General features: G+C 40.8%; 1 protein-coding gene across 2 annotated transcripts; it reads right to left on the bottom strand.

Moving 5' to 3' along the window:
* Nucleotides 1-24,365: 24,365 nt before the first annotated feature.
* Nucleotides 24,366-143,838, bottom strand: ZSWIM6 (zinc finger SWIM-type containing 6). Of its 2 annotated transcripts, XM_034073133.1 has the most exons (14): nt 143,328-143,838; nt 73,742-74,098; nt 65,147-65,295; nt 64,469-64,619; nt 50,146-50,325; nt 48,405-48,581; nt 47,968-48,114; nt 45,057-45,203; nt 42,711-42,971; nt 39,507-39,642; nt 34,433-34,590; nt 33,741-33,904; nt 29,230-29,311; nt 24,366-26,987 (listed from the first exon to the last, which is right to left on the bottom strand). In XM_034073133.1, exons 1-14 carry the CDS (start codon nt 143,836-143,838, stop codon nt 26,125-26,127), a joined length of 3,483 nt encoding a protein of 1,160 aa, XP_033929024.1. In that variant the 3' UTR covers nt 24,366-26,124. The 2 variants fall into 2 exon arrangements, with proteins under 2 accessions (XP_033929024.1, XP_033929025.1); XM_034073134.1 differs by lacking the exon at nt 50,146-50,325.
* Nucleotides 143,839-144,179: the final 341 nt, after the last annotated feature.

Here is a 144,179-nt window from a genome sequence, read left to right as displayed (position 1 = left end):
CTAGTTTTCTGTGCCTTTCTCAAAGAATGCTGTTGTAGTTCTGTTCAGTCCTAGGCTGAGCTGCTCCAAGCAAGGACAACTGCCAGAGCTGCTCAGGATACCACATCTTTGGAGAGGACATGCTGTCTTCAGCTTTAGTGACAGAGCAGCTGAGAGTTCTCCAGTATTCGCCGTGGGAGCTCTGGTCCAAATTCCTGGGACAGCAATAATCATAGAGCACTATGATTATAGGCAGAGGTATAGTTTTTTCTAAACTCCCAAGATTTTCCAGTCAGACCCCTTTCTGCCTCCATAATAATCAGAACTCCCTCTCCACAGCTATAGCTCCTCAAACAAGGTAATACTGACCAGAACTGTTTCACTATCAAACCCCAAAGGTGCAGGTCATACATGCTCTGTAAGCATCAGAATGCTTACAGAATGTAATTTACAGACACAGAATGCAATTTACAGACACAGCTTCTTCATCATGCCACTTGGCAGCCAGCTCTTCATTTTGACATGCCTCTTACAGGCATGGATGTAAAAGATTGCATCATGACCGCATGGCACTGCAGCCCATAACAACACATGTTCAGATAACAGCCATGCCCTCTTGCAGCAGTAAAAAGTCAGAGGTTTGAAGGGCAAGGCAAAATCATCCAGCCTTTTCCATTCAACTCTGATGTTGTAGTAAAACACAACCTGGTCCATATTTCTGAAGTGTTTTGAGTAAAACCTAACAGCTCTACAGCCGTAGTACTTTGGAACTCTGTAACATGAAAATAAGGTGTAGATCTATCACAACATCCCAAAAGTTTGAGGATTTGCACAAAGGGAACCTGAATACTCCAAAACTCTTCAGATTTCAGATGACCAAAACCTGAGAAAAACAAAACTTCATCAACCTGCCCCTTGTATTTTTCCAATAAAAATGAAAGTGTGTATCAGTGCTGAATGCCAGCAGATTGTGCAGTCTGAATATATGAAAGGAAAGCCTTTTATACAGACCTGAACTTTGGAGCTTTTTGGAAGCGGTAATTCAGCAGGGTAGTCAATAAGGCTTGTAAACCCATTTACTGCATCCTTTAAATCAATTCCTCTCTGACTTCTTGTACAACATTTCAAACCCGCTGAATCCCCAGGATATTTTTCTCCTGTGGTGCCCTTAGAATAAACCACTTAATAATCAGAAAACATTACGTATTTTCTTTCAGAGCCATGACTTGTGACTGGTATTTTAAGCATTATTAAAGCTAAGGAGCTGAATGTTGGAAATAAAGCAGCAGGTAGATCTTTCACGAGTTCCTGCCTTTCTCTCCACACTGTTGTTTCTGGCTTACTTTCAAACAAATGACTGATCCAATTTCTTGTTACTGTTCTTTCTTCTACTGTCAGGTCTTAATTGCAAGCCAGCAGCGCATTGGCTATGTGGACAGAATAAAAAATGCAATCAATATCAATATAAGCACATGCAACTTTTTACTGCAATTTACTTACCTGTGTTTGTCTTTAAGTGGTTTGGCAAAACATCTTACCATGGTCCAGTTTTTCTTGTTTAAATATAAATCTGTTCTTATTCCCCAGTGCATTCAGTAACTTTCCTAATATTTTGCCTTACATCAAGTAGGAACATTTCAAAACAGCAAGGAAATTTGCTACAAGTATGAGTTTTAGTTGCTCTCATGTAGATCATAACATGGGAAGTAAAGTTCCAAGAAGGTGTTGGTCATGAGATATTTTCATCCTAATTGCTCTGGGGTTTTTACTCATATGATTTCTTTGATAGGCACCTTATGGGAAGAAAGAGTTATCATTCTCCTCCATTTGAATATGTCGTGCAGCATGGAATCAAACCATCAAATATATGCAAAATTGTAACATCCCCAGGTTGATATAAACCACCTGCAAGAACTGATTCATATTATGACCTTTTAATTCAAGGCTAATCTACACACAAAGGTCCAAACACATACGTAATATGAAGTGCAGGGAGTAAGCTAGAGTCTGAGTAGCCATAGCTCATCAGCCGCTGCTGGGGTCACTGAATGCTGCAAGCCCCAGACGGGTGCCGTGCCGCAGTACCCAGAACCACAGCTGATTCTCCAACCACAGTCAGCTCCAGAGGAGCCAATGTGGAAAACAAAAATGAGTCCGCAGGCAACTCACAGTCAAGGTGTAGCCTCTGGGTGAAGCTTGTGCCATCTGGCAGCTACTTCGTCACTGTGAATGATGCCTACTATCCACTGCAGGTTGCTGGACTTGGATTACTTCTAGTAGCACACAGTAAATCCATGTTATATAGACCCACAGGTTTTCTGAACAGCTGCTGCTGCTCTTCACTAAGCTGTGTCAGCTTCTCCCATTGAACAATGCATCTAATTCGGTCCCTCATATTACATTTACCCACAGATTTCGTTTTTTTTTATTATTTGGAATTATTCATTGAATAATGTATGGGAACATCTTGCAGACCATGTACATGCTTGTTAATGCTGTGCCACAACCAATGCTTGCTTACTGGCTACACTGTGTGGTTGGTCACCAAAGCCAAACAGTATTTTTACTCCCCAAACCAAGAATAATTTCAAATTGCATGTTTTAAGAATGAAAACAATCAGTCGCGTGCACTTTTCACCAATATCTGCAAAATTTCCAATTCCTTTGCACAGTCCTAAGAGAATGGGTGTTGTGTGGTCATGTGGGCAGACAAAAAAAAAGTTAAACAAAACTGCAGTCGTGAATGAATAAAGTCAGCACTTCGCCTAGTAGGCAGAATACTTGCCTTGGAAATGTGTGCTCAGCTTTCTTCTCAGCCTGAAAGCATGCAGTCAAAGTGGCTGCAGCTCCTGTGGGTTCATTCTTCCCCAGCTGAGTGCTCTATAAGGACACCCTTCTCCCTTTCACAAGTAATAATGATGGGTTTCATGAAAACAGGGACTAGGGAGCTGCAGAGTAAAAACCTCAGGAAATTCTGGCTTTGTAACCTTGCAACCTGGATGGTGGGAGAAGGCAGCCCAGAACCAAGTCCCTTTCCTGGGGAAGTCCTCTGAACCACGGAAAGGGCAGTGGCAGAGGCAGCACCGGCACTGTGAAAAACATCTTCCAAACAGCAATGTCTGCACACCCATCCCCAAGGCGGTTGCTACACTCTGGGTCCTGAGGGGATGGACATCATCCAGATCTGAGTCAAGCACCAGGGAGAAGCAGGAATGAAAGAGAACATCTGGCTTCATGTCTCCTCTTGGCTGGCTCTGGGTTGCTGCCTAGCCAGTTTAGGGGATTTGAGAGTGACCCTTTGGAGATGTGCTACCCTTCCCATTAATTGCATAGGTCCTGTTACAACCTCTGAAGCACCCTGCTTATGTTGGACAGTTAGATTTTTAGACAGTCCAAGGTACACACTGGAAGTCCTGTGTAGATCCACTGAATCTGGGCCCTTCTGCCTATTTTCAGTTATTTCTTTTCTACTAACCCTGGAAATTATTCTCACAAGCACAGTGGAGATGGAGTACATTACAGGACCTCTGGCAGACATGTCACTTCCTTCCAGCTCTCTGTTTGCCATGGCCCTGAGCACATTGGAAGCACAGACACAGGACAGGATTCAGAGGAGGACCTCAAAGTCCAGACTCAAGGAAAAGCATGAGGTGGTCCTTCATGTTTCAATGAAAGAGTAAGGTTAGCTTTTTAAAGATACATACTCAAAAGGTGAGCTTGCCATAAAAATGAAAATGCCAGAGGTGAAGACCAGGCAGAAGCTGTGAAGGAAAGAAGTTTTACAGGGAGGAAGGAATAAAACCAATATTTGATGGGTAGAGTTTTAATATAAAAACAACAAACTAGTGAAATGGGTCAAAAAACCAAGCTCTGCACAAAACCCCGCATTTCTAATAAATATTATTGATTTTGTAGGTGCCAGGGGTTTAACCTCAAAAAGTTACGGTGGTTTGTGCACTACATCCTGTGCTTTGTTACTCAAAACATCTAACTGTAAGAGACAGTAACAGAGAAAGAGAGCACTTGCATTTTTCACCTAGTGCTTGGCTCATTTGAACTCTAATGTACAACATGGTACAAGATTTTTGTGCCTTGACTAACTGAACTCATACATGTTTGCCATTGCCTGCCTTCACCTGCAGTGTTCATTAAACAAGAAATATTGAACATGAGGACAACAGTGTGCAATAGAAGATGTTGTCAGAGTGCATCTGCACAGTGAACAGCCCTTACAGCAAATCTGCATCCCCAGAGATGTCTCAGTGTGTCTCCCTCTGTCATTCTGTGGGTTCATTTTCACAGTCACATCTGCTGTGTGGCAGTTAGTTCTTCTTTCTGCCTCCATGTCTTACTCCATCCTTTTTTCCTGCTTCCTCTTGGTTTACATCCTTCCTTCTGCACTTTGTGTTTTTCTTGTATTATCCTTTAAAAGAAAAGGAAGTCTCATGAAAGGAAAGGCTCAGTTTGTCTCATTTCCTCCTCAGAGATGATGGGGTGAGTCACTCTCAGACCATGTTACACTCCCAGGACTCAATCTTCCTTTATCTACCAAGAGCCTGGAGATAAATCAGGTTTCCTCAGTTAATGAGGAATGACTCAACTAAGGACTTAACAACATCATTCAGGTGCTATGAGGGTTAACAGATATTGATACAGACCCTAAAAGCACTGTGTGACATGAGCATGGTAATAACTGATCCCCTTCTCCATAGAAGCCACTGAGCAAGGAGCCAGGGGAGGCAGCAGCTGCCCCAGGGACATCAGCATGGCTGAGCACATAACCTAGGCAAGTGCTCCAGTACAGCCAGGGAGACAAGGGCAAAAGAAGCATCCCCAAACACTCCTCATCCTGCCATGGGGACAGAAGAAGAAATCCCTTCCCCAGGGGCTGGGAACGCTAGGACAATCACAACTTCTGCTGTGATGCTACAAGCCACAGCGATGTTACAATGAATTTCAAGTTCTTTTTGACAACACGGAGCCCAGATTCTCTTTAGGTAGAGGAATCCCACCCAGCAACCTCTCACTGTCCTCAACTGTATTAGCTTGAGCACATTCCTCCTGCTTTGCTGACAGTGAAATGTCTTGTGCGTCAGCACGAAGACGCAAGCGTCCATCAAGGCAGTTAGGTGGCCTAGATTCTCTCCTGCTCAGTCAGGGACATCAGTGCAGAGGAGCTGCTTGAGCAGCACAGTTTTCTGCTGTGTCTACTTTGCTTCACATCACCTAGGAAAGTTCTTGAACACAGCCCCTGTAAACAGAGGGGCAGGTGGTTTTAAATTGCCTCCTATGCTTGATGGCACAACAGAAGTGCACACTAACACTCTCAGGTTCAGGCCCCTCAAGGCTTACATTTGAAGACAGCTACTTGTATGTGCTTATTTTTCATCTGTACCACAAAAAACACCAACTATTGAGAAGCACAGCCAACAGAAATATGCATGGAAATGAACAAAACCTGGAAAGAAAAACAGAAGGATCCCACCTAATAGCTGAACACAACACTGTTGAATGGCAGACTTGGTTGGGATGAACTACCGAGGGTCATTTGCTCAGAATTACTGGGGCTGGGAGCATTGCTGAGGTAGTGTTCATCACCTCCAGGGAAAAGCACCACACATATGGCTCCCCTGCACTCAGGTGGACAAAGAGGAGATTGCTGTGGTGGATCTTAAGGACAGGGGTGTAAAAGGGTGTTCCAGTACTGTCCATACCAGGCCAATGACTAAGGCTACCTCCTCACACTTTGTGACCCTGCCAGATGAAGCTTGGCATTTGAGGATGTCACCAGCTTGTAGCTGACTAAAGCATCCTCCCTTTCTTAGGATTGGCAAAGTCAAATGCAGCATCAGGTTCATTTCCAGCCCTGTACTCAAAGCAAGCCTTTTCCGCAAGCCTTTTCCACAAGCTTTGTACATAATGGGTGTATTCGGATTGTTGGTGACTCCAAGAACACATTTTTTGTTAGGAGTCAACTTAAAGTAGGTTACCTGCTTTTTGGAAAGGGAGAACTCACAGTGGATTAAAACGACCCCCAGAACAACATGTTTCATTTTATTCTTTGGATGGGGAAGGAGAACTGTGTATTTTTCTCAAAATTAAAAAAAAAAAAAAAAAAGGGCAGAGGGTGAGTTGTGAAAGCTCAGGGTGGCTGTCTTAACATGAAGCAAACAAAGTTGCCTTACAAAAGATTTTACTTCCTGATTTTAATGCAGTTCCTATTTCAACATGAGAAGAAAATTATTCTTTTTATGATTCATTCTCATATGCAATTCAAAAGGTTTAAAAAATGTGCCTGAATTTGGAAAGTTTCCTATGTTGCTACGTAGCTTTATAGCTCAGGTATGATGTTCAGTAAGAAAGCCCAGCTCCCGCAAAAACTTCTGACCATGGGCAAGGAGAGAAATCCCCAGGTGCAAGGTGGCCTCAGACAGCATGGTTTGCAACCTAGCAAGAATATAATAGTGAGTGCAGTGCTAGATGGGGGTAAGGAGGTGGAAAGTGAAGGAGAGAGAATGGGGAAGTCTGAAGAAATACAGGATGTGCAAGAGGCAGCAGCAGAGTGAGTCACTGTGATTTTCTGGGAACCATGGGGGTTACAAGAGAGTCCAAAGGGCAACACCCAAATGCAAACTTCCAGCTTCAGTGGGACTCAGATCACACATTTGGGGTTAAGTTGTTATGCCTAAGCAGCATGGCCAAAGAATTCATGCACCCTTTTCCTGCCTTGCTCTCTCAAGCACCCCTTTTTCTCCCTTTTTAGAAGGAGATACTCAACCATATGTGTTTTGATATCTAAAAGAAAAATAGGCTAAAAATAATAAATCTAAATCTGTTATAGCAAATTATTAACAATAATGAACACACTATGTTACTGCAGTCCTTATAATGGCATGCACACAAGCAAGGAATGAGTTCATGATGCTTTCCTCTCCCCTGGATATGAGCTAAGAGCAAGAGGGGGGTTCACAGGCTTAGCCAAAACAACCAAGATGCCTGAGACAGGCCTGAGGCTAGCTGATGAATGTGCACCATGGCTGTCTAGACCATAAATGACACTGTAAGCATAAGAATTAAATCACTGGGGTGTTAGAAATGTGAGTACTTGAACAAAAATTCGTCAGGAAATTGAATAATTTCATGTCTACAGAAAGAGTGTTTCTACCTTCCAGTCCCTCAAAAGCTGCTTTAGCAACACAACACAGTGGGAAAAAGCCTCTTGCTGACTAGGCAAACACCTTCTGAGCCTGGGGTAAGGGTCTGCCCTCGTGTAGGACCTCAAGAAAGTTACAAGGCAAAATGAGAGGATGAAGTTGGAGCTGGGGCTACACATGAATAGGAACACTAATGCCAGAAAGTGCTGCTAGTCAGGCTGGGCAGTTGCAGTTCAGGCTGGGGGAGACTCTGTTCCTGCTAGTAGGTGGCTGAAACATGTCCATTCTCATCCCTGGGCCTGCAGCACTATGAGCTGTTCCTCCAAAACACATTCCTGAATTCTGTCCTACCTCCTTGACCAAAGTCAAAGCTGGTTTCCCAAAGCCTTATTTGCATCACTCTTGTTAAGAGATTCTGTGCATGTAATCATGATACAGATCTATGGCCTTAAGTGAAGAACAGCTGTGGAATATTTGATTTTGCAGAAGAAGTATAAACTTCAGGTAATAAGAAACATTTTTTTATCTGAGGTGTTGACAATGTATCAGAAGAGCAAATAACAGCCTACAAACTGAAGATTAGAGTAAAATGTGCCAAAAACAGGTTCTCAAAAACTTGCCATGTTAGTAAATTATCTTTATTTTGAAGCATTAAGGGGGAAGGTACATCATCCCTCTGCCATTGCATACAGAGAGTTCTTGTTTGGGATCAATGAATAAGCATGTGCAGTCAACCTCTTTGCAATTGCCTGCAAGTTACAAGCTTGGAAGTTGGTGGAAAATTTCAGATTGAGCCTGAACATTTGCTTGCATCTGGACTTTAATGTAACAGCTTAAAAGAAGCATTGCTCTAAATTTTAAATCACACTGAACCTGATGAAGGGCTTGACATAATCTACAGGAAAAGGTCAGAAAAGCTGTAAATGTTTATTTCAATGAGATTAAACCAGTGCTTTCAATCCTGCTTTTACACTTCCATCTATGTATTCCCTTAGTCTCTGCAGAACCCTTCTAGTGCTTTTCTGTCCTAGGAAATCTTTAGCATACATACACTGAAAGGCTATGTATGTGGCATATAGCTCTGTAAGGCACTAGGGTAGTGGAATCTGCAGGCAATTGCATCACAGTTGCTAACTCCAGCTTATCAGCAGAAAAAGCAGCTGGGCAAGAAAGAGGAAGCTTGGACTGATTCAGGAACATTAACTCCATTAGCAGGAAGGCTTCAGGCCAGCCTACTGACAGCAATGCATAATGAAAGGTACCTTCACTGTTTAGAGACTAAGAACATAATGGACAATTTAGCTTCACATGGATCATGTAACAGTCTGTGTAAAGGAGACATTCAGCTGGGAGGTCATCACACTGCACAACAAGTACCTATCATTCTGGGGAGAAAAATGATGAAAGATGCAAATGAGAACAGACAAGACAGACCAAATCATTATACTCTTCTGACAGGAAAGAGGTGTCAGTAGGTGCTGAGGTACTTGTGAAGGGTGCCAGAGACTTCAATGGCAATGGACACAAGAGGAAAACTATATCAACTCTTTGGGCTAGTCAGCTGCACACATTGCAAAACACAGATGTGTCTGCCCTGCAGCACACTTATGAAAAACTCAGTAGGCATTCCTGAGCTTCAGCTGTGTGTACTTCAGGCTACAGGCAGCACTGCCAAGCTGTATTTGAACTCTGCTTAAATGGTCGATGATTTCTAAGGCCAAACTGCCAGAGCATGAACTCAGTGCTTTGTAAGGATTTGTGACTGTTTTGTTTAAAGCAGGATGAAGTGTTCATCAACATTCTTGAAGCTGGCTGCTAAGATCATCTGGTATAGGTAAAAAACAATAATGACATGGGTGTGATGGTAAGGGCTAATATAATTAATTATATGTTCTTGCACATATGAGCATGAGACATTTAAAAATCATAGGAACACTGTGTTTAAACTTCAACTCACAAAAACTGACTCTAGCCCTGGTCTGTCTGACACAACCATTTTATAGCTGTACGCAGCTACCTGACGCTGACGTGTGGTTCTTGTTGTCCAGACTTAGGCTGTCGCTTACAGCACAATTTGCATTGTGCTTACAGTCTTACCTGCTATGTGCACTTTCTTGATGTTCATATCACTGAACTTGCACTTGCAGTGCAAGTAACTTGCAGCTCGTAACTTACCAGCTTTAGTTTTTTCTCTGCTTATCATGCAGAGAGCCTGATCTGTGCCTTTTGTGTGTGTGCTCCTGATTATTTTCAAGACACTTCACATCTGTAATAATTAAAAGTTAAAGCACTCTCCAAGGACAAAACACAAGAATTTAGTTTAATTTTGGAGTTGTTATGTAACATACAGCCACCAACTACCTCTCCAGCATCACTTATTTTTGTCTGAGCCCAACCATTTGCAGTTATTTGAGTCCTATTTAAAAGATCATAGCAAGCATACTTTGAAAGCATGCATTTTCTGGTGCTTAGACCCATGACAGGTGAATTCTTGGTTTAGTTTTCCCTGTACACTCTTCCACCTGTTTCTATCTATGCTCTAATGCCTGGAATTCCTGAAATACGAAACAAAGCAAGTAACCTGCAATGCATCAGGAGGAAGAAAACAGTCAGTGTTCATGCCACAAATGTTGGGTTGTGTAGGATCCAGTTCAGGCACAAATGGCTGCACACATTTCATCTGTTAAAGTGTTGCTGCCTCTCAGGGATATTTACAGATTTCCAGCTTAGGAAGTTATACTGCTGCTCATCTAGGCTTCCATGCAGAAATAAATTTTATAGGTAATATCTGGAAAACAGTTACTTGGATTGACCCTCTGCATTTCCATAATGGCTGCTGCATATGTGTAATAACTGTTTTTTTAAGCCATCGAGTATTTTGTTCCATCTGGCCACTTTCTATGGTATGGTTCTGTTTGTACTGGCTACTGAAAGTGAACGATGGCAACATTCTCCCAGGTCAAAAGCAAACCTCATGTAATGCCCACTGTGATTACTATTCATTAATAGGGCTCTCCTGCTGTGCCAAGAGGTCCATCAAGCTGAGGTGCTGTAGCTAATGCTATCCATCATCCAGGGCACATTCAGGGCTCCTCCAGTAAAAACAGGATGAGTGTAGCATGAAAGAGAGTTTGACTGAGTTTTAAACAGGGGTAGCAGTTTTAGTATTATGATGCTGGACAAGACTAAAATCTCTCAACTCCAAAGAATGGTTTCATATCTCAAGCATATTATGCCAAATATTTGCTAGGATTTTTGTCTTAGTCCAACTATTTACAGTGTCTCTAATGCTACATAAAAGACTGTAGCGAGATATCCCCAGGGGTTTATATTACTATTTGGCTTTATACTTCTTTCACTGCTTCCAATAAACCATGAACTTCTTCAGATGTGTCAGAGGGCATTCCATTTCCTCAACTGCAAATGACAAATGATAAATAATACACATTGCTGACTTTCCCCCTCCCCCTATCCAGCTCTCCAGTGACTCCAACTGTTGCAATTGTTCTGGTTTTGTCGATGTGTCCTGCACTATGACTGTAAATCTCTCAGATTTCATGTATGAAGATCATTCCCTTTCAGTGCTACAAATATGTATGCATTGTATTTTGTTAATTCACTGTAAGTATGAATTTAGCAGCTCTTCCTTCCAACTTGAACATACAGAAATGTTCAATATATGTGGAAATAAAGGAACTATTATATGGAAACAACTGTTTTATTGTACTACCAAATTTTGGCACCAAAGTAATCATGTGAATAAGCAAGCCCATGTTGTATAGCCTGTGCTAAAGAGCACCGCTTCACTCTTGCTAGACGAGTTAAATACAGCTAGTGCAAATTCACCTTTAAAAGCCATAACACACCTTCAAAAGAATTACAACCTATGTTTCTGGCAGCTATAAATGAAATATTTTCTGCTTGAAGAACGTTAGTGGAGGACATAGTTGGATTTTGGAGAAGACAGACTAGAATACAGGAGACATATGTCAAGAGAGTCAAAGAGAGTTGTTCATTCTGTTGCACTCAATGCTGGCCATGATGCAAAAAAGAGTTATGAAGCCAGTTAGGTTTCTGCAGCCTGTGTTGGCTTTGGTTGTCCTGGGCACAGTTTACGTCATTTGTGAACTAGTGTAACAAAGTGCACTCACATGTTCTTCCAGCCACACATCCTTGGGTGTCTTGGAGATGGCTTTGTCAACTTCCTGTTGTGGAAAAAATCCCTAGGTGAAATCAGCCTCCTTTCCCCGCAAGACCCTTGGCTGTTGTGTCATGTATGGAGTAGGCATAACCTGTGTGAGTGACAGAGACACTCCTCTGTCCCATCCTGGAAACTCTTATGAGCTGAATGTCATGTTGATGGTTCTCTATTTTAAAATGGACTCTCCTAAAATATCATCAAAGAACTGAACATACTGCCGCAAAAAAAAAGCATGAAATAACCCACAGACATCCTCCACTCTGTCATTACTTGGTTCAGTAGGTATCACTTAAGCCAACATCTACACACTGAGACTTGTAACACTCCCCTTGCAGTGTTCTTAGGGGAAGAGTAGAGGTATCCAGGAGGATAACTGTTGGGAACAGTGCCTTCTGCACATAACTTTAACCAGAACACCTTTGAAGTAGGAATAACATGTTCAGGACAAAAGTCTCAGCTCCCCTTAAGTCTCTTGTTTGGAATGTCATATTTAATACTGAATAGAACCAGCTTTACCTGTAAGAAATCTGCCAAGAGAGCCTATGACAAAAAGAGTTTCCTTCCCAGCCAATCTCTTCAGGAGCCACAGAGAGGTGCTTTTCTCATATGTCACAAATTTCCTGCTATCTGGAATGCACCTGGGAAATTCCCAAGCCTGGGAGATTCCCAAGGCTTAAACCTGAATAGGCCACTGCACAGGCTGGCTGCTGTGTCCTGTAGATTACAGAGGACTACTCTGAAAACAAAACAAAACACCTTCCTTTTATTGCTAATTAGAAAGTCCCTACCAAGTAATGCAATGTGTTTGATTACCATCATTTTCAGAAAAGGATGCTCAACAGCAGTTACTTTTCACCATCAGTGTATGGTTTGGCATAAGACAAGAGGAGCATTGAACATTTCTGTATGTTCAAGTGGGAAGGAAGAGCTGCTAAATTCATACTTACAGTGAATTAACAGAATACAACTCACTATGGTTTAGGAATAAGAGATTAAGTTTGGTCTTTCTGGAAAGGTACATAGAAGAAGAAAGACTGGTGAAGATCACCTGAAGACATCACGTCAACTAAGTAAGCCCTACATGACACAACTGATTTTAATGTGATCCCGTAACAAATGGTTTACAAGACCAGCTAGTCATTAAGTACAACTTGGTCATAAGAATTACATAGTTTTGCCAGTCCTAGACTGCATATAAACTGAAATCCCAATCTGCATTTTAACTGTAGACCTCAAAGTGGTGCAGTCTGGGAATGTGGTTACAGTGCAGGTTGTTGCTATCCATATTACCCAAGTCATGCTGTAAACATGATGGGATACCAATGTTTTGTAACTATATCCATCAGCAGAGCAGTTTCTACAGAGCAGATAAAATCAAAACAAAAGCTCATTGACCCTCTTTAATTTAAATATTCCATTATCTCTATTACAGAAATCCCTGAATGCAGCTTACTTCCCATTACGTATTTAAGTCCCCCCACTTTGTCTCTGACACTCCTTAATTCTCTTAAGATCTGAAACCACTCTTTCTCTGTGCTTATTAATTTTGTGTGGTATTTTGAGACAAATTGATAGTAGGATGCAACTCATCCACTGTCCCACTGCTGGGAACAAAAACACATGGATGAGAAACCTAGTGCTCACGGCAATGCTATTCAGATAAAGCTGTTTTTATCCAGCTGAGTCAAGAACCTAAAGAGCTATTCCTGATCCCTCCAGTCTTGTTCTACTCTGTGGAAGAGAGTAAACAATCCCATGGGCATTATCAACTTGTAACTTAAGTTTTTCTTCCAACCACTACATAAATCATGTTATTGCAATTTCTATTTGAGGTTCATATGTTACCACACTGATACAATCTGTGCAAAGGAGACATAGATTGATTAGCCAAAATACACTGTGTGGCAGCAGCCAATCTCCATTCTTGGAAAGGTATCAGGCTTGGGAAGGAAAGGAGTCACCAGGGAAGTGCTATATAGTTTTGAATTGAAGGATTCCTTCTGTGCTGATTCCCATGGTTACTCTGGAGACTTAGGTGATGCAAGGAGATATGGGTCCATGCTGGGGTCTTTAGATAGTAGCATAATACAAGCATTTAACTTTGACAACTTCAATTCAGGAAATATTAACTATCACAGGAAGCCACAAAGCAGTTCACAGTGACTGATTTATTCAGGTAACATAGCTACTGATGTAGTTATGATTAGTCTAATGGAAACAGTATGTTTCTTGTCACTATTTGCAGTTCAGAAGTAAACTACCTCCATTCACAAGTACAGCCTTGTTTAAAGCCTGAGGACTCTAACCTGAGAAAGTCATCTCTGTCTGGGACAGATGCAGGGGGATGGCAGGTTAAAGGGAAAAGTGAGTATTTGGAAGAAACCTGATAAATAAGGAGCTTCAGGATAGTGAATTAAATGTTCTGCTGCTCTTTGGCAGAAGCAGCAATATGAGATCCACATGCAGGAACCACAGACTTTCAGGGACCTGGTGCCTTGGATGACTCTGCAGGTTACTCACAGACCACTTGCTCTTATTTGCAGCAAGGTTCTTCATGCACATAGATGCAAAAGCATGATTGGACATACTGTAGGTGAGCTCCCGCATGGCTTATTGATAGGACAGAGCTGCTACCATCATGAGCTGAGGGCACCTTGTTAATCCCATCCTGCCCTGTACTGTACCAGCCCGCAGCTCACGTGTCTGGCATGAGGTCTTAAAGGTTGCTTTGCTCTTCACTCTACCTGTCAACCGGCACGGCACCTGCCTCCCCTGAGCTTTCTGGTGCATACTGTAAATCGGGAGCTTCTGGAACACTTGCAGGAGGAATTTGCTCAAGATGCAGAAGGAAATGTGTGAATAATACACCTCCAGCACCGGGCAAAGCCATCAGTCATCTGCTTCTATCAGACCGTTTTCTACAGCCCCAGCTGTAATAACCACTGGTCACACTGTAGCTCAAGAAGTCACGAACAGTGTGAGGCAACTCGTTTTCTCTGTCACACAGATTTTTCAGCATCTTCACATCAGCACCCAGTTCAGCACTTCAGCCCAAAGCAACCTGGCCCCCTTTGAAAGCATGGCCCCAGAGTGTGACCGTGCAACACTCCCTGCTTTGTCTTCGATCCTCCTCAAACATACTGAGCAATTTTTCACCCTACGGCCAGCATAGTTCCATCCCACATGGTTCACTTGGGGCAGGAGGCTGCAGCGGGCTGCTGGCACACACCAGGAGACGCTGTGCCAAGGGACATTTTGTTCTGTGGGGAAAAACAAGGAAGCACAACAAAAAAACCCAAAACAACCACACAAAAAATGTGCAGTCACCAGACCTCATGTGAGATGAAAGGGTTGTCTGTGGCAGTGAGCTCCAGGACAGACTCCACTGATGTCTGATGGAGCAGCAGTACTCCTGTGCTTAACTTCCCTGTTCCCTGCTTGCACTGCTTCCCAGAGGGAGGATGCCATCCTGGGATCAAAGCTCAAGTCCAAACCATGCCACTGCACTGAGGGCAGAGCTCTGCTTTGCAGTCTCCAAAGCTGCAGGTTCTGTGCCCCTGAGCACTGCAGGATGCTGCACAGCTGTGCTCCACAGCTGCCCTGCTCCAGCCCCAGGCTGGTTGCCTCTCGCTAGCAACAAGGGAAGATGCCCTACAAGAGGGGTCACAAAAGCCTGGGGCAAAGGGTTTAGCTACAGCTAATGCTGAATGCTGCAGTGTGCTTCTGCCTATTGCTGTCCTCAGGGAAGGCAGAAACCTATAAAATCTGTGAAATTATTAAGACTAAAGCTAGTGAAAAGGCGGATTTCTCCTGGGAGGAATTTTAACAAAAGCAGGAGTTTGGTGATGGCACCCAGTAGGCAAAAAACTCAGAAACAGTTTGCTCTATATTGGGATTTATTTCAGGAAATAAAAATTAGGGAAAAACCAGAATGCCTTTATACACTGCATCACATACACAGGTAAAATTAGGTGTTCTGCAAAGCAATGTGGTTCTCATACTGCAACTGGAAAAACTTTCAGATATCAAACACGTTATTTTGCTACATACTGGCACCTTCTGAAGTGTTATATGTAATGTAGGGCTTCTTAGATGCTGCTGAAGATTCAAATGGTTTAAATAACAGAAATGACAGGCTTCACTTTAGGCAGAAGCCAGTATATTCTCTTCCAGAATAACAGATGTATCCTTTAAAACCTCTATGGGATTTATTATGGTAGTGCCTATTAGCAGCAACATATTTAAGGATGTGTCAGTGTTTCAGTGTTTCCATTATAAAACCTTAAAGTGTTTTATAACTCAGCTGTAAACATATGGCACTTTGCAGAGACAGACACAACTCATCTGTTTCTACACCAGGACTTTAAGGAGTGTGCATGTACACACGCGCATATATAAAAGTAACTGTGGGATCTTAGTCTTCAGTGCAGTTCCGTGGCACAAAATGGTCTAAATCAAAAGAATAATTTGTCTTCAGCCCCTGACACAGCTCTTTACTTTCACTGGTCTCCTGTTGTAACCACTTATAATTTGTTTTACAAGCCTTAAAAGCAACTGCTGTTACACCATACCCACTTCTCCTGAGGGTTGTAATGTTACTGTTGTGGGAGTTTCACCTAAGCCTGGAGCTTCCCTCATCCTCCCCACGCACATTTCTGCAGCAGGCCTATAATGAGATATTTGGTAAGCAAGCAGCAGTCTGAAAACCTCCTTTAGCAGCTGCTTACAGAGGCTACTTTTAAGTAGGAGGATTTTTTTTAAATACGGGGCTGTTAAAAGCTTTGATGACATTTGAGAAGCAGTGAAACAGAGCTGCCAAGGAGCAGCTCCATAGAATCAGGGAACGGTTTGGGTTGGAAGGGTCATCTCATTGCCATGGGCAGGGACACCTTCCACTAGACCAGGCTGCTCCAAGCCCTGTCAAGCCTGGCTTTGAACACTGCCAGGGATGGGGCAGCCACAGCTTCTCTGGGCATCCTGTGCCAGGGCCTCAGCACCCTCACAGGAAAGAGCTTCTGCCTAAAATCTCATCTAGATCTCCCCTCTCTCAATTTAAAACCATTCCCCCTTGTCCTGTCCCTTCATGCCCTTGTAGAAAGCCCCTCTCTAAATTTCTTGTTTACCCCTTTAGGCTCTAAGGTCTCTCTGGAGCCTTCTCTTCTCCAGGCTGAACAACCCCAGCTCTCTCAGTCTGTCTCCATAGCAGGGGTGCTCCAGCCCCCTGAGCATCTTTGTGGCCTCCTCTGGACTTGCTCCAACAGCTCCATGTCCGTCTCCTCCTGGGGGCCCCGGGGCTGCACATCAGACTGCAGGTTGGATCTCACGAGAGCAGAGTAGAGGGGCAGGATCACCCCCCCTCAACCTGCTGGTCACCCTCCCTTTGATTCACCCCCAGATACAGCTGGTTCTATGGGGTGTGAGCTCAGGCTGCTGGCTCCTGTTGAGCTTCTTATCGACCAACCAATGCGTTTAATTTTTCGCTCCTGTTCCACTTGTTATTTTAAGCTGTGAAAGGAAATGAAATTAAAAGCTTCTCCATATGAGGAAGCGTGGCTCTTCCCTCCCAGCCTCCATCACATGCTCCCTCATGTGCATTTCTGTGTTCCTGAGGGATCATACATGGGTGTCTCCAGGCCGAGCAAGTCAGGCTCCTGCTGGGACCTGTCACTGGAACTTGGCAGTGAGGGGTGGAAGTGGGAATTGCCTCGAGCAGCTCTGGGCAGATGCCCCCAAGGATGATGTATTTTGTGCTGACAGTGTGGTTCCCACTAGCTGCTGAAGGAGCAGGCTGTGCGCTCCAATGTGCTTCCATGTCCTCGTTTTAGTGAGGTACTTTAAGGAAGTGAGGAGCACCAGTGACCTCACAGGGACTGTTTGTGCACACAAACTCAGCCGTCTGCTCCTGCGTCTTGCTTATCCAGAAACCTAAATCATTAAGGCTGTTCCAGACTTACATCTGGTCTTCATGTTGGTGATTCCTGAGGTCTGACTTGAGGACACTGCTACTTGCCCTGTACATAGTATAGGAATTTGTGGAAAAAATCGAGAGCCAGACATATTAGTCCTTTGGAATTACAGCTTCCAGTGGCCTGTACCTTGTATGTGCTTCCTGTAGAGTCAAGAAGGCTCTGCAGTCATACTGTCAATCATGAAATAAACACAGCAAGATGAAAACTGTCACTGTTTGGAAAGCCAGACATCTTTGACTAGGCAAGCCAAAGAATATTCCTCATAGAATTCCAAAACTCTGTAATTTCTGAATTTAATCACAAATCCACAGTACAGCAGTTCAATAGGCAGCTTAATTCCTCACAGTTCTGACATACAGAAAACCACCAGAACTGCTGGCAAGTTGAAACATCTACAGAAAGCCAAGAGCTGCACAAGAATGTTCACTTCAAACAAAGACACTGGGGGAGCAGTCACTCAGACTCAAGGAATGGTGCCTATGCCCAAGACACATTAGTTGTGGACAGAAATAAACATGTTGCTTGGTTGTTTTGTCCCCTTTGCTGTCCTCTGGCCCTGCCATAGCATGCACTTGCAGGATGTACGTGCTGCTAAGACACAAGCTATGAGGACATCAGCTAGTTAGCCAGCCTGTTTCATGCATCAGTCCACAAATGCTTCACCCAACTGCAACACCTGAAGAAAAGCTTAGGCCTGTAGTTAATAGCCATGTTAGGGATTGTACAGCCTCCTTCTCCTCAAACCATGGGGTCAGTCTATGTTTGCCCCTGCTGAACACGCTCATACATGCTTGGATAGCAGCAAAGACAAAACCCCTTGAAACTGCTGTCAGTTTGAGACCCTGAACTCAGCAGTTGCTGAAGCTGAGGCTTCATCTCAAAGTTATCAGCTGCAGCTGTGCTTCCCAAGCACCAGTCCAAATGCTAGAAATGTCTTTCATTTCATTTCCCATCAGTAGAAAACAGAGGCTCGGGATTGCTGCCGGTAGCAGATAACCTAAATGTATGGCAAGTAACGCAGGGTGAGCAGCAAGATAGCACAGGGAGATTGCCAATGTGGCAAACGTGCCAGAAATACATGTTATTCTCTGTTCAGCAGGACAAGCAGGTGCATAAAGTAGTGTTTTCACACTGGGCTAAATAGAGTCAGTGCCATTTGAGTGCATCCAATTAGATCTCCCACACGCAACCCCAAACTAAACAGACCATCTGGCTCCTAAACAGCCTACAACTAAAGGACCAAATCATCCTGTCTGGCTTGTCTGGACTTTTCTAGGAGCAGAGAACTTGTGCATTGGCAGTGTATATGCTCAGTGATGTGCTCCAAACTCCAGTCCATAATTACTGTTTTCCTGATTCGATTCTTTCTGGTGAACAACCAAATGTTGGAAAAACTTTGTTTTTTAATTAAAAAAAAAAAAAGCTTGTTGTTATCTTCTGGCTCTAATGGCCTACATTGCCTGTTGGGAAGTCAATACACTTGCAAGGTAAATGACATCAAACTCCAAATAGTATCGTACTGTTTCCTTGTGGGGGTTGGCCACTTCTTCCTCAACTAAGAACAGCACATGTAGTCCCTAATTATCTCTAAGAGGCAGGAACTGACTGGTGTAAGGTTCAAGGTTGCCATAAAAACCAAACCAAACTCTGTTTACTACAGAGTAAGGTAATGCAGCCCAGCATGAGGAGCACAGTATAATGCTGTATATGCCTTGTGAGTGGTGAGATGGAAAAAGAGAATTGCTGAGGTATAGGAAAAGTCCTGAATCTTTCCAGATGGAGAGCACAGTGGCAGCTGGAAAAATGCAGGCTGCAAAACCAAAGCCATGGCGCTAGTGCAGCAATTAGTTTTCCTAATATGGAATAACCTTCTCCTAAAAGGCTGAGAGGTCTGGAGCAGCTTGAAAACCCTGAGTACAGTCTCCGTCTACATAAGGCAATGCTGAAGTTTCTTTTTCAGTATTTAGGTATCATCCTACACTAAAATTTCCCAACATGCTTATTAGACTTCTCAGTTGCCCATTACACAACTGAGACATATCATATAAATAAAAATCTCCTACATGACAAGTAGCAGCCAAGGAATATTGCTTACAACAGAGTATCCAAAGTCTTGCACTGTTTTTAATTTAGACGCTGGACTCCTGAGAATGTGTTGTATTGGCACCGGGCAGTCTTCCCATGGTTACTGCTGCATCCCCACCATACCAGGAAATCAGCCATCAGGTGGCTAGAGAAAAAAGGCTTTTAAACTCAGGAAACAAAACACCTTCCAAACATACCTCCTTATCCTCTCCTACCAAAACCAGGCAGAGAGGTGTATGGTTGTCACAGCTCCATCTTCACAGTGATGCAGGCAGAGCATGACTCTGAAATAATCCTTCTTCATCCTTCTTCAAGTACATTTGTCCCTGTCAGCAACAAGTTAGTGGGACAATCATGTCTTCCACTTTGGTGGTTATTCTGGAGTACTTTTAGTTGTCATACTGATCTACTAAATGTGTTTAAAGTGTCAATTAGAGGCACAAAATAAGCCATGTTTTGTTCAGAAATCATGATTTCCAGTCATGTAAGTGAACAACTGCTGCTAAGCATTATACAAATAGGATCTTGCTGGGAAAGCTTTTCATGCAATTTTCCCTGTTGCAGCCTTCTTCTTGAATTGTTTGGTTGTGCTGCTGAGGGTTCCTTAACATGTAGGCAAGAAGGCCCTAGGATGGCTAACTTTTCCCCCAGATGCCTCATTTTCACAGGGGGCAGAGGGGCTTCACTGATACTGCATGTCATGCATCTGAACAGTGACGAGTTGTAGCCAGACTGACTCATTTCCCCGCACACTGGAAAAGCTGGATGCTAAAGAAAGCATTACAAATAGTCATTGTGCTGTTTAACAAGATTCAGGTCATCTGGAATCCAAGCCCAAAACTCCAAATGATTTTTCCTGCCCACTGACCAGGCAGAATTTGGCACTACTTCTCTCACCACTGTTGTTCTTGTAACTAACAGGCTTCCCAAAAGTGTCTGCCAAGATTAGCCTTGATATAATTCCAGCAGCTTCACCAGAGGAATATTTAGCTCTGTCCTCAATCACCCTCATCCTTTTTCTGACTTTCCAGAATCCTTCTATGAGCAGTGATTTGCCTGTGATTTTTGGGATGCCAAACCAAGACTTTTGTGTGGTCAGGTCAGACAAGCAATTCCAAGGTCAGATGGTGGAGAGGCAGACAGTGCTGGTTCTGAATGCCAGCTGTGGCTGCTGCCTGAGGTCTCAGCTCACTGGCCCTGCAGCAAGCATGACTGAACAGCACAACTTTCTCATTCACTGCTCCAGATACTTCCATAACCATGGACAATGGTTACCAAGCAGTGGCTCTACTGCTGATTTTACATTGTCAGATCACAGGCACATCATCTTCCAGGTAAGCATTTTTCCAAATACAACGCTATGAAATTAGATATACAAAGAAACAAAGGTTAAAGAGGAAGAAAAGGAAAGTTATACCAATGAAATGCAGTTGGTACAAAACTCAGTAAAAGACTACTCACTGCCTGGCTCCCAGGGCACCTCATGATTATAGTTCTTTCTAGTCATAACCACTCTCTAAACAAGAGCTACAGAAATCCATTATATTTGTTTTAAAAATAACTTGTGCTCTGTGGCCAATACATGTTAATGGAAATCTTTGATCCTATGACATTGTAGATGTCTGCAAATATAGCAGCTAATGTAATTCTCTTTTTTAGGCAGGCTCATTTCTCAAGGCATACTATGCTCTACTTCTATTAATTTAAGGAATACTTCTACTACTAAAAGGATACTGATACTACCTGTAAGGATGGATTGCAAACATGTCAACTGACAGCTAGGTGCTACTTGATGTTCACAGCCCAGGGTGTTAGCAAAGGTAAGAAGACTCTTGTTCTTGCATGTGCAGTATGGAGTACGCACTTCCATACAAGAGGCAGATCCTAGCAACCTTTTCACTCAAGTAAAACTATCCCTGAACACTCTTTTATCTCTACAGTTAGGAATCTTATAAAGCTTTTAATCTCAGTGTAGTTTGTAACAGGCTGAAAATCCCTCAATCTCTATTCTCCATTGCATTGTCAGGAGGCAAGGGCTGAATGTAACACTTTGTGGTTTCTGTTCCTTGCTTCCCACTTGACTTGAAAAAAGTCTACTTTCAAGGGAACAAGCACTTAAAAGGAAGGAAGATGTTTGTAAATGAACACTTTATCTCTAGCCTGAACTGGAAAGCAAGAGAATGCCTAAGGGTATCATACCTGCCAATTCTGCAAAGGTATCATTGTTTTTTTTTTCTAAAATATATCCTGCATTAGTTACCAGGACTTTTGTTTTTAAAGCAAAAGTGGAGACCAGATGATTTTTCAGTAAAAATCTGTATTTCAATCAAACTGAAGGCATCTTGGTGAGATTAATTTACTTCTAGCACAAATCCACTCTATAGAACTACAAATCTAAATTGCCACAACTCAGAATGCAAAATTTCCCCTCCAGGTAAGCAGCACCCATTTTGATGCACTTACTTTATTTATACCCACTTATATGAAAAACTTAATTGCTACTAAACAAATGTGAAAGAAAAGTGTAGCCCAAACTAATTTGTCAGAACACTAAATCATTATTGAAAAGTGACTTTCACATAAGACTTTTGAAAGCTCACATGAAACTTTGTACGGATGTAGAAAATTATAGACCACGTTTTTATAAAAATGAGATTTATTAATGCAAAGCACTCACAGTATTTTCTATCCCTGACAATACTAGGAAGCCAATTTCACTTTTTGATAGTAAAAAAAAAAAATCCTCCAGAATTTCACTTGCACTGCAAGAACACTTGACTAGTCGTCCAAGCTCTGATTACACCTATACGCCAAGTAACAACTGACAGGACAAGAGGCTATGGTCTAAAGCTGCACCAGGGGAGGTTTAGATTTGTTCTTTTCCAACCTAGTTCATACTATGCCTCTACTAGACACACCATCTTGAAAGAGTTTCATCCCTTCTACTAGACAACTACAGTGAAATACAGTCCCAGTCTTCCCGTTGCAGCTCAGCCTCAGAACATTACCTGCAATTTCTCTCAAACAGCCTTGAATTCCTTACCATGTACATGCAATCCAGGTTTAGTTCCACTGCCACAGTTTTAAAACCAACCAATTTTGAGAATAAGGCATGAAGTGCTCGCAGAGAAGCAGTTCTGGATTTCAGCTGCACCCTAAAGTGAGCCTCCTGTATGTGCCTTGTGTAGTTTTCTCAAGTAGGAAAGCTGGATATGGAAATGAAGTATTGAAACAATATAAAGCTCAATGAACGTAATTTGGGTCAGGAAAATCTATCTGGCCTCTGTTCTGGCAGAATCAATAAAGGAAATCTATGAACAAACTTAATGGGCAAAAATTGGTTTATTGGGCTGCAGGAGTCTCATAATACAGAAATAATATCTTAAAGACAACATAGCAGTGGTTTCAGTATATATGTCTCACATACATATGTCTGAAAAGAAGATAAGGAATTTGAAACATTGTATTTTGACCAGGCTTTTCTATGCTTCAGCTCTAGGAATTACAAAAATACTTGTTTCACCAGAAGAACCCTCAGGCATGGGCTTTGTTTGTTTGTTTATTTGGGGGTTGGTGGTGGTTTTGTTTGTTTGGGGTTTTTTTTGGTGTGTTTTTTTGGTTGTTGTGTGTTTTTTTTGTTTCTGTTTTTTTGTGGAATCCCATTCCTGGGTTCTTCCTACCTGCACAAAACAAGAGCAGTATATATCTAGGTATGTTTCTAGAGACACTGGCTAAGCCTCTGTTGGTCCGTGAGGACTTTCAACATGGTAAGTGTGAACTGCACTGCCCAGCCCCACCGAACGCAAGAGATTTTACGGTCATGAAAACAAGCCAAATGAACTTCCATGAGTTCTGAAAGAATAAACCACTGTGCTCCTCAAAACCAGGTGGCAGCCACCAGGACTGCATTTAATTCTAAAGCCTGGTCTTCAAATAGGTTTTAATTCTGCAGTCTGTATCATTCCTTACCACCAAATTATTTGTAAGAAGGGTAAAACCCAAACCAACCAAACAAAAAAAAACAATCATGTAAATAGTATTACAGATGAAGTTCTATAAATATAGTTTGTTCCTTGCTGTCTGATGCATAAAAAATTATCTAGGATAAAACAATAAAGCAAAAATGTAATGTGGATTCAGAGATAGAACTCACAGAAGCTATAGTTAGAACTATTAGGTCAGGACAATTCAGCTGCTAGCAAGGCATGATGGACTCATTATTTACATTGCAAGTTGTACGAGATTCGTACCTTTTCCTCTTTAATCTTCCAAGGACACAAGCCTTGCTATCAGAACTCACAGTAACACTGCCATGCTTGCCACATGGTAATTCTGTTTTCAGCTGGATACCAAAAAAAGTAAGTGCTCAGATCACGACATCAAATATGACATCGTGTAACATTCCTAAGTTGACACAGATGCTGGTAAACCAGAAAGCTTCAATATTCAACCATGCTGTGTCCTGGTTCACTGAGGGCTAGAAAACTCACGTAACTTCTACAGAGCAAGTGCCCCAAAAAAGCAGAGATGTTGGCTGTCAGCTGGTAAGCAACATCTCCATGCTGGGTGGAGTGAAAATACTTGAAAAGCCAATCCAAGTATAACAAGAACTGTCTTTGCATATATTCGCAGCACATCTCAATTCTCATGAGCACAAAAAATCCACTGAGTGGGAACATACCCCTGTGCCCTACCATCCTACCAGGGCAATGTCAAGCCTTACTGTTCATTGTATAGACCTCACATCTTCAATCACAGACAGCATTTGTTCTCTCCCCTGATGAGGCATCAGTCTTCTTCCGCCAGCAGCTGTGAACATTGCCATTTACAAGCACATGTTTGAGGAACAAGACATTTCTTCTCTGGGCTTGGTGGTCATACTGTTTACCACCACAATGTACCAAAGCTGAAAGCTAAGTGTATGAACCAACCATACACAATCCAACTCGAGAAACAGGCACCATAAAGGAGACAGAATCAACTTTCAAAAAACTAATTTTAATCAAAACAAAAAAATTGTTGATCATTAACAAGTTTATAAAACAGTGAGTTACATAAATAAATTGATATCAGTGTATCAAATCTTAATTACTTTCAACTTCATGAGCATGTTTACATGGGTGATGAAGTACAACCTTTTTAACTATTATAATAAATAAAATGGAGAGCATGAAATAGTTTTTCTAAACAAAAATACCTACAAACATACCTCTAGCATGTTCTCTAATGAAGGGAACAAGAGACACTGGACAACTTTTGCACCAAAACATAAAAACTGCTTTAAAAAGCACAAGGATACAGAACCATCAGCTAAAGTAAAGACACTATACTGTAACCAAAGTTGGTATTTAATAATATAATGGACAGTTTGGTAGTTAGATCTCCAGTTTGGTTATTTTAAAGCATTAAGACAAGGCAAGATAGAAGGCTGCTTTTGTTTGAGTAATTCTAGAGAAAATAAAATATATTAAAAAAACAAACTGAAAAGTAGAACAGTCATACCTACACAACTTTCTGTCCTGCACAAAGTCAAAATACCTATGCAGAATATATATATATAATATATATATATGTTATTTGTGCACAAAGGTTAGCTTATTATTAGCTCACTGCAAAGGCGTAATGTATCAGGTCAATCATTTTGGAAAACATTTTGCGTTTTGTGTCAAAAAGGATATTTCTTTAAGTTTTCTAGGCTAGGAGGCACAAACCCCAATTCTGGCATACTGTATTCTTAATGCTAAGGCTTGCTGCTCTGGCTGTGTATGTTATGTTGTCCCTCTTTACTATAGTGCCTGTTACAAGCATGTGTGTATGTGTGTATACATATATATGTATACACAAGTTGTATAAATATATATATATAAAATTTCCCCATTAGGTATCAGTCCAACCATGCAATCCAAAAGGTGGCTCTGCATAGATGCCCAGCATATAGTTCACCACCTGAGCCAACCCTGAAGCAAGGCGCACTTTAGTCCTTCTGATAGGTTTTCTTTTTCGTTTAAAACCAAGCTACTGCAGCTTCAAGTATTTTGCATTACATAGATTTTTTTTATAAATTAGTTAATGTTATATTTTTCAATATTCAGACATATACTATAATATATATACAGTACAATAAATGCTCTCATTCTTTTTTTAATTTTTTTTGATAAATCCCTGAGAATGTATGTTGACAGTCGCTAAGTTTCCACATGCACAAGCATTGTGTGCCATGCTTCTGGATGAACAGCACTGCAAAGCCACGTGGTCAGCCTTTTAACTATTAGTATTTCATTTGTTGGTTTGTTTAAATATGCTGAAATGTAAGGATGAGTTACAAAGGAGTAAAGCTGAATCCATTCGAGGTACTTATCACAGGATGGAGGTGTTTTGTTTGGTTTTTAAAGCCATTACAATATATGTTTGTTTTTGAGGCTGTGAACGTATACAGAAAGAACAGGAGAGCGATGTGGGCTTTTGCCACTTGACAACATATACTCAGTGTAAACCAAACCTTTTTTAACCTCTCTCTCATACAAAACAGAAAAAAGGAAAAAAATAAAAATTAAACACACAAACTTTCACAACATGACAGTTTAGTTTGCAAACTCAATATAACTATACACATATAATACCGGTGTGGCTCTGTTTAAGTTAAAAAGGATACAAAGGCAGGCTCAAGTAAAAACAAACCACCCCTCCCATCCCCTTTATCCCCATTAGCACGTTTTTTTGTTTTTTTTTTTTTTTGTCAACCAAACCGCTCACGAACCAGCATCATCAGTTTCTTTTTGCCTTTGTAGATTTGTTTTAAGTTGTCAATAAACTGTGTAAACTGGATGTGACCATCATGAGCCATTAAGAAGGTCTCTCGGGCCTTGCTGAGGAACTCTATAAACTCACTATAGTGTCGTGGGCTGATGTGAGTGAGACGTGAATGAGTTGTATTAATGTAGGCTCCGATTGTGGCATCCAAGAGTTGCCGTAAAGGGGCTTTGTCCAGTGACATGAGCTTTCCAGAGTTCCTCCTTCCATGAAGTCCCACCATGCCAGGAGTGGTCAAAGTACATCTGCGCAGAATGTCTGACAGTACTGTTGCACACTTGACACTTTTGACCACCAGAGGTATTATAGCTGCTAGCTCATTTTTCCCAAGGGAGTGGCTGAGTGCACATGCCCACAGAACATCATTAATGGCAGGGTGTGTGTCCTGATTGTAACTCAGGTTGAGATGTGTCATGGCCAAAGTGGCCAGCTTGTAGGCCCGCATGGGGTAACCCCGGTGCTCCATGTATCGTGCTATAGTAAAAAGCTGTGAGTAGCTCATGCCTGTTGTAGCAGCATCTAGAACAATTTGGTACGCGGTCTCAAAAGCTATGTGATCTTTTTCACATAAGGTCAGTGCAGAGAGAGCACAATTCTGAGGATCCTTCATGGCACACTGTAGAGCAAGCGTCCTAGCACTGCTGGCCAGCTTCTCCTGCTGATGGCAGTCCAGATGCAGACGGACAATGGTGCTGTTGGACATCACTGTTGTAGCAACAATACTAGTGGCTTCTGTTGGAGTGAAAAGTGTAAACCAGTTTTGCATGATACTATCCAGTGCATAAACACCTGAGGAAAGAAAGGAAGGATTAGCCAAAACTGATAAAATCTGGCAGATATGAATGTTCAGCAAGAGACTGCATCTGCAGCAAAGTCTAAGAGGTTGGCACTACATCAAAGAGGATGCGCTTCAGCAAAAATTGCTAAACCAGATAGCATGGCTGAAAAAGGACATTAAAACAAAGGCTACAGTGCAAACTCTGCAGCAACCACTAAAATACAGAGAATAAAAGAATAAAAGAATAAATAAATAAATAAAGAGAAAGCCTGCATTATAAGCTTTAATCTCCTGGTGCAATAACTGAGCTGTTTTACTTGTTATTTAAGACAATCTGGGTAACAAATTCTGGCTCATTTGGCCTCATCACATCACTCAAAAGGAGCCCTCAACACTGAATACCTTTGAAAGTTGATTTTATTTTCTTACTGTGTACCTCAAGGCACAGCACGTAAACAAAAGAATCTCCAGGTATGCTAAATGGCTTTCTTAACAGAACACTGTGGCACACCTTAATGAAATACGCTAAGCACACCTTAAAATACCCAAACATCCTAACCTCCTCCTAACAGGCTTTTGAGATACATCTTCTGTCAAATTCACATGTCCTTGAACATCAAGATCATTATTACTTAAATACTTTGGGCAATATGAACTACTGAATATTATCTGAAAAAGGTGTTTTCCTTAGCAACACTTTACTCCCAGTGTATGTTTGTACGTGTGTTTGGCAGGGGCTGGAGGAGGGTTTCATAAATTGAACCTTATAGCCAACTAGAGTGCCTTGTTATTGCTAGAGGCAGTTTACACACAACTGTGAGCATACCTAAACCACACCCAGAGGTCCTTATTTTCTCTGTAGGACTCTGGTGCTTCCCATGCACACGTTCACTCATGTGCAACAAGTCAGCATAGCCGAAGAACAGCAGATCTTCATGTAAATAATGAGATTCTTTGCTTTACCAACTTGATTGAGTCTCAAGAGTATTTTCCATAACATTATAAGGTTCTTTATGGGATACTCCTATTAGAATATGCAAACTAATTTAAAGCAGTATTATAACCCAGTACATTATTTGTCAATAGGCAGCTACACAAAATAATACCCAGGCACTAATATCTGTAAGGCAGCCTAAGCAATCATTATTTCAGCAAAGATATAAAAGCAATAAAACAAGAGCATTGCATGAAACTTTGCAAACACAAACCACTTTCTGGCTGAGGGCATACAAAGGCAAGCTGTATTTTCCCATGCTATTGACAACATTAATTTCCCAGTTAAGCATAAAAAAAGAATAAATAATCCTGGGAATAAGCAGCATCAATCCTCTGAAGTTCTGAAACTCAAGAAGCACTATGTGATAAAATCCAATTAACCAGATGTATGAAAAAGTAATAAATACAGCAAGGAAACTTGCTTTTCAGAAATACCGTTAGTGACAATTAAAACTGCTTCCTTATTGTAAGTACTTATATTGTCCCCACTTCCACAACTGCTCATTCATTTATCTTTTATCGCTACAGTTTTTAATGCACTCATATTCAGATCCTATATCCTCATCTTGCAGATGGTAAATACAGAGGCTAAGGGATGCCTCATCAAGACACAGACATCTACAGCAAAGCCCAGAAGTGAACAGAACATCCTTCTGAGTGCACTGCTCTCCCACTGCTATCCTGTAAGACTGCTTTTCCTCCCACCTTATTGTCACCTTATGTGGTTAAAAATGGGTATATCATTGGTATTTGGTTAGCTTTACAGGGCAGATGAGCCCTGCACAGTATCATAGCCACATAACAAAGATTCATTACACTTAAAACCTTGGATTTACTCTGGGGCTTAAAAAACCCAGCCCCTAAGAATGAGAACCTCTACGAGATCCACATGGTGGGGGTCATCCTCAGCATTTCATTCATCTGTTTTCTGTTTTCTCTTCCCACAGCTGAGCAGATAGTTCTCTTGCCTTTCAAAGGCAATCATTAAAGAACAGGAGAAAATCTGCGGTACTTCCCTAAGGCTATGCACACCCCCATCTTGCAGGATTAAAGAAGCTACTCTGCACTACTCAACCACTGTCTCAATTGGTCTGTGCCTAGAAAAAACACTCACCACTCTCATTACTGCCATAATGTCTTCCACCAAAGAAATTTTACAGATGAACAGAAAGTGGAGGACATATGCAGAACTTGGGTGCTGGTAAGCAAATCAAACGCTCTAAGATTAGCTGACAAGAGAAGCATCTCAGAACTTACCTACTTCTGTTGCACATGTTACCAACCACCTCACCATTTCCCGCCGTCGCCAATTAAGTGTGGACAGTGTCATCCGCATCACCTATCAAAGCAACACAAACAAAATACAAATTAATCCTATTGCAAACCAAGGCAATGTAACAACAATTAGGGATTTTAAGTTACTCTAATACACTAAGGTTCAAAACATCAGCCCCTTGTGCTCCCTACTCTGTTACCTCTTTTTTAGCGGGTGTGTCAAAAGATTTGAAAAATACTGCTCAGCTAACTTAAAATAGCATGCAGAGTAATTCCAACTGCAGATCCTTTGAGGCTACAGGAGACACACTTACGTGGTCAAGAAAAAAACCCAGCCCATAAAAAAGACCCAATCCAACAACAAAAATCCCAATAAATTACTGATTACTCAAATTATATCATGTCTATTCCCTCTATGCACAATAGTCTTTAAAGTGGGAATGTGTGCTCAATGCTCAACTCTTGTTGGGCAAAGTAACCCCTTTAATTTTTCCTTCATCTGCATTTGTTTTCATTGACTTCAACAGTACAGACAGGAGTTAGTGTACTGTGGTTTGACTGGCTGCTTATTCAGCAAAGATGTATATACACAATTGAAGACACATCCAGGTAGTATTAAAAAGTCCTTAACAGTGATTTCTCTCTCTGAACAAGGAGTCCCTGAAAAGAAGTTCTACTGCAAAACCATCAGAATCCTAGAAAAAGGACTTTGATTATAGTGCCTATATTTCACGTCACTTGTAATTATTGCCTATACTGGTTCTTCAAATGTAGGAAGATTTGTTTATTCAGAAAAACAAACACTACATGGAAATTGCATGTAAAGCTACCTGGACAGATCCTGCAGACACCTAGATGCAGAAAGCAAGTAGTTTTTCCCTTAAAATATCAGTGATCATACTACGGTATTACTGTTTGCAGCATTTAAATAAACAGCATAACAGGTCAATCCTAGAGCTCTTAGCCACGATCTTTACACACTAAACTCAACAAATGGACTCACAAAACAGCTTGGAGTCAGCAGCATTTGTAAGAGGGTTCTCAACACAAATCCCCTCTCAATCCTAAGGTTACTTCAAAGTGGCATGTAGCCCTCTCACATATGTCGCTCTTGCCAACTACTTCTGTCCTGTGCTGTAGATAGGATAATTAAGAAGACAGCAAAATTGCTGAGGAGCACAAATGCACAGATGACCTTTAAGGAGGTTATAAGCAACCATGAGTGGTTCCAAGCTGGCCTCCAAAATTCCCATATTGAGACCTTGGTGACTGGTTGTACACATCACCCAAAGTTACATGACAAGGCCAGTTTTGTTTGCCATAGACACTGGGGTATCATTTTAACTAAACACTAATCTAAGTGCTAGACTGGAGAGCAGCATTTTGAAAGAAAGAAAACTGATCTGCAAGGAGCAACCCAACACATTTTAAACTGTGAAAATATGGCTAAGGTAAATAATGGAACCAGCCTCTGCTTGAAGTCCTTCTGGAAGAAAAACAGGCAGCCCCAAGTTAAAATGCTTTGGAGTGTAACTATCTGTCTCATCATGTCCATCAAAGGCAAGGAGTCTACGTGACTTCCTATATGAATACACACACATACTGAAGGCTAGCACTCCTCCAATATCCATGATGAATTTTCAGCTTTCCTACAAGTAGGGCAAATCCAAAAGAAAATACAGGGTTATGATCTGAATTCTGCTACTGGTGAGGGAGGAAAGAAGGTGAAAACCAAAATCAAACAACAGTGTGAAATGATGATTTCTCTGAAAGTCTTCTCTGATGACTTTCCTCACTATGATGCTCTGTAGAAGGACGAGCAGTTATAAGAACTTTCAGCACATGTAGTGTTGCCGTAACAGTCACTCCAGTATAGACAGTCTTAACTTGGAAGCAAAACCCAATATCATATCTAATTTCTTGACACGGGAAAGTTTCTTGACAAACTATTCTGGAATTAGGTTCCTTTCATTTGATTAACCTGAGAACAGCAAGACAGGGACCCTTTACTGATAAAACCCCCAAAGATTTCAAATAAAGCATGTACTGATGTCCTGACCATGGAGGATCTGAAGTCAATTTATACTGCAGCACAAGTTGCCAAAGAACTGCTTCACTTTTGCTAAATATATTCTAGAGATACTTCTTCCTAAAAGGGAGTTGCACATCTATCAAGACAGATCTATGCTATCAGTTGAAGAGAACTTCTCAGTAAGTCAGGAAGTCTGTAATGACAAGAGGCTCATGTGAATGGCACCACTTATCTGAAAACTAAGCCCTCTTCCACACAGAGTAACTTTGCCTCTGTCTTGATGGATCTTTATAAGATTTTTTTACAAAGGAACAGAAGATCTCACCCCCCATAAGAGACAGAAGAAATGGACAACCAACCATTAGCTTCCACTCCAACGGAAAACCTCTTCATTGTGCACCTTGGAAGACGGTTCACTTATTCACTCAGAGGTTTCAGGGTGCAAAGGACACCACTTGCCAAATACACCAGTCCCACAAGCAGTACCTGTTTGCACATGTGCAGTAATACCTACTTGCACTGACATAGCATAAAACAAGCAGAGGAAAAAAACCTCTTCTGTACCTGCCAGTGTTACAGCATCTGTGCTAGCAAGGTTCTGAAGAACAGAATATAATCAAGATGCTTTGTGCCCCTTAGGCCCTGCTGATGACCTCTTTACACAGCCAGTTCAAAAGCCTTCCTCCAGCTGAATCACAGAACACATGCTGCCACTGGAAATACAGAGAAAGAACCTAGGAGTACTCCCAAATCTGGAACAATGTAAGAGGTTTTTCTGTCACAGAGATCACAGTGACAGAGTTGTGAAATTGTTGGTATCATCCTCTTAACCCAACCAGGCCAACTTGTCATTGCTCTGGCTGTGGCAGAACAATATACCTGCAAGGACACCGCCTTTTAGGTTACCATATGAGGGAAGAGTTTTCTAGGGCACATAAATGTGTAAATAGTGAGATACTAGATACTGAATACAGACAATCGCCATGAAGTCAGGGAGAAGGGCAGGACGGGGGAAACATTTGTAGGCTACAAGACAGTGTTGACACTAATGTTTTGCAGAAGTGTCACTGCAGAAATCTACACAGCTGTGAGTTACTAACAGAAAAGTTCTATGCATCTTCCTTCTGGAAAGCAAACTACCTTTAAGATTATTAAAGCACCATCATAAGCTTGGGACACAAGAGTGGACAAGTTCTACACAAGTTTGTTCCAGATACTGAGACTGAGGAGAAAGTATGGGCTTATAGTATTTTCTTCTCTAACTAGATCTCATTTAAGACATTCTGTTGATAGCATCAACCATAAAGGAGTATTCACGAATACAATGACATCCAAAGTGTGCTGGTGCCACTGAAAGATTTCTTGTTGAATGCTTCAGGTGACACACAGGTCAATCTGTCCTGGGTTCAGCAGTAGCAGTCATTTTTCTCCTTCTTAGTAGCTGGTGCAGTGCTGCGGTTTTGACTTTCAGCCTGGGAACAACACTGATAACACCAATGTTTTTTGTTATTGCTCACTAATGCTTACTCTGACCAAGGACTTTGTGAGTCTCATGCTCTGCCAGGGAGGAAGGGAAGCTGGGAGGAAGCAGAGACAGGACACCTGACCCAAACTAACCAAAGGAGTATTCCATACGACAGCACATCATGCCCAGTATAAAATCTGGGGGCAGTTACCCAGAGGGGTTAGATCACTGCTTGGGTCAGGCCGGGCATCAGTCAGTGGGTGGTGAGCGGTTGTATTCTCTTCCCTTGTTATTTCCCTTATTATTATTATTGGTGGTAGCAATAGTGGTTTGTGTTCTACCTTAGTTACTGGACTGTTCTTATCTCAACCGTGGGAGTTACATTCTTCCAATTCTCCTCCCCATTCCTCCGGGAGCAGGGGGCAGGAAAGGCTGGGGGGAGTGATTGAGCGGCTGCATGGTTCTGAGTTACCGGCTGGGCTTAAACCATGACAGGATCTTTCTCTCTCGGCACCATTTGCCTTCGAAGCAGATAATTATGGTTGGCATTTTCTATTAATTCAACAAGCACTTACCAAATCTCATTTAGGGGAAAGGAAGGGAATGAATGGTAAGAAACTCCTCAAGGCCACGCAGAAAATATACAGCATTTCTGGCACACAGAGTAATTTTGCTTTCTACCCAGTCATATACCCTTGAGCCCATTGCACTGGTCCCCTCTCACCCCTGAATAGCAGGGTGCCCTGCAGCCAGCTGCTCCCAGCTCCCCCATCTGAACAGCACGAAGGGCTGCACACAAAGGGGATGCACACATCTGCATGCAGATGTAGTAAACATCTGTGTTTACCACATCATTGAGCTTTGTAACAGAAAACAGGATCTAAAAACTCCAGACAGATCCCAAACAGGGTATGGTCCTCCGTGCTTAAAAGCTACACCCACCAACACTGTCAAATTCTTTTCTTCTGCTGTAATAATAACAAATGAGGGAAATACCTGAAGGCCCAACTCCAGAGAAACTTTCAGAAGAGTGATGTCTGGCAAGCTGTCCATGAGTGTTGCTATTTTAAATGCATCCTGGGCAAGTTTGAAGATGTGTGATGACGAGTGGATGTTTTTCTGGATAGATTCTAACACTGTTTCCAGTCTCCGAACATCACCTGCAAGGCATAAACACTGTCACCAAAATGGAACAAGCTCAGAAAACATCCAGAGATGCATTATAATTGAGCCTGCCATTCCCATGCAATAGTAAGATGTTTCAGTTTTACACACTTTTTTTTTAAACCTTCCACAATTAAATCACATGTGAACAAAAGATACAAGACAGCACAAAGTGCTCTAGTGCCTGATGATGTTAGTGCAGTACATGGCCAAAAGTCACCCTGATTTGTGAATTTTATAAGTGATTTGTCCACGCTTGGGTCTCACTGTCTATGTAATGTCAGAAGAATAAAAAGCTGTCTCATCAACCTCAAATCAAGGTCACCTGGCTGCCATATAGCCAGCTTAAAACTACTTTGCTAGAAAATTAAGTGGCAGGTTTAAGCCAGTTCAGTTTGTTGCACCCATTTCAAGTTCCTGTCAGACTGCAATCTGGATTCCTAAACACAAGTTTTATGATTTGTTTACTCCATGCAATATTAAAAGCACACAGTTAGTTGACTACGTAACTGACAGCAATGTACCTTTGGCTGCTGTTAGCATGGTTGATGCCAGTTCACACTGCTGGGATTCAATGTGACTTAGGGTGAACCAGCGGGGATACCGGTTTGGAACAACTGATGCAATATGGTGCGGGCGGGACATGTCTCCCGAAGGAGCAGTAGATTCCAATACTAACAACCTGAAATAAGGAAGAAATCCTCTTTCATTAAATCATTATTACATTAGGTTACTCATGAGCAAAACTAAAGCTGCAACAACACTTAACTTTGTTCACAAAATGGGCCTTTTTTGGTTATTAAAAAAAAAAAAAAGGTAAACCTCTTCTTGGGAAATCTTAAAAAAGTCCATTTGCCAAACCTGCTTACGTCAGTGGACATCTGCAGCAGTTCACAGGATAATTAACCCACCTATTAACCAAGGAAGCAGAGACTTTCTGCATCCTGCATAGAGCTGCAGCTTTTTTCCCTGCCTTCTTTGTCACTGAACCACAGCCCTCACGAAGGAAAGTAGAGTAGTTCTCTGCCATACTGAGAACACGTGAATATTTTTCAGTATTTGGAACATTTTTTCTTCAAAGTAAGGGAGAGGAATATGCAACAAATCATTTGGATTTTCAGTTTGCAATATATTCAGATGTGAATTTATGTCCAAAAAGGGCATTTTACAGTTCAACTACGACTACCCTCTGAAACCCTTAAATTTCAGCCTAACACCATTTTATAATGCACTATAATCTCATGTTACAGCCCCAAACATCAATGACATAATTTCCTTTGAAGTTACTTTTCAGGCTCTATTTCCTAGTCCTGAAACAAAAATTTCTTTGAGTATGTGTGAATCTACAACAGTCTTACCCACCAAAGAGAACCCATACTTAGAAAATTAAAATTTATGTGTTTGCTGTTGACTACTCTAACACAAGTGACAGCCCACAACAGAGACTCAGTGTTACAATATGCTACAGATAGCCAGTATACCAGATACTATATAAATGCCAATGCAAAAAAGTAAGTGTACAAAAATAGGCATTTTTGTTCAACAGAATTCAGCATAATTTCAAAATATAAATAGTTAATGAGACATCAAATGAAATAAGACAACACCCAGAAGAAAAGCCTTTCCAGAACTTAGGTTCTCGATGAGAGTTACAATCTGAGTTCTATCAGCTTTCATGTGCAGGAGAAGGAAACTGGATCTCCTCTGTCAATAAAATTGTGACTATGGAATATTTAAAATCCAATGCATTGTGACTTTACATGATAGAATATTTCTTATGGAATAAGCTCATTTGAATGTAAGTTACTATTGCTTGCACTCAGATGAATATATCTAAGTTCTTTAACTAACTGGAAATGCAAGTCTTTTTTTCTCAGTAAGATATTTTTAAGTTCCATCAGTTTTCTGTAGGTTCCTGAAGCATATGGGAGTATCTTTAAGAATTCCCTGAGAAAAGTAAAGTTAAATATATAGGAGGGTATCTAGCAGGCACATCTAAATAAAACATACCATATAAGTAACTATCATCAGGTTATATAAACATTTTCAGACACATGTAATGCATGCTAAGACGAAAAAAGAGACTCCACTTGCAATTTGTATTGAGTCGAATCTCTTCATATTGAGTGTATTGAGACACTTATTTATATAGCTTTATATACACACAAATAAAATACATATGAACTCTTCAGATGATTTTTTTCCAAGCACAGAGAGACAGTGTGAAGAGAGATACTCTATTTGATGGCTTCAATAAACAGTAGAAATCTCACTACCTACTGCAAAAAGGGATTATTAGGTTATGAGTAACAGTAAATAGACTAAAAAGCATGAAAGAAAGAGGCTGGTTTTGGGAAATCTTTTGTCACTTTGAATTTCATAGCCAGCTTTTATATTCTTTTGCTGTGAAAAGAAACGCTGTTGTGAACTGGTGGCTTTCATGCAATTCTGGCAAGATTAGGGAACATCAGAACAAGTACAAGCAGATTTAGCATTCCTCACTTCCTCCCTCCTCCCCTTTCAAATACCAACAATTCAGCTAGGTTTTAGCAAAGCTACCTTGTGACTAAATATCACCATTAAAGTCTGGCTCCCAAAGCCTGGGTGAAATTCAGGCTTAACAAGATATCAGCCAAACTAAGCCAAACATTCATTTTCAGATTCCAAGTGAGCAGTCAACTAGGTCACTGCAGCTCCACATCTCCAAGAATCTGTTCTGTATATTTCAGCATTGCAAACAGAGAACTCCAGACAGAAGTGACCATAAAGGACAGCACAACACTATCCTTGCAGACCTGAGGTGTATGCATGAAGGGTTCTATGGTCTCAGCTTTCATTGATTTCATACTGAGTGTTCCACACACTAAAACAGGATTCAGAAACCAGAACAACAACAGATATATTCTGAATACAGAGAAGTAAAGTACTATGTGCTGCCATTACAGGTCATTGATTCGTGTGGACTGACACTAAAGAGGTCTGGAAAGCAACTAGCAGGTCTTGGGAAGTTAACTTCTTTAAAAACTGTTGATGTGACAAAAGAAATCCACTCCACTTCTAAAAGCATGAGTAACTGCACAGATTTCTATGCAGCACCGTTAGTAATTTCCACATGAGATTTTTGTCCCTTTCCTTTTGCCATTTTCTCCCTGCCATGGAAGAAAGATGCTTGAGTTTTCCTCTTCTGACTTACTCAACCTCACAACTATGAGAGAGACATTCAATCTTCATGTCTGCTTTCTTCTTCCCCCCTCAAGGTAGTATTAAGTTACTTTTTCATTTGGTTTGTATTTGGACTCCTTTATATACTGAACTATCACTTTGGTACAAATAGAAAGAGAAACCAATCTTCTCCAGGAGAATTTGAAAAGGGCTAAGGAATGCAGACAAATAGAAGGTTTCTACATCTGCCATCACCACCATTCAAGACAGCAGTCCACATTTCTGAAGAGCGCCAAATATCAAAATACAGAAGGACTGATTATTGTCTAGTGCTGAACTCTCATCAGGCTTATGAAGTGATGACAAAAGGGCTTGGAGAACAGCACCAATTATGATGTCTCCTGTAACTTTACCAGATGGAAACAGACATCTTATAAACAGCCATTCTTATAGTGGTCTGTTTGAAAAGTAACTTCATCAGCTGAGATGACAGCTTCATACCAAAAGATAGCTGAAACTGCCCATGACTAACTGGAGATTTCAACATTTGGATCTTTCAGTGTCTTGCTTGTTTTTCTGGTTGAGAAAGGAAACTTCCAGAAAAGAAGTTTTAACTTATGACTGGTTTCTGGGAGAAAGCCCTAATCCTTGTTCAAAAGGAATGGCATGCTGCTGTCACATTCACTGAAGCATTCAGTGCACTGTGCAAAGCTGCTGATGGATGCCTACTCCAGCATGAAACCTACTTTCAGCATCATGGTTTCAGTAGTTTAAGGAGGCAAGGATGCAAGTCAGACATTTTGTTGTTTAGTAGTTTAAGGAGGCATAGGATGCAAGTCAGACATTTTGTTGTCAGATGACATACTCTATATGTCATCTTAAACTATAGTTTAACTCCACACAATCTCTGAGGAATACTTAAAGGTAGTAACTGAAAATAAATACAAGGGCACATTTACTTCACGAAATTAACCTTTTCATCTAAAAATAAACCCCATAAACCAACCAACAAAAAACAAGCCCCCAAGAAACAACCAACCAAAACCCCTCATCACCACATTTTGTACGATTTTACTATCTGATATGACCAGGGTTATTAATGCATTCAACTTGTGACAAAATAAAGAGGGGTGTACTCTGATGGCCTACAGAGCTTACTGATCATACATTTGAATGTTTTCAATAGTTTATCAGTAATGCATTTTGTCTTTTTGATGTATCTAAAATGCTTATCATAAACAGCAAGTATAAAAGGCCAGTCTTCATATTTCTCAGATTTCTTCATTAACATCTGTTACTAGACACTCTTGGAGGCATAAAAAGACAGGCTAAGCAGATTTTTAGCCTCACCTGACAGTACTTATGTTTTGTTCTTATGAATTCCCTCCTGTTTATTCCTTTTATCACAGAATTTTTTTTTTTTTTTGAGCAACAAGCTCCAGAACACATACCCTCAAACCATTAGGACACAACTTTCCTGATGAAGCTAAATACTGCTTATGTGGATAGTGTGTCCCTTCAATCACTGTGCAACCATTCTTGAAAATAATGACCAGGAAAACCCAAGACTTCTTTTTATTTTTTATCTGGAACTTGATAGCCCTGAGTATTCGATTGTGGATATTCTTTGTCAACCATCAACTACAAGGTTCTTGACAGTGACCACACAATTCAGACAGGAACGGTTTCTTCCCTACATTGTAGATGGACAAGAATTTTATTGCTGATCATTGAGGCTCTTGAAACTTCTTTTAATAGAAGTTTTTTAGCCACCATTACGATTCTGGCCTGCCTGAAGACAAAGCTAGCACACACTGAGCACTCCCTGAGAATCATCTTTCACCTGATTACTGAAGATGCATAGGATGCAAGTCAGACATTTTGTTGTCAGATGACATACTCTATATAAACCCCAACATTCATCCAGATGTGGATGAAACTGCTTCATTATTAAAAGAATGCTGGCTCAGACCCCACCCTATGGTTTCAAATCTATCACTGAGGGTTAATTTATAAAGAACGCCAGTGGAACAAATAGCCCTACCGAACAGGCTAAGCTGCAGTGTCTCTCATTTCCTGGACAATTCCATCACACACACATACACAACTGCATGGGTGAGAGAACACACATGTTAAACCTGCCATTGTTTAACACAAACCCATGTGCCCCAAGAGCAGGATTCTAGAAGGATTTCTAACAAAGAATGCTTTTTTGTGGTTGTAGATAAGCACTAATTGTACATTTATAATGATTATACTGTAGTTACTAGAGACACCAACTGCTTTTTCAGATGACAACACACCAAAGTAGCTTCTCCTTAAACGGAAGCATGCTTCTTTTAGAAAAAAAAGACTAGATCTTGATTAGCAAGTTTTTCCCCTTTCCTAACCGCTACCACTTCTTGTGCTCTTTCTAGATGACTAGCAAATACGTACCGCATGGCTCTCAGTGCAGTTTTGTATGCCAGTTCAGCATCATGAGGTAGGAGAGAGGTGAAGAGATACTTGGCAAATGTGTGCATTGGAACGCTCTCTCGATGTGTGACTTCACCTAAACCACTATATGGTCCAGCTGCAGGAGAGAGAAAGAGAATGTCCATCTTTACACACTGCTAAAAACCAACATACAGACCCTTAAAAATATTCACTATACCTTCAGTTACATTTGGTATTCAGAACAGAGTTTGCTGTATAAAAAGTTGTATTGCTATTTCTATGAAACATGTTACAAATATATCACATACAGTGTATTATAAGTATATTAAATACCATATTCTTTGAGACAAGACAGACTGCAAAATGTATAGTACTAATCATACCAGTGTGCATACGAATGACAGAATGATTCCAGTGCTCCACGGGGCTCATTCAGCAAGCTTATAGTATGCAAAAGTATAAAGTGATAACCCTAGCCTTGCCTTCACATAGTTACAGTGTGCACATGAATCACTATGCATCCTGTTGGTGCATGACTGCTTTATCAAAAATCCACCAGAAAAAACAAACCTAAAGAGTGGTTACAGTGAATAAATGTGTACCTTTAATTGAAGTTACATGGCCAATCACCACAGCAGCACCTAATCCCTATTGATGTTTTACCTAATATTAGGCAGTTAAATAACCTTTTAGTCTGGACTTGGTCTCCAGAGAAGACCAGGTCAGATCTTGCCCCAGAGCTGGTTCTGTGAGTCCATTATAGCCACATGATCTTAAAAATTGTATTTGTTGTAGGAAAGCTATATCCACTTTTGGAGCAATGGATTTTCTCACACTCAGTGCAGCCAGTGCAGTATTTCAACTTCACAGCAGCAGCATCAAAACTGACAACAACAAAAACATTAAATGCAACTCTTTCCTTGCCAAGTTCTACATGTTCATGGTGCATATGAATCCCATTTCTACATTTTTCCTGCAAACTTAAGATTTTTATTCCTATTAATAGGAAAACAATGCCAGCTTTTGACTTCAGCAACTAGAGGTTCAGGCAGTAGATGCTGCAAGATACAGAATAAGAATCTTATATTAAGCTATTGGACTATTTTTACACAGATAGGAGCTAGTAAACCTAGGTGTTACTACTACTTCCAGAGACTCCGACCCAACACACTTGGATGGATGGATGGGTGGATGGATGGATGGATGATCTTGTGAGCATACTTCTTTGCTGCAGAGTCCTGTGTCATTTAAACTGATCCCAAAGCAATTCAAACTAACATGGCCAAGACTACACTGAAGCAGATGAGGAGAAACAGCCAAGCTGTTTCATCAACATTTTTCTGACTAGTGCCCTGGCACAACATACAAAGATAAAAATCACCAGGCATGAAAAAATTCTGAGCTCCATAGCTGGGCATTTCTGAAGACTGAGGCTGATTAGAAAGAAATGTCTATGAAGAATTAGCAGGTGAAAGTGTATCTCAATCATTTAAAATGAAGTCGAAAGCCATCCAAAGCTGGCTGGCACTGCTTCAGTGAAAGAAGCCATTTCATATATGCTTGCCAGTTGGTGGTCCAATCAGAAACTCAATTAGGACATGAAGAATACATGACAAAGCATTTATATGAAAATATATTCCATCATTAACTTAGCAGTCAAGCAAAAAATTAGAACAGTTCCTGGAAAACAGTCTTACGTCCAGCTTTCCCACGCATTCAAATGGTAGCTACATACAGCATGCACTAATCTGCTTTAACAGCACAGAAATAAGCTTAATATTGGATTAAGCTTTCTTTATTATGTCTACAGGACTAACTATAAAAATGCAATTGATATGATTAGCATATTCAATCACTGCACAGTTTTTCTTCCATGTGAGCTGGCAGTTTCTGCCTAAAGTGGAGTAAACGGAAATTAGTGCATGAAAGCCAGATTTCTCAGCACTCTGTAGTACAAGACCATCATTGCATACTGCTCACCATAGCAATTCTGTAGACAGTTATATTAGCAGAGTTCCTGCTATGCTCACTTATTCACTACTCTAAGAAAACATAAAAAGAACTTCAGTGATCAAAGCAGTAAACCAGAACTATCACAGAACACTTCAGAGAAATCCTCCCTTTTTCTCATAAAGCATCCTTACCAGCAAATAGATGCAGCAAGCTGATTTTATAATTCATAGGATCACTGTATGGTGGCTACTAGCTGGATCCAGCAAGCAGCTGTTCTTGTCCAAAGGCCATAAAGCAGCAGTACAGCCACATCATAAAGGAAACTCTCCACATAGTGCAGCTTTTAGGCAGTGTCAAATGCCCAGATCACTTTCCAGTAAGAGGAAGTTTTAAAAGATAGATGTCTTACAAAACCTATACAAAACTTGCCTGTGTAGTAGCCTTCACAGCTTACTTAGAACAGTAACATACCTTGGGCAAGCACTCAAAACTTTGACCCTGCCTTTGGATAATTGGTTCCTCTAAAGTTTTTCTTCTGTTTAAAAACCTCCAAACCAGAAAGACAACCTCAGAACTCATGAGATTACTCTCTGAACATGAGGCCTAAGTGCTATAGGCCTTTTTAAAAAAGCTAAGTCAAAAGTATGGACTTTTTTGCACAAATTTTATTGAAACACATGGGCTACTTCCCAAACACAAATTGTCTTGGTCAAAATTCAGTCACCAGACCAGGCATTGAGCTCAATATTTGACTACATATCAGTTGTATGATACAAACTTCAAAAGCAAGTAATTTTCCTAACTGCCACAAGTAAAATGTTACATTTCTGTCCCAGCAACCTTAAGAATTTTCTGAGCCTTTGACTTCGGAACAGAGGTGCAGATCTTCATACATTTAGAATGCTGCCAGTCCCTTTTTTTTTATGACACAAGGAACACTCAGAATTTTACTACCTGAGAACTACTGATAACTGATGTCTGTATTTGAGTGTGAGCCTGGATTGTATAATCACGATACTGAGATTATGACATCCAACAAAAGCCTTATAGGTCAATAGATGCCTAATTCTTACAGTTATGTGGTATCTAAAGAATGTTTGATTTTTATAAGAGATTGGAAACAAAATTTTGCTGGAGTTGTGTGTCAAAAAACCACCTAAGTATATAAGGCAGTTTCCACGGGAATACTAGCTGTGTGCTTGTGTAAGCGAAGACAGTTTAAAGAAGCAGTTAGCATCTATATTGAGCTACCTTCTAAAAGGAAGACTGCTTGCTTTCGAAAAATCTTCACCAGAGTATCATCCAATTCAATTTCCTGTAGCTTAGAAATGAGCTGCTCCTCATTTCGACAAACCTTCTCTTGTGCATACAAGCCATCTGGCATTATTCGTTGCTGTCCCAGCCCTATCAATGCGACTTCCACAGCCAGCGTCAAATAAGATTCCCCTTCTTCAAATAACTTGTGTGCAGGCAGGTGGTGGTATTCCAGAGATTTGCATTGCCCCATGTGGTCTGCAAAGGGTGACACAGAAAGAAAAACACATCAGCAAATCATTCCAACTCATAATCCGCCTATAATGCTACATATACAAATTCTTCTTCTATTAGTATTATTATTTTTAATTATTTAAATTACTAGTGCAATCTCAAAATCCAGTGATGCAATTTAAAACATCCCACCCAATTCTACATGATAGAAACACACAGAACAATTAGATTTTAAATAATCCACTCAAGTAAAACTATACATTTTATTTTAAAACGTCATGATTTACAGAAAGGCAGTTTCTCCAGCTTTGCATTAATGAGGCCAAAAATCAGACAATCCACCCATTTCTTTATCCCCTTAAAGCCTTGATGTGTAAGAGGAAGAGAAAGGTGCTTGTATACCTGCATTGATTTTAGGTGAAGCCATTACTATTGTGCAAATACAACAGATCAGGGAACCCCAAAAGTTTAAAACATCATCTGTCTGCTAGAGCTCTTTTCAAGCTCTTTATTATTTGTTACAGTTGTATTTATGATAAAAACACTTATTAACACAAAAAGCCCTACTTTTAGCAAAGATTTTAAGTAGAGAGTATTACTGATTCATCTGGCACTTCACAGAAACACCATATAACAAAATGCTATTCCAACCTGTAGCAGTTCACACTCTGACTTGGGAACAAAAAGTTACAATGGACAGGAGGAGATTGAAAACTGCAGAAAATAGAAAGGCTGAATGACTTTGGTGAACTGTATATGCATGTCTAGGTGGAAGTTACTTTTCAACACACGCTGTTTTTGTTTCATAGGGTTGTTGTGGGTTTTGTATAATTGCAAGGAACCCGACTTCTAATTTATTTTTTAATTAAAAGTTCTTCCAGAATTTATGGATATGGGATTAGAAATTTATTGAAGAAAATCTAATTGAATGAAAACAGTTTTGAGGCAAAGCCCCAAGAAGATTGCAGGTAAGCGTATAAAAAAGCTGCAGGTAGAGGGATGAATCCAGTTTCTGTCCACAGAAGTGGTGATAAGAAACTACTACAGAAGTGAAAAGACTGAGAACAAGGAATTAATCAGTTAAGCTCCTGGGAAGCAAATACTGAAATTAAAATGGGCGTACACATCCTTTCCTAAGTCATATATCGATACTGCAAAACTGCTTTCCAATTCATATCATTTACAATTCATGCATGTAATCAATTAAAACTTTTTGTCATCAAGTTGAAGCATTGTGTATACTTGTAGCTAAGAAGTCCAGTAACATCCTGGGCTGCATTAGCAGAAGTGTTGCCAGAAGGTTGAGGGAGGTGATTCCCCTCTCCTCAGCACTAGTGAGCAGGATCCCCAGTGCATGGACATACTGAAGCAGATCCAGCAAGGGGCCACAAAAATGATTAAAGGACTACAGCATCTCTCATGCAATGAGAGTGAGATAAGTGGCATTATTTAACCTGGAAAAGAAAAGGCCAAGGAGGATCTTACCAAAATGTATAAATATCTCATTGGAGAATGTAAAATAAGACAGTGCCAAACTCTTTTCAGCAGTATCCTGTGACAGGACAAGAGGCAATGGGCACAAACTGAAATACAGGAAACTCTATCCAAGCATAAGAAAATACCTTTTTCACTGTGAGAGTGGTTGAACACTGGAAGAGGTTGCCCGCAGAATTTGGACAGTGTTCATTCTTGGAGTTATTCAAAACCCTACTACACACAATCCTGGGCAATCTGCTCTAGGTAATGCTGCTCTGAGCAGAGCAGGTGAACTATATGATCTCCAGAGATGTCTTCCAACCTCAGCAATTCTGTGATTCTAAGATTCCCTGCAGTTTCTTGGAGCAATTTATGCGGAGAGAGCTGCTGCTGTGATGTCTCACCCATTCTATTTCAAGGGTGAAATACAGCATTGCCTTTAAGAAGGAGTAACTGGTAATATTTTAAGTGCTTTCACATTTTAAACATTTTCTCTCCTTTGTGTTTTCTTAAGGAATGCAAATGTGAGTTCTTATACTATAGTAACACTGACTTTGATGCTGAGTCAGAAAGGCAGGGCAGAAAATTGCCTCCAGTAAAATGAAGGTGTACAGAAGATAAGCGTGGCCTTACCCGTGAAGTCTGAGAATCCATGGAAGCTCTCATCATCCACCCTGCAAGCTTCCATCAGGCTACTGAAGAGAGTGCCAATGGGGTCCAAAGGGTGTCCCACCCAACCTTCAAGATTTGTTATTGAGGTTACTCCTCTGTGGAGAAGTTCTGTGACAGAAAAGATGGAGGGAGGGAAAGAAAGAAAGTCATGTCAGCCCCTCAAAACAATTATAAAAGTAGAACTGATGAAAATGCTCTTGGTACAGAATTCAAAGTATTTCCACTATGTTCTGCTTAGAAGGAGAAAATAGTGTATTTGAGAGTGAATTCATCACCCTTTATGAATATGGTAAAATAAGAGAAAGAATAAAGCAAAGTGCATTATGGGTCAGAATTTTCAAACGCCATGTCTATTGAAACCTCGATACCAGTAGCTCTTCTAAAAACATCTGCTGAAACACTACAACAAAACTCTGTTTTAAAACATTCACAATATTTTCCCCACTCAAAAGACACAGTACAATTCTTACATTTTAAGTTAATCTGATGACACTGAAATAAATGAAAATATTCTAAAACATGTCCCAATTCCATAAATAAAATATAAGCTTATCCTGCATCTAAACATTTATTGAAGCAATAAACTCATGAAGATAGCTCCTTTAAAAAGAAGGAAAGAAAAAAAGAATAAAATGTTTAAATTAGATGCAGAAGAAAGGAATCATTCTTTAAGTAGATCAAGGTCATTGTTTGTCATTCCCCCTTCACAGACACTTTGTCTTGCATACCCCACTGATAATTCGGTTACAATATGAAAAAATTGTTTAGCACAGTGAACTGAAGGAAGTGTAGTTGTGGTAACAGATGTTAAAGATCCCCCAAATTCCTTTTTTTTTATGAAGAGTCTTATGGCAACAGCTCCCCTTTGACCACAGCTCCCAGCTTTTTTCCTCCTACACACAGGACTGAGCTGTGAGACAGATGACACATTACAGGTGACCATTTAAAAACTATATAAAAGGTGTTAGAGGATGCTTTGTTTTCTCTGCTGTTACACACTAACTTACACATGCCTTCACTCTCTCTTGCTCATGAAGTGTCATTTTTCCAAGTAACCATTATCAATAAGCTTTTAAAATCTTCTTCTTGCCTATTTAAACGTGTGGGGCTACTAAATGAAACACAGCTACACTGTCTAGAGGGTGTTTTTTTTTTAAAGAATTCACTGATATGTAATATGAAAATCAAACAAGTAAATCACTGTCTTGCTAGCAAATAGCATGTGCTACAGACAATAGAAAGAAGCGAGCAGTATCACCAAAATGATTAATAACAGTGACTTCTTACTGACTCACTTATGTTCTATTTATTCTACTGTGCCTACTTATGAGCTTGTGTCATGCCGAACTTCAGTCCTTCATAGACTTTTAATTTTAAAATGGTGCAAGTGGTTCCACGGACATCAGATCAGCCATGTGAATAAAATTTAAGTAGAAGCACGTGGTGTTTGCTAAACTAACTGAACGCAGGGCTGGAGCTGCAGAATTCATCTGCTCATAGAGAAGACCAGCACATTTTGTGGTATTAAAAGAGCATCCTTGAAAAATTCCACACATAAAATAAAATAAAAAAGCAGTGACAACATACTAACAACAAACTTCTTTGTTTCAGGATAGGATGGATTCCATTCCATACACTTTGTTTTTCACTTAAAATAGCATGCAGTTGACTGCTACAGAAACTGCTCCTAGGCAAAGAAATTTAAGTTAACAGAAGTACCTGATATCTAGATGCTGCATTAGCGACTGGGAATGAAATGGAGCAGTACTATGACCAGCACATTTGCAGAAGACCGTTCACACCTCCTGTTGTGTGGCACACACTCACACACACTGACATTGCCCTCTACCTTCTAACTGCCCCCCCCCCAGTCTGAGAAGGTAGAAAAGCTGCAAAGCTTTTAAGGGAACACTTGTTAAGGAAAATTACATTATATGACAAAACCACTTTGCAAATACTCCTAAGTAATAATAGATGTGCTTTCAGGTTGTGTTCAAATCTAGGATCTGTAATAGTGCTCAAAAAAAAACCACCTTGGGTACAATGCATGAGGACACATGTAGCTAAGAGCAGCAACGAACATCTAAAATAAAATTTGAATAAAGGGATTCTTGTAGCAGCAGAGAAAGTAATTCCAGTCTTTCCACGTGCATTCTTTAACCATAAAGCCATCTCTTTCTTCCACTCTTCAAACTAACAACAAAGTTCAGTGCAGGTTTATTTTGTGTAGGAAGGATCAAATGGCATAGAAATTGTATGCAAAGGAGGATGTTCCTTCCAAAAAAACAGACAACAAACCCAAGGGTAGTACTCATCAAAGGAACACCACAGAATGTTTTATAAAAAAAAAATGTGTTTCAAAAAGAAAAATCCACCTCTGATGAAAAACACTAAAACTTCATGCATTGTTAAGAGACTCTTCCTGAACAAACTGCTAAATTTGACAAAGTGCAGTTTTGGCTTCCCTGTTACCCTTAATGCCAACTCAGAAACATACAGTCCAGCTAAATTATGTCATTATTATATGTCATTACATATGAAAAAAATATTAAACACCTGACAGGCCAAGTGCAAAGCTCTGTTTACTAGCCAGTGAATATTTTCATTGTGTAACTAAAAACCATGATTGGGATAAAAGCCCCATCATACCAGACACTGGAGAGGGCAGAATAGAGCCTTTGTCCTGCACAGCTCACAACCCATTTTACACAAAACCTCTGACATCCAGAATGTGACATTACCACTGTCATCATCAAGAGTTCAAGTCACTTCTTCTGCTTTAGTATCAAATCTGGTTTTCTCATGCAAAGTTCCAGACTGATGTTATTGTCACCCCACACATCCTTTGCCCTTCTCTCTTCCTCACATTTACCTTTTTTCTGAGCCCGGAACATTTCCAGCTGTTTCTGTTGCTGCCTTCTTAGTGTATTAACAATAGCTATTGCTAGTCTCAGTGCTTCTCGTGGGTATCCATGAGATCGTAATGCATCCACCCTTGCACAGGCTGTAGGAACATGTTCTAAAATGGAGAAAATAATTGAAGAATAGCAATGTTTCCATGTCTGCAATGGCCTGTTTTGCTAGGTTACTCAAAAGGGCTTTTTTGTTTGGGTTTTTTTGTTGTTGTTTTAGAAGCTATGCAAGAGACTTAAAAGACTACTTCTGAGCCAGTATTTCAAGGGACCCTCTGTTCTTTTTGCCAGGCTCTTCATTCATCTCCCCACCAGTTCCCCCCCACCCCAAAATAATGCCATAGAAAATGAACAAAGAAGCAAGCAATGGAAATGTCTTTCCGGTTTAGCCACTTACCATGCCAGAGGGGCCACCCCTGAGAGTCAAAGAGTAAGTTTTCAGTGTCGTCATGGTAACAGTAGTTGGCGTATAGGTCACTGCTGATAATGTGCTGTAAGTGGCTGTCCTGCCAGTGCAGATCGCATGCCTCAATGGCTCGAGTGAACACCGTCCGATGTGGCCTGTTCGATGAATCTGTCATTTGCACAAGTTTAGAAAGCTGCATCAGCGTTACTCATTCATATGTGAATCAGTCATTCACAGTATTCTTGTCTTTTGCCTATTCACCACCCCTAACCAACAACAGCCTGCCTTGCCCCGCTCTGCACCGAGCAGCCCGCAGATGACATTTCACATCCTACCACCACCCAACAGCTCAAAGTGTGTGCCATTCACTTCGCATTCAGAGAGCTCTACAAACCAGCATGGCTGATGCTAAACATGACTTTGCAGAGGAAACATTAGAGATTAAGGACACTCAACAGCATAAACAAACTCCAATGAAAACACGCTAGAAAGTATATGGTACACAGCTACTCAAGCATCCGCATTTCTTTCCTTCTCAGATCCAGAACTGCCAGGATGAGGAATGGATAAACAATGCATGAAAGATTTTTCAGAATTGACATTAACTTTGAGCACTTGTATAATTCTTGTCATAAATACACATATACTGTAAAGAAAGTGAGGTAGTGAGGCCTTGGGACTGACATAATCCTTACCTGACATCTTCCTACAGCAAAGTCACTCTGTTGACATGGCACTATGTCTATGACCACTGAGATGCTGTGTCGGAGTTACCACTAGACTGCCCAAGTTGGGCTGAACATCACAAGATGCAGAAAGCAAAACACCCCTATAGGGAGTCATAGGCGGAATTAACTTCTGTCCCTGGCTAGATGAGAGATTTAAAAATGAACCATGTCTATTTCCTTCAGAGGTCATCTTTCAAGAAAAAGAAACAAGGAAAAACCTACCTAAGCCCAAACCTGTCATCTCCTGAGCACAGACTGTTAACTTTATAGTGATTATATGAAATAAGTATCAAAGCACTGAGGTTTTTGAGGACTATGAGGTTTTTTTTCCCAGGTAAGTATCCTGCACCTTCCCCAGTTATTAGCAGAGTAGCCATCTTTGCTTGAGGAGGACTGCACAAGGCTACTGTCAGATTTGGTAACTACATTTTAGATTAGAAAGCCTGATAACGAGTAAGAAAAGGCACCTCCTCTCAGGGCAGTATTGCCTCTATCACTGCCCCACACCTGGCAATGCACACTGCACATACAGAGCACATCCCATAGATTGCTGCTTTAGTTTCTCACACACTCAACTTTAATGCAGTTGCAACAGATGCCTCTTTAAATAGGTATCAAAGGCCTTGTAACTGCAAACAAAATGAAAGGCCCATCACCAGAAAGAATGCAAGATTACTGTCAAGCAAAGAAACAACAGGCTTTTACATGACATACTTCAAGGACATCCAATCTTCATGCAACATGTATTTAGAAGCACTAGGTGAAAAGTTAGAACAACTAACTAAACGCGAACACTTGCTGTGAAAACATCGCAGCCCCAGCACAAAACCCCCCACCTATTTATCCCTTCTGCAAGGATAGTATTAGTGAAAATAATTTTGGCTGGTCAATCCTCAACAAGAAAGTTACTTGTTCCAGGAAAGAGTGCTGAATTCTGCAAGGCTAGAGTGTATAAGATAGAGGTTATATTATACGTTGCAGTCAGTGCATATGTTTAGGCTCACCTTGGTTAGCATTTGCACCCTGAGGCAAAGCATTGGTTAAATTGGGCAGTTCGTTTCCATGGTTTCCATCTTCCCAGGGACAAACATCCACACTGTTCCATTTTTTCAGCTGTTTTAGCCAACTGGACTTCTGCTCCAACTTGCAGTGGGGATTTAAGACTATACACATCCACAGAGCACCTGATTTTAAAAAAATTGCTAAATTATGTTTTCTATTAAAAATGCAACAGCTGATGACTAATTGCAAACTTCTATACTGTAACACTTTTTCTCCCCTCAAAGGCTACTCTGCTTGCTTCCCAGCTACACCTAAGACCCGGCAGAGGGAACTCCTGACACAGGATCTTGGAGCTGGCATGGCCTATCTGAAGCAGTTGAAAGATTGTACCAAGCCAACTTTATCAATTAAAGGGCATTAAGAGGGCTTTTGTATGAGAAAATCAGACTTTGCAATGTATGGCTCATCAGACGGGAACATCAGCCAAAACCAAACAGGAATTCACATAAAGTTACAGCAGGAAATTATCCACGTTCTTCTTTTAATTTTTGTACTAGAGGCTTAATGTTGTTTTCTATGAACCAGGACTATGTATCTTCCAGCTTCACATGACAGGAACCAAAGAAGTGCTTTAGTAAGACATGTATTTTGTAAACATACACTTCCACACTCGAAACCTAGCAGAAGTACTGCTGACAGCACAACTCATTCCCAAACACGTCTGAGTCCCAGAGATCCACTGAACACTGGTTTTGTGCCATCTAATAGGAATAAGATATTTTTACTGCAATTACTTCAGTAATGTGGTTACATTAGAAAATTTGTTTTATATTTTCTGTTTATGGAGCTTGAAGAGAAAGCTAATTTGCACTGACATTTCACATATACCATCACTCCAGAACCTGCCCCCTGAAACTATATAGCAGGGCAGGCACAAATACATCAAGGTCTCTAGTAACAATTTCCAAATGGAAAGATTTTTCTCTAAATCAGCTGTCCCTTCATCAGCATGAACTTTTGACATAAGTATGAAGACATCTGAAAGTGCTTTTTTAGCAACAGTTCATTTGTTCATTAAGAACGTCCCTAATACACTACAAGAGATCTAGAGAATATACTTAATCTATGCAATCTTCATAGGAGGCTGAAAAAAAAAAATCAATAAAAATGCAGCTGGTTCTTCCAGGATAATAATTCTCACATTCAAGTATTCTTTTGCTAGCTAAGAATGTAAAATGGATATGCAGAGCACAGGCCATCACATTACATTCATTCCTACAGTAATTCAGCATGTCGGTATGCCACAGCACAGGAGCCAGTGGAAACACAGCTTGATCTTTAAGGTTGTAAGTCCCCTGCTATTTGGACGAACATGGAATGAGGAAGTAATATCAAAGAGATCTAACCACAACAAAATATGATACGGTACAGTACAGAACATCAGAAGGACACTACACTGCAGATTATTACTGTACAGTAGTTAAATACATCAAGTTTAGTACAGCAAGTGGGTTTTGTTTTGAAGTGTCTGAAACTTGCCATAGGAGTGAATAAGGCCAATACAATTCTTAAAAACGTCTAAAATCAAATCAAATCATACAACTTTCTTAGACACACTTGCCAATATACCTCATTCTCCAATCAAATTACAACTGGTTCTTGTCATTAAGCATCAATGCATTCAGCACTGCTGAAGACAGGGCAACTGTATTCCTTGCAATATTCAAGACAAAACAGAAGATGGGGCACACTGGAAAGCCCCAGAGAACAGTTAACCTGGGCCTAATTATTTTCAAATTCAAGTATCACTTGAGAGCACTAAGGAGACACTGCACCTCTCAGTATCCAACAAAAAAACATCCCATTTAATACTTTGTAACCAGATTCCCAGTGTTTTCAGACTGAAGCAAAAGCAAAGTGGAATAATTTAACTGCATTTGGTAAGTATTTCAATCATCCAGCAAGGCAGAACACACAGTACTAATTACACCATGTCTCTACAGAATGAACGGCCTTTTTCCACATCTCAGAAACAACACTAGAGGCAAAGGAATTCACTTTTCTTCAGAAGCTCCGCTATGCATGTGGTACATCTAAGAAGCATGAGAGGGGAAGAAATATGCCAAAGTACCAAAATCCTTTAACAAGTTCTTTGGCTTAAACAGGGAGACCACCTCACACATAACTACATTGTTAGCAGCCATTGTTTCAGAAAACCAGGCTATTTTTATGCAAATGAAGCTCAAGGACAAGTGTATTTCTAATAAACCTCACAAAAACTACTTGAAAAATCAATAGGGCCCAACTGCACCCTGTCCCCAGTGACTTCAGGGCAAGTGGCTTGCACATATGAGATCCCACACAGCTTTCATGGCTGTTCGATTCCCTGCAGGAAGAGCAGTGTGAGACAAAACTCCCCCTCAAGAAGCAAAGGGAATGGAAAGAGCCTCGGGCTCCACTCCTGTAGGGCTACAAAGGCTACCATCTGGGAGAAGGATGCATAATGCCAATGACCCCACACTCTTCAGTACGGGTTTTTTTTGGTTTGTGTGTTTTTTGTGGTGGTTTTTCTGGTTGTTTGGGGTTTTTTTTTTTAGGGGGTGCGGAGGTTGTGTTCTTTGCTGCCTTTGTGTTGTTGGGTTCTTTTTCTTTGGGGGTGGTGGTGATTTTTTCCTTTTCTGTTTTCCTCTCCCCTAGAGCGTGTGCATTTGCCTGTATTCCTATTTCTTCCCCCTCCTGCTCCCTCAGTGCCTGCCCCCTCCCCTGACATCTGCTCCATTCTGGCTCTTTCAATTCACTGGTTCCTGTCCTGCTCCTAGCACTGGAAAACTGAGGAAAATGTTCACTTGTGCTCAGATTCCTACCACATGACAACTGGAAGGAGCCTGGAGAATACTCTTCCTGTTCTATGCTGCTCAGTGGAAGTCCCCCTGAACTGGCCCTTTAAATGTCACTACCAACCTGAAAGCTTACACTGGCTTCAAACAAGAGATTCTCTATTTTCTGCCTAATGGCTCACATATGGGGAAACTGCTGACCATGCTTATCTGTTACTACAGATAGGCTTAAGGAATAGTGAAGGGCAGCTACTTATAATTTGTGGGGAAGGCATCTAAATCAATTTCCAGTGATTTCAGCCTGGAAATGCTGAACTGCTAATTGCTGTTAGCAACAGTCTATGCTCAAAAGAAGTTTCCCCAAATAGACTGCTGACATTCTCAAGTTTACCTGTTTGACTAGAGTTAATGATATCACCAATGCCACCTGCAATATGAACAAATGACTCATTAAATGGAAAAAAAAACCAATCAAACCAAACAATTGAAAAACACCGAAAGACTGATAAAACCCAAACCCCAACCAACCAGAGAACGTGTTTGTGTTTACGTACTTTGTAGCTCTAACCAAGCAAGGAAAGAGTCTTCCTGCTCTTTTCTTTTGGCATCAGGTATCTTTTTATACTGATTCTCAGCAGGCTGACATACCTTCCCTCCCTAGCTACATGCTGCTATACCAAAAGTAAACTTCCAATTTTAATCCCTTGACTGTGACTTAACATCTTTCCAATACAAAACTCCTCACAGCACAGTGACAAAGTTATCATAACCCAATATACAAAAATTCTTCTCACAGAAGGTAACTGGAAAATAAGACATGCTGTGAATGCAATTTGCTATTAATTTCACAAAGGAATGAATATTAGAATTGTCATATCACAGTGAGAAATTGCCTATTTTGATTCAACTCTAATCCTCTTAACCTGGAAAAAGCCAGCTTTGCGAAAACAGATCTGTGATTCAGACAGCCTCTTCTTCAAAATGCATGGCTGCCTCTCCTCTTTAGTGTGCCTCACACTATGAAAAAATAGGTTACATTACTGTTTTACACAATGCATGCCTTCCTGGTACCTACAAGAGAACATCAGTGTTTCTCAGTAGACACCCCTACCTTTGAATTCATGTTGAAGAAAGGGACAGTGTGCGTTTACATTGATTAGTATTTAAATATACAAATTGAAAAACATTAAAAAGCATTCAGTCACTTTAAAAGTAGATGTTGTCGTAATTACACATCCTGTCTATGCATGTATTCATGAAGCCAAAAGAAGTGCAAGGAATGTATACAGACTCTCCTGAGAGAATAAGCACTGCTTAGTTTTCATAAACCCCATTTTGCTTTTGCCACAGTAAATGGGAAGGTGGTGATGGAAACAGTTTAAGTGAGGTGCTAGGACACTGACCATGACTGAAAATCCAGTGTAAAATTTTGTTTGTTTGATTACAGTCTTCCCAAGAAATCTGCTTTTCGTAGAAATATTATGCTACCCTGTCATGGCTGCTGCATAGTTAAGCTTGAGTCGGCATTTCCTCATGTGTAATACCTGTGTAATGGCTGAGACTTGCCCTTTACTTTAGATTTAGATCAATATAGTAATTCCCAAAATTAAAACATGCAAAAAACAGATGCATACGTACAGTGATATTTCTTTGCCCCTTCCATCAATGCACATCTCTCTCAAAAAATAAAACCTATGAAGCTACCTGGTTAGTAACATTTGATTATTTCAAAGAAAATGGAGCCAGGTAATCAAGATCATTCATTTTGTGCAACAGACAAATCAACTTTGGCAACTGCTACACACTTGCCACTGCATCACATTCGAGCTTAATCAATTCCATTACAAAAGCATCATTTTCCAGCATTGGTAGTGCCAGAATAGAAAAAATACTAGGAGGCAGAACCTATGACCTCTTTAACTAGATGCTTCAGAAAAGAATTTAAGTGGTTTACATCTGTTTTTGAAACACTGGGACAACCTCAAAGAAGGCAGTCTGTGGTATTTGTTGCTTCTCAATGAGAAGGACAAGTGCTCTCAGAGTGACTGGCAATGCCACCTCCTTCCTGCAGGCAGGGAGAGAGCTCTGCCAGAACAAAGCATAATCAGGAGTCCCACTGGAGAACACTCCTATTAAACAGTTGCTTTTATGGAACAGTAAAGATAGGCGAAGCACTTCAGTGCTGTTCTCTCCTTGGTAAAAACCCCAAGGAAAAGTGCTCTCAGCATTCAGTTGGATCCAAGTTGCAATTTTATTCCTAAAAACAGTTCCTTAATGAATTCTGATTTCTCTGTGCAGCCTTAAAAAAAAAAAAAAAAAAAAAAAAAAAAAAAAAAAAAAAAGAAGGCTTTCTGTGGGTGCTGTGTTTCTTGGAGAACAGAATGTTTCATTTTGCTCTAATTCATTCTATTACTGAATTAAACTTTGATGTATTGGTCCTGACAAGTGCTTCATACTGATTGTATTGTGTATGATAGCATAATCACTCCCCATGCATTTCACACTAGCTGGCTGATTAATGCAATAGATTACCTGCAGTATTGATGGCAAGAAGAAATTATTGCCCTTCTGCACACCGAACTCCAGATGTGCATTAGAGTGGAGGTGTAACGCAGCGGCAAAAAAAAAAAGTGACCAACTTCTTAATTTCCCCTTTCTCTCTTGCTGTGTACTGCTGATCCAAGGGTTAAAAGCACCCATGTATTTGGCTGAAAGGAAATGGGTGTTTACATACTGAGATTCTCCTCTAAACTATCATTAGCTACTAGTTCTGATTTCCATGTGCCAATTAACAAAAAACCTCCTGCTCTCCCTACACTTTCAACTTTCAGCACAGTGGAAAAAGGAACTAACCTAGCGCTTCTATCATTTTGCATAAGCCCGTTGTTCCAGTTATGCTTTAAGTTTGTTTTAAAAACTTGCATCTTTTCAGACACTCTGCCATTTGACAGAACAGTTTTATGCAAAACCAGAAATTTGCTTGAAAGGTACAGTTTACAGTATCACAGGCAATTACAGCGTCATAGCCTGAGACTACAGTCTCTCAAAGAGTTATTCAGGATCTGTAACATGCTCATTAAACGCCCTTCTATGCAACACAGCATACTATGCACCTAACCACTGTAGCAAGGCATTGGATATTGGTTTACAAAGCTAGAAGGAAGTATGAAGCACCTAGAAATAAATCTCCCTGATTAACTTCCCCAATATCCACAGAATCATTTATTTGTTCACAAACCATCAACTGAAGGTAAAAGCATTATTAATACTACCACAAATTGTACAAAAAATCCTCCCTTAAGAGGATCTTAACATGATTATTCAGAGTTTTAAGCAGTTGGCAATATTTAGCTAGATGGTGAACAAAGTGTGTTCATGCCCAAAATAGAGATCGGATATTTTAACTGGTAACACACTGAGTAGTCACAATCTATTTTCAGAGACTGCTAACAATTTCAAGAGGAAAAGTTAATGTGACTAGAAACTATAAATACACTAACCTACCTCTATTTAAATTTATCATTGTCATGAATTCCTCTCATGTCTTTCTATCATGATGCAAAACTGTAAAGTTTGAGAAGTTCAGAAAGAACAAGATATTCATAAAGAGATAAAAACAGTTTTGTTTTGTTTTGTTTTTTTTTCCTCCAGAAAAGTGGACAAAGTGCAAACACTCCCTTTCATAGGGGGAAGCTCAGAAAAGTGTAATTGCCACAACTATGCTCTCAGAATGTAACTAATGCACATTTACTGGCCAGAAGAACCCAGTCTGATCGTCTAGCCTGAATTCCCATCCACTTTAAGATTTTCTAAATTACTTTCATGTTTCAGCCCCAAAGTGATCGTTGAGTTCTACAAAAACAGCATACTTCAATTAAGATTCCTAATACATGAATCTAGCGTAGCTCCTGATTAGCTGGTCTTCTGTATGCCCACCACAACTCAAAATTCTAACCTTATTTCTAGTATCCTAGTTAAATTTGCCCAGCTACGACTACAATTTTCAGATACTTTTTGTTTGACAGAAGTGTCTTCCCTATCCATTTTTCAGTCTATGCAGGTATCTTAGATTACAAAGGATTTCCTTTGTCTTGCTTTGACAGACCTGTGAAGACTGAGATTCTTGCACCTCTCACTTTAAACTGCTTTCCAAATTTTTCTATTATTTTCCCACTATCTATTCAAGACAAAAACCAGGAAAATATCATAAGGCTGGACTGCTGGATCACAGTAAAACTCAGAAAAATCATTAAAGATTTAGTATTTGTTCTCCATAAACATATTACCTCTCTCTAGCTCTGGTATTCACTAGAAGTGGTTTTGGAAAATTAAATGGAAGTTTTACGTTACTAAAGAATTAAAAATAAATAGAGGAAGGAAAGAAAATACTGCTAGGTACCAGCCTGGACTCATAGTAAAACTGCCCTTAAATCTTAGCAGTCACAATTCCACAGTTAGGGCCACAATGAATTTTTTACCAGTTCTAATACAGCGCAATTTCTAGGACATTTATAAGTAATTCAGTTCAACAGCTTAGGAATAAAAACTTCAAAAACTCTTTTAATATGGGTAACTTCAAGAAATCTGGCTCCCCCTGTGAAAGTACTTTACATCCAACTGAACTAAGTAAAAACCCAACCTTTCTGTGCGGCATAAAAATAAACCATTTAAACTATGCTTACAGACTAAAGTTAATTACTATCACCATTATTCCTCAAATCTGACAAATGCAACAGGAAAGAACACCCTCTCTGGTCTCATATAACCTAATTTCAAATACCATTATGGCACATGCCAGTAATGACGGAGGAAGGAGATAAACTTCAGAGAAGATAGACAGAACCCATCTCTGCAGAACTGGAGTTTGGCTTCATTCACCAGAGAAATGAAGGTGACAGCAACAACTGAGACTCTGGGGTCAGGACAGAAATTTCTTTAAGTTGTCATCCACAACTCAGGCCTTAGAGCCTGTCCTGTGATGCTCAGAAACTCAGTACTGTTAGTTTAGTGCCTCCAACAGCACAAATCATTCAAATACACTGATATATTGACAGCATATCCTGTGAAAGAGCAGATGTAACCTTAAGTGCATGACTTGAAGGTGCATGTGATAAACTATGATATAGTTCAAGTATGTGCAAAGTATCACTCTATCTAAAAATTCCACAATGAAAGACCAAGGGAAATGGTGCAAGCCATGGTGCATCCCACCTCCTATGAAACATAGATCCTCTTACAGCTTTCACTTCAAACAGAAACACATTTCATGCAATTGACTAACCTAAACTTAGAAATTTGAAGCTAATTTTCTGTAAGTGCCATGCACTGGTACTCTTCATAGCTTTAAGACAGAACATGGAGTTAGAACCTGGAATACTCAAAGAAGTAATGAAAATATGGATACCAGCTTGGCACTTGAAGTTGAAACTTTGAGCCTTGCTGCACCATTCTTGAAATACATAGAATGTGGGGCAAAGTGAATGTTTCTACTGTATAGTTGATCCTAAAAATGAATTGCACAAAGTACACAGCTCCAGAAAAATGGTATTAGAGCACAAAAACTGTAATGAATGCTTAACTTCAGTGCTTCATCTTCATGGCAGCCCTGAAGGCACCTGGAAGGAATTCCTCTAGGGGCATATTGGCAAGAACCCTAGCTGCTTTTGTCCTTCCCCCCCTCCCTCTACTTAAGTGCTATGGAGAGATAATCTCTTTAAAACAGCTGGCATGTCCCATTCATACAAGTCTGTCTCTCTGATCATAAAGGGAAGGAATGCCTGACACAGAAATACAGCTGGAGAATAGCTTCATTCAGTTAAGGTTAGAAGAATCTAACATTTTCTAGAGATGAATACAAATTGTTTTATCACAAAAATTCAGAGTGGTTTCCAAATAAAAAATAGCATTATTTAACAGTTAATCATTAGTTTGCTCATAGAAAAATGGTAATTAAATCTCTCTTAATTAATCTATAATTATTCCTTGCCTAATTCAACATTTAGAATTAAGATGAGGAGCAACGTGTTACTAATAAAAATGTAGACATGATATTCAGGAAACATATTGTAGTATTTCTCTGCATGACATGACCTTTGAATATAATATTTTAGCTTTAGATTTTAACTCAGAAATATATCACTTATCTAGAAAGTGTTAAAAATAATCGGCAAAGGTGAACTCAAAGTAGACCTTCAGGCTGTTTCAACATTTAAAAGCAGCTCACAACAGGGCAAAATGCTAGCAAAAAACTACCAAGTCTAAGTCACTAGAACTACGAAGGTAAAGACATATTATTCTGCTCAGGAAAATACCTTTACAACAACAACCCATTTAGTATGCATAACAGAAAGGCTTCTAAGGACGTCCCTCAAAGCTTTATCCCATGAATGATGCTCTGGCAACGTCATGAGAGGTTCCTACAGTGGAAAACTTCAGATACCAACAAGTGGTTGAGGTAGACTAGAGAAGCCTATGCATTAAAATGTGGAGACCACCCAGACCTAACTACAGAATATCTTTTAAGTTCTCCTCAAAATCCAGAATCAACACGATGCAAACTGAGAACATACTGACTAGTTTTATCCACTGCCTTGCAAGAGTTATTTGGACATGCCCTCCTTCCCATCACATTTTTTTACACAAGAAACTAATCTTTAACAAAATCTAGCTTTCCCCGTTAAACACTTCTTAAATATCAAAATGGAGAAAATTTACTAGAAATGTTTGTTTTGAAACATGCAAATTATGTGAAGTTTCTTCACCAGAAAGGCAAGCAGAAGTATATAAAGATACTGAAAATGGTAGTTCACCAAAAAAGAAAAAAATCTGATCCTGTAATCTACGTGTTGACAAGCTGTTGGGGACCATCACTCCACCAAGCAGTAGATACTTGTCTTAGATTCTTCTACTTGACTGCTTTCATCAGATTAAGCATCTGGGATTTAATTTAACAGTTCCAGCTTTATTAAGCTGTCACAAGAGCAGCCCCACTTTGATAACACTAGCTGCTCCAATTATGGCTTGGTTTAGGGTTGACAAGTATAATGATTCATTCGTGGCACATGAGAAGCAATAAAAGGTTGTTTTGCATTACAGCTTTAAAAATGTGGGCACTTTTTTCATTTAATTTGTCACTTAGCTTTTACTAAGAGGACATTTAAATTGCAGTAAAAGGCAAATGGGGCTTTTAGTTTAAATGTAATCCCCATATTTAAATGATCTGTAATGGCGCAGTGTTTGAGAGGGAACACTATTGTTTCACAGTGGGTCCTGATGGTGACATGTGACATTTGTATTCAGGTCCTGTATTATCCATGTGGCTAAAGGGCTTCCAATTTCATTTCACAGCCAGAAGCCTGCAGAAAACACCAATTAACTTTCAGATCCCATTTGCCAACAAAACTCAGCCTCTTCCCAGTATCTGGCATCTGGCAGTGCTCAACATTTAATTCTAAAGCAGAGCCTTGCAGCCATCATGATCCCTGGACTTGGGGGCAAAGTCAAAATTTCCCTTTTCTTAAGGAAATATTTTCACTTTTATAAAGAACAAGAAAATTTTACTTAATTTATTCATAGATGAGTATTAACAAGTGACTGCTATGGTAGTAAGACTGCATGGTTCATTTTTTCCCTCTAGACTACAAAGAAGGTTAACTGACCTTTTCCTCAAATCAGAGATATTGGCTCAACAGGTATCTGCAGCTATTCACTATGCATTTCCATGTTCCCCCATTTCACCAATGCAACTTAATTAAAAAGGCAAACCAAGGGACTTCAGATAATTAATCATTCTGATATACTCAAGTCTCCAACCACAGTCACCAACAATTAAACACCTAAAGACCAGCATGTGAAATTTATCTAGAGACACCACTTAAACAGCAACTACATGAAGAATTCCAACTCTGAACTCTGGAAAGCATGTTTATGTATTATTTTGGCAAGCTGGAAGCGTTCACCAGCATATCACTGCAATTGCATCTATGTTCTTCTAGTATTAAAGGTCTATGACCAAACCTTATAGCTTAGACCTCTAACCTTGGTCTTTCCAGTACTACACCTCTGGAGTTCTGCAAGTAGTATTTAGCTCAACCAATTTTTTGAAGTACAACAGGGCAACCTACTGAATGTAATTGTTATGTTCTTCCTCACCATCTTTGAGAACTAGCTAATTATATGTAAAGCTTTTTTGTTAACCTGAGACTTTTGAATCATAAATTGCTTACAGAATTAGGACTTTGTATTAGAGAACTGCTAGGTTCATACCTAGATGTGATAAATTTATGGGGTTTGGGTGGTTGTGGACTTTTTTGCTTGGTTTTTTTGTATGTTTTTGTTGTTGTTGGGATTTTGGGGAATTTTGTATTTTAAATCAGCACCTTCAAACATGAAACCCAATCTGACTTGTACTGAAGTCAACTGTTCACCATAAACTTCAGCAGGAACTCTGAGCAGAGCCCAGTGTGTCCTTCCAGTACCTTTTGCCAATGCCAGGAAGGAAGCAGCAGTTAAGTTCTAATGAAAGGCTCAAGTGACCCGGTCATGGAGCAAAGCTGAAGTTATTGAAGTACACTTAAAAACCTGGGCCAAAATAGAATTGACAAAGTGGCCATATGCCTAGCAGTTGGCAGACAGCATATCAGAGCAAGCAAGCCAGCCTTTATTAAGCAGTCTATAGTTACATGGTTTTGATATTCTAAAATCATCCATAACTACAACTTCAAATTGCTACCTACCTGTGAAATAAATGATAGACATTTTAAAAGACATACATATATGCCACACCCAGATTACTCTGAATACATAATAGAGAAAGCCAAGTGTGCACAGGCCTGTCTCACTCTCCTTGTTGATATTTTAGTTCTCTGACATCACATAAGATGGCAAGACAAAAAGCCAACATTATTTTAGAACATAACAACATCATCCCCTTAAACCTAAAATCTGAGTTATCTCTGTCACTACAAGCACAGATTATATGTTGCCAGGGCCAGCCTGCTTTCCTTCTGGAGCTTGCTATTTAACTCTGGTCTCCCTTAAAATCTCCTTCAACTTTTGTACATTTACTTTATTTTTTTCCCTATAAGAGATGCACATTTCACCTGGAAAAAAAAGAGGTGAGTGATACTCAAGGTGAATTCCTAGAAAAAAACTGACAGCAGCTTGTGACTTTCACACAAGGTAGGAGGAGTCCAGCTGGAGAGATTCATTCAGTTAGCAGCAATTCTGAGGGAACTTGCTAAGTACCAGTGGAGGGAATCCTACTGGTCTGCTTGAAGAAGCAGACAGTTTAGCAACACAAACAGTAGCTGGAGGTGGAAAAACCAAGATCTGCTCTTAGCCTACTGCCTATCTGAAGAGACTGGAATGTATTTGCAATTTAAACCACAGTACACAATCAACATATTTTGATACTGTCAGAGGCAGCAGATTTGCCTCAGACTGCAAATACAGTAGCTGTAGGTAGTGGTGAGGCTGGAAATTGCACAGATACTCTTTGGGAGTGGCACCTGTAATTCTGATTAAACTAAACTAATCAATTCAATTACTTAAAATTTATTTGATACTGCAGGCAGAGAGATTCCATCTCCCCTACGTTCAGACAGGTGCTGTCAAGAAAGTGATGTTAACATGAAATTGATGAAACATAAAGAGGAGCTACCAAGAAAATTTAACAAAATATTTTATGTTTATTGGCAGATTTGTGGTAAGACTGCTACAGGTAACAGAGATGGAGAACACACTTCTGGCTCAACCACCACCTACTGGTTCAACCCACATAAGCAATGAAGCATGAGACCCTCCAATTTTCAGTATGGTAGTATACAGTTTTGCTGTGTACATGTCCAGCTAAGCACATGCCCTTGCTTAGCAAAACTGTTATTCCCCAACAAGTCAAGGCATCATAGAAATGACACACTAAAAGAGTTGTAACACTTGAACACATGTAGTTGTATCTACACTGTCTCTGACAGAGCTTTACCTCTTCTATAAAGACTCTCCACCACAGAAGTCTATAATCTTAACTAGCCTAATAATGCACTAGTTATCTAACGCTTTGCTTAGAGTATCATTTATGTTAATATCCAGTTTTAGTCCCACAAACAATCAAAGTCAACTTTTAGCTTCAACAGTGGAAAATTTAGGCTTCGCTTTTGATGCTTCCTTTCTAAATGACTAATGTTGTTCTTGCTTGGACTGAATTTAATTTAGTTGATTTTAGACCTTTAGAATATATCAAAAGCATTATGGTCTTTGGCTCCCTTCTCTGCAGCATTTAGATAATGTCCCACAGGGGATCATCTGTAAAGTTTTGTTTGTTATTTAATGTTCCATGCCACATAAGCCAGGCATAGCACTATTGACCAGAACACATCTCAAGACAAAATCCTTTAAGTCTAGACTTGAAATGACTTTCTAGAATGAGTGAGAGACAAGTAACACTCCAAGTTCCGCGAACCACAAGCTGATTTCAGCCGTGTGTCTTCAGCATGTTTTGAGAAAGCCTCCAAGGCAGCATCCAAAAGCTTACTGCAGCTAAGATATTCACATTAATCCCTCCACTCATATACTCAGTGTATGATGCCTTTTAGAGAAACAAATTATTTACTACTGTATTTTAAATAATTCAGGTTGCCTTTTATCACTTCTATCTCCTACACCCTAACACTCCAACCAGCTAGTAGTTTGTTCCAGTACTTTATTCCTAGAAAAACAATGCTTGTGGTTACTTAATATTCTTTCCACTCACCTACCCACCTTTAAAATCTCATTAACATTTACGTTCAAGTTGTTTTTAATTTCGCCTCTTTACCACAAATTCCTATAGGTTTTTAGAACTTCTGAAACAGTAGTTAAAAACTGTATTAGTGAATTTCTGGAACACTCTAGAGCAAGTGTCCTCAGACTGTACCAGTTTAAATATTTCCCATTTCAGCCTGTGTTCCTCTCTCCATTGTACAGACAGGTCATGTAGCTGGTCACAACTGACCTTTCCTGCAAAGCAGTGTTAATTGTTCCAGCCCTCTTAATTGATCTCCTTTCCTACTCAGTAATGGACTTCTACTTTCCTTTGTTGCTATCTTCTCACAGTCTTAATGAACCTTCTCCCTTTGCTTTCTATTTCTCTCTAGTTCTGAATTGATTTCTTCTTTAAACTTTTCAGTTCAGCACTAGTGGTTTATATACTTGTCCTCAGTTGGGTAGCTATATTTCCACCTTTTGCTTTATTCTTTTTAGATCCTAAGGTACTTACAAGTCATTGCAATTGTACTTGTTTCATATCATGCTTCCTCTCCTCCAACTGCAATTGTCTCACACTGTAGATCAGAAATTCAATTTGACCCAACCTTAACAGAACAAGGAGGACTGCAGAAAACTCTAACCTGCTTTACCTGGTACCACAATAGTTCCTCTCCACCCCAAGTATGTAATTGTTTCTTCATTATACATATGAAAAACTAAATGATTTTGAAGTCTGTGCATTTACCCAGTTCATCCCAGAGCTGCCTATACTTGTCAGTCATTGCAGTTCCTTGTTGTCTCCAAAGTGACAGACGAGGGTCAGCCATGAACTGTTCTGTTATCAACGTCAACATGCGGGCTCCATTTGAATCTCTCATCTTTAGCATCTCTCGCACCTAGGAAACAAGTCTTTTAATACAAACTTGAAAAGACAAAAAAGTCACAGTACAGACAATATACTGCAGAGTAAAATATTCCACCTCTGTTAAATAGGGAACATACTTTATATATGCGATGTGAAGTGTTTAAGAAGAAAATAGAGTCTGCCTTCCCAAATATAACCATTTTTGGTTTCAGTAGCCTATTGCAATAATAAAAGACACTTCCTTGACAACTAATCCACAGGTGTATTATGCAAAACTGCTGCAAGACTAATTCCTGCAGGCTTCTCCAACATTTTGGGAGTGGGAAGGAACAGAACAGCAGAGCTGCAGAAGGTTGAAATATTACTTCACGTCCTTACACTGCTCATGACCATCAGATTGCAGTCCATTACTGTACAACACATTATTAAGTTGCGATCACGTTCCCAAGGCTTTTTCTTTCTTTAGAACAACACGACTTTGAGCAAGACTCAAACAAGTGCTGACTGGCTTGGGGAATGGGGGAGGAAAAAAGGGAAGGTTTAGAGTACTCAACACACCTTTGCAAAAAGCAAATTGAGTTGCTTCCCTGATCCATGGTATCCACCCTGGGAGAGGAAGAGTTTAACCTGTTCTTGGACTTGTTCCTCATCCAAATGCCAGCAGTTTTCATCATCTATGCTAGCGCCCGCTGTTGGGTCAGGAGCACCTGCAAACAGAATGAAAAGAAATTATTATATTCTATATAAAGAAGAGAGGTTAATGGGTCCAGGGGGGAGGACTACTGCAGAGGTTTTGGATTTTTTTTTTTGTCTTGTCTTTAATCTAAATATTCTTTAAAATAGACTGAATTTCTTCTCAGTAGTCTTAAGCACTTGGAAAATACGGCCTATGAAATGGTACTTTAAAAAAATTTTTATAACAAAACATTAAAATTAAGGTGAGTTTTCTTCCTCCCAGGCTCAGCAGCCATACTAAAATGCTTTTACAAGAAAATCAGACTTCATATAGTATTTCTACAAGTGTGATGTTAAAACCACTTTCCCAAAAAAAACTGTGTAATTCCTATACCTTCAGTAATCCTGCTCAGGTTTAAGTGACTGCTAGTGAGCGCTGCTATTGATGAACATGAGGAAAATCATCACCTCGGTGCCTCTGAGCTGTGATGGCTCTGCAAAGCTAAACAAAGAGTAAAAAAAATCCCCAAACAAATCCAAAGTCTTAGAGTACTAAATGCATTTCCATCATAAATAAGAGTTACAGCTGCGTAAGACTGTGGTGCTTTCAAAGGAGCATTTTTCCATAGGCAATGTCATCAACACAGAGTCAATTCAGTATTAGCTGAGTGTGAACTGAAATGACTAGGTTTACATCAGGCAGTGCTTTGGCCACAGGATGCTTTAACTCAAATTTTGCAGTCAAGATCAGTGATTTCCCACTGGTGGCCTCTACTAAAGGCTGACAAAACAAAACCAAGTTCTTGCACTACCTAATAATCTGTATTTTTCTTAAGAACCCTGTACTTTTACTGGCTATTTTTTTTAAAAGGTATTCAAATTGAAAAGGTTGAAAAGCACTTGTCTAGACTGTCAGGGAAACAACTCAAGGTAGTGCATCACCACGACATCAGGTATTTTAAGCATGCCCAAGATGCAGGCTAACTTGACTTCTTGATTTTGAGCTTGTCACAACTGTGTAATCTCTATCTAGGCTTTGAGAAGAGGTTAAAAACTGAATCATGTTACACAATCTATCACTTTTTAATCTGAGTCTATGCTACCTCTGCAGGAAAAAAAGAAAAAAGAAAAAAAAATACTGTCAGGGAAGGAAATTTACACAGTAAGATTTGTAAAAACTTCCTTTTTCAAAGGAGCCCTAAGAGCCTGGAAAGCAAAGACAGCTGCAACTATTCAGATGTTCAGGGATTAAACATTGATTCAAGCCTTCATTTCACAATTGCAGCTCTGCCATGTAGGTGAAGCTTTTAAGCGGCCACAGGGAATCCTGGAATTTTTGTTCAATGAAAACACAACCAGAAGATGCAAAGGGTCAGAGGGATGTCTTGTCTACTAGTTGCAGTAGCAACTTCCTCCAACTTCAGAGCCTAAAGCTGGAAATGCTGCATAGCAATACAGTGAATGTATCAACACACATATTTAGATTAATTGAAATTAATAAGGAATTGTGTCTTTGAAGATGTGAATGAACTCTCCTGCCTTCCGCAGGAATAATAACAGTGTCTCAGAAGACAGGAATCAAGCCCAAGATAGTACAACAACCACAAAATGAAAAGCATCTTCCTTCTGTCTTTAGTGTGCTAACTTTAAGGTGCTTTCAGTCAGCTACATGAAATGCATATTGGTTATTTTTCAGTTGCAAACAACAAGATGAAAAGGGAAATCAAACCACACAAGAATAAGTAGAACAGCTGTTCCACAGACACAGGTTTACAGTATCACCTTCCAAACAGTTTAAATATTTCATTGCTTCTAAACACAGAGGAATGATCTGTGAAAAGGAAGTATATAAAAGCACCAATATACAAAATACACTTACATGTACCGCTCACTTCAATAGAGATTTATTTTTAAATAATCTTAGTACGGCCAGTTTTAAATTGAATTAAAAATAGCCCCAGACTCCTCAGCTAAGCTTCCCTATTGAGGAGAAAAACAATTCCTTCTGTAACTGTTTATATTTTTATCAAAAGCTCATCAGTCAATTTGTGCTAGAAGGCTAAATTCCAACACAGCTACCACAGATTCTTTAACAACAGTGTTCCTTTACAGGAACAAGGGCATCTGCTACCCTTGACCACCAGTGCTGCCCCCACCAAAGCCTCTTATCGCACCCTGATCCCAAATATACCTTCCCCGGGGAGCCTGCATCACTATACTTACACCAGCATTATTTTCACACTAGTAGTGTAGAAGATTGAAGACACGAAGCCAAGGGTCTGAGCTCTCTGATGCTGTTCAGCACAGTACTACAGATAAGTCTTTTCAAGATTACTACATTCACTCGCAGACAGTTAAACACTGATTGGTCTAGCCTGTCTCCTCCCTCACTGAAACACAGCACAATGGACACTGTCCTCTGCCTCTGGAGCAATGGACAGAATTTCTACACTGCCATTTTCCTTCTGAAGACAAGGGACCAGGTGAGTAGACAAGAAGGTTTCTGAACAAGCAAAAGGAGAAAGCTGCCTTTGGAGCTGCAAGATGATGCCCTAAGAACAGCCATCAGGGAGGCTCAGGCTCAATACCAGGCAGAGCTGAAGGTTTAGCCCAAGGGCCGTGGCTTTGCTTGGGGTGCAGCCCCAAAAGGGCACCACAAGGCATCAGCAGACAGACAGTTTGGCTGCAAAAGGAACATGGGCAGCTCTGAATTAAATCTTTGCATCACAGTTTGGTACCAAGACCAAATCCTGTTCCCCACTTGTAAACTGGGGAAAAGTATCACTTACATGCTTCAGAGGGATGTCATGAGGGTAAATTAGTTCTCATTTCAACTATGAAAGTGAAAAGCACTGAATAATTATACTAAATATTAAAACCTGTAATTAAACTGTGTCAGTTTATAGACACTAACACACTAATTTCATCCTTCCAATCCCTGCCTTTAACTTCTGTCATGACTGGTCTTCAAAATAGGTTTTACGTCAGGTACTTACAGCTGAATACAATAAATACAGTATATACATAAAGCTATACATTGTAACACATGCTTTTACTTAAATTACTAAACTGCAATCTTGGCAATCAAAGCAGGAATATTGTGCACAATTCTGCAACATCTAAACAAAATTTGAAATCAGGGTAACAACCCTTTACATTTATGGTCATAGCAGGTTACATGTAAAATATATATAAGCAACTCCCAGGTTATAAAGAAGCAGTAACATTTAAAAAAAAAAAACCTAGCACTTTGGTTATTTATATAGCAATTTTAAGAGGAACAGCTTTTAAAATGAGCAGCCATATTCAAGAACTGGTGTTGTATATTGAGAACTTAACCGTGGAAAGTAAGTAGAAGCAAAGCAAGGAGCACTGACTGAAATAAGCTAAGAGTTGCCTATATGGCAAACAAGAGCAGACCAACAGTGAAATCTGGTTAAAACAGCAGAAAGTAGTTTTTATGATAAACTGCTTCCCTGGTCCCTCCTTCGCAAGTATCACAAGAGTTGTCTTCAGATGAAACCATACCAAATTGCTCACTCATAGCCACACTGACAACTCTTTGAACTTAATTTTATAAAAAATTTATTAATTTCATTATACAGGTGAAATGTAGATCAGTTAGATTTTATTAAATATCATCTCATGGCAGCACTAGGAGGAAGATATGGAAAAAAATATTACAAGTAAAAAGCATAATTTAGTACTATGCAAAGACTGAATGGTCTCAGCCACAAACCAATACTGCTGTATGCTGATTCACAACAGAATAGTAACTGATTTTATAAACTTAGTGTGCTCAGAATTATTCTGAACAATAATTATATACACAAAATATCATAAAATTAATGACTCAAAAATATTATTACACCTTTCATTCCCCAAATGAGTCAAAGTTTACACATAAATCACTTAATCTTATACTTAATTTGAGAACTCTTTGGAGGAATATAACCCCCATTCAGCAGTGCACAGCAAACAGCAACTGAGAAGCTGAGAAGCAGCCAATGCTACCAATGGAAAATACGGAGACAGGACAGGCAATACTATGCTCAGGAAAGTTAATAAAACCACAACAAACCAACTTCAAAAAACCTCTTTCCCTTCCATCTGCACATACAGAAAAATACATCAATTTATCTGTTCTGATGACAATATCTAACTTCTCCTCCTAAAATCCAGGTCTCACAAACACAAAGCAGAAAGTTTCAAAGTCCCTTCTAGTAGATCTGCAACACGCTGTATTCTGTTGTTCAGCCCCATTTTACTCTAAAACTTTCCACCAAGGTCCCCATAATTTCAGCTAAAAACAGTAAGTTCATTTTAACAAATATTCACCTATACCTCAAAATTGCCCTTTGGAACTTAAAACATAGAGCAACCATGTTAGATATTCTGAAATACTATTTTAAAGCAATTTTTTTGATATTTCCTTCCTGAATGCCTTTACTACCAAGCTCCTAATATACATTACAGATCAGCATTTCCAGAGGATGCACCTAGATCTGCCTCGACACATACAGAAGCAACTACCCAGGTACCTCTGCTTCTAGGAAGATGAATGTACTTAAACTGTTTTCACCCAGGTCTTCCCTCTTAAACTTATCTTCATGTGTTTTCATACCAGTGACTTTTATTGTGAGTCAGAGAATCAGAGAATAGAAAAAAGTCTGGAGAAATCCACATAGTTCTTGTAAGAGCAGAGATTGCAACAGCAGCATGAAACATGCAGGAAAGAAACATGACAGCTTAAAAAATAAAAATGAAATTGGTTTGCTAGGCTGCCCGTACAACAATAAAAGGCAGATCATTTTACCCTATGCACATAATAACAATCAATGTTACCATGAGATTAATATGCAAACAGACCTTCTCCCACTTCACATCTTGCAGTTACTTTCCTATTTCCACTCAAATTCTCTGGAACATGCTCTTGACCTTCCAATTTACTTAAGTGAAAGTATCATATCTAAGAAAAGAGAAATCCAAGATGACAAACCTGGCTGTTACTCCATCATTCTGACTGCTCTCTTCCTAGCTTAACCACCTCACAGCTCCCTCTGCTACAACTGCACAAAAACTAAGAGGGGAAAAAACCACCTCAGCTAAGTGGGGTCCTAATCTTCCTCCAGCTTCCGGAGTCAGCATCCCCAGAATGAAAACCAATGTGAAGCCAAAAGTTACGCAGTGCAGACATCAGGGTATCAGTATGAACATCTACAGCTGTCATCAGTACAGAAGGTTAGACCCCACAGATCTCCAATTTTGAAATCAACAGCAAGATGTTGCTGTCGCAGTGCAATGTGAGAAAATCAGAACACAACAAACCTTCTAAAATGCAAGAGGTGCTTTCGTGCTTTAACAACAGTTGAAGCCCTCTCATAATGTAATCACCACCAACAGAAAATTAGCATGGCAAATACAGGATACCAAATAAATCACTCATATCTCCTGAAGTTATTGAATAGACAACACAATCCTGTGCTTCTAACAGCATTCCCTTATTTTTTCCTTCAGTAAGGCTCAGTCATGGAGCAAGAAACGATACAGCATCATTTGCATCCACAGAGGAGCTCAAAGGAATTTGTCGTTTCAAAACCAATGTCATCAGTGTAAGTAATTTCACTGGTTCCCCCAGTAACCTCCTTCACATGGGAACTGACCAAAGCCAATCATTGACTGCCACATATGGCAGAATTTTGAGCAAATTAACTATTATCCAATTCACCATTTGTGAAAGGAAAGTGCTGCAGTGTTGTTGCATCTCCCTAGCCAGCTCATGAGCAAGTCAACAAAACCGTTGTGCTCAGAACTCTTCGAAGTCCCGGATCAATGTTATGTACAAATAAATAGCATTCAAGACCTGATTTCTTTTGCCTATTGCTGAAAATAGAGGATAAATAGAACTAGTACAGCTACTGTGAGAGCAAAGGAAAGTAAGATAAAAAAATTGTATATAAACACCTGAAATCAGAACACCTCTATGGAACAGTGAAAAGAATTTCCAATTCCAGATTCAGCACTTGCCTTTAATCAGAGCTGTTTCTGGTGTTTATGTGCCAGGTTTCCTCTGGCTTTTAGAAGCAAGTTTGTGTTAAGTTCTTCCTCTTACTTACCTGTACCTTCAAGCAGTGCTCAAAATAATTAGCCTACAAACATTGTTCAGTAAGCTGTTCAGAACAAGACAGGTCTACAAAACAGTTTTGTATTACAAGCTGAACATCTGCAGCACAGCAGACGTGACAGAGTGAATAGTGACCTTATGCTCAGCAGCTTATGCTATTAGAACCAGAAACAGATTTATTTATTTTTTTAGAGATTTCTTTTGGCTAATTTTATTACTTCTAATTTAGAGAATTTGATTAAAGGTCAAATACAGTATGAATCCCAGACAACTGCTTACTTGCTACATAATCAAAGGAACTTACTTATTCCTTAAAAGGCTCTTGTAATGTTTTAACATTGTAAACATATTAAGAAAAAAAAATCAGGCCACGGTTTTATGGGTTTTATGATAGGTAAAGCAGGAGACTACAGACCCTCTTTTATAATCCAGCTTTCTTTCATAACATCCGTTTATTTTCTTATGCTGCCTGAATCTTCTGCTTAATTTGGGGTATTTATTAAGAATTACTGAGATACATGACAACATACTGCAGTCTCATTAACTAGGAGAACAACAACACGTGCAAAAAACATTCTAGTCTTGTGGACAATTTTAACCTACCCTACTCATGTTCACTGTGAAATTTCGTAACTGATCATCAACTTAGTTTTTTGTTTCCTATTCCTTTTGTTATTTAAACTGAGATATAAACATCAAATACCTCCCTAAAAATATACTTTAAATACTAATGAGTAATGAGATATTTTGACAATAAGAAAATAGCTGACAAAGACTAATATGCCTATGATTAGAATAATTAGACTTAACGCTGAACAAATTTAAGCACTCTGCAACAGCTTGTCATTTCTCTTACATTAGCCATAGTATAGCTAATACAGCCATATATAGCCATCATCTGTCCTTCCTTTCCCACCCTACCTTCTTTTTTTCTAATCACTCTTGACTGTTTGAGTCTTCTGTGCCACTCATACTCAACATAATTAATCCTTCCCCTTAGGTTCCTTATGTTCAGGCTATTACCAACTTATGGGATACACACCCTCAGCTTACAACATCTGAATATCTTCCTCTATTGCTTAATATCCTGCATCTGCATTAGTTTCCCTTTCCTTTCACCACCACCAGGTACCTCTGCCAATCACCTTCTCATTATGTTCTGTAACAACCAGATCAGTCGCCTTGCCTCTGGCCATGTCCCCATAGCCCCCAAAGACAGGAGGGAACTGCTCCCAAGATTGACCTTATTGCAACACCACCTGCCTGGACTTGCCAGTCACTGGACCCTGAAGAGAGGAGCTAGGCTATATGTGAGTCCTGTTATTAGAAGGATTCCCTTCTTTTGCTCTGCCTACACTGTATCTATTCACGTGCAGTTTTCTTTTTTCCAGTATTAAGCAGCTTGGTTGTGTTTGCACGGCAAATTTTTTTGAAGAGTGGTCATCGCTCTTCAATATCTAACACACAAAAACTGTATTTAGGTAACTTACTTCACCCATCTAAGCTGCTTTTATACTAAGAGCTCTCTGCTCACCTGAAAGGATATTTCTACTAGGTCACCTTACAGGCACACAGGACTCTACTAAACTAGCTGGGTCACCTCAAACTCAATTACCTGCTTTCAGTTCAGCAGGATCCATAGAAAAGCCACCTCAAAAGCTTCAAGTCACACCCAGAACCCTTTAAGAAACGTAAGATGTTCAGTACAAGAAACTGGGAGCCATTAAAACCATGTGCAGCAGAAAGAGCAGGAAAGATCAAGACCTTTCCTGATGCTGTAGGCTGCTGCAGCACTACGAGGACAATGGCACTGAAATAAAGGTTTTATGTTTCTCCTGACCTCATATAGAAACCAAATCCCAAAGGATAATAAAAAGTATATTCGATGGATGAAGAAACCAGCAACACCTACTTGCTTTTATGGTTTACAATTAAAACAGAATTACACAACGAAAATGTCAAAGATTAGTTCAAGAAGAACAAAATAACAGAGAGATACCACTGGTTAACTTGGTAGGATAGTCCGTTTAAGCAATGTGGCTATACAAAGAATACCACTACTCAGTTTTTCATAGCTGGAAAATACAAGCATGAAGCAGATCAGGACACATATTAACACTGCTGGAGACATGAAGCTCATTGCTTAGGAATTCTTCTCGCTTTTCCAAAAAGTACCGCTTTCAAAACATTTTAAAGCAAAGGATCAGTAACAGAATCCTCTTTATTACACACCACAGAATCACAGAATAATTCAGTTTGGAAAGGATCACAGCAGGTCACACTTCTGAATGCCACAAAAAACCTCAAAACCAAAGAGGAAATGAAGCAAAAGAAATAAGTAGTATCAAACTCACCATGGACTTGATTGATTTCTGAATTCTGAGAAAGAATTTCATCTGCTAGTTTTTGAGCAGTTGGCAAAACTTCTGTGTGGTGCACTGTGATCAAATACTGTACAAATTTTTGTAGTTGGTCTCTGTTCATTTGAAAGAGTGTCTCTGAAATGGGAAGATGCAGTTTGACCTGATCTGGCTTGCGGATCCGGTATAAAGAGAGTGCCACAACATGAGCACAGTAAAATATGTCCTTGTTTCCACAGCTACAGGTCACTGAGGTAATCTTGCAACGATCAAAGCTGATAGCTACATTGCAAACAGTATCTGGCTCCGATTGCATTGCAGGCTCTGTCACTGTGCCACTCAAGTGGAAACCTATGTGAGGAAAACAATAGAAAATGTAATTATGTAAGTGAAATACTAGATCTCATTATCAAGAACCTTTCACTTATAAAGGTCGTCATGTATTTCTGAGAAATTATGTATCTTAAAGAACTTACTTCAATTATAAACATTATTAACCTTTTCTTTTGTATGCACCTCTTTCATCTTAAATAAAACCAAAAGGGGAATCAAAAGCTAGTTTCCAAGCCCTCTTTGCCATTCCATCCCAACATTGATAAAAGTTTGATAGAAAGAAAAACGTTTACTCAGTAAATTATAGCTGCAAATGCTCCATGTGATTCAAGACCAACGTGAAACTCCCAGTACCTCAGCAAGTTGGCAGCAGATTTCCAAAGCCCCCACCAGGCAACCTGCAACACCTACCAGCAGTTTTAACCATCCTCTCAGTAAGAGGGAGGCAGTGCACTCTAGTGGCACAAACCCAGGGCTTAGTCTCAACTCAGCCATGACTCAAGACACAAGTCAGGAGTAACCTCTTTGCTTTCACCTCTCTCATCACTGAGTTCATGTTAAAGCTCACCTTCACCCAAGCAATCCAGTAGGACAGCTACGTTTGTGTTGCAGTTGCCAGTTGCCAACACACAGGATATCAGATTCATGTTGAATGATACACACACACACTGTTTCAGAAGTCTGCATTATGGTCCTGTTTTCCATTCAGCATAATAAAGCACAAGGCAGAAGCTCTAGGTTTTCTTGCATTGCAAGAAGGTATGGTATATCATAAGAAAAATGTTTCAGCAAGATGGCACTAGTTGACACAGCATCTTGCTGAACCAAGGTCTCAGACCCTGAAGATCAGACCTAAACGCAGATTTGCACAACACAAAGGCCCAGGTTTGGTTCTCAGCACTTCATCACTGAATGGCAGAATTTGGGTGTTTCTTTTGAATTTTATGTAAGCATAACAGTGATTTTGGTTCAAGCATTAAGTCAGAGGCATATATGCAAAGCAATACAACCAAATTTCATATGTAATATTAGTATTAAACAAACACTGCATATAAAATCAGGGATTGACACTACAAGTAAGGTGTTGCATTAAATATTTATAATGGAAATAAAACAAAATGACCTTCAAAGTAGAAAAGTTATTTAGTATTAGTGAAATACCAGAAAAGTGTACAGTAGGAAGCAGTATTACATGAAAATTAAAGAGGGGGGAGACCCAACGCACCCCTCCAAAAAGACCTCACCTCCAAACCCCAAGTCTAGTCCAAAATCTTGTCTCCAGTTGTTTTAAGGGTTCAAATTAGGGTTTTTAACTTTCTAAGTTTTAACTTTCTAAGTTGCAGGAAGCAAAGAGGAAAATCTCATTTTTTCCCATCTGTTCACAATGCATTTCAGAGCAGGTTGTCCAGTCAGCATCACTGTTTGGATTATATTCAGCTGCAGTACTCTGATACCCTATCCTGAAGAAGGTCATATGCACACACTAACCTCAACTTTGCAAGACTGTTTACCAAACAAAGTAGCTAAGAGTCAAGGCTGAAGAGGCAGTAGGCTGCAAAGTACACAGGGAGGACAGGGGGTGAAGGAAGAAGCCTGAGCATACACTATTCTTGATCTTGTTTCCACTTAATATTTCACAGAGGAGCATTGAATTGCCTCACACATCAGGAGCTTCTCCCTCTGCCTTTCCCTTTGGTTTTAAATAGTCACTGCATGCTCCTGTAAGTGCATTCTATCAAAACAACGGTCTTTGTTAAAACACAGCCAGCTCTATTTATGTCAGGTAAATTCCCACTAAGTGAAAACTGCACTGGTAGTCCCAGAGAAACTGCACAGGAAATTTTTCTGTGATTTTTTTCCTATGAAACACATGTAAAACTGTCTCACCTATGAGCTGAGGAAAAGCCTAACATAAACACTGAAAGAGCCTGATCCCACTCCTTGCAACTGTAAATAAGTACCCGAACTCCTATTAATTCCACCAGAAAAAGGCTCAGTAAAAATTACCTACTAAAATGGCTAAGAAACAAAAAAAAACCACCAACAAAAGACCCCCACAGGCTGCTACTCAAAAAATACCGTTACTTTTAATTTGCCACTAAATAATTGAAGCATTTAAGAAAGATCTAATCTTCCTGGGAAGACAAATCTCTCCAGAAACATTTAGTGTTTACAGCAAGCCTGCCTTTGAGTCCTGACATGGTTCAGGCACAAACACAGCTTGCTGCTCCCCATCCTTCTCACTGAGATGATTTGGGAATTCATGTTATAAGCAGCAACATTTATAAATACAGATCCTGGTCTAAACAATGACAGCACCAATACAGACAAGTTACCTCACCTATCCCTCTTGAAGTACAGAGATTTTAAACAAAAACCATCAGCTGCCCTTGCAGGCTAACATGTGGAAACTCTGTATTAACTATACTGCAATGATGTACTACCCCTGGTAATTATGAAACACTATTTTCCTCCTCTTTTCTGTTTGTGTTTTTAAATAAAGAAATTGTTGTTAGTACAAATGACCTCTAAGAAGATTTTACCACACCAGAGAAAACAATCCAGGAAGTTTCAATTCAGAAGGCCTGGTAGGGTTCCTATAATTTAACCTACCGGATGTTAAATGCCACCTTCTCCGTGGCCACCAACACTGCAGAGTAATCCACAGGGAGGGCTATTGCCCTCTTGCAGACATAGCCTTAATCTTTTTTAACCTAACCACCTAATGTTCTCCATATAAAAGAACGAAAGTAGTAGCAGGAAAAAACACTGATGCACTGTGATTTGTTAGAAAGCTTTCACCAGTGGTAATTCATAGTCTGCTGAGAAGGGTGATGTTATATGCTCCTGGAAGAAGGCAAAAGGAATCACCTGCCCGGAGTCTCAAAGGGTCTCAAAGATTATGACATTTCACTAACGGATCCAAGGGAGCAGAAAGTCTCCAGCTAAACCCCTCAAGTCCTCACTCCAAATAGGTCCTTCCCTTCAACAGCAAAATTCCTCTTTTACTCAATCATAAACCTTTGCTGGAAATATTTATCCATTCCAAAAGACCCCAAGAACATTCATGCTTCACTTTCCAACAAAAAGCTCGTTCACCATAATCTAAACAAAAACAACAAAAGAGTTGCAGTCAGAAAAGTGTGTGCTCACTACAGAAGCTATTTATAAAGCAGGCATGTTTCACCTTTTCCCTTCAGCTGCTGCAGATCGAAATGTTTTACTGTTTTCAAACCAGCACGTGACCAGTAATTCAAGCTCTGCTGACATTTCCAATGCATGTGCACAGGCTTTGTGTTCTGCAAAAATGTCTTTGGAAACGCAGTTGGAGCATTAAGACAATGTACCAGATGAAGCTCTTTCACAAAGTGACTGTGCTTCTGTTCGACACCTCAAACACACCACAACGATTATTTAATAGCCAAAAGAAAAGTACAAGTGTTTTCAGCTACGGTACTCTTGGAAGGGAGCTGTGCCAAACTGCCATCAGGAGGAAAGCATTAAGAAGCCAGTGAATTTTACAAAACGATTTTTGCCAAAATCTGTTTGACAGCATCCAATCCATTAACTAAAACATTCTGGGACTGTACAGCTGCCCGATAAATGAAAATTCACATTACTACAATGTAGTATTTGACAGCACAAGTATATGCGCTTGTTACAGAAGAAAAATAAAAAACTTCAGAATAAAGCAAAGACTTCAAACTAAGGCACTAAAAAGGAGAAATAACAGTGGCATGCAAAGAAGCAACAGCAGGTCAGCTTTTAGTTATTCAAGCCAAAAACAAATCTTAAAAGAACATATTCCACTAATCCAATGGGATAAGCATTGCCAATGAAATCTCACACACTTTTCATTTCTACTGTCAGCCGGTGCTAAAAAGCATCTTTCGTGCACCCAAGCCCAAAGACACGTTTTAAGAAGATACAGGGCAAAATGAACAAAAACTATCAGAACAAGCCATGTAAAATGCTGGGGAGCATGGGAGATGGGGCTCTGTGTGGATATTATGCCAAGATCATCGAGTATTGTGGTTCAAGGAAATAAGAGTATAACTTTTAAATTAACTATAAATAGTAATTAAATCGAAAATTTTAGACTGGTGGTTTCTTTTATCTCATTAATTTAGAATTCAAAATTCTAAAAAAATCCTTTAGACACTGAAACAAGGGGAACACAAAATCACAAAATGGAATTTATAAACCTTTAGAATTAGTTTTAAGCAATGTTAAGTTCAATGGCTTTGTAACAGTAGCAGTGGAAAATTACTGAGGTGCATAGTACATAGAAGAAAAAATAGAGTACAGATAGAGAACATACTGGCACAAGATAAATTGTTATAGTTGATGTAGTCTTAAGAAAAACAGTCTAGGAAAACAGGACACAGGGATAAGGAGTATCTGGGAATAGCAGGTGTCCAGGATAGGCTACAGGTAAACTAACTGATAAGTAGAAGGCCAGGAGGGTTATTATGTCTCTGGTGCTAACGAACCTATCAAACTGGTATAAGCATCTCCTGTGCCTGCTTCAGAGGCTGCCAGGGGTGATGAAGATTGTTGGAAGAAGTAAACGACCCTCAGAGACCACCACCACAATTCTGTACGCATGCGGGGAGCTTTCTGCAAAGTGATGTAATCCATATGTAGCCTCATGAATATGTATGTAAGCCCAGGGACTATATGAGGATGGCTTGTGTAGCAATAGGGAGACACACGTTAGGAGGAGTTATCCCCCGTGTCTCCCCGCGCCGCAATAAAGAATACCTGCTTGTCTGCCTGAAAACTTTGTTGGCGAGTTTGTTCCTGGAGTTGTCTCCGAATCAACACAGGAAAAAAAATATTTTAAAAGCCTCTCTTCAAAGGGAGCCACATTAATTCGTGATTCGTTCAACAGCCCACCAAGCTTGTATGGAGTGAACTTTGCCTGTAAAGAGTAATAATAAGAAACCAAACCAAACCAACCCTCTCCCTCCCCCCAAAAAACCCTCTCAAACTTTTTAGCTTCCTATTCAAAAATACCAGTAACATGACATCAAAATAAACACATCACCAGCTTAAATAGCAGGCTATCCTTATAGACATAGAATAATTTGATAAAATGTATTCAAAAATGCAAGCCTGCATTGCACACATGTAAAATATATCTGTGCTACCATGAATTCCAGAAGTTAAAAAAAGAAAAAAGAAAAAATTATTTCAAGTTCAGACTTGAAATTGAAAGCTTTGATTAAAATGCACCTGTACGTCACCACTGGGTCTTGTTTATCCTTTACAGCAAATATAAAAATGTCAGAACTGGATTACAAAAATACCCTAAAGCTTGAAACGCTGTGCTTTTCGGTAGCTTTCTGCCTTGTATCTTTTGAAAACACCATGCATGCCTCATCCACTATGCACAAATTATACTAAAATTAGGAAATATCCTAAAAACTATTTGGAAAACAGCTGTGTTCCTTCTCACTGATTCACTGACCCTTTTTTCAAGTAGTCTGCAAGAACTATTTATACATTATAAATCTCTCTCTCTCTCTCTCTCTCTCTATATATATATATCTGTATGTACACACACACACCCAGAGTCATACACACACACAAAGTCATTTTCCTCGTCAGGAAAATGCATGAGCTGTTTGACATTTACAAAAGAGACCAGCAGATGAAGTTACCTACAGAGAAAGAAATGGAAGAGCTTGTTGTGGAAGCTGGGGAGTGTTCAGCATGCAAGACCTATGTAGATAACCTCCCACTGCATAACTTTATGCTGGTAATCAGAATAATACCCTCTATCTTTAACAGTCATTTAAATTAACCTGCAGGCCTATCAGGCCAATTCAGATTACTATACTACTTGGCAAACACCTCATCACTGTGTACAGTGAGAAACACCTCTGCTTCATCTCGCCTACCAAACAGGAACAAGAAATGCTTATGGAAAGTAGTTTTCAACTGTGCCCATTAGCTATTTTTTCATAACTTAGAGATCAGTGGTTGCATTTTTTTTCCCAAGACAAGCAAAAGTCTAAACCATGTTTACCACATTCAAATTTTGCCTACTAAGAAGTGGTTTTCCTTTAAGATTACAAAGTAGGATCCTACGTTAATTTCTGTCTGAACTTTGGAACACTCTAAAAACAGATCAACAACACACTTTGAAATTATTATGAAGTCAAAACTTTGCATGCCACCACTCAGCCTGAAGCTAATGTTAACAGCCTACTTATAAGCTAGAGAAAACATTGATTTAAAATGGAAAATACTTACCTTAGTACCTTAAACATGCCAGCACAAAGGTAATGAGGACTGGGAAAAAATAAATAAATTAGAAAGAGTAGCATGTAAGATGTTTACTGTTATGTAATGAATGCACAGGTTATAGAAGAGATTGTTTTGAGAGCAGTACCACCTAGAAGCAAATTGGCACTACCACTGCACCAAAACAAACACTAGCAGAGGACCCATCACAAACAACTGCCTGGATTTCATGACTCCCTTTCATAAAGAGAGTAGTCAGAATTTGGTATTCTGGGACTTCTGCAAGCCAGATTGAGCAGAAGTGGCATTAACTAACTCCACACATGCATTCCACTGCCAAATAGAGAGTTCACTATTGCTGGCACATGCCCAAGAACATGCATGCTGTAACGGTGACAGCACTTCAGACTTCAACAGCAAGGTTTATGTGCCCCAACACTGAACTCAACAGTTGCATTTAAAACGAGTCTTCCAGGACTTCCTTCAGCAGCCCAAATCTTCAAATCTGAGAACTGTTCAATTAATTACATTAATTAGACAAAGGCCTCCACTGACCCCTCAAACCAAACAACACAGCAAAACATGTTCCCCTGCTTAACAGCCATATAAGATCCAGACTGTTTTAAGACAGATGCAGACTGCAGGAGCTCATGCTGTCTGGAGGTGGAGGCACTGAACAAAACATGCACACCATGAACACAACCTCAAGGGACCCTCAGTGTTTCACTGCTATTCCTGTGCTTAAATAATCTGCAACCCACGACACAAGAACCCCATATGAACTACAGAATGACATTATCACCAGCACTGCTCAGCTTCAAATCGCATCTCTATAAAACCTGAAAGTCATCAGCACTCCGACTCATCTGTGTATAGCCACTACTATCTTAGGTGTTTGTATTACTGCCATTGGGGGCAAGGCAAAACCAGCAAAATCTGGGTGTAAGTAAGACATATGTTTTAAAAAATACCTTCTGGAGAGCAGTAACATAGAACTCTCTAGCACAGGGAAGCTCAATTGTGATCTAGGGTGCTATGGTAAAGGATGCTTATGTCTCACAAAGCAGAAACAGGCAAGTCTCCTCAATTAAAGGTTCAGCATAGTGAGAAACATTTGCTAGAAATGTGAATGCTGACTGACTCCTGTCAGCTCAAGAAGGCTAACAATCCATGTCTGCAAGCCACCCTCTACTAGGTATACAACCTTTCCAAGCCTTCTTGGTCATCTTGTTTTAGGTTTTTTAGTTTTGGATTGGTTTATTTTGTGGTTTGGGGAGGGGGAGAATTTGAGGGAGGTGGGACTAAAGGGCATCAGTTTAAAACAAACGTTGCTCTTCTATGATAAGGGACAACATATTGTAAGAGCTCTCTCAGTACAGATGAATACCATAAGAGCACCAGTAAACAAAAAACCAGAAATCTCAGTGTGAGCCTGGAAACCCTGATGCTGATGGGTAGAAAAGTAAAGTTTACTGTAAGACACCAGCAGACAGGAAATCTATTTTTATACATGACAATTTTTTAAACAATAAACCCTACAGAGATCATGACAGCTATTTAAAACAAAAATCAAGCATGCTGCATAAATCTGAAGCTTCGCAGAATGTGGGCAAAATAACATTTTATGATTTATGACACATGAATATAGCAAGCCTCAGACTTTGGAGAGAGACTTAATAGGCTGTCTCAGCTGAAGGAAGCTGGCTGGATCTGTCATACAGCAGCTTGCTGTAGCAACAATACGAAATGAAAGTCATTAAAACTCAAGATCTCAGACTAGAAAGTGCCTCAACATGTCTCTTGAGGCAAGGGTGAACAGTGGACCAGATTCTACACAGTGTGCCATGGTGCTGGACCTCCTGCAGCAAGTGTCTGAGCTGCCGGAGACTATCAACAGACTAAGAGACATCAAGGAAGCTGAGAGGGAGCTGGACTGCTGGCTCCAAGCATGAACTGTGCAGGAGCCACAGGCATCCCCCAGCACAAGGAGAAAGGAAGGAGGACATTAATCCAGGAGATCATGAACAACAAAAAGAGGAGGAACACGACAAATAAAAGCAAGGCACTTCCTCCAAAGCCCAGCATCCCCACACAGAACCCCTGCACAGCTCTGTAGAGACCTAACAAGGAACCACCCACCACATCAGAGGAACAACCACTGCCACACCAATTAAGAAGACTGCTACTAGTGAATCCAGGAAAAAGCAGCAGGTGACAATAATAGACCTCAGTGTTTCTCTTGTAGTGAGTGGCCCAGAAATGAACAAAGGATTCGAGGTGCAGCCTCACCAGTGCCCAGTACAGGGGATGATCACTGCCCTGGCACTGCTGGCTACACTATTGCTGATATAGGCCAGGATGCTGTTGGCCTTCTTGTCTGCCTGGGCACAAACTGGATCATGTTCAGCCATTTCCTCATCAACTAGACAGGTCACCTTATCATAGAAAGGAGATCAGGTTGGTCAAGCAGGACCTGCCCTTCATGAAACTTTGCTCCATGTGCCAAATCCCCCCTGGTTTTCCTTCATGTGCTTTATCATCTTTGATTATCATCTCATTTAGGATAATCTGGTCAACAGTCTTCACAGCACCACAGTCACGCTGACTGACATGTACTTTCCAGGGTCATCCTTCCAAATACAAAATAACAGATACCAGTGTTGTATCATAGTTTAAGTCCAGACATAACTCAGAACCATGCAACCACTCACTGACTCCCACCCTCAACCCCCCCCCGCCCACCCCCCCCCCCCCCCCCGGCCCGCATTTTCCCCTCCTAGGGTGGGAATGGGGAGGAAAATCGGAGGAATGTAGCTCCTTCCCTGGCAAAGCACGAAACTCTGAGTGCTTGGTAAGCATAATCATTACTGAGCAACAACTAAAAACATCAGTGTTATGAGCTGTTCCCAGGCTGAAAGTCAAAACCACAGCACTGCACCAGCTACCAAGAAGGAGAAAATGTCTTGCTTGTGCTGAACCCAGGACAATATCCACCCCTTATTCCATGCCGTTCATGTCATGCTCAGATCCCACATTTTTTAATACACCATCACTCTTTGTCTCACATATCTATATAGATATCTAAATATAGACACGCACATCCACCCACAGAGAGAGAGAGAAGTATCATTCCTTAGTGCATGGACCAATCCCTATAAAGCTGCTGAGTTCATCTGATCCATGATGTCGGGCTTCATCTCTTGTAACAGTCATTCAGAACAGGAGAGACGGTGTGCCTGCTGATGACACCGTGGAACTCGTCTGGTCACTGCTGAGCATATCTGGTTTCGACAAAGTTCATTCTTTGTTAGAATGATGGTCGGAGGGAAGTCAGGGCCACTCGCTGGTGACCTGAAGACATCTAGTTGGGGGGCTATAAAAGTGCTACATAGCAGGCAACAGCATACAATCTCCTGTGCAGGTCTCTTGACCTTACTCCGTTTTATGGCAAAACCAGCTTTCAGCAGGATTTGGATTATTTTCCTCCTTTTCTCAAAGACTTCTTCTGCTGTATCACCCCACACAATAATGTCATCAATGTGTTGCAGGTGTTCTGGAGCTTGCCCCTCTTCCAGTGTAGTCTGGATGAGTCCATGGCAGATGGTAGGGCTGTGTTTTCATACCTGGGGCAGTTTGTTCCACATGTACTGGACGCCCCTCCAAGTAAAAGCAAACTGTTGCCTGCGCTCTGCTGTCAAAGGTATTGAGAAAAATGCACTGGCAATATCAATCGTGGCATATCACTTGGCTGCCTTTGACTCTAGTTCCTACTGAGGTTCTAGCATGTCCAGAATGGCAGCACTCAATGGTGGTGTGACTTCATTCAGGCCACAGTAGTCTACTGTTACTCTCCGCTCTCTTTTAGACTTTTGCACTGGCCATAGGAGACTATTAAAGGGTGAGCGGGTCCTGCTGATCACTCCCTGACTGTCCACTCTATGGATCAGATTATAAATGGGAATCAGGGAGTCTTGGTTGGTGCGATATTGCTGTCGGTGCTCTGTTGCAGTCGTGACTGGCACTCACTGTTCTTTGACTTTCAGCAACCCCACAACAGAAGGATCCTCTGAGAGACCAGGCAAGGTGGACAGCTGCTCAATTTCCTCAGTCTCCAAAGCAGTAATACCAAAAGCCCACTGGTACCCTTTTGGGTCTTTGAAGTACCCTCTCCTGAGGTAGTCCATGCCAAGGATGCATGGAGCCTCTGGATCAGTCACAATGGGGTGCTTCTGCCACTTCCTCCCAATCAGGCTGATTTCAGCCTCTAGCACAGTCAACTCTTGGGATCCTCCTGTCACTCCAGAAATAGAAATGGGTTCCACCCCTTGACAGCTCGATGGCATCAGGGTACACGGTGCACCAGTATCTGCTAGAGCCTTATACTTCTGTGGGACCGATGTGCCAGACCATCTGATCCACACAGTCCAGTAAATCCAATTGTCCCCTACCTCCATCTTGCTGGAGGCAGGGCCTTTCTAATAGTGGTCACAATATTGGTCACTTATGTCTTGTAGACACGGATTAGTCTTCTTTATCACAGGAGCTGGAGGAAAATCTACTCCATCTGGTAACCTGCTCACCAGAGATTGAAGCCACAGCTCTCATAGGATGATTATCCTTGACCTTCCTTCTCCTGTTCAATTTAATCACCCATTCCTCTGGAGCTGAGGTAGGTTTTCCATCCCACTTCCTCATGTCTTCTCTGTGATTCCTCAGGTGAAACCATAGGGTGGCCCATGGCGTTTACCTCTTATACCTTCTCTCTCGAGCAGTAGGATGCCTTTTGTTAATAGCTGAGACATGGGATGGTACACATGGGGAGCTGGATAGAAATAGGTGGACGGAGGAGGAAGGGTAGGACACAATGAGGGGGTCTGCCTTCCCAGGTAGCCACCACATATTATAGACCCCTATTAAGCTATCATTATCTGAACACTGAAACAAGGGGAACACAAAATCACAAAATGGAATTTATAAACCTTTAGAATTAGTTTTAAGCAATGTTAAGTTCAATGGCTTTGTAACAGTAGCAGTGGAAAATTACTGAGGTGCATAGTACATAGAAGAAAAAATAGAGTACAGATAGAGAACATACTGGCACAAGATAAATTGTTATAGTTGATGTAGTCTTAAGAAAAACAGTCTAGGAAAACAGGACACAGGGATAAGGAGTATCTGGGAATAGCAGGTGTCCAGGATAGGCTACAGGTAAACTAACTGATAAGTAGAAGGCCAGGAGGGTTATTATGTCTCTGGTGCTAACGAACCTATCAAACTGGTATAAGCATCTCCTGTGCCTGCTTCAGAGGCTGCCAGGGGTGATGAAGATTGTTGGAAGAAGTAAACGACCCTCAGAGACCACCACCACAATTCTGTACGCATGCGGGGAGCTTTCTGCAAAGTGATGTAATCCATATGTAGCCTCATGAATATGTATGTAAGCCCAGGGACTATATGAGGATGGCTTGTGTAGCAACAGGGAGACACACATTAGGAGGAGTTATCCCCCGTGTCCCCTGGTGCTGCAATAAAGAATACCTGTTTGTCTGCCTGAAAACTTTGTTGGTGAGTTTGTTCCTGGAGTTGTCTCCGAATCAACATACAAGTCCTCTCACTTTTATCCTTCTGATTCGCTTTCCTCCTCTCCTCACCAGGGAGGAATGAGTAAGCAGATCTGTGGGGCTCACTTGCTGTCTAGGATTAAAATACTACGGCATTCCCCTTTATCATTTCACTCTCAAGGTGAAAGAAGGTCAGAGCCTTTGCAATATGGTGTAGTTTCAGGTATCCCTAGCTATAGCAAGGTGCTGGTACTAGATGATCTTAAGGTCCTTTCCAGCCCAAACCATTCTGTGATTCTATGAGATCTACACTGGTACTGAATAGAAATTCTAAGTAAATTCAAAGTGAAGGTTAAGCTAAAAGGGTAACTGATACCGAAGAATGTTGCTAAAAGTGGAGCCACTCCAAAATAATTGAACTTTTAAATAACCATGCTGCTGAGACTGTCCATTTCACCTACAAACTGAAATGTTTAAGTGAGTTGTAATAGAATGCAAATGTAGGCCAGCATCAGGCTCAAGTTTACACAGAACCATAACAGCGGCTGGAAATAAAAGTTTAAGTCAGATTACTAATCCACATTTAAATTTTGATAAACAAACCTTCACTCTGCTGGTGAACTTCACAGGCCCTCTTTTGCAAAGGGCACAGACTGAGACAGCAGGATGTGAAAACTGCTTGCAAGGATGTGCATCCCATGAACATGCATCCCATCAACATGCCGAGAGTGCTCAAGAACAAGGACTGATTACAATCAGTCTTCAGGTAACAATGCAAAGACACTTGCTGCTAGCTTTTCAGGAGGAATTCTCTCTACTACAGTGAGCAGAAGCTGGCATTTCCTCCTGCAGGGAGCAGGCAGCAGAGATTCATCCCATAGCTCAGGGTATCTATCTCCCAAGCCAATGCCATTTCAGCCTTTACTGTTACTTCATTTTCACATCACTTTTGCAGTGTCCACTATGCTTACTTGCTGTAACACAAGCATAAATATCATAACTGGGAAAATGACTGCAAATGAGGAAGAGCAACAAAACCAAACTCAGATTAAACCTCCTGCTTTCATTAAAATATGCTTAAAGCAATACAACAAGAAACAGGCTCCTCTTATAGTCATGAAAGTAAATATTTAGAGACTAGCAGTTGTTTAAAGCAACTCAGAAAATGCCTCGACTGTCAAACAGATAGAATATGGTCAGTTTTGAGCTACTATTTACATTCTTACTACTAAGACAAGAAATTGCATGTCTACATGCAATTACACAGAGCTTACCTTCAACTAAGAATCAACTGTCTCTACCAAAAGGAAGTAACAGAAATTAAATTATCTGAGGCTGAAGAAAACCTCCAGCAAGGCCTGCTTATTCTTAAGAGAGGGAAAGAATATTTTTTAACCATATTTTAACCTTTTTTTCCTTTCAAAATTTCCCTCTGCCAGTCCAACCGGATTTCTGCTTTTTTCACACCCTCTATTGCTGCTACCACATGTCCTTTGCTTATGTTACACAGGCTGCATCACTTTATCACCGTGAGGGTTCATCTTCAATTTAATTTGTACAATGCCTTCGTAAGGCTCCAACACTGCTCCTCTTTAACAAATAAAGTATGATTTAACAGCAGTTGTCTATATGGCTTTTCAAAGATAAACTGAATTGAACTAACACAGCCATCAGAACAGAAGAAGACATGTGAAAGCAAGAAGGAAAAACCTTTAAAAATTACATCCTGCTGGACTCATAACACTGCTTTATCATCAGGAAAAACTGCTTTCTCATCCTCTTGATAAGGGCTTCATTGAATCCCACTGTGTTTTTTTAATGGGAAATGGGTAAAATCCTAAAAAGGAAGACAACGGCAATCGCTGATATAAACTCAGGAAGAGATTTTAAAAAGATTAGAAAATTACAACTTCCTGGAAAGTGTGCGGATTTCCATAGCCATACTTACAGTTTGAGAAAACCCAGCACATCAGACATTTCATAGTAAAAGGTGTTTAAGTCATTCCAACACCAGAAAACATTTAACTGATTGGGCAATTTAAGACTGCACACAAACAGTTCAAGTTTAAACTATGCAAAAGCATAAGCCAATATTAATTTTGAAGCTAAACTGATCTTCCATCAGGGAATATTATACATGGCCTAAAAGAGGAAACTGCCACTCCCATTTCCATTACTAGTTGTGGGATAAATCATTTTCCTTTGTTGAGGGGGGAAGAGGAAGAAGAGATCAATGCTGCACTTACACCAAATGAAAAATGGCATTGCATCTCACAGAAAGTGAGATCTTTATGGCCACGATTCTATTGTTCCATTTGTATACTAAATATTCACAAAGACTTAATTCTTGGAATTTATAAAATGGTTTTATAGCTTTAATTTTTTAGCAAGTGTTTCTGTATTACTGCAAGAGTCAGGATGTTCACTGAACTGTTTTGTTTGTAATCAAAGTGGAATTAAGAAGAAAAAAAGAGGCTTTTAAGTGCAGAAAAAACAGCACCACATAGGACTTTGGGAAGGGTTCAGTTCATTTTACATAGTAAATCTTACAAGATAAATGTTTTCAGCAACTTCCTCTGGTCACCAGAGCACTACAAGGGATTCCAGCAAAAATAATGAAGTATGAAGGAGTATTTCCTGACAAAGCAAGAGAGAAAAAGCCACTAAAACCATACTGTTGACAGAGTTCCAGGATGAAAGTCTAAAAAACCACCATCACAACTGAATCACCCTTGCATGGCTGAAGCCAACACTGGGGAAAGCACCTTTTTTCCTACCTGTCCAGGACCAACTGCAGTGGAGTCCCAAACACAGACTGAAATTCCAAGAAACTACTGTTACAACAATAAAAGTGTTATAAAAAGTCATGCGAAGATCACTGACATTATACAGCAAGATATCCTTGATAACACTGGCAAACAGCCTAAACCCCATCCAAGTGATCATATGCTATGAAACTAGGTTCTTGTCGTTCAGTTTTTCCATACTGTTGCTACACTAATTCACTTCTTGCTGTTCCAATTATTACTTGATGAAATCAAATCAATACACAATAGTCATGGCTGATGCACTCCATTGTCAAAACTAGCTGATAAGGCTTGCCATACAGACATCCACCACCTCCTTCCAAACACAGAAAGCCAATGCTAGCATGTTCAGCATGCATGGCTGCTCCTCAAACAATGCATGTTTATATGCAATTTCCCTAAAAAGCTAATTGAGGAGCCCACTCCTACCTCTAAAGCCATACACTAATTTTCCTTGAATGAGCAAGGCATTCTTACTTGCCAGAGCCAAGAAATTTTTAGGAGTATTTACCTCTAACCTGTACCACCCAGAAGTTTAACAAGCTACTGACTATTAACCAGATTCTAGATAGTATTGTCAGTACATAACATGCTATTCAAGTCACTATTAACATGTACAGGGTTGAACAGTAAAATGCAACATGAGATTTTCTTTTAAGTCATTCTTCACACACACAAAAATAAATGTTCTAGACAGTGAGATAGTGAAAAGTTTGGAAAAGCAGGGAGAAGAAGGGAAGAACAGAACTGCATAATCAAAGAAGCAAAGCTTCCAAGGATAAAGAAAACAAGCAGTCTAAGGAAGGAGGCCAAATTACACAGCCAAACACAATGTAATTGGTCATTTAGATTTATTAAGCGAGTTACTGGAATTCATCATGCTGTGGTTTGGCCTCCAGACCAGGTTTTACAGTACATAAGCTATTAGACTGAGGACCCCAACAAAAAACACATCTGGTAACATACAACATTTCTAACTTTCACTGTCAAGCTAAGGAACACCTTACCTTTTAACAGAGGAAAAGGAAACAATTACAAAACCACCATAATCTATTTCATTTTACAGTGCACTGTGGGGAGACACAAAAACAAGCCGACAGAAGACGTCAACTCTCAAAGATGGCAAGTTTCTCTATCTACCAGTGAGCCAAACAACGAAGCTGCTTTCCTGAAATGATGAAATAAGGCTCTGGCTGCCTACTGAAATAGTCAAAGGTTAGGCTTGCTAATGAACATGAAACCCATCCCACAAGACTAAGCCCACAGCTGACTTCTGTGACTCAAAGTTGTCTGTTGATTTTACTTATCTCCAACTAAACACTGGTCTTGTGGTACTAAACTGCCCTTTTGATGCAGGTCTCATGCCTACAGGTCTACCTTTAGCAGTAAGGAAATGTTCTCTGTCTATGCTCTTAAATTCTACCATAACCTACATAAACGTAATTGGAAGGGTGGGAAAAAGAAAAGAACATTCCACATTCTTGAAAAGGAAAAACAGATATTTATACAAACTCTGAAACAGATGCAGGTAAAGAAGGAGGATGCTCTTTGCTGGCAGAAAAGCTGAGAAGGAATCATGCCTCCAAGATCAGCTCTTATTATTACTTATGGTTAAAGACTGCTGTTTTAAGATTAAATTAAGATTAAATTCAGTGACATACTGGACTATTACATCATGCCACCATCACCTGCCTGAGGCTGTGCTGTCACACTGCACTTAAATAGCAAGACAGAGACAAGATTACATATGAATTAGTTTGCAGTGTTTAATGAAGAACCATAAAATGAAAACCGAGCCTTTAAATTTAAAAGCTGTTAATATCCAGATCTCATCAAAATAAACTGAAATCCTTCAAAGTCAGGCATCTTATATAAAGCTATGTTCTTTATATTTTAAATGGTTCACAAGAAATTTAAAGTATCTAGAAAGACTGATCTCTATCTTACCGCTCTCAGACTTATCCTTGCTTCAAAATCCCCACCTCCTTCTGCAAGCCATCCCTGATGTCTCTTAGGAGAGGACTTTAACTGAAGTATATATGCCAGAGTTGTCAACCTTGCAAAATTAAAATTTCTCCCCTGTACCCCCAAAATATCAATCCATACACTCTTCAGTACACTGAGAAGGGAAAAAACAGTTTCACAAAAGTAATGATTCGAGAAGGTTGACTATGAATTCTTATTTTTATCTTATATATAATATTATGATAATATTATACCTTATATTTTTACTTTAAATTATTATTTATAGTGAGAAAGAGCTTAAACAGATCTTTCATGATACCATGGTAGATCAGACTATATACCAAGGATTACTATTACCCACATCGATTTTTCTTGTTTACTTAATCAAACAGGAGATATCCTCCTCTGTTAAGGAGTGAGACAGCCATGGAGAGCTGCAAACATGTCCTGGGTTCAGCAGTAGCAGACATTTTACTACTTCTTAGTAGCTGGTGCAGTGCTGTGGTTTTGACTTTCAGCCTAGGAACAACCTTGATAACACCAATGTTTTTAGCTGTTCTAAGACATGTTTACTCTGACCAAAAACTTTCCAAGTATCATGGTCTGCCAAGAAGGACGGAAGCCGCGAGGAAGCAGAGACAGAACACCTGACCCAAACTAGCCAAAGGGGTATTTCATACTACAGCACATCATGCCCAGTATATATCCAGGAGAGCTAGAGCACTGCTTTGGCTGAGCTGGGCATCAGCTGGCGTGTGGTTAGCAGTTGCATTCTCTTCCCTTGTTATTTCCCTTATCATTATTGGTGGTAGCAGTAGTGGTTTTTGTATTATACCTTATTTACTGGACTGTTCTTATCTCAGCCCATGGGAGTTACATTCTTTTGATTCTCCTCCCCATCCCTGCGGAAGCGGGGGTAGGAAGAAAGAGGGGAGTGAGCGAGTGCCTGGGTGGTTCTGAGTTACTGGCTGGGCTTAAACCATGACAAAATTTTATCAGCCACTTCCTTAGAAATTTGCCTTTCCTGTCTGCAGTCTGAACCTCAATGGCACAAGTCCATATGATACCTCTGGCACACAAGTTTACCAAGCAAGTTTTTAAGTTCAGATGCACAGACCCTGCTTGGTCCTAACAAGCAAGGATGGTGTTTTAAAATTAAATAGGTTCACTTTCCTGTACAAATATTTGAACAGCACACTAACTAGTTTCTAAATATTTTTAAAACACATACTTTTATTGGTAATGAACATGGAATACCAAAAAAATGTTGGCCCATGCTTACTCAGTAAGAAAACCTTGTCTCCACAAGAAAATCCCTAGTTCTAGCCTCTCACAAGACAATGCCCATGGGGTGTGCAGGTGCCAGATTCAGCTGCTAGCTGACTCTTCCCATCTGTGACATACATTAATTCGATCAACAAGTATCCTCACATAAAAGAGGGATGAGGGAAAACATTTTTCACGTTTTCAATGTCAATTCTCATGTGTGCTTATGGTTCAATTGATAAGCTGGAGGGAAGGAATGCCATCCAGAGGGACCTGGACTTTCAGAGGTGGCCAACGCCAACCTAACAAAGTTCCACAAAAGCAAAGTGCAATCAGGGTCAGGGGAATCCCAGGCACAGCTACAGGTTGGGCAGAGAAGAGATTCAGAGCAGCCCTGCGGAGAAGGACTTGGGGATGTTGGTTGATGAGAAAATGAACATGAGCCGGCTGCAGTGTGTGCTTGCAGCCCAGAAAGCCAACCGTATCCTGGGCTGCATCAAAAGGAGCGTGACCAGCAGGTGGAAGGAGGTGATCCTGCCCCTCTATTCTGCTCTCCTGAGACCTCACTTGGGAGTACTGTATGAAGTTCTGGTGTCCTTAGCATAAGAAGGACATGGAACTGTTGAAACAAGTGCAGAGGAGGCCATGAGAATGACGAGGGGCTGGAGCACCTCCCATGTGAAGACAGGCTGAGAAAGTTGGGGCTGTTCAGCCTGGAGAAGTTGCGTGAAGACCTCACAGCAGTTCCTCATCCAGATCATCAATGAAGACATTAAGTAAAACTGGCCCTAACACCAACCCCTGAGGGACACCACTAGGGACTGGTTACCAACTTGATGTGACAGCATTTACCAAAACCCATGGACTCAGCTATCCAGCCAGTTTCCAGCCTAGTGACAAATCCACGAGTGGCCAGTTTCTCCACTGCTGTAGAAGACAGTGTCAAATGCTTTACTTAAGTCCAAACAGGCAATGTCCACAGCCTTTCCCTCATCAGTCAGGTGGGTCACCTTATTGCAGAAGGAGATCAGGTTGGTTAAGCAGGACCTGGCCTTCATGAGCCTGTGTGCTGACAGAGCCTTATCCCCCCCATATTCCTGCATGTACTTTTATCATCTCACAATTATCTGCTCCATGACCTTCCCCAGCACTGCAGTCAGGCTGACCGACCTGTACTTTCCAGGGTCATCCTTCCGAATACAAAATGATAGATACCAGTGGAACACAGATACCAACAATACAAACAGAATGCAAAGCAACAGGTAGGCATCTGAGCTGGTTTTGCCTGGCATAGTCAAATTTTTTCACAGTATCTGATATGGGGCTGTGTTTTGGATTTCTGCTGGAGACCCTGTGCATAATTCAAGGATGTTTTCATTATTGCTGAGCAGTGCTTACACAGAGCCAAGGCCTTTTCTCCTTCTCACACTCCCACATCAACAAGTGGGCTGCAGGTGCACAAGGAGTCAGTTAGGACGGACACGGCCTGGACAGCCAATTCTAACTGACCGCAGGGATATTCCAGACTACATGGCATCATGCTCAGCTTATAAAATGAGTGGAAGTGGGAGGAAGGTTAGGACAGAATAAGGGGGTTTGTCACACATGATGGAGCCCTGCTTTCCTGTGCATGGCTGAACACCTGCCAGTCCATGGGCAGTGGTGAATGAACTCCTTGCTTTGCTTGCCTGCACAGCTTTTGCTTTCCCTATCAAACTATCTTCGTCTCAACCCACAAGTCTTCTCACTTCCACCCTTCTAATTCTCTTCCCTCATCCCATCAGGGAGGAGTGAGCAAACAGCTCTGTAGGGCTTAGTTGTTGGCTGGGGTTAAACCACGACACCATCCCTCTTTATGATTTCACCCCCAAGAGCTCAGAAATGTTGCTCTATTAAAAGCACATCTTGGCACATCCTGCTGGTTTTGGTTGCTGGAACACTCTACCCTTCCCTGATCCCCTCAGGTCTCTTGTGGACTATAGAGCTGAAATTAGCTATTCATTACATGTGAAGGAGTCTCACATAGAGCAGCACCCTGCTGCTAAAGACTGTTACTTTACATGGCAATTTCACAACTACAGCATCTGCTACCTTACTAATATATATATTTAATGCTGCAGTATTATGTGCAGAATTATATGCTGTTCGTTGCCTGTTTGCTCAGATATTTACATACTCTTAGGCGGCATTATTCCCTTTGAAAAAAAATTTTACTTCCTATAAGGTCTTCTCCTTGGTGTTCTCTGTAACAGAGCCCCAAACAAGCAGCTCATAGCCTATTCTAGACCAAAAAAAACCACAGGACTCAGGGAGAGGTAACAAAACATGACAGGCTTTTGGCCTGCAACTGCTTATATAATTTAACTTTATTTCCTGGGCCTCACTCCCCAGTCTATAGTTCTACATTGTTTTGATATGAACAGAAGTGGAAAGGGAATCTTATCTTGACAACTAGGGGGATACTACTGCAGGCTACTCTTGCCACCACAAATATTAATACTTGTATTAGCGCAGCAGCCTTCGCAACAGATTTTTTTCTTTCTGCTAAATGACACTCAAAGTAGTAAAATTAAGCTCTTACTATTTAATATACGGTTCTTAAAGTAAGAGTTTTTAATACTTTGTTCATATAGGAAACTACCTCAGAGGAAATAAATTTAAGTTTTAAACTAGAGAAACAAGGGTTTTGATTGGACTAATGCTCAACAAGCACACGTCCTTTAGGAAAGACACGAGTATGTTTCCGTGCCAAATGTCTTCCTAGGACAGTGTCACCAGTCCTCCCTATATCTCAGAGAAAACTGATTGTAAACTTGCTTATTCCAGGCGGCAAAATGATTTGCCATGTAGTCCAGAATTCAATGAGCACTAGCATGTATGGTTCCCAACTCTGATTTTGACTTGAATTACACACTTTCAAAGCAGTCCAGATAAAAGTAATAAATCTACTCTGCACTACTGAAGTGATGCCCTCTAGGAAACACTATTTTAAACCTGATTTGGAGGGAATCTACACTCTGTTGGAGTGTGAAAGTAATGCAAGGGAATTCCAATATACTTGGCTAAAACAAGCTTAATCTCAGCTATACACTCAAGATTATGCAGTCAAACATTTGCTCTAGAATTAGTTTTTCAGATCATTTTGATGATAGGAAGATTAGGGGGCTCTGACAACACTCAAGGACACACCCTCCCTATGCTGTTAGGAACAAAATCTTAACTGGTTCCCTGTTCTCCATGTTCCAAGATACAAACAGATCTACAGATGAGCTAAAAGTACCAGAGACAGCCCTTGTTGGCCACCTCAATCTTGTCTTCTCTTATCTGCTATGACCATGTGATAGTCAAGTAGTCCATCATTTCAATACGAAAGGATGCCCTATCCTTTCCTTTATTAACACGGTAGGCAAGCTTCACTCCAGAGGACCAAAGGACTTCAGTGGACTGGGCCTTTCCACTCACCTAACACATACATAAGGTGCTCTGTCAGGAAGCCTAAACACAGCGCTAAGAATTTTGTAAAGCAGAGGAGCATCACCACACTGGCCTACAGTGTAGAAAAAGTGGCAGGCTGAAGTGGGCTGCTGCCTGCTGTACACTGCTGATCAGAGCACGGAATGCAGATGCCAAGAAGACTGTACCAGGGAGGAACTGCAGAAGGAAATAGCATCATCCTGCACCTTACACATATATCGGTGCACACACATAGTTTGTGTGCAATCAGAAGAACAGGCAAATTCTTCACTAATCTTCTCTGGTTTGTCTCTGCTTAATATATTATATAAAGAAACAATTTTTTTTTATGCTGCTCTGGGAATAAACAAAGTTTCTCTTTTAAAAGCAGCAAGCTATTCAAACAATGAATCAATACCTCTCACGATGAGGCAATGGTGACCTTATCAGTGAGGAAGGACTGTCACAATCATTGAAATCTATGAAGCATATGAGGGCAAGCGGAGTCAAACGAATTATCCCAAATTCAGAATGAACATACAAATCTACTTCTTCCACCACGGGCCTATTTAACAAAGACAACCCGCTTGTCCAAATGAGGAGAAACAACCTGAAAACCAAAATCATGATGCAGAACCGAGACACTAAAAAAAGCTACTGTTTTTTTCATCTATGTGAAATTCATGAATTAGAAAATGGAACTGTTATATTCTAGTTTTGTAATTTTAATATGCTTTTAAAATATTTTTGACAGAAATAAAATTGGTCAGAATAATTTTTCTTTTTAAATGTATGTCACAATCCACACATTTTGTTTTGAAAGGAGGTGTTTGCTTTTTACATGAGACTGCAATGCAATTTCCAAACCTTTTACAGTACAGAAGACAGCTGAAGAAACTACTTTTTAGGGCAGGCAATAGCTAAAGAGAAAACAATACCTTGTCCAATGTATTGAGAATTAACCAGTGTATCTTCCATTCACTCTGTCTTCTAAATAAATGAACAATGGAAAAGCCACAGGCATTATTTCTATTTCAGGTGAATTTCAGGGATTTTGGTTTTAATCTAGTTGTTCCTGCAACCTTATTGTTTGTTACATTTGGACAGAGAATTCATATGAACATATTTTTATAGTCAAAGTGTTTCTGAGGACATTTGTAAGACTACCGCTACAATGACACAGTGGTTTAATAAAAGACAGAATAATTACTTTAAAGATGCTCTACAATCTGACCAGCCCAAAACAAGTCTTATTTGTAGTTATTCTTTCAGAGTTGAAATCATGAATAAAACTTATTGCAAACAAGCTACTTAGCCATCCCCCCCCCCCATTACCTGTTAAACAAGGAAAAAAAAACCAAAACAACTAGAGAGAACAACATCTGTTTGGATTCGGAACTCCTAGGCTTGAGTTCTCCAAGAGAAAACCCTTTCCTGAAAGCAGAGGAAAACTTCCCTTTTTGTTCTTGAAGGATAATGAAGAGACAGAAAATTACTTTAATCTCAAAAATTGCTTGTGCCTCCAATGACCTAATAAAGTCTGTTCTGTTTTGTTTACCCCATGACTCCAAAGGCCTTGCTGTAAGGAAGCCGCTCACCCCACTACTTGGATCTTAGTACTACTACTGATCTACTCCACCACCACTTCAAAGGGGAGAGAAAATCTTACAGCACACCAGAGGCAATTTGCTAGTATTTGCAGCACTGTATTTATATCATATACTATCTATATTCATAATCCTCAAAAATAATCTGTACACTGGTGTGGTGGGGGATCTATTGCTTCTTCTATTATGTATTGCACAGGGTCGTGTTGAGGAAGAGAGGGAAGACACGGCATGACAGCAGAGTGGGCTAAACCACAGCAAGGCTGACAGCTCTCCTGGAGGAATGCCTGTGTGACACGCATCCTCTTTCAGCCTCAGACAAGAGTCGGCTTGCAGCTGACAAAAGATACTTCCTATTTGCCGCTCTGAAAAGCAGAAGTTTGTATGTAAAAGCTTGCAGGGTAAACTCAGCCTTTCAGACGAGAAGGTTGCCTAACACCAGCTGAGGGTTAATTCCAAACAAAGGGAGGAAAAGAGCCCACACTGCTGCACATGGAGGAGTGTGCAGCACAACCTGTGACTAATGTCTGCTCCACGAAGACCAGTGCATGAGAAAGGCAGTCTAGACAAGGTGGGGGGGGATGTCCGGCTTTTTTTGTTTTGACTGTTTCACAATTCAAGCTTTTCCCATATAGGGCACTAGGAAGAGGCAGGCAGCCCTGTAGGAATATCTACCCTATTTTAAAAGAAATAAAAGGTCTGCCACCATTTATTAATATACTTCTTGCAAGTCTTACAAGAGATTATTTTGCCACTTTATAGCTCAAGAATTGTATTTTGGCATAGCTGTATCATTACAAGCTGGATCCAATTCATTATCTTCCAATAAATCTGACTGTCTCAGCTGATGTTAAGCATCTTCCAGCCTAGTCTACAGCCTAATTTTAATAACTGGGCAAAACCACTATCTTAATGCAGCAAGGTAAACAGCTAGCCAACAGAGTAAAAAAGAACAGCAGAGTACCCTGGGCATCCATACACTGCAAGAAAACTACTTTCTTCTTTCCCAGCAACAACAGTCCTATAGCACCTGGCCCAATGTACCAAGTTTGATTCTTTCAAGTAGGAGGATGGAAAGGAGTAAGGATGAGGAAAAGACTAGAAAATCTGAGCTTTGGTGAAACCAGGAATTATTTGAAACACAGTATTTAACAGTTGTCTAAAATATGCATAACTAGGTTTGGAATGGTTATCCTGATTTAGAGCAGGAGCACATATGTTTATGTGTAAGTAAATACAGTCTGACAGCAATTTGGATCATCTATCAGAAAGAATTAACTGCAAGTTTAATAAGCATTATTTGTATTCTACATAATAGTCTATTTGTGCTTTCAAGCCACTGCAGTGGTAACACATTTAAAGTCTTCCACTGTGTATCAAATCTAAGGCACCTAGACGAAGCATAGCAAATTTTGGTTGAATGCTTCCCAATTCATATCACTCAACTTTTTGAATATTACTGCCATCTGGCTACTAGGCTTTGTTTACCAAAACAGTAGCTGTGCACACATTTCTACAGCAGCTGCAGTCAAAAAAAATTAAGCAATGCCATTTGGTTAAGCTACAATTCACATTAAAAGAAAACCCACACAAAAACAAAAAATGGAAAATTCTGTAACTTTTTACCAAAACAGTTATCACCGTACCTAAAATAGTTAAATATAGGTGGCTTTGTATTTTGTTCTGTTTGTCTGTGTTTTGATGTTCTTCAACTCATTTCCCATCTACACTGAGACAGGAAAGAAGTAACAGTAACTGAAGAATGTCTCAAGAACAAAATAAGTACTCTTGATTGTATTATCTGTAATTCCCCTCTGGATAAACACTGGTGCTATAAAAGTACGACTCAGAAATGCTGTTATACTAGTAGCTCAGGTCATTCTTAGGATACACAGCAAATCACTCAACCCTCTCAAAGATACCTCACATCCAAGCTGTTCAAAGGCTGAAAGCTCTAATAAATTCCAGGGGCTCTTACCAGTGTCTGGGCCACACTAAACAAAACAAATATTTCAATTATGACTAATCTGAAACAATGCACAATGAAAGCTGGGGAAGTCCTGGGAGCAGTGGGAATATTTAAATTGGAAAAGAGCCTGGGGGGGGGTTTCCTATTCCTAATTAGAGTACATTGTATTAATCAGGCCTGGAAACCACAAACCCAAGGCTCTTTGTGACCAAGTTGTCATGGCAGCACAAAACACACTCAAGGCCAAAACAGGTGAAGAAGCTTTTTCAGCAGCTTACTGTGTGGATATCTTGAAGGTGTACAGCATATACAGGAATTTCAAACTTTACCTAAAGGCTGTGGCCTTGCGGAGCATATAAACCTTGCCTGGATAAAAGCCAGCTATACTGTAATTACAGCAGTTTCCTTTGAAGTTCTGCTGTTCTTAAAATCTTGCATAAAGCTCCAACCAGATACTTACTCATTTCAGTAGTCAAATAACCAAGTATAAAAGAACTTAGCGGTTGCTGAAAACACAACCAGATTTGAAACAGTTGTACCAATTTAACGCAAAAGCATATCTGTGTGCAAGAAAGTACAGTCTGACAGCAATTTGGATCAACTACCAGAATCAACAGCAAACTTCATAAGCTATGGGATAATTAACAAGCGTTATTCCTACTTATGTCACTATGTTGAGCTATGTGCTGTTGGCCCAAGTTTTCCATCAGCAGCTCTGAGTTTGGTATACACATATGCATTCCCTGTAGCAGCCACAGCTCGTTCCTAGATCTGAATGAAGACAGCAGACTGATAGAGCAATTTACAGTCCAGAACAGCTCTGCAGGCTCATTTTGCAGACACTGTAGTTGAAAAGAAGGGCCTGTTTGTTTTCATCCAGAGAGCAGGATTTCATATCCTTCAGTTCTTTTTCACATCAATGTTTTAGAAAGAATTCTGTGGTTTTGAAAGCAATAATTAGGCTTTACTTTTGTTCCTTCTCTCTCTGGAAAGAGATAAGCCCAGTCCCTACAAGAAGCAGTATGTTATGGTCCACCATGATCAACACAGGTACAACATCTGGCCAAGTTGAGTGCTTTATGAAAGATTTCAGGCCATAAGAGAGCTCTCTTTTTAGTGATCAAAACAAAATTAAAAAAAAAAAAAACAACAAAATGTGTATACATTAGATACGTACACAATCAAAAAACACAATACCCCAGCACCACAGTTACATCAGAAAATCATGCAATACACACAGAACTCAGAAAGTCTATCAAAGTAAAATACCTTCATGAATGAAACCCAAAATGTCAGCAAAGTTACCATTAGGAATTATGTATTATCATCTACTAGGCCAAAGAAAGAAAACAAGAAGGTAAGTATTTTGTCTTCTATTTAATATAAAACAGCTTTGAGAATATAAAAAGAAAAATGCAATGAAAGAACCACATTATTGTTCCCAAATTTTTTTCAGAACATCCTGTGTTTTTCATCCTTAAGATGAAATAAACCCTAACATAAAAGAGTCAAGTAACCAAACATGAGTGAGGAATAATAACATGATCCTGAAATTTTATGATGCTGCTCACCTACTGGGTATTTGAAAATGAACATGCTGCCTCCTCCCATCTAGTTGGGAAACTTATGGCAGGAAAGTGCTTTAGATAGAGCTAGTATCAGTTATACGGCAGAATATACCAGAGCAATCTCTGAATAGGCAAGAAATGAGAAAACTAACATGAGCCAGCTGCAGTGTGCGCTCACAGCCCAGAAAGCCAACTGTATCCTGGGCTGCATCAAGAGGAGCATGACCAGCAGATCAAAGGAGGTGATCCTGCCACTCTACTCTGCTCTCGTGAGACCTCACTTGCAGTATTGTGTACAGTTCTGGTGTCCTCAGCATAAAAAGGGCATGGAACTGTTGGAACAAGTCCAGAGGAGGCCACGAGGATGATCAGGGGACTGGAGCACCTCCCATATGAAGACAGGCTGAGAAAGTTGGGGCTGTTCAGCCTGGAGAAGAGAAGGCTGCAGAAGACCTCATAGCAGCCTTCCAGTATCTGAAGAGGGCCTACAGGGATGCTGGGGAGGGACTATTCATTAGGGACTGTAGTAACAGGACAAGGGGTAATGGGTTAAAACTAAAACAGGGGAAGTTTAGATTGGAGCTAAGGAAGAAATTCTTTCCTGTGAGGGTGGTGAGGCACTGGAATGGGTTGCCCAGGGAGGTTGTGAATGTTCCATCCCTGGTGTGTTCAAGGCCAGGTTGGATGAAGCCTCGGGTAATATGGTTTAGTGTGAGGTGTCCCTGCCCATGGCAGGGGGGTTGGAACTAGATGATCTTGAGGTCCTTTCCAATTCTAACTATTCTATGATTCTATGAAAAAAAAGAAGTGAACAAGTAAGGCATGGTTTTCACTTTCTGAAGTCTGAGGAAATCTAAGACTTCAGATATTCCTTTTTTAGATGCAGATCAATGAGCGAGCAAAGACGAAACACACAGAAAAATGGACAAGATACAGAAACTTCAGCACCAGATTACTATCCTAACTCTGCCTACCTCCTAGGGAAATAGTCTAGTATTGTGGTGCTTGCTCCAGAAACATGTCACTCTTTCAAGAGATGAATTTCAGATGCTACAAGCACAGCTGGCAGGGAATAATGATATTCCAATACTTTCCTTTTTTTTTTTTTTTTTTTGAAAGAGGTAGAAAAAACACATTGCATTACCATGCAAAGACATATTCATTTTTGATAGTCTTACACTTTCCACCCTGACCTTTTATATGTTTCTTTCATCCAGTAAATCTGCTAATGATGGGGTTGGCAGTGATGTGTTGTTTTTCCTGTTTGCATCGTATATACTCGCACGCAGTTCTAGTCTCAATGAAACCCCTAGGAGCTAGAGAAAGGAAAGATTGTATCTAGTTCTTAAATCTGACCTCCAAGGTGCATACAGCAACCTGAACACTTAGATTAAAGGTTTAAAGAAGTAGTGGTGGTTTATTTCTCTCCTTCCCCCTTCTCTCTCCTCTCTTCATTTTTGTGACAGGATTAAATCCCCTTATATTCCCCCCCGCCCCCCAGCTTCTGACCCACACCTAATTGCTCTTCCAATGCTAAGTAATACCAGCTATGGATGAAAGCATTATGCACTTGCCCTGGTCTTCAGGAGCTCAAGTCTTCGGTTGAATTTGCACAGGTTGATTCCATCACAATCTCTCCAATGATGCATACACATCTAGATTCACACGTAGCACAGGCCAAAGTTTAATTTAATGTTGTTGAGAAGAGACAGGCAGAATTGTTTTGAAATTCCCCCTGAAAAGCCTCCTGTTGTATTAGAACAAAGCAGCTTGTTTCTATTGTCTCTTTGTTCGACAAGTTTGGGCTGGTTAGAAAGGTCATTTATGCCTCAAAGCATCAAATTAACATTTGAGGACAAGAATTTTAAAAATGGCTATTTGCTTCTGCTCTCTAAGCTGCTAATAACTTTTTTCCTAAAAAAGGGGAAAAAAAAGACATAGCTGACTCCAAAAGGATAGAGCCTTTTCCTCAGGCAAACTAGACATTGATTTTATATCCATGTCAGCACAAGCTGACTATATCTTAATTAAACCTCACAAATTAAGCAGGTAGTTCAGATAGTGTAAGAAATATTGCTTAACTACTGAAGAAATACTTTCTGACATATCACACACGACTTCCTCCCCTCCACACAGAACACCTCAAATACTCAAAATCTGAAATCTCCACAGCAACATCTTCCAAGCATGCTTTGCACTGACTTGCAAACATAAACAAAATACTGCTCATTTTGCTAGTCCTGATTTTAATAGGCTACACCTCCATGCATAACACAAATATGACCTTTTGTTAAGTGTTGGGGTTTTCAAAAGAAATAAACAAAGCCATGTGCTTTTAAACTAGATTAACAGTAGGTTCTCTAACAGTAAGCCTTTCACTCCCAAACTCCGAAAGCACCTGCGGTTTTCATCAACTCTTCACAAGTATCATTGGCTAAGCTAAGAAATGCATTTCCGTGAAAGCCTCACAAGCTTGTAAAGCATTGGCAAACCTGCAAATATTCTTCAGGAACCACCAAGCTGAACTCAAACTATTCCAAACAGGCAGTCTGAGCAAAAGCTCATACCTGGTCATTTGCTTTCTCCAGCTCTCCAGAATCCATTTGGCTGCGTTGCATTTGTTTCTCCGTCCCAGCAGATGGAAGTAGGAAGACAAACCACAATGCTCCCTGACACACGGAGGTCTTACTGGATAAAGAGACTCTAATTTTAGGCAGTGATCCCCAAACAATAGCACCACCAGCTCAACTCCAGCAGCCTGTGCAACACCAGCTGGCAAAGCCACTGCCAACTAAGTTGTTTCAAAGAGGTGGGGTAGCAGGAGGAGCCCAAGGTAGTGCACACAAGATGTTTACATTGGCAACCTCCATGGGAAACGTCCCCGCTTGCCAAAACACATCACCCAGAATTCACTAGGGATTGATTTTTAATGTTCCATTCAATGGGAAATTTGTGTTTATACAGAACAAGGCACGTTCACGGTAAGAACTTTTGAGACTTGTCCAAAACTTTAAGCCCAAGAATCCCCTCTGTGTTCTTTCATAGTCAGAACCATTTCAGATGCAGCATCACTGGTAGCTCAAACACCTATTACCAAATATAACAATTCACTTCCAGCCAGGGTAAGACTCACAAAAAATCAGACACTTCATGGTATCTTAAGCAGACCCTACTCACCTAAAACTTAACTAGACAGCATACACTCTGTGACACAGTAATGTGTCACAGCAAAAGCACTGCCTTGATGTTGCTAGGCACTATGTTCTTAGTAAATATAATTGTAAATTCCTACTACAAAGACAGCTGTTGTTTTGAAAGCAGCAAAAAAAAATCAGACAACAGATCCTTACAGAGGCAAGTGAAGTCAAAATATCCTTCATGTCTCCACATGTCAATGTGAAAAGCATTTCACTGTCTTATGCCAAAACAGGGAAAAGAGCAAAGGAAAAAAAAAACAAACCTGTATAAATCTGCTTATAAAAATACTGCTTTGTCATTTTCCTGTAATTGTTATTTGTGCTATTTGTTGAAACGTCAATGCACAGAAAAGAAAGAGTATTATTACAGAGTTACCCACAGAAGTTACTTCCGGACACAGAAGAATCACTCTTAAAAGAGTGTGTCATCATCAGTTTGAAAAGCCAGATACAGTACTTTTACATTATTAAATTTAGATATAATAATAAAGTTTTAAATGAGCTTATTAAAACCACCATGTAATTCCAGACAGGCCAAAGCAATTACATCAGAACTTACACATCATTTTTCTTATTATTTTTTACCAGTTCAAACTAAAAGAGGGGAAGTTCAGGTCAGATATAAGGAAGAAGTTCTTTACTGTGAAGGTGGTGAGGCACTGGAATGGTTGCCAAAGGAAGCTGTGAATGCTCCATCCGTGGTGCGTTCTAGGCCAGGTTGCATAGAGCCTTGGGTGACATGGTTTAGTGCAATGTGTCCCTGCCCAAGGCAGGAAGGTTGGAACCCTAAATATGCTATGATTCTACTTCAGTTATCTTTACAGCAACATCTCGATTGTAAGGATCTGTGCACAGCTGTCAGCTTCAAAGAACATACACTGAAATAACCTCAGATGTTTCCGAAGTGCAGTGAAGTTGGCCAAAACCAAGCCTACACTTTTCCAGTCTGTGCCTACCATACCGCTGCAAGAATTTATGAACTAGTACAAAAGATCTCTATAATACATCTAGACTAGAACAAGGCTATAACATGGCTCATGGTAAATAACCATCCATATATCAGAAGCAGTTAACAACAAAGAGGGCTCAAACTCTTGAACCAAATTCTAACTAAGCAGGATCCAGCTTTTCCTAAATCTGGGCTTCCTACTACCATGGGCCTGCCACATCCACACCATGCCAACTGGTGTCTTGCTTTCACGACAAGGACAAAAGATACGCTCAGCACAATGAGCTGTGCCATTTACATCTGAAAGTTAACAAAATGAAGTTTATATCTGGCAGAATAAGATAAAGAAGAATATGGTCAAGTAAAATTTCAAATAAAAAAGATGCAAAATTTAAATCAAGGTTCAAAGTTAACAGAAAGCTTTCTATCGGGACTGAAAAGACATTTTAACAGAAGTTAAAGAAAAGGCTCCATTAGTTCATTTAGCTACAATCCCCTGTGTAATCAGTTATTTTACTGCTATAGAAGCATTAAAAGAAAAATTTAAAAAACTATTACAGCAGTCAAGCCAGTGACCAGCAGTAAAGTCTACACTGCGCAGAAGAGCTCCCTGAGCCACACACTGCATCGGTGTGGGGTTCCCAGAGACATCGACATCCAGGTCCTCCCCACTGATACTCAGCTAAGAGTCCTGCAGCCCACCCAGCATCCCCTGGCAAAGGGCATTACACTGTCACTATGGCTCACATCCTGCTGTAGGGACAATATGGAATGCTGGGCAGACAGACCTGAAGGAAAAGCTGCCAAATGTCTGGGGAAGGAGAGACAGCAAAAGGAAGTGATATGCAGCAAATGAGACAGGACAGAAAGGTTGTTTGTCACCCCTACTATGTCCAAATCCCATTAAGGCAAGCTTCAAGCAAGATTTTCATTCTCCTGATTCACCAGAGAAAGCAGTAACAAAAAAACTTCCTCTTCCATTTTAAAACTAGAGGGGCACTTCCATCACCACCCCATAAAAAAATAAGAAACAGCTGCAAAATAAAACTATTTTTGTGCCATTGCAAAAAAAAAAAAAAAAAGAAAAAAAGGAGGTGCAGGAGGGGGGCACTCACCTTCTGCAAGGAGTTCTACTCAGAATCACTAAAAATACCTTTTGCTGTACTTGAAGAATTATTTTTGGCTACTCATAATTCTCAGGAAACTAGTTCTGTTATGCATTATTTTCTTACCTAATCAAATAGCTGCCTAATCTATTATTCCTAATTTATCCACCAGCTGTGAGAATGCTCGGCTCTCAGCTCTCTGGTTGTACGAGTTCACCAGATGAGCAATCCCCAAAGATAGTGGAGGAAAGCAGGGAAAGAAAAAGAGGTGTCTTAACATACAGCTTTTAGAGAAACTACTTTTGCAAGGGCTGTGATTAAGTTGCCTTTTATTCAATGCCTCCAGAAAAGAAGTGAGGCAAGGTCATGTGTTTAAAATTTCTTAAGTTATTAAAACTCAAGACAAGGATGCCAATTTAGCTCAAGTACCCCTTTGCTCAAATAACATGATACACGGAAAGGAGGATCACCCAGGGAAAGCAGCTAGTGCATACAGCATTTATTAGGAGTTCGACTACTCACTCTGCCAATTAACAGCGGGAAACACTACCTATAATTGCCTTTTTTAGGAGCATCTTGGTGTTTTGCTCCTGCACACTTACACTCATGGTGTACTGCTTGACACTAAATTGCTAATACTGCACCAGTTCAGATGGACAGGACCTGTACAAGACAGTACCACCAGGTGGGAGAGCACAAAGGTAAAACAATGTGGTATTTGTGTACCAGTACTGCAGCATCACTCTGTATTTCTGTTCCAGTTTGGGTTTTTTTACTTGGCGGGTTGCTGTCCCCTACCACCCCCCAAAAAAAACCCTGTAGTAAATGCCATGCTGCACAGGGTTTCTTAGTGGATACATTTATTGGGAATGTTTCCATTCCATTTACAGGGAAAGAGCCTCACTCTGAACTGCTTCTAGGTTTCTTTCATTATCTACTTCATTTCTATTATCATGAGGATAAGGGACTCTGAGATACAACAGTAAGGAGCACTGCTCATAAAAAAACAGGCTCCAAAGAGAAGTGAAACAGCAAATACAAGGAACACTACCTATCCTAATGCCAGTAAAAAAAAAAACACTACACAACCAAGATTGCTTCTTCATGTTAATTCACAGATTTAATAAAAAAAAAGGGAAAAAAAGCATACTTACATAGACATTAGTAAAATCCTCAACCTTGATGTTTAATCCATATCCACACCTCAAATTAAACCTTTGTCAGTGAATTTCAGAAGCTTTATGTGGTGCCTCTTCTTTGTGGAAATGCAGAACCTCAATGAGTCTCTCATGGCTCAAACCCAATATATGCAATGTCTATTCAATACACAGCAGTATTTAGGAAGCTTGAAAGCTCCAAACTCCTGTTTTATTTGGTCTATGCTGCATTTAACTAGACTTAGTCACTTTGTAGCTCAAGAGGAAATCCCAGATTGCGCTTGCTGGAGTGAGAGATGTAAAACTAGTCTGATTCATGAAGGCAACCCAGAGGCTTCCTTGTAGTCACACCATTGTATCACTACTGACCGGCTGCCCCAGACAGAACTTGAGGCACCAGTGTGGTATGCAATGTCCACCAGCACTCATGAAAGTTAATAATGATCTCCAACAGACAAGACAGGAAAAGGACAGTGGAGAAAGCAACACACACAAGGAGGGTGACTCACCCAGAGTCATGCAGCACCTCAATAGTGCAGGATAAATTTACTTCTGACTCCTAAATAAAACCCCAACCACTGACTAGGTTGTGTCTCAAAACAAGTTTTAAAAGGTGCTTTCCATGCTCATACATCTGGTCTTTTTTTTGGCTCCATTTAAGACTTGACCTCAATACCAGCTGACAACTCCATGCACTAGACCTGCCTTGCACAAATTTTTAACAATTTCAGAGTTATCTCCAGCCTGCTGACTGTCCTCTCATTTGTTGTCTTTATTATTAGGAACAGGTAACTGTACTCATGCTACCTACATCTCCAATATTATTGACATGATAGGAAATGGGAGAGCAAAGAGAAATGGGCTTCTCTTGAGGATTTTTTCCATCTCCCCTTTCCTTCACAGAACTATTAGTAAACCAGCTCCACCATGTATTTATATTTAAACTCCAAGTGGAGTCCCGCAGCCTGTATCTCTAATTTACAACAGGATTATACTGTTTTACATACGACTCAGTGACAAGGGCACACTGACCAGAAACCTGTAATGAGAAACACTGTCCAAGAAGTTTTGTAGATTTACTAGTGAAGACTGGGAGTAACAAGACTGGTTATAGGCAGAAAGGCAGCCTGGAAAAAAGAATAAAAAAAAGCCAAGGGAGCAGCTTCAAAGAAGCTGCCTGGACCTGCTTAGCAAGTATCCAGGCAGCTCAAAAGCTTCTGCAATCAACAGTTCTCCCAAAATCTTTTAAAAAAGAAATATAGGTAATGCTCCATTTACCTATATTGCCAGCAAGGTCCATAATTAAACAGGCTTTCTGCCACTCTTCCTCACCCTGCATACTGGCCAGATACGACGATTTGATGTATTTGTTTCATAATAATCCAGAACCACAGATCTGCACTGAATCTCGTTACGGAGCTGAAGGAAAAGCACCCAGAAGGCAATCAAACCAAAAAAACTGGCTAACCGTACTCATTTTTAACTGAAACAGAACACCCTGCCACCCTCAAAATACCTTTCTACAGAAGTTTTCCCCTAATTTAAGACGCCGCGGTGTCCTCACTGCTATGGAGCTGCGCTACCCAACGGGCCAGGGTCAAGTGACGGAGCTCCATGGGGGAACACCCCCTTAACGGGCCAGTCTGCAGCGCTAAAACGAAGCACAGAAGCCACCACGCCCGGCCCCCCCCCCCCCCCCCCAGGCATCCACCTCGCCTCTGCACCGTACGCCCTGTGTGACGGAACGGGACCAGGCGCCCCCCCCCGCCGGCGGCAGCCGCCTGCCCCGGAGCTGAACCGCCCGGCAGGCTGACGTCGGCGCCGGCCGCATTCCTCGGCAGCGCACACGCGCGGCTGGTGGGGAGCTGACAAAACCCTCAGCTGTGGCGCGGCGAGCGCAGGCTTGGCCCGCAGCCACAGCGCTGAGCTCAGCGCTCTGCCATGCACTTCCTCTTCACTGAGCTGCTGGCACCGTGAGCCTTTAACCCCTTCTGCGCCCGCGCCCGGCTTTCGCTACCGGCTCCTTCAGAGCACAGGGGCAGAGGCTGCGGTCACCACGGGGTTACTGCCGCGTCTGCCCAGCACTGCGCATCGGAAAAAAGGAGCTCACCCCAAGTGCCTCAAAGCAGGTGCACATCGGGCGGTAATACGCACAGCCACAAGATCACCTTCAAGAACACGACAGGACAAGAGGAAATGGCCTCAAGCTGCGCCAGGGGAGGTTAGACTGGATATGAGGAAAAATTCCTTCGCAGAGAAGGTGGTCAGGCATTGGAACAGGTTGCCCAGGGCAGTGATGGAATCACCGTCCCTGAGGTGTTCACAAACCGTGTAGCTGAGGCCCTCAGTGACATGGGTTAGTGGTGGTCTTGGCAGTGCTGGGGTAAAGGCTGGACTTGGTGATCTTAAAGATCTTCTCCAAACCAGTTCATTCTGTGATTCATCCCCTCTTGTTCTACCTAAGTTCACATGTTGACAGTCAGGCACGGAGACCATATTTACAGCAGCTCCAATTTTAACCAGGTTGTTATATATCATACTTGCATGTGAATACTTGAAATGCCACTGGTCACACAGACTGGTCCATACAAGCAGAGAAACAGGCTGACTGCCACCAGTACCGGGACTAGGCCTGGGCTCAGGCCAGCAAGATTGCAGAGGATGCAGCCCTCCTCATGGCAAGCTGGCTGCTAGGTTAAGGAAAGACTCAAAACAAGGAGATCTAAAACCAGAGGTGGGGAGGAGGTTAAGAATAGCTGTGGTGACAGCCCACTACATCTGCTATGCAAATAATTTTCAATAACCTCTACAAACCTTAAGAAAATGAAGCTTTCTGAAGGTCACGTAACCTTAGTTTCCACATTTCATTCACAGAGCCCAGTGACCTTTGAGACTGCACAGTTCCTATTCTAAAGCTGAGAGGACAGAGTAGTGTAGTGAATTCCTTCCCACCACCTCACCCACACTGTTGTGTGCCTCCCAAGATGACCCATTTTTAGACTTCTTGCACCCAGACTGTAGCTCCATTACAGTCATGGAACTGTTGCTGCTCCCTGTCCAAACACATACCAGTTACTTTGCAACTAGCACCAAGAACAATAAGAAGCATCAAAGAAAGCTTCACTATCCCTGAACCTCTTTGTCAAAAGCAAGTTTTAAGAGTGAAGCTAAAAATAAGAGCTCAAACTAGTTTAACGCTGTTAAGTGCAAGTGTCACCAGCAGCAGAGCATGCAACAGATTCCCAGGCAAAGCATACTCAGTCTGCTGTTTTGTAATGCTGTCTCATCACAGATCCCTATTCTACATCATGAAGTTTAGCTCTAGTTTTATGAGCATACACTACATACAAATACATACTTTCCTGCAACACAGTTTCTGCCCTTTTATATGAACGTTAACCACCATTATGAAGTGCTGAAGCTCCAGTTGTCAAGACTCTCCAGAACACAAGTTTTACAATGTCCTAAGACTGCAACATGTGGCATATACACTTTTAACAAACAGCATGAAGGATTTCAAATATTAACAAATAGTTAACATTACTACAACTCCTTTCATGTTAAGTTTTACAAATCTTGCATGGATTGCGTATGGTGGCACGCTGGACAAGTTGAAGATTTAGCTACAAGTAAAAGCATTTTATCTGAATGCACAACTGACACCACTGTCTAAATGCATGGAATGAATCAGTTCAATGCCTTTAAAGCAGCAGGGCACTTATTTGAATAAAAGTTCCCCATAGCTACTATAACAGCCACAATATACATTATTTAAGGCAAGATTTTATCAGCCCATACAGCAACACAAAAAACTCAAGTGCACTAGGGGATGGTTTAATACTTGCTGTGTGGGCTATAACTTTTAGTTTTCTTGACATTTACAAATTTGGTATCTGCTTTAACATGCAAGCTCTGTATTTCTTTTACATTTAATAGATAATTGACTTGGAAAGGATCTGCTGCTACATCTGATCTATCATTGCAATGTACGACTCACAGACATATGAAGACATTAATCTTCCTGAAACACTCTTAACAATGCCAGTTCCACAGACTGACTAAACTGTTTCACTGGTAACTGACAGCAGTAAAGGGATTTCAGTTACTGAGCTTCCACCTTCCTAGTTTTAAGTTTTCATTTGCAGTACTTGCATAGACTATTTCCAATAGCTCCCCAGGAGCCTTCCCTGTGTCTCCTGTCCCCGTAATGCCCCTAAATCAGCTTTGCTGATACCACAGAAATTAAGAAACATTTAGTACAATGTCCTTTTTAGATAGTAATGCTACAAAATTACTATCAGATGTAAAGTAGACAAGGATTTTAAGTTAAATCTGAACTTTTTGCCATGTTTATAACACTTCTTCAGGGCTATCCCATATTGCACCCTCATTGCGTTTGGGTAGTTTTTGCTGTATCACCATCACAATTATCTCAGTAGTCCTCAAAAGAAAAGACATCAGCACAGAAGCCAAACATACCATGTGCTGGCTCCTCTCAGGGATCTGAAAACTGGAAAATGACTGATGGTCTACAGGCCATTAAGATCCTAGCAACAAGCAACATCACCAGATTTGTGTTTCACTTCTAGATTACCATTTGAAAAAGCTGAACATCTCAGTACTAGCATGGGCAGCTGTCACTATCTTCAAAATCCTTCCTAGAACAATTCCATTCTTAGGTTTCTCCGAGTTTTCTACTTGTCATTGCGCTTCTCACATTTAAAAAAGTGAGGGTTTATTTGTGTATGGTTTTTTGCTTTTGGATTGTTTCTAAGCTTCTCTTTTTACATGCAGATGACAGTTTGAAAACTACAAACCCCTAAAGCATTACAAAATGCAAATAATTGTAGAATTTCAAAATTATTTCCTAGGGGTTTTATTATTATTTTTAAGCCTTTTGACTTCAGAAGTAGTTAATCATGAATCTTGAACACTTCAATTATGCAACACTGCGTAATTATGTACCTATTTAGCCAGTGAAACCACACGTTCACATCTTTCTTCTCATTCACTCTTCTCACTTTTTTTTGCTACACCCTTTTGCAGAATTTAAGAATAAAATTTTCAGAGCTAGGACTAACTGGCAACATGAGTTTACACTGGATCTTGCACAAATAGGACAAAATGATGAACACTCTGCAGTATAGTACAGCTGGGTAAAGGCAGAGGTGATGGGGAAGTATGAGCAGTAGTGTATGAAAGCTTTGAAGAAATCCTTCATCCATCTACAGACTTCCACTCATCAAACCCACCAAAGATGACAACTTAGTAAGCTCTCAACAAATCCCTCGTTCTTTGTAAAGTGAATAAGTACAATTATAAAAAGTTCTAAACATCAATAAATAGTACAGAAGAGAAAAATCCAGAGAGGAGAAATTTCTCTAACACATGAAGGAGTAAGTAAAGGGAAGCAAAAAGGACAATTCAGCATAAAGATCATACAGTTAAAATCTCCATTTCAAGAGAAAAGCTAAGGTGGCTCCTATAACCAAGAAGCATCTTTATTTTTATTGCAGTTAAATATAAATTGCTAGCCTTGAAAATTTTTTAAAGACAAACTCCAGTGCTAAACTGCACCCTTTTAAAGCTGGCAAATCTTCAGAAGTTCTGCTTAAGAACAAACTCAAACTCTTGTATTTCATTTGTGCAGACCAAGATGTGTTTTTCTTCTGTGAGCTCTGCACTTTCAGAAGATCTCATTCTTGGTCATCTCTACAAACCCATATTTCATTCATAAGAAGCCTAAAACAAAGGGAGTTTCACATGACCTTAGCTTGTCCCTTACCTACCTTTACAGTTTGCACTGCAATGAATAGCTAAGTGCACAGATGCTGAGTGATTTCAAGCAGCCACTACCACCTTGCATTGTGGTCTATCCATGAAGCTTTAAGCATCAGGCTTTTCTTGAACTTTACAGCAAAGACCTAAGGAATGTCAGTTCTGCAAGGGAACTCTCCCTCCATTTTCTCAGCCAATCTGTATGTATTTCAGGAAACCAAGCAGCATACATTCCTCTTTTTCAATCAGAAAAGATGGGAGTAGAAAGAAGCTTGGCCACTAAAGCTGTTACATGGTCTTTTTCACATGCAGAACTACAGCAGATAAACCAAATCCTTGACAGAGCCACTTGGGGAAAAGGAGCACTTTGCTGTCAGATATTTTTCTTCCTCCTCAGTTTTGGGTGGCAAGGGACTGTTTTTGTTCCCTCCTTTCATCTTGGTTTTCGGAAGTTTCTGCAGCAGCCAGGCTAATCTAATTTAAGAGCTGGCTAGGAGAAACTAGATAAGACAGATACAAAGGGGACTCCCCACTCCTCCCTGGATAAAGACTTGCTGCCTTAGCATAAGCAGATTAGAAGAAAGAAGGTAATAAAGTATTTCATTAATGGCTTATGATTGAGAAATCCACAGCACCTCAGGCTAACATACCTACAGGCAGGACCTCATCTGTTAATTTCAGCATTAGGAAAGGAGCACAAGCTGCAGAAGATGGCACCAGCCACTGAAACTCATTTTTGCTCCCTATTCTGTCCTCTCAAGTTTCACCACAACTCCTCTCTGCGGTCTTAGGTCCCAGAGTGATTTAGGGAACACACCCACCTAGGAGGAAAACCACAAAATCGTCTTTCACCGGTCAAGTTCCCTGACCCACTTCCCCATACCATGCACACACAAAACAAAACCCCCACTTTATGCTGGCACAAGTGAAGGAGTAAGGCAAAGACAAAAAACAGCAGCTGAGAGCAACTCAAACACTGCAAAAATTTATGTGAAAACACAACAAAATAAAAAAAATGTGAAAACACAAATTTATGTGAAAGCACAAAATTTTTGTGAAAACATACTTAAGTTTGCATTGAGTTCCCCCACTGGCCACATTACACGGTAAAATTGACTTACAAACATTTAACCCATCTTAGGAATTATTTTAATAGGTTTTTACTAGTTGAAAATGTAAATTCCGAAGTAAAACTGGCTAAACCAAAAAATGCAACAGCTTCCACACAAAACCACACAGATCAGTAACATCTCTCACCACTGCACTTTTAAACAGTAAAAAAAAAAGACAGGATCTACACGTCAGTCAATTTGCTGACCTGACACAAAAGCACCAGCCCCCAAGCCTTTTTTACTCTTACCACTACTTAGCTAACAACCTATTACAGTGTAAACCCATGAAGCAGTCTGAAACTTTTACAAGCACCCTGAACACACAAAACTGGACCCCATGCATAAGACACCAAGTTCCAGCCTCTGCATTCCCCTCATGGGTTCCGGGGATATATTGCTAGCTTCTCTTTCAGAACAGTTCTGCAAATCTCTAGCAAGGGGTAAACCTGTTTTATTGAAATGTCAAGCTCCTACAAAAAGAGGCATGAGCCCTGCTTAAACAACACATGGGTTTACTAGGGTACCTTCCATACAGAGCACTGTTGTAGTTCAGACTACAAACTTCCTTGTATTTTCTGCTTACAACATTTTTTCTTGGATAGTAAATATGATATTACCTACTACTGACTTTTATTATAGTGTTTATGATAAAATGCAATAACCTGCAAGAAAGCATCAGCAGCTAATTACAACTGCAACTCTAGCAACTGAAGGAGTGTCATCACCACAGGGTTAAAACAAAGCATAAAAATACAATGGCAGTATATTAGGATACTCAAGCAGCACAGTCCTTACAATTGTGTATCAAAAACCAGAAATAGTCATGCAAAGAAGGAACTTCAGCTACTTAAAGGAAACATAGCTCATAAGCTGCTAGCCAATTACCTGTTCAGAACAGACCCTTCTGAGGAATCACCCATTCTTACCGACATTTTAATGCATAAGAACAGATTGGAAATACTGCTGCATTGCACCAACACAGAAAAGCCAGTTGTTAACACTGTGGTATTGCTGAGACAAAACAAAATAAAATTGAAAAACAGGATTGCCAAGTGCATTGAAATATTGCAGTGTAACAGCTATAGGGCAAAATTCAGAGGCATTAGTGATGCAAAGCTATCCTAATAATACAAAAAAGTAGGTAATATCGTTTTCACTATCCAAGAAAAGTTACCATTGCATGGGGAGGAAAAAAAAAAAAAAGAAGACACAGCCCTATATCAGGGTCTATGAAGAAATCTGACTGTGCCAGGCAAAACCAGCTCAGATGCCTACCTGTTGCTTTGCATTCTATTTGTATTTGTTGGTATCTGTGTTCCACTGATATCTATCATTTTGTATTCGGAAGGATGACCCTGGAAAGTACAGGTCAGTCAGCCTGACTGCAGTGCTGGGGAAGGTCATGGAGCACACAATCGTGAGATGATAAGGCAGGAAAACGGTGGGGGTGATCAGGCTCTATCAGCACAGGCTCATGAAGGGCAGGTCCTGCTTAACCAACCTGATCTCCTTCTGCAGTAAGGTAACTGCCTGACTGATGAGGGAAAGGCTGTGGACATTGTCTATTTGGACCCAAGTAAAGCATTTGACACTGTCTCCTACAGCAGTGGAGAAACTGGCTGCTCATGGCATGGGTATGTGAATTTGTCACTGGGTTGGAAACTGGCTGGATGACTGAGTCCAAAGGGTAGTGGTAAATGGTGTCATATTGAGTTGGTGACCAACCCCTAGTGGTGTTCCTCAGGGCTCGGTGACAGGACCAGCGTTGTTTAATGTCTTCACTGATGATCTGGATGAGGGGATCCAGTGCACCCTCAGTAAATCTGCAAACGACACCAAGTTGGGTGGGAGTGTTGGTCTGCTGAAGGGTAGGGAGGCTCTGCAGAAGGATCTGGGCAGGTGGATAGATGGGCTGTGGACAATGGTATGAAGTTCACCGAGACAAAGTGCCAGGTCCTTACTTGGGTATTTCTCAAGGATCAAGTCATAACTAAAGTTCTCTGCTTTAAACACTTTTATTTCATTGCTGTTATTTCAGGGAATACAATTTCTAAAAATCATCATTAAAAAGCATCGTAAGACCATTCTTTCAAGTCTTTTAATTAGGTGGTGGTGGTTACCTCAGATTTTATCTCCAAACCTGGTTATCATACTTAGTCACCATGCATGTTACATAAATTGTAACATGTAAGCCAAAGCTGTGCCAAAAATCCCAGTGAGAATTTGCTCCATGTCTCATGTTCCAAGGAAGCTCTTTTGCTGGAAGGGACAACCTTAGTAATTACTGTGGAAGCTGAAGACATGAATGGTGATTTACAGGTGAAACCAAAGTATTTAAGTAATTGCTGTCACATATCTGGTGGCAGCAACATCAGCTTCTGAGCTAGAAAATACCACTCTAAATTACATTATCTTTCTCTTCCAGGATGGTACTGGCCACAGGAGTGTCAGATTAATGTTCTACCAGATTAAATGGGCTAAGTAGAATCTTGCAAGCAAGCCAGTTTCTCCTGTTGCTTCACTGCCTGTGCACAGAATGAGATAACTGGGAAGGAAATACATGGCTTCATCCTAGTTGCCTCATGAGACATCATCTGATTTCTGGACAAAAGAATAACTTCTTAATCTAAAGACACTGCCTCTGCTTTAGCAAAATGGAAGCGTATCTGCTCATCAAAGCCTGAACCTCACAAACTTCTATTCTGTATTCCAAAAATTTAAGGAAATACAGAGGTTAGCACAACCTGCCACTCTTAATTACCAAGAAAAGGACCTGAATGGACAAACAGCTAGAGCAAACAGACCATGGCTTGCCTGCATACATCCTCTGCTGATGAGAACTCTTCATCATGTCATCTTGACAAAACAGAACAGAAAACTGAATAAAGTGTGCAGAACTTCTAAAGAAGATACAAAGGTTGTTTCACTCACGCTGCTCTCCTGTGACAGTGACAGACAGAGGACCCATATGGGTCAATATTACCAACCCATATTATTTGTCAATTTTCCTGTCAGAAAAAAAAACCAAACCTAAACCAAACCAGAAAGCCCCACTGACATATCTGCACCAACAGCCCTGCCAAACCACGCTGCTTAGACCCAAATAACCTTGCCTTTTGGACTTGCCTCATTTGGTTAGGTATTTAAATTCAAACCCATTAACATGCTCTTCAGTCCCTAAATTCCATTACTGTGTCACTTTACTGTGGACTTGTAAAACTCCACATTCTTCCTAATTAAGTCTTACTTGGAAGAACCTAATTTACTTTAGCTGCCTTGTACTCATTTTCTTACCAATTTCAATGATTGGATTAAAATAATTTTAAATAAGATGCAAGGTAAAATTTTAGTGGGGATGAGATTGGCGAAATGAATACTTTGATAAGCATGCTCATGGCATGGAGGGAATGTGAATGAACAAAGCTCAGTTACCACTGATGTAATAATTACAAGTCCTCTGGCTGTACTTGAGATACTTTCCTGTGCCTGGCATGATCATAAGCATTTTACATTTTTAATTAGTCACATGCCTTCAGTGATCCATTATATGAACTTATCTTTAATTACCATTAAATCTTCTGTATTACATTCAAAGTTAACTCCATGTCTTCTTCTACAGTTTGTGTTTAACATCTTAAAAGCAGCAGCAGCAGCATTTCTGCAACATATTCTAAACAAACCACTTTGAGTCAACCATATAATCTCTGACATGACCTCTTCCCACATGTTTATCTCCACCTGCTGCAAGATGCCCTCAAGAGTATGGTGAAAGGCTACAGCTTTACAGATTCCAAGTCAGCTTAGGTCCACCTAAATGAATACATCTAACAAGAAACAAGTATTTGACAAACTGTGGCTATGACTTCATCCTTACATATCCAGAGGTAATGGCTGAGAATGCTTGAGGCTTTACACCAAGTGTTCAAAGACATAAGCATATCCTTACCACTAGGGGAGTGGTTGGGAGGAGGGGCAGAAGTAGGAAAGTTTGCCTAAATTCCCCCAGAAGTTGACCATCTTAGAACATGAGAATTTGCAAAGAAAACAAAGTCTACTGAGATGGGGTAAACGCATAAACTAAAGTTAAAAGTCAGAGATGTATGGCTTACTTGTTTCCAGAACATTTTCTTCTTCCTTCTTTTTGTTTATTTGGGAGGAATTACCTGCATTTGTCTGTAAAATTGTATCATTACTAAGGGCTAAATCTTTGACTGCAAGGTGGCATACTTTCTAGTCTTTCATCCATACACAGCCTTTTATCCAACCCGCAGCCCATCTATATTTCTCAAGTGTGATAAAAAGAAAACTTACAGTTGTTTATTATAATGACAATAGAACCAATAACAGACCCTATCTGTATGTCTTAGGAAATAAACACATTTAAAAATGTGGTTATTCTTCTCTGATTTTTTTGTTTGGGGTTTTTGGTGAGGCTTTTGTTTGTTTGTTTTCTTAAATTCCTCCTGCACTTACCTTCTGCAAATACAAGCAACCTCTCAAACAACACGAAAGGTAAGGCAGAAGGGAGCATAGATCAGTTGTCTACCACTCCATTTGAAAGCTATCTTGCAAGTTGAACCACAAACACAAACTCGCAGCTTTTCTATAGTAAAGGGAAAGAAGTCATCAGTACATACTTTGTACTTAGTTGCCCCTTCACTTGCATGATGATGCTTATTTTGTAAGTCTTACTGTACATAGAAGAGACACATAGACTGTGAAGACTGAGAGCCTCTTCGACTGCTTTTGGGAAAAGGCTTGTTGTTAAAAGTACATGAAGTAATTTAATTTCTCAGATGTGATTCTGCAACTATTTTTCTTGCCTGTCACTTTGTCTAACCATGATAAACAACCTATAAAAAACAGAACGCCTATTAAGAAGAAATAATCATTGTCTTGAAAATTACTTTGCTTTCACAGCATTCTCTGCTTTACATTAAAACAATCTTTGCCATTTGACCAGAGAGCAGCCATTCAGTTATATTTTGTAACAATAATTTGGGGGTTTTAAGTATCATCTAGTTGTAGGAATGCATTGTAGCATTTATTTCATTCCGTAAGCATCAGAAAGAGCTATCTTGACATTTGGTGGTGGAAAGGAGAGGAAAGAAAGGGCAAGGAACAGATCCTGACAGATAGCCCTCTCCACCTACACCACTGGCCTTTTCAGCTGAGGCTAGTAACAAAGCCAGAAGGTTAATTTACCGTAGAGCTCTCTGATGACCTCCTACTAAAATCATTTACTTAAAACTGCAGCAGTTTTCTGCTGTATGCAGAAGAGAAGTTGTAATACCCAAGTCTCTCCCATAAATATCCTCAATCCCTCTTTATCCATGATTTGCTCTATTCAAGATAATCTGGGGGCATTAGAAAAGGGGGAAAGAGGAGCAAACCAGGTAACCTTTTCGTTAGTACCTTCATGCCCCAAGAGACCTGTCTGTGAGTACTAAAGCAGCAGCAGGTCACCTCCAACCAAGTTCTATGAAGCAGAAATCCAAGCCAGTCATAGAAACTACTATAACACTGGTTAGCAAGCATTACACTATCAGAGAAGAAAATCCACAACTCATGACGTAGCTCTGTAGCTCCTCCCATATAAAAGAAGTACCAATTCTAATTCTCATCCACTAATAGATTGGTGTTAATGTGGTGTTACAAAATAAAGCTTACAAACTGTTCCTTCTTAGAGGTAAGAATGGAATTGTTCTAATTACACAGGCAGGGCAAATGTGATTACTTTTTAAGCAAGTGTTTTCATTTCACTGCTATTTGGGTAAAGGTAGTCTGAAACTCAAACCAGCAAAAGTTAAATTGCTCTCTTTTGATAATTAGGTGAAAAATGCTTAAGCTCTTCACTTACATTAGGAAAAAAAAAAACAAAACAAAGAAAACCCAAATCTCACAAACAAGTGCAAGCACTCATTCATTAACAAGCTTAGAAGGATACTCATAAGTACTGCGTATTGCACTTTCAGCCGTAATCACAATTAACTATTCTGAATTTCCATACACAAAGAACTTTTCACATCTAACCTGAACTTCCCCTGTTTAAGTTTACGATCATCACTCCTTGTCCTATCACTACAGTCCCTGATGAAGAGAAACAAGTTTAAATAAAGTGAGTGGAACTTGCACTTCTAAACAGAGCAGAACCTTTTTTTTAAACCTTCAACGCATGACTACTGTTTACAGCTATCCCCATGGTATCTGTGTCCTGGATCAAGAACATGGTTAGCCATCTTACACAGCTTTTCTTCCTGCTCCAACAGTTACCTCCCTGCCAAGCAAAAGCTGAGTAAATCTGGGATTGAGTAAAATGGATTGAAGATGTAGGGTTTTTCACACACACACATACACATCAACCAAAGTAATGTACACTGTCATTTAAATAAAGACCCAAAATGTTTGTTAAAGGTACACTGAGTGTGAAGACAATATTTCTCAGCCCCTGCAGTCACTTGCTCTAAGATAAACTTCACCTGCACAGTAACACTGAGCTTACTGAATGAGACATTCCCACTGATGCGCTTCGACCTTGATGGAGAGATCGATATCCCAGAAACAGAACTAGTTTTCTCTCTGAATTAAGTCTGCCAAAAATCAACTGAAGACATTCAATTCTCAGTCACTTAAAAAGACAAAAAATGCCACCAAAACCAACCATCACACAACCCAAGGAGACAACAGCCCCAAGTACAGTGATAACTGTCCAAAAATTCTAGAGCTTGAATTCAGCTTCCAGCAAGTACACAATTAATGCATAACACAAAATGTGAGACCTGAAAAGGGGCGGTGTTGTTTTTGTTTAAGAATCTCTTGCTAAAGCTCATTCTTCATGGAGTGGTTATTTCTTGAAATAAACTACTGGGGACCTGTTTCTGTTGTGGATATTTTTAAGACATTTTAGTGCAAACAAACGTCAAAGTGATTAGCTGCATAACTGCTGTTGAGTGCAGACTGAGCACTTAGTTGAGCATTTAGTAGCTTAGTTGAGCACTTGTGCACAGACTTAGGCATAAAGTACTCTAAAATCCGATTCCAACCTTTTCTGGTTTGAGTGAAAATGAGGTTTAAGTAAGTTCTGCAATCAATCAGTTTTCAGTAGGTTCCACATCTGCATTATCTACCTCAAAGCACATGCAATTCCCATGAACTCAAGGCCGATCAACACTGAGTACATGTTCTTCAACTGCAGATGTAGTCAACACTATGTTAGCACCAGGACTGTCCAACAACATACTGTGAAAGCACATGTCTTAATGTAACTCAGCCCCATCTTTCTACAGAGGCAAACAACTTCTAGAATAGCAAAGGAAATCTAAACTATACCTTTTAGTCGGCTTTATTTCATACAGCTTTTTACAGGACAAACCACATTTCAAGAACTGCAGATAGCCCTTGAAAAAAAGCTTAAAACATCTTATACAAAGTTTCAAAAACACAACCCATTACAAATACAGCAAGGAAAAGAACTATCTAAGTATCAAAATACAAAAGAACCCAACACCAAAGGATGTAAGAAAAAAATACAGCAATGAGGATCATGGATAACAGACTTCATCCCACTATTCATTTGCAACAGATGAAGAACACAGTAGAAAACAAGAATTTGGAGAGGGGGCTAGAAGACAAGGAAAGGGCACCTGTTGATATCAGTATCTAGCCAAAGAGAACCGAAAATGACTTCTTGAGCTCCCATAATGCTGCTCTACATAACCCAAAGGGTGCTTTCAAAAACTGACAAAGAACAACTTTAAGGGAACAAAAAAACATGTAAAGTCTATAGTACAGATAGGTCATTTTGGCTTGGTGCAGCGAACAGACTGCCTGCCATCCATGATCATTCTGTGTCTGACTCAGCTCAGCTTTGTCTCTAATACAGAACATTTTGAATAATATAACTCACTGTATAATTTAGTGTTGAGAACACTGTGTTTTGATAACCCTGTACACAAGTCATAAGTCATTATTAACAGTTCATAAGTGAACTGTTCCACTTTTCACATACACGCTATGCCCTTTAAGAAAACAATCCTGAAATCTGACAATCTTTTGCTCTTTACAGACAATATTGTTGAATAATTGCAAAGCAGAGTGACTTTAAAACAGCGTTAACGGCTCAGGAAAAAAGGTGGCTGTGACCAATTGTAAATCATTTTCTATTATACAGTGTACACATTGCATCTTGTTTTACCCTCTGCAAAAGCAGCCTAAGCACTCAAGTCTGTGGTAGCAGGAAGTGAGCTTAGTTACATGGAAGACATGACACTTAAAACCTCAGTATTTTATGAATGGCAAAGAGCTGAACAGATAAAAAATGGACTTCAGCTAATGTAGTAAAATAACTTTCATTAGTGAAATCAAGTATTTGCATTTTTATATTCACTAACAATTAAAGATCCCAATGAAATGTTAAAACACAGAAATGTTATTTTGTTTCGGAACCCTGCTGACACTCCAACCACTGTGATAATCACTGCAGCTAAATCAGAGGATCAGTTCATGCCAGTATCGGTTGTTCCTGTACACAAGCAGAAAAACAAACAAGAGGCACAAAAAGCAACCTGTACAGTGAAGAAAGATGAAGAACCAATGCACTTACTACACAGGACATCATGTGAACGAGAGTTATTATTATGTGAATCAGAGGAAAAAGAAGAGGTGACTTCTCAATCCCGGACCTCAACTGAACTATACAATGTGAGAAAAAATTTCACCCATCATCCAGGGGAGCACATCATCACCTGGTTGCTCCAATGTTGAGACAATGGGGCCAATGGGCACAAACTAGAAGGCAGGGAAGCCAAACAGCTGGGATCAACTGCCAGGGAAGGGGGAACTGACAAAGCAATTGTAAAAGAGAAAGGGTCCCTCAGCCTTTGGAGTTGGGTCTTGGCAACTGTGAAAGAAAGGTTTCCATACAAAGACAATGTTGTGAGTCGTTCTGCCAACTGGACCACAACACAGAAAGGCACCCGGTCTCCAAGGGAATCAGCCATTGCAGAGATGACCTATTGGAGGCCAGATGCCGGGAATGCACCTGTAAATCCCAGTGAAGTGGAATGTGCACGACCCATGTGGCAGAAATTTACACAGAGTGCACCATCATCGTATGCCCACTCATAGGCAGCAATAACCTAGCATGACGTAGCACCACCAACAGCGGATGAAATGATTCATCAACTCAGAGTTTGAAGACAATCTCACCCCTTCCATCATTTCAGCTGTGGAAAGACTGTCCCAGGAGTTCAAACAGCTGAGAGACGATCTATTCAAATAAAGATATACATACTCCATAGAGCTGTCTTCCATCTCTGATGCTTTCCCACAATACGGCAGGACCCATCAGTAAACAAAGCATACTACTTTTCACCAGTTTATTATATGGAGGGGCCTCCTCAGCACGCATCACCTCCTCCTCTGGTGACATTCCAAAATCTTTGCCTTCTGTCCAGTCCATGATGACTTCTAGAATGCCTGGACAACTGGGATTTCCTATTTATGCTCATTGTGCAATTAGTGCAGCCCATATACTCCATGCAGCATCGGTTGCATGATGTGTAGTGGAGACCCTGCCTTTGAGCATCCAGCCCAGCACAGGCAACCAGGGTACCAGGAGAAGCTGTGCTTCAGTGCCAATCACTCCTGAAGCTGCTCAAACCCCTTCATAGGCTGCCAGTATCTCTCTTTCAGTTGGGCTATATCTGGCCTCAGATCCTCTGTATCCCCAACTCCAAAAGCCAAGGGATTGACCTTGAGTCTCCCCTGGGGCTTTCTGCCAGAGGCTCCAGGTAGGACCATTCTCCCCAGCTGCAGTGTACAGTACATTTTTCTCAAAGAACTGTCATGGTTTAAGCCCAGCCGGCAACCCAGAACCACACGGCCACTCACTCACTCCATACAACCCTTCCTCCCCCCCATTCCTGAAGGGATGGGAAGGAGAATCAAAAGGATGTAACTCCCATGGGTTCAGATAAGAACAGCCCAGGAACTAAGGTATAACACAAACTACTGCTGCTGCCACCAATAATAAGGGCATGAGGAAAATAACAAGGGAAGAGAATACAACCACTCACCACCCACCGACCAATACCGAGTCCAACCCAAGCAGTGATCTAACCCTTCCAGGTAACTGCCCCCAGTTTATATACGGTGCATGACATGCTGTGGTATGGAGTACCTCTTTGGCCAGTTTTGGGTCATGTCTCTGCTTCCTCTCAGCTTCCCCTCCTCCCTGGCAGAGCATGAGACTCAAAACCTCCTTGGTCGGAATAAACATTACTTAGCAACAGCTAAAAACATCGGTGTTATCAGTGTTGTTCCCAGGCTGAAAGTCAAAACACATCACTGCACCAGCTACTAAGAAGGAGAAAAATGACTGCTACTGCTGAACCCAGGACAGGAGACTAACACATCTAGGTTTAAACTTCTTTTGTCCAGGAAGCCTCCTGAGTATTCAATCACACACATTTGCAGAGGTCACATGTTGCATTAGAATGCACTTTAAGTTAAAGAAGAAAGTAGTTTTCGGTTTTGGTTTTAGGCTGGTAGATTCGTAAGAGTTTATAAACTGAAGTACAAAAACATCTGTTTGCCAATTATGAAGGTTGCAATAAAACCTTTTTTTTTTCTGCTCTTCAAGGCAAAGCAATTTACCCTCAGCAAATGAACAAGTTGAACTATGCAATACTGCCTTGCTCCATTTGTGCAAGAGATTACTTTCTGTATGTCATTTAGCTTGTATAGTGCAGTTGGGCTGCCTTCTTGCCATCATGCTGTTGCACTCAAGTTTTAATTCGTGCCTGGAGAATTAGATTTGATTTCTGCCAGTACAGCCCTCCCCCAGCCCCATCACATATATTAGCAGTAGCTACCCTTTTACAGAACACACATTTCTCCTTGTGAGCTCTCTCTGAGCATTGCTGCCGAGTAATAGGGTTAAACAGCAGAATAAACAAACAACTCAGGAGTTACAGAAGCCACAGAGCTAGATCAAGGCTTGTAATGGTTTAGATACAAAGGAGAAAAAAAATGGGCAGATCATTATCATTCCTTTTAGGTTATCTAAGTAATAACATATGCAAAATAAGAGGTACCATGGCTGTGGAAGGAGCATTAGAAAAGCAAGCACATCAAGATACCGTTTTACAAGCATTGGGGGTTGCTTATTTTGAATAAATATTTCCATAACACTCCCACAGAATTCAGAAAAACCCAAGAGCTCCAAGACCTACAGGGTTTATTTATTTATTCTAGTTTAACCCCAGTGACACCCCCACCCCCCATTCCTCACAAGACGACCAATCTCACGACTTGTGCAAGCACTTCCTTGCCTGTATTTTCTGTGTATTACAGCATTTTTTACAATCCAAAAAGCAGCATACAAAAGCATACAGTTTCATTTGCTCAATATTAACATCCTTAAAAGACAATAAGATAAAAATAAATCCTTGCACTTCAGTAACACCACAATTGGGGGAATTACGTTTCCAGATATGTTTCAGATTTGCACTTATGCTGCCAGCTGCCTTTACACTTGTGCTACTGCAGAAAAAAGCCTGCCCCCACAACTAAAGGTCTTTATTCTACACAGAGGCCAGCTCACCTTACTCCTGAAAGATGGAGCTTTAGTCAGCTGTTCACACAATAAACAGCTGTGGATGTATGGAAAACCTATTACCACTGTCAGAAAATGAAAGATGGCAAGTGGTTTATGTTTATGATGGAAAAAAGTCTCAACAAGTATTTCAATATATTCAGAGGGATTCTTTCCCCACCCCCACCCCCCGGCTCCTTTTCATACCCATCTTGTATGAGCCTTCAAAATTAGTCTGTGTAAATAGCATGATAAATGTAATCAACCTCAGATTGCCAAAAACAGGCTATGCCCCTGCTAACTGCCAGTGTGAAATGTGAGACCATTAGCAAGAGGAACGGCGAAGTCATCACTATCAGACAGGGTTAATAAAGATTTTCCTACAGGTCCTGTTTCCACTCTTAAGTGAAACACTAGGTGGGTCAGTATAAATCTAACAGGGTAGATATATATCAACTCTGAACATTGTCAACAGAAGAAAAAAGTTATTTTACCTTTCTGGTATGTTCAAAAATTTCACAGCTTTCATTGATGTTTCTTGGGTTTTTTCTTTCTAAAACAGCCTGCCAATTATGGTACAGTTCCTGGTTTGATAATTTATTTGAGGTATGAACTTCAATGACGACCAAGATACAGCACACGCATACTTTATTCCGTCTACTGAGGAAATACATGTTTTGGTAAGCGACCAGGTTAAGTGAAGCTATTCCAACTTCCTGCTGAGGTTTCTCCTTTGTGTTGTGTTCACTCTCTCCATATGCATCAAATTAAAGCAGGCTTAATCAAGATGTACCTACCTGCATGCAGGATAATCAGAATGCAAAAAGGTATTAAAAAGTTTGCAATCATCAAGACTGCAAGTTTTTAGCAATTAAGAGTTGAAGGATTTTAAAAAGTTCACAACCATTGTAATGAGATCAACACCGCATTCTACTTACAAATAGGTAGCTTAAATCTCAACTGTCTCTTCAAAATGAACAGCATGGTGGCCAAGTTTACCTCTGTCTTCTCATCACTACTACATGGGAGGGGGAAGGCACAGAAGAAAATTAACTGAAACCATCATGAAGCTCAATGAGAAGCACAGCATGGAACTGTATATTCACCATCATTCATCATATAAGTTTTTCCTTTTTTTAAGGATGACAGTATTTCCAAAACTGACACACTGCTTTTAGTTGTTTTTGGTTGGGCTTTTTTTAAGTTTAATTTCCCAATTTACTAAGCGTTCACAATGGTCTAAGTCAACAATCGTAGAATCACAGAATGGTTAGGGTTGGAAAGGACCTTAAGATCATCTAGTTCCAACCCCCTGCCATTAGCAGGGAAATAGTCACTACTACCTAAAAGCGAAGTTTCATACACAAGATTTCAGTGAACAATGGTTCTTCTGAGGCCTCCCAGCAGCCAAGGTTTCAACCATTATACACAGAACAGCATCTTTTTATTACCTGCTGCAGTGCTATTCTTGCAAAAACACTATTAAGCAGCACCTCTTAAAGATTCAGACCAGTCAATTCTGTGCCTGTTGTTTCTGCCCAAGTATTGTGCACTAAAACAGACCCGGTACTTGCATCCTAAATCTGTAAGAGATTCAACTTGATGGAAACCCATCAAATCACTGTACATGCTCTTAAGCTCTTCTGGGATGCACTCAGCAGAAATTGTGTGGTAAAAGTAATTTCATGAGTCCCTGCTCCTAGTCTGCACACAATTCTATCTTTAAAGATTGATACATTTAAAGAGACTACCACATGAACTAAACCTGCCATCCGCACAGTGTAGCTGACAAGGGCTCTGGCCTGAATTCAGATAGTGCTGAAGTGGCTAAAAGTACATGAACACTTTCAGCAGTAGTAGTAGCTATCTGAACCAGTATGACCTTTTCCTCCTATCTTCAAAATCTAAAATCCAAGAGTTGTCTGAGACTTCGCTACTAGGTCAAACAACCTGTATAACTTCACACTTCCTGCAGCAACAAAGACTGTGCAAAGGCACAGCTGGTGGCACATTCATTGCTCTGCAGAAACTGCGCTGTGGACAGTCCCCCAGCAGTGACTGTAAGTAATCCGCAGGACTTCACCCCCCCGGTGGAAAGCAGTCAGCTGTCTCGAGGAGGTGAGAGATGAAGGTCTGATGAGAGGAAATAGCAGCGAGCAGCTGAGGCACAGCAGCTCCTGGCTACGCACCCACAGGCGGCATTCTCACTTCCAGCTGGTGCGAGGGTATTTACGTAATGGCTCTGGAGGGCTTTGGCAAGGATGGCAAGTGCAAGCCAGGATTCCTGAACCAGTTCTGCAGAGTTCTGAACCTGTGAGCGAATCCATGTACAAACACTTAGGTACGTTCTTCTGGGGTTTGGTGGTAGACCTTTCCACTCAACCCCAGCGCCCTGATGAGAATATCCACTCTCAGGTCTCTGCTCACTTAACAAACATTAATCCCAGTAAGGTTTAAGTCTGGCAGGTTTGAGGAGTCTCACTCAACTGCAGTGCACAAAAATCACAAATTTCACCCTCTTAAGTGCCTTTCCAATAAAATAATGCTTTTTCACTGAGGCAAAAATAGTTTTCCCCAGATTGAACACAAACCAGACTCAGTTATAACTTAAAATGCTTTTTCTAGACTAACCTGAAACTATGTCACAATCTTGGATTTGTGCAAATACAGTAATTACAGCACACACGTCCAAGCATAGCAGATGACAGAACTTAAGAATTTCATGAAGATAAAAGGAAGCCTACAAGCACTGCTCCTCTCCTCTTGCCCCACTCAGGACCCGTAAGCCTTCATTCTTTCTGGGGTAGTACTTATTACACTGAATACAACTTACACAAGCTTCAAAATGAAACACTTCTGTTTTATTTGACTATGTTTAAAGAACCTATTGCATTACTCATGGGGATCACTCTTTCTCCTATTTGTTCACTTCATGTGAGCAACAGCACTGTGCATAGCTCAATACCCTGTTTCAAACAGCCCATTTCCCCTGATTGTATCTGTCTTCAAAACAGCAGAGGAAGTGGGAGTAGAAGTGGAGTGGTTAAAAGACAGACAGCCACGAAACCACATTAACTGGCACAAAAATGGAAAGACTGATAATTCTCTTAAATGGACAAGAGTCCAAGCTGGTACTTCTTTAACAAACTTGGCTTGCAGAAATCACAGCCGGGTTATGAGAGTACACATCAAACACCTGTGATCAGCTAACACATGATTTGACAGAAAGAAGCCATCTAATTTCATAAGACTGTCAGCAGTGGAGCAGGAAAGATACCAGACTAAGTAACTTCACCTTCCTCAAACGGAAATATTTCATTTAGGAGCCTGGATAAACATGTACACCAAGCACCACTGGCAGAGGTCAGGAAGGAACTAGACACTTGAACCAGGGTCATGTCCAGCAGGAGACAACCAGGAGAGGCTGAGTACCCCACTTTAAGCTCTGTACAACTTACGCATCTGGCCTCTCCCTCATGCATGACAGCCACAATGTTTAGGGAAAGCCATAGGAGGGCTTTAGCAAGTAGGCAACCCAGAGTAGCAAGTAGGCAATCCTTCTGCATGAAAGCAGTCTACTGCTGAAAGCAAGCCAGTAATAAGCTTTAATCTCCCCCAGAGCAAGCAGGTGAGAAAGCCAAAGCATCATCCCCCAGGCAGGCCCACATAAAGCCCCATGAAACCTCTCTTTATGGTAAAGGGAAGCCATTTCTGCCCTGAAAATGAACTCATCTGCACTGTGAAGTGTGCAACAGGGCTTCCAATGCACCTTTTCCCTCCACCAGTTATAGGCAAGCCTAGTTCTGCATTAGTTAAGTCCATCTGGAAGAGATCACACATCGGCTTTGAGTCCTGAAAACTGATCATTTCAGTAAACATGCCTCACTTAGCAGAGCAGCTGTCTGTCATTTAGCTTCCACAGTAAGCAAGTTATACAAAAGCAACAACATTCTGCTCAATTGCTGTTTTACTTGGGGAAGCAATAATGATACTGGAACCCCACAAAGCTATTTTAGACTCTCACTGAGGTCCATACCAAAAGTACCTGGTTAAAAAGCAATAAGGGTTTTTTCCTTCTATGTGCTAGCCCTACAAACTTAGCTTGAGATCTGAGTTATGCTACGTCATTCTCTTCTCAGGCACAACTACCAGTAATAAAGACTATGCAAGGCAACTGCAATCTCTGCTACACCACCATGACCCTACAGCCTCCAGTGAGACTGCTGAGTAGCAACAGATCCAAGAAGCAAAGAGGAGACTCCAGCTTGTTCTTAGCTATGTTGGCTCAGCAGGCATAACCAGACAAAAAGCTGTGAACATTTAGTTTAGCAACTGAAGTCAACAGCTATGAATGAAAACAAACATCACACACATTATTTGGCCAGCAAACTACTGCATAGTAAAGAGAAAAATTGCCTGGAAAATCTATGTTATACACAAGTATGCTGAAGCTCAGTGCCATCTCAAAAGAAGGGCAAAGATATGAAAAAAGCACCTTTTGTAACACCTATGGCAGAGAGGGAGACATGATTATGTACATCTGGAGTAAACAGTTAGGTATTTACTTCCCCTTTCCTGTACTCTTAAAGATTTGTCTGGTTTCTTTTAACCACTTGAATGTGAGAGGTACTCATCACTTGGCCAAGGTTTTGTAAGACATTGTGGATGAAGTGATGTGGATGTGGATGAAGTGATGTGGATGAAAGACTACTCACTTAGAGGCCCAACACACAGCCTGGGCTCAGGAATGGCCTGGAACAAACAGGCCACCTTCTGCCACAAGTGAATTACAAGATAAAGCAGCCATCTCCTTTCCCCAGGTACCAGTCAGGTCTTCATGGTCACTTTAAGCCAGCCTAAGTGTGTCTGACACAGAAAGAAGCACTGCCCTTCTCAGTGCCCCCCTCTTGCAATCTCCTTTCCCTTGAATCAACAGTAGCATTTTCTCAGCCAATAAACCAGGTAAAACTCACCCAGCAAGATCTGACTTCATAAGTAGGCCAGTTTTCTGGCTCACCATGCAGCTCCACAAGCCCTGGCACAAGTTGCAAGCTTGAGAACTGCAGCATCCCTTTGCCAGCAGCCTGCATTTAAACCAGCCTAAAGCAACCATGTAACTTCAGGGTGAATAACACACAGTGGTCTTCACAGTGGGTGAAGTTTGTAAATGACAATCATGAGAAAATAACCTTTCCAAAATACAAGTTTGTAAGCACAGGCACACACATTTTATTTTCTAAGAGTTACACAATGAGGCACAGAGCAGTAAATGAGTCATGGCGCAGCAAATGAGTCAGTTATTTAATTTACCATATTCATGACAAATATTTCACAATGGAAAACATTTATTTTGATAGGCCTGTTTCATAGTCCATCCTTGAAAGAGTTCAACAAGTGACAAGAGAGAGCAAGTCTGCTGGAATGGGCTCTTACAGGAGGACTCCTGTGCTCACAGTCCTGCTGTGCTGCTCTATCCGCGTACGTTTCCCCAGGGCAGCAGGCTTGGCCAACCAGGAATGTGCCCCCTCCCTAGAAGAAGGGATGGGCACATTGTAACTGGAAATACAGTTTCAACTTTTCTCACAGTAAAGGTTTATGGCCTTTGTAATTTATAATCTTTGTCAGGCAACCTAAGGTTACCAGCCTTAGAAAGAAGACAGACACGAGGCTTGTATTTTAGTTTTAAACCTGTGCTTACAAAGAACATAGAATACTGGCCTTGGCCTTTGATCACTCCACTATCTTTACAACAAAGACGAGGTTTTGCAGGCCTGTGCAAGAGCCTCTGAACAGCAAGACATGCACAGCTCAAGCCAGTGGAAGCCCTGTACCACTGTACCAGCATGCCCATGTCAAGGCTGGTAAGTTGTAATCACCACACCAGACACTGTTAAGACACCTACAACACACATTACTAACAAACCCCAGAGCAGTCCCCTGCTCACAAACATGTATTTGGTCCTGCTGGAAAGCAAACTGACCAAAGGTCCAGCAGTGCTTACGCCTGAGGAGGAGGAGCTGCTCAGAGCTGAGAGCAGGGTGCAAGGGCTCTGCAGGGGACAAGCCCATCAAAGGCCTCTCCAGAGTGTGCTGAACATGCTTCTGGCAACTTAACACTACTTGTAAGCACTACTGATGAAGATTAAATTGCAGGCTACCTCCACAGCAGTCCCACTCCACAACACACTGCAAACATACCCTTCCCACTGTACTGTTGGCATTTCAAACCAGCATCAGCTACAATACTGACTGCAGTGATGGATCTGCTCTTTCTGACTTATTCACTCACACCCATCCCCATGCTCAGGACATTCATTTCCCCACCAAGGCTGAACACGGTGCTATCCCTCCAGGCTGCTGGCCCAAAACACAGCTACAGATAGTCACCCATGCCTACCAATCAAGCTACATGCGTGCTAAACTAACATGCAGGCTTCTTTTTCTACTCTTACACGGCTGACTCTCCCACCTTGTTCACCCATTAACTTTTGCCTGAGGGGTTTATGTTGTATCACACTACCCGTCCCACATCACCACCACCTCCTCGCTCCCACAGCCAAGTCACTGAGCACGTCAAGGCCCTTGCCTGGAATGTGGTTCTGCCATTGGGCCTTTGCTGGTTCCAGTGTAGTATCATACTGGGACAGCTCTCACCAAGGTCTCCAGAGGAGATCTTTTCTGGATGTGTTTCAGGTTTTGGATTCCTGTACCTTTCAGCCCTTCTATAAATTGATGATTCCTCTCCTAGAACTTTATAGACTTTTACTGGCTTTTGCAGTTTTCTTTTACTTCCTAAAAATCACAGTTCAATGTCTCATTGTGAAGTCATCCTCCTCTGCTTCCTTTCAATAGACATTTCTCAACACTTTATCTCTACTTCTTCACTTCCTTTTGTTATTCAAGGAGGGAGGGGAAGCTGGACTTCATAACAGGCACAATTCACTGAAGTCCATGCCCATGATTCACATCTTTCCATTCATCCAGTCTAACATTTCACTAGCTCCCATTTCACACTTTGAGTAATCAGGAAGTAGCAGCTTTGATCTCACTGCCATCTTCCTACTTTTCAGCTTACTGTACACCCTAGGAATATTCAGGTTCCTAACCACATCAGCACCCTTCCTTGTCCCCCCATGCATATACAAGAACTTCCTCTTGAGCCAAACTAAACTCTGGATCTCTTAGTTACTGAGATTACAACGCTCACATTTGTTCTACATTTCCAATCTTTACAATTTATCTTTGACCGCTACCAATGACAAGTTTGTCTTCCACATGGCCTCTTCTTAGCCACAGGAAAAAATTCGCCAGTCCTTTTGATCACCATTGTAACAACTCAGACAGATCTCTTCCTCTTTCCTCTTCCTACCTTTGTCTAATAAAGCTATGCATCATGCTTCATCAAATTCCTGTCTTTCCTCACTGTACTCTCCATCCTTATTCCCAGGTCAGCACAATATACAGCCCCAGGGGAAAAAAAAATAAAATCTCTGTTGTTTGCAAGGTTGGGTACCACAAATATTCACTATTGTGGGAAAAAAAAGAAAAATATAAGAAAACATGTCTCCTCTTTTTGCAATATACAGTGCTTAAAATTAAGCCATTTATTGCTTGTTGAGGAGAATTAAGCCAGTTTCACTATGGCTTACAGTAATTCAGTTATGTCCTATCATCTTATCAATGCACATTTAACTATGAATAAATCCATTTCAAGCATTTGTACAAAATGAAGTCAATGGTTTTGTTTTACCACTGTAATGACTGAGCCGCCATGACTCAACAGAACAGGAGCTTCTGCTTCTGATAAAGTACCATCTGACAAATACCCTTCAAATAGAAAGTCAGCGCTTTCTGAAAAACAGTGTTTCTGTGCGTCAGACACCTTATTTTTAAAGCTGAAATGGGGACATAAGTTGAAAAGAGAGCCCAAGAGAACGCCCACTCGGTAACTTTAAACATATTACATGATTTCAAAAGCCAAAAGACAGCTGAGTTAGTTTTGCCCACCTGCTTCGTGTGGTAGGACAGAATGTATCAGCTTCCCTGACTTTACTGATACCCTCACAGGACAGACCATGTAGAGGAAGAAGTCATTCAGACTATATCCTCCTTAAAATACACTTCTTCAGGACTTACTGAGGTCTTTGACCTTCACTTTAACTCAGAAATCACCACTCCCCCACTTACTTTCCTAGCCTCTCATCTATAAAGGTCAAAGCATTTGCCACCTCTCTTCTCTTCAAGTACATCTTATCCAGTGAGCCAAACTCTTGTTTACTCCTAAGCACTTCTTCACTCCTGCCACCAAATAGCCACTTGTATTTATTATCTACCTAATTAGAAATCAAGCCTGTGAATTACTGCCAGGATACATGACAATATAAAGTTTGATCACTGAAAACTTGTCTGTAAAACTAACCTATATGCTGCTTTTTAATTTTTTAAGTAGCACTAATGGGTTATTCTCAGCTTCCTTACCCAATCAAACTGCCATGGCATCTGTTACATCAAGTCTCACTCCTAGTCACTTCCCTCCATTTATGCATTAGTAGCAAATTTAGCTGAAGTCACCTCTTAATTCAGGCATTTAGATGTCCGCGGTAAAGCTGCACAATGGCTCTCACACAAATCATTGCTTGCAGTAACAAAGCTAAATAACAGCTACATATTTTAGCTCATCCTCATCCCTCTGCTATAGAAGAGGCAAAACTGAAGTTTCATGCTTTTGTGTAATACAGCTAAATCCAGGCACAGACACAGAATATAATGCACTTGATATTTTATCCCCAAGACATTAATTGTAGCCAGTTTGCAAGGTTTCAGTTTACAACCTAAATCAATGGAGGAACTGAGACTCATTTTGCATGTACAACATGCAGCACAGACAGCTGTCCCAGTTGTCAATGGTCATAACACAGTATTTCAGCATAAAAGCATTCCAGGTTTCCTGTTTTTAGCTAATATATTAAACAATTCATTTAGACTATTGATTTTTCCCTGTTGTTGAACTCTTAAAATCAGCAGACTCGGCAGAATTGTCTTGAAGAAGCATAAGCCATGTTTAATGTGGTCACTGAGGCCAACTTTGTAAATATGCAGATGAGTGTTTAACTAAGAGTACTTTTCACCCTCCCAAAGCAGCACATTGTATTCCACAAACAGGAGAAGCAAAATAAGTACTTCACTGAGGCAACTGCTGTATAAGTAATCAATGGCTTACTGTAAGCTTCTCTGCTCAACTTTGCTGAATTGCTCATGTTTTCTAGAAGATTCCAGGAAGTTTATCTGTAGTTGTGTTTGTTAATGAGTTCTTAATATTAACATTTTATCCATGGTCCTTTCATAGCCAAAGCTGCAGCTAAATAGCAAAAATGACCAACCACTAAGCATATGAAACCCTGAAGACGACACTACCTTCATTTATTTATATCTGTCTTCCATAAATGTACTGTCCCATCACTGAATATGGATTGTGCTCTATGAACTTTAGGGCAGTCAAAATATCAAAGCTGAATGTAGAAATTAAATACTAACAATAATTACCAAGCTGATAACAGTAACTGTAAACTAACAACTGTGAAGCTGCTCTCGACAGAGGTATGCTAGAAGCTGAGGCGCTGAAAAGAGTCTGTGTTGCCACTGTGCCTTGCACACACAGCTGAACGCTGTTATGCAGAGAGAAGGCAAGCCTCTAGTACAAAGTAAGAGGCAAATTTCACACACATGGAAACAAATCTGAGAGAGCCAGTGCTGGTAAAGGTCTTAACCCAAACCCTCGCTTTTAACACAAGTTTAAATACACAAAAATAATTGGAATACTCTGTTACAGATTGTAATTTTGTCTCACACATTATAAAACAGTTTATCCAATTTTAAGTGCCTCAATGGTCAAATATCCCTTATTTCATTAGTCAGTATAAATTAAAGACTGTAGTCAGCTGCACAATTCCTGCAGTTTCTGCACTATATTTCCAATACTACCGGCTGTCAGTAAGCAGTTAGCAGTTAAACTTGGCATGTGTACAACAAAGCGTCTCATTTCTTAGAAGTCATACAGCTATGCAACATTTGTTTTTCCCAGCTTTTAAAACAATCCTTTAAATGCAATTAACTTTGGTCAAAAAAAAAAATAAATTATAAAGGTATGTATTAATGCCTGCTTCTGTGAAATTTATTCTTACTATGCCATTTTTTCCCCACTTAAGTTTTCCAATTCCATAACATATTAAAGGTCTGACACCAATTAATAATGAAAGATGACTTATGTAAACAGGCAGACTGTTAAATAAAGCAGGACAAAAGGTAAGTCACCTGAATTTTTATCACATTAATTCAGTAAATGAGCTTCCAATTTACCCAATCAGCGCACTCTACTACTGCAAATTTAAACTTACTGACAGGTTGTATTTTATCCTTCCAATTAACATCAGATCTTCCCAATCACTGCCCATGTATTTCCAAAGCAACAATTTCTAGATATTTCAAGACTGCCAAATGTACTTACTTGCAACATAGGGGTTAGAGTGAAAAAATTACTAAAAATTTTAAAATAAGTGTTGCTTTTCGAAGTGTATGATGGTGTTCACCTCAATTACATTAAAATATACTTTAAATACTGTAAAAGATTCCCCTTTTTCAGAGTTTTCCATTTTTCAGAAGGGTTTAATAAAGCATGGGTAAAAGCCCACAGTAGAAGACGCTTTGGTCTATACGGAATTCTGTCAAACCAGAAAGTCTTTTATACAGCCGCTCAGCTCCCACAGCAGGCCTTTTATCAGTTCTAACTTAACCACAAAGGAATTCCCTACACTGTAGTTACTATTAGAAGGCTACACTTCTCTGGTCTTTTTGCAGATTTGCAGGATTAAATCAGGAAAAAAAGCTCTATTTTAAAATAGGGTCTTACATCACAGTTATTCTAGATTTCCTGGTCTTCAGTAGGAGGGCCAAAGCAACAAAGACTGGATGTGCATTGCTGCTCCATTGGAGGACAGCAGGGTAATGCACCACAAGGGCAGCTCATAAATCATGGTAATTGGCATGTAGCTCGAAGGAGAATGCAAACCAGCGTACAGTACCAGCCAACATCCCTAGTGATCCAGGTCACAGAAGGTTATGAAGCCAAGTCAAGGGCTGCAAATGTATCCAGCTGAGAGAAGCATTTTATGTAGGTAGTCTTAGATAGCAAACCGAGAGGAAAAACTGGAAGTTCAAGGGGACAGATCTCCCAGAACAACAAGTGCAGTTGTTGGACAGTACTCAAGTATTCACGTGCTGTCAGGCTGATGGCATTCCAAGCAATCAGAATTCACATTAAATCTATACCCGTTGTACATGAAAGCTTTTTAAAATTTCAAATTAGCTGCTGTCACACATAGCATATTCATAAATTAGGATTGCTTTTGTCAGTTAAAATAGTGTGGTCCCTTTTTTCCTTTTGTTTTTGTTTGTGGCTTTGCCTTAAAAAAAAAAAAAAAGGAAAAATCCAGTAAATATTAAACCTAATCCCCAAAGAAAAACAACAGCTAAAAAGAAAGAAAGTAAAGGGACATCAGCTGCATTCCTATACTACCATAAATTTGCTCTCATTTTGGTACACTACTACAAAGCTTCACAATTTAATCTTGACATAACTAGACTACCCAGACAGGAGGTGACATTAAAATTGAACCCATGCAGACATATCTTACAGTCTGCTGTAAGATATACTTTGCCCTTCACCAGTAAAAACTGCTGTACCTAATAATACACTATCCACTCAAAGCAGGTTATATTTTTTAAATTAGAACTTCACCAGAGTCTTAACTAACGGTTCAATTTTAACATGTCTGTTGAAAAAAAAACAAAACAAACAAAAAAACCCACAAACAAATGACACCACAAGACACAGCAACTGGCTCCTGAATTTTAAGGGAACTAGTTTGTCTAATGCTGACTTTTAAATAGTTCCAACTTACTTTCACACACAGATTTTGCTTTTAGTTAATTGTTCATCCCTGAAAGTTAAGAGTACAGGGATACAGCGGCACACATAGGCGCCAGCGGCTGGCATGACAACTGGCTCAAATTCAAGAACTGCTACATACCAAAACATCTGATCCATCTACAGAGATGGAATCGCTTTCTAACACAGAACGCAAGTTTTGAAAATGAAAACTGTTTTCTTGGAAGTGAGTAAAGCCTTGAACTTGGAGGGACAGAAATGAAACACGAACACTGACCTTAAACAATGAAAAATTTTGTTATGTAAACACAATATAAAACTATTCCATAGAGGATTCCTTGTTTTAAAAACTGTGATGGGAAGTGATTCACAACTCATTTTCTCCTTAAAACCTATAATTCTAGAGTAGTATTAACACTGTCCTATTACAATTATTTTACTTTTTATACTTACTTTCAAAAGCAATATAAGATTTTATTTTTGTACCTTGAAATCATTCTAAAAAGCTTACTTTTTCTCGAAACCCAGATTGGGTATTTTTAGAAAGACTGAAAAAGGCAGGAACCAGTTTACAAAGTCTTCCACATTTAGTAATCTAGTCTTGAAAGAAAGCTTTTTTCCCTCCCCCTTTCTTCAGGGGTTCCAGAGAAATTACTCAAGGTCAAAGATAGTACATCAGAGCACACAAACTGAAAATAGCTTGAGCATTCCCCTAATTAATGCATTGCATTCCAAATCTAACAAGGAAACTAGAATGCATTCAGATGTCTCCCTTTCAGGAAGAAATATTTCAAAATTAGTTTACTTTTTTCTGTTCCAGAACTTGGAAACATTCATTGGTAGTTACTTCTTAAAGTGAGCTGAAACTGGAATCAATGAAGGTATTTTTGCAAGACTCTACTAGTCTTGGAACTAAGTCAAAATAAGTCCAGCAAAAAGTCAGACATCATTTGTTTACCCTCTTAGCACAATATTGTATTAACAAATTCTGGATTTCTTGCTTTAGTCATACATTCCTAACCAAACCCCAACATCAGGCTGACTGTAGAAGAAACCACGCTTGTTCCATCAGCATGTCACCAGATCAGCTTCTCCTTAGGTAGAGTTTAACACAACCTTTCACCCTTGGAAAAAGATCAATATTTATACCAGAACAATCTGGTATCACAGGACACTGAGAAGTTAATGGAAAACACAGTGCCTACAACTAGGGAAACTTCATTTTGCCACATCACCTTACTTGCATTATTATTTTTTTTGTAACTATATCCATGTGTCCTACAGGTGTTGTCAACAATAAATACATATTGCATGGATCAGCAAAGATCATCATGTCTGCCTAAAAGGTGCATTTCAACTCATGGCATAAAAGTATTTGTGCCAACTTCGCTAATAAAATACTCGGTGTGGTTTTATCAACAGAAAGATGTTTCACATACTGACAGCACTCAACCCTGAACAAAGATAAATTACAGTTCTTTTGCTTGCTCACCTATTTCATATTCAAGTAAAGAGGACTAAAAAGAACAAAAATTATTAACTGGAATCATCATTAATTAAAAGTATCAGAAATTTGCTGACTACAATCACATTCCACCAGAATTACACGCAGCAATTACCAACATGGTCTTGTTAAGCTTTCTCTTCTTCCTCATGAAAATATGACTTCTCCTGGTTTTGAAAGTAATCACCAACTTTCAGCTCTTATTTCAAACGAAGAAAGGAAAAGTGGGGGAATAATCAGCTTTAACAATAGATGATAAAAGAACCTCTGAGTCAGAAGATAAAATACTTCTCTTTAAAAGAAAATCAGAAAAAATAAATGAAATCACAAGTCTTTAACTTCATTTACAAATCAAGTAATGTCCAGGGAGCTCCAACCGTTATGCTACACTTGAGAAACTACACTTTTTCTCTAAAAAGTATTCTGGTTACATCCCCCAACCACCTATCACTGAGGGGCTTTAGAAAAACGGGTCTGCAGCTGCATGCTGATGATGATGCTGGTTGACTGAACCATCTCCCACAGACAAGGCAGGTTTCTAGCTCACAATATTAACATTACATTCTAGAGCTGTGCTAAGTGCCAGCCAATCCTTTACATTATTTTCCTTCCCTAGGAGTCTCTCCCCTCCAACTCACTGCCTTCCATACCTAAGAGGCATGACTACCATGATTATAAAGCCTCAAGCTGCCATGAAAAGGACTGGAATGCCTTAAAGGAAGACCCGTGTGAGCAAGCAGGGTCTAGGCAAGAAGGAATACCCAATCTCAAATTACAGACAGACAAGGATACTCTAGGAGTACTTCTGTGACATATTAAAAAACACTTCAAGTACTTCTAATGTGGATGCAGCTACATCAGTAAAGCTGGGCTTCACAGCACTACATACAGCGAAGGTAGTCCGTCTTTCTCCAAGTAAGAAGGGTCACACCAGCAGAGGCACAGGGCTTTTTTCTTTTCCTAGAATAGCTGCATTATGGGCTCCCGCCAGGTCAAATGTGCTACTGAGGGATCACACCTCTTCCTAACCTTGACAGCCACAGCTGTGACGACAATACAGTACTGTATACTAATTCAGGACTAACCTCAAAAACCAAATATACACTTCACCATCTAAAAGCGTCTGCTATTTCCTGGCATCTTCACAAATTCGGCCAAATGAAACACAGCCAATTTCTAATTTTCCTCCCAGATTGTTGCATTTACTCACAAAGTGCTTTCATGTTTAGACTGTAATTTCTACTAAAAATACTTGGTTTGAAATAAATGAAAAACATGTATGGTACACAAGTTCTGGTTTATGCAGTTGAAAAGGGCTGCTTTAGGAGACTGCATTATGTTTGGGTTGGTTTTTTTTTAATTAACTAAAAAAGAAACTCTAGTTGCAATATATCAAAAGAATATCTAGATGCAATATATCAAAAACTATAAAAACATCAATAAATTAGACACAAATGAAAATGTGAAGCCAAATTCTTTGGGTAAAATAATATTTCAAAATTAAGTGATGATAATTATTATGCTAGGACAATATCATTCGACTTCAAAATAGGCTAGTAGACAACTTTACTACTAAGAACGTTGTTTATGACTATCACTAATGTGTCATCTTCCTTTTATGTAAGATTTTCTTTTCGTCACACACATGAGATGAAGTTGGAGGGGGTCAGTATCACATGAAGATTTTTATCAGGCTGCAGACACAAGGTTTTGAAGTTTTCTCACTTGCAATAAGTGGACATGATAAAATTGCTTGAATGTTTATTTAGGGGTAGGCTGGAAAAAAGGAAAAAAAAGTAAAATTCAGAATGGTTCCATTTAACAACCACTGAACTGAAATGCATGCTTTTCCCTCAGAAATCAAATCCTGCATTCCCTGTTTATAGTAACACTTAAGAGTTACAAGTAAAGCTGTTAGAACTGATGTGTAATAAAATGTACTTTGTCCAATAACTGCACTTTTCCATAGTACAATAGTAAACATTTACAGAGTTTCCATTACTCATACTGCAAAGAACATGAGTTCACATTTATATGGTCACTAAACATGCGCTTACATAAACTCAACATTACATTTTCCGCAATGCTACATATTCAGCCATATTATATGGAACCAATGCCACTCTGTCCCATATAATTCACTGCAGGTGAACTGGCTTTAACAGTTGCACTTTCCCGCTGCACAAGGAGTACAGTGCCAGCAAGAAGGGGCCCTCATGATACAGCTACCTGCCCAAATTACACAAGAACTTTCCTGCAGCAGGACCCAGCCTCTTAAGTGCTCCATGCCTCCCTCACCAGGCAAGCCTAAACCTTCGGTCAGAACAACTGACATGTTTCATATCACCAGTTCCTACTCCTGTTTTTGCACAGCCTTCCAAAGGGGACTCACATAAGATTGGGGGGGGGGAGGGGGGAGCGACGGGACGGGGAGGAGGTGGAGACATCAAAGCAGATGTATTTTCAGCAGCAGGTACAGCATTTGTTCAGAATGTGCTTAAGGGCTTCAGAAGCAACAGTCAACACTTTAGTTGTATTTATGCATATTTTCTTCCTTTGCATTAACCTTTGCCAACATTTCACAGTGCCCACCCCCCTTTTGAAGCCATACAAAAAGTTAAGTTTTTTCCTTTCACAACTGCTCACTGAGGCCTATTCCACCACTGAAAGCAAGCAAGGCAAAGCCCACGCTGGGTGTCTGTCTCCTGGAGAAGATTGCATCTTTTATTTATCGCCCCTTGGCTTTATTTTCACAGTGAATTCCTGGCTTAAATGCAATCAGCCAAGAAACCCTCCCTATGTGCACTGCTGTCATTCCTCATCGCTTGCAAACAGAATCAAGTGCAAGCTAAAGGCAAAGGAAAAAAAAAATCTCAGCACTGCCAACCCAACTATAAAAGCCCTACTTCTGGTTTTGCCAGTCCTGAGGAACCAGAGATGCGCCTCAGACCTTTGGAAACAGAAAGCCAAAAGATGAAACTTCAGAAAGTTAATTAGATTAAAAAAAAAAAAAAAGAAAAAAGTCCCCGTAGGCAGAAGGGAAGGGCACGGAGCCTGGGAGCAGGACACGGCTGCCCTTCGGGAAAAACTGATGGCACGTTTGAGCGCTGCCCGCCAAGTACAACCGGCAGCGGGCAGGACAGAGGTTTGGGGAAAACAGAGGGGGGGATCCCGACGTCCCCCACAAACACACACACACACACACCCCGTGCCGCCGCCGCCAACAAAAGGCGAGCAGCAAGCCTCTTTTGTCTGGCTTCCCTTTTTCGGGGGAGGAGGAGGGGAAGCGACAGAAAACTGGGGGGGGGGGGGGGGGGGGGGGGGGGGGGGAAGAGACACAAATAAACATGAAAATGAGAACAAAGTGCCCGGGTCGCACAAAGAGCATCACCCATCGGTGGGGGGGAGCTGTCTGCCGGGGGTGGCTCCCGGATGGGAATGGGGGGGCTCGCCCGGCAGACAGGCCCCCAAAAGTGGGGTGCACCCACCTCTGCAGCCTTTTAAATATAGGCAGGGAGGAGTTAACCCGGGGAGCCCGCAGCGGGTGAAGAGCAGCGGCAGGCGGTGGGGCTGGGGGGGGAGAAAAGAAGGGGAGGATATTGTTCCAGGAGAAGGAAGAGCGGTGCTTCCCCCCCCCGGTCACGAAGCACTCATCCCAAAGCAACTGCCCCCCGCCACAGACCCCCAGGCGGGGTGGATCGCGCCCCCTCCCTCCGGCTCGCCGCCGCCGCCGCGGCTGCCCTAGAAATGCCTTTGTTCGCGGATCCCCCCTGCACACCCGCTGCTGGGGTCTCACTCCGCTTTTATGTCTTTATTTTGGACGGCGGCGCATCCCGCCCCCCCCTTCCCCCGCCGGCCGCCCTTCTGCTGATTCATTTCCACCAGCGGTCCCCCCGGGATGGGGGGGGGGGATGGCATCTCCTCGCTATTGTGGCTCGGGGTAAAGAGATGACCCGGATTACCGGGGGTGGGCGCTGGAAGAGGGCAGAGCCAAACGGGATTACACAGGCTGGATTACGGGGAGCGGACACGGCGCGCGAATGGGGTGGGGGGGCGAGTTAAAGGGACAGACGGGGGACGGCCCGCCCGGGGGCCGCGGCCGTGTCACAGACTGAGGGAGTTACTCGGTGTCCTGGATGCCAGGCTTAGGAGAACTCCCCCCAGCGCACGGTGCGGAGGAAGGTGGCCGGTCGGCATTACAGCCGGAGAACGAATGGCTAGTACGAGCCGGCCGCAGCTCCCCGCCCGCGCTGCCGGACCCCCAGCCAGAGTCTGCCGGGGCAGGGGAAAGGCTCCGGCCGCCGGGACCATGTAAGGCAGGCAGGCGGGAGGCGACTCCCCGGACGGCAAGCGGGTGATATGCAGGGAGAGACCCTCGGCCGGGGAGGCCGGCGGAGTCCTACCGGGGCGGCGGCGGCGGCCCGGCTCCGGAGCGCGGCCCCGGCCGGTGACTCACCGACTTGCAGGACGTTATCGACGCAGCCGCCGTCGAGCAGAGCGATGCCCCTGCGGAAGGGCAGGCGGTTCTCGTCGGCGGCAGCGGCGGGGTCCGCGGCCCCGCCGGGCGCGGTGGCGACCCCCCCGGCGGCGGCGGCGGGGTCATCTGCGCCGGTGTTGAAGGAGGAGTACATGCAGATCTCCCTCTCACTGCGGGGGAAGGACCAGTAGACGATCCTGCGCTGCACCGGCTCCGGAATCCGCTCGAACCGCTCCTCCACCCTCTGGAACGGCCACTTCTCCGCCACCTTCCGAGCCGCGATGTCCAACAGGGACTCGGGGCTCTGGGTCTTGCCGAGCGGCAGCAGCCCCAGGGCAGCGGCGGCAGCTGCAGAGGAAGGTCCGGCACAGAGCGCCCCGCTGCCGAGTCCGGCGCCGCCCGCCCGCTGTCCCGGCCTGCACGCCGAGCCATAGCCGGGTCTGCAGCAGAGGCGCTTGGCTGGGGGAGGGAGCTGGCCGCGCTCCGCCATGATCGCGCCGCTTCTAAGCAGACAGCGGAAGTGGCTGTACCCTATAAACGGCTCCAGGAAGGCAGCGGACAGCCGCGAGCCCCTCCGGGACACGCCTCCTTCTGCCCTTATATGGTGTTGGGGGGCGGTGCCGGACACCTCCCAGGGGCGGGGGGCAGGGTTTATGCAAAGCAGCGGCACGAACGTAAATAGAGCGGCCCGAGCGGGGCTGGCCCCAGCGGGCGGTGCGCCGCGGTCACCCCTGCCCGCCCCGAGTGACGTCACGCGCGCAAGCCCGGGCGCGCCTCGCTCGCGTGGTGGGAAAAGGGGGCGTGGCCGGCGGCGCCCCTCTTTACAGCCGT

Source organism: Melopsittacus undulatus, chromosome Z (assembly GCF_012275295.1).
Source record: "Melopsittacus undulatus isolate bMelUnd1 chromosome Z, bMelUnd1.mat.Z, whole genome shotgun sequence".
Lineage (NCBI taxonomy): Eukaryota > Metazoa > Chordata > Aves > Psittaciformes > Psittaculidae > Melopsittacus > Melopsittacus undulatus.
The sequence above is the reverse complement of the archived record's forward strand: the minus strand, read 5'-3'. Positions and strand labels throughout refer to the sequence as shown.

Bases quoted from the DNA above. Each gene is read 5' to 3' on its own strand.
- ZSWIM6 (XM_034073133.1), bottom strand. From the start codon at position 143,838: ATGGCGGAGCGCGGCCAGCTCCCTCCCCCAGCCAAGCGCCTCTGCTGC. The intron at 48,582-50,145 runs GTGAGCCTAAAC...TGCAAATGACAG, and splicing joins GGGTGCAAATGCTAACCAAG to ATTCATCGAACAGGCCACAT. The intron at 26,988-29,229 runs GTAAGTTCTGAG...TTCTTTCCTCAG, and splicing joins AACATGTGCAACAGAAGTAG to GTGTTTATGCACTGGATAGT.